This window comes from Cyprinus carpio, unplaced genomic scaffold (genome assembly GCF_018340385.1).
Source record: "Cyprinus carpio isolate SPL01 unplaced genomic scaffold, ASM1834038v1 S000006748, whole genome shotgun sequence".
NCBI classification, from domain to species: Eukaryota; Metazoa; Chordata; class Actinopteri; order Cypriniformes; family Cyprinidae; genus Cyprinus; species Cyprinus carpio.
Window position 1 is genome coordinate 122,522 of NW_024879347.1, and position 144,179 is coordinate 266,700.

Consider the following 144,179-nt stretch of genomic DNA (forward strand, 5'->3'; position numbering starts at 1 on the left):
TGGATGTGTACACTGGTTGGCCAGGGTCTGTGCATGATGCTAGGGTATTTCGGAACTGCCCATTATATGGCCATCTCCAGGATGCAATGAGAAGTGACTACCACCTGCTTGGAGACTCTGCATAACCGCTCAGCACATCTCTCATTACACCATACAGAGATAATGGGCACTTATCAAGAAGGCAAAAAAATTTTAACACACTCCACAGCTCAACCAGAGTTGTGATTGAAAGGGCATTTGGCCTTCTAAAGGGGAAATGGAGACGTCTGAAGTACTTGCCCATGGAAGACCTTGAAAAAGTACCAGTAGTTATCACAGCTGCATGTGTTCTGCACAATTTCCTCTTGAGGGAGGAAGGCCACCAAATGGAGGATTGTGAAGAGGTGGATGGAAACGATGACAATGACTGTCAAGCAGGACACCCTGAAAATACTTCAGGTCAAAGAAAAAGGGATGATATTGCTTCATTTTTGGTGGAGGGTGATTAAAGTTTCTGTTTAATGTTTTTGTGTTCCCCTAAGTTTTCAGAGGTTTTTGTTTCATAAAAGAATGGAAATAAAATATTGAATAAAAAAAAAAAAAAAAAATAAATAAATAAATAAAAAAAAAATTATTAAGGTGAGGTGATTGTTTAATGGCATGATCTACAGTATACTGAAGGAAACAAAATAGAACCTAAATATCAGCAGAATATGGCAAAAGGAGAAAACACAAGTTTCTATTTCTTCTTCAAAGCAGAAACAAATTCTTTTAAGATGTTGTTACGTTCACTTGCCACTTCCACTGCTTGCTTTTGCAGGGCCATGAGCTCTGACATCTGCCTCCTCTGCTCAGTGACATACTGCTCAAACCACTCAGGTGCTTCAGACTTGTGCTTTCTCTTTTTGCCATGTTCTGCTGATGGCTTAGGTCCTGAAGTTGATGGTCCTGAAGTTGATGGTCCTGAAGTTGATGAAGATCCTGAGTGGAAAGAAATATTAAACTTGGTGGCCTAAAAATGGCAATGATCAAGGCAGCAAACATCACTTTCCTCCAAATACATTTTGCAGTTCTACTGTAAGTTAGAATCATGTGCCAACAAAGCTACATTAAACATCCAGTTAACCCATCTTCTAATTACCCGAGTCACATAATCGACATCTGTCAAATAAAGCTGTTAGTAACACTAACAAGTTATACAGTAAAAGTAGATGACAACATTGGAGCTACTTTGTATCCAACGTGAATGCAATTGTGAGGCCATTATATGACATCACTGGGTGATTGAATTAAAACTTACAAATAAGATCCAATAATGTATACGATTTTTATAAAAGCATGAATATAACATGCACTCAACTCATCTGATGTGCTAATTCATGTTGATGAAAAAAAAAAAAAAAAAAAAAAAAAAAAAAAAAATTGACATAGAAAAGATTATCACCAGCAAAAAAAGATGACACGATCAAGACTGGTTCCACACTAGGATCATCAGCCAGGAGGTCCTCCATTGATGAGAAAAAGACCCAGCTGCTGGCACCACTCCCAGTCTTCTTCTTACTGTCCACTATTGTTTTGTATCTAATAATAGAAACCCAGAAATAGCAAATGTCTTCAAGTGGCCCTACTCCCAAAATTATGCAAATGCCAGTATCAAAACAACCTGTGTTTTAAACTGCCTGAACTTATTGTCACATGCCTCTGCTCCAAAGTCACATCCTTTTGCCAGCATTTGTGCAGCTACCTTTTTTCCACACTTCTACTTTCTTTAATACAGGAGATTGAAAGTCTTCAGCCCATTTGCTTTGTCAGAGAAATTAGAAGCAATGTTGCATTGTGCGTCCATGGCTTAGTATCTATAGCACACATTTAAATAGATAAGTCACAGAAAATATATAAACGGAAAAAAAAATTGTGCTAGGAATGAACAATGTACCTTTATGCATTAGTTGGGGGTTTTGACACTGGTACCCACTTTGGAACACAGACAGGTGATGGTCCAGCAACCGACAAATTAAGTGGTGCAGTAGTCGGAGACAAATTAAGTGGTGCAGTAGTCGGAGACAAATTAAGTGGTGCAGTAGTCGGAGACAAATTAAGTGGTGCAGGAGCCAACTTCAGTGGTGCAGGAGCCAACTTCTGTGGTGTGCAGGAGCCAACTTCTGTGGTGCAGGAGCTGGGGGCAAATGCAGTGGTGCAGCGGGAATGTGTAGGCCTAGTGGAAGTTGACTAGGTCCATTTGATGCACTAGCCTGTTCCAAAGGGATTGCTGAAACAAATGAAAGCACACATCTTACCAAATTCTGACTGAAAACACATCTATTTTATCTCCTGGTAGCTAATCAATTCTAATTTAAATTATTTTATTTCTAGTTCTTAATTTTTAAATACCTTGTATTAATTATCATTCTCATTTTTTGTAAAGCACTTCATTACCACTGTGTATGAAATTTGGTATATAAACTAAACTTGCCTTGCAATGAAGTTAAAAATATAAACAACTACATCATCATGGTGATATGCTATATTTTACTATAAAACTCTTGCGGCAAACATGTCTTCTAATGTCTTCAATTGTTGCATATACCGAGCTGCAGCGGACACATTTGTAAACTACTTTACTAGGACCCATTGTGCGAGGTGTCTCTTTAATACCGCGTGGTTTATATACATGCTGCCGCTGATTGGGCCGACATTTCTGACACACCCCACCAAACAAGAGAAAACGCATCCCAAACAAGTTGCACACCGTTGCACACCGTTTCCAGGAAACGTGTCGTTCAACCCGGAAAACGTAGCAAAACGTTGCGCACCGGTGTGAGCTTGAACGTGCCCCAGGTGAATGTGATTGGTGCAATGGAGCATGGGAAATGTTATCCAGGGTGTACTGTGTAGTGTGAGAGTCTGTGTTGTGGATGATGACCTCTGGTGGTGAATTAATGGAATTTCATTGACCAGATCATGACATAGCCATTGCGAAGTCTTGTATTGCCCCGGCTACATTTCTGAGCATTTCTTCCTGTTAGTTTGATCTCTTGAGTATGTCCCTGGACTTTTTGATATCGTTTGATTCTCTGCTGCCTGCCCTTGTGACCATACTGTTGGATTCTACTCACTATTCCCTGTCTGCCACCTGCCTCGACTATGTTACAGTGTGCTCTTCTGGATTGTCTCTATTGTTCCTGATGCCGGTGATTGATTATTGCTTGTTTGATTCTGTTATTTTTTTTATTTTTTATTATTATTATTTTTTTCAGTAAGTTCTCAAGAAATTTGATACAGACATACAATACAATAGAAACACAGCAGTAAATAAAGTATTACATGACATGAATAATGATTAATCATTATAGTAAATGATAAAAATACACAACAAATACATGTATATTCAAGTTACAAGGAGGAATTTGAGTCTTCGTAGATGTTCTAGTCGTAATACGACTTGAAAGTTGTTTCAAAATAAATTTTCATCGGTAACACTTTACAATAATGTTCATTAGTTAACATTAGTTAACTACTTTAGTTAACATGAACTAAGCATGAACAATACTTATACAGCATTTTATTAATCTTAGAGAATGTTAATTACAGCATTTACTAATGCATTATTAAAATCAAAAGCTGTGCTTGTTAACATTAGTTAATGCACTGTGAATTAACATGAACTAACAACGAACGACTATATTTCCATTAACTAACATTAACAAAGATTAATAAAATACTGTAATAAATGTATTGTTCATTGTTTGTTCATGTTAGCTAATTCATTAACTATCATTAACTAATAAAACCTTATTGTAAAGTGTTACCAGTTCATTTTGTTGTTAAATTGTAAAATGTTGGGTTTCATTTTAGAGCACTTACATTTATTCATGAGAAATATTTCAAAATATGTAAACAAAACAGAATATTTTAGTGTTTTATAGGAAAAATGCTATTTCAGTTTTTCTACTTCAAAATGTCACATTTATTTATATAATTTAAATTTAATTATATGATTGTGAAATTTACTAGAAATTTCTGAGTGAAAATTGTTTCACCAGCATTTGTTTTCAGTGTAATATAAGATTCAAAACAAAAATATGAATCTTGCCCAAGGCATTTTTTTTTTCCATAGTAAAAATTACATCTCTCTTTCTGTGTTAATTGTAGTCCAACTTAACATATCAAACATATCATATCACTTAACATATCAGCTTAGTTTTATATGTTTTAGGAACTGTTTTTTTTTTTTTTTTTTTTTTTTTATGAAAATATAAATTAAAGTATATTTCATTAGCTTTGTTATTGACACAGTGTTTATTTTTTAGGTCCAAATCAATTTTTACTGAATATTCTCAAAATGATTAATCTATCACTAGTTCTTACTGAATGTCGAATTCAAAGTCACATCAATCATAATTATGAGTCCTGAGCAATCATTGTTTGCATTATCAGTCATTTGTAAAGAGTTCAGATCCCTTTAATAATTTGTTATATGTAACTATTGTTATGTAGTGCATTAAAACAACCCTTCTGTAAATGGCACAGGAGCTGGTTAAAATCCACAACACATTTGAGTGTAAGATATTAAAAACAAGAAGCTAAAAAATACATAAATAAAATAATAATAATAATAAAATAAAATAAATCAAATAAAGGTTCATTGAAGATTATACATCAACTTTGGGGAGTAAGTTAATATATGAATGTGTATTTAGGTATAGACCTATAGCAGAACTAACTTAACTCATTTACATATTTTCCGATTCTTGTAAAACGGCCTGTTAGTGAAACCACAGTCAGAGCTGTGAGACGAGAACAGCAACCACATTGAGCATAAACCACCGGATAAAACTGACAACCAGAAACCACTGCACTGAAGAAAATAATAACATCTAAAATAACAGGTTTTATTCACGCCAAAAAATATTATTTAACATCACTGAATCCACCTAAATACATTGATTAATACCAAGAAAACATTTTTTGTGTAAATCAGGTATAGAAATTGGTAACTGAAGCATGAGCCTTGGCTGAATTTGTTTTCATATGACATTAATATTTTATAAAATAACATTACCAAATAATTTTCATATGATACTTCTTGGATTAGTGGTACCCAACATTAATTAATTATTTTAATTATTAAGACTGGTTGCATCACAGCTGCCAGGACAATCTTACTGACTGTCATGTTTTTTGTGTCTTTCTGTTATGTCTTTTTCTTTTTTAACCTTCATGTTTACTTTTATTCTAAAAATGGTCATAGAATGTTATGCCAGAATGGCTGAAGTAAAGAACATTCCGAAATCACATGTAAATAAGCTTTCATACATTTCCAGGATAGATTATTTCCAGCTATCCCCTCTCTTTTTTCCCCCTTAAAACAATGAGTTTATAAATTGAAACGAATAGTTTCTTGTTTACACCAGATTTTAATTTATTATCTTTTAAACAAATAGCACAAGACCATTTTGCCACACGTGTGCTAAAGAGTAAAGAGGCCTATGTTTGTCTACAGATTGAACAATAGCTAAATGCATGTAGCTTGGTGATCAAAACTGTGGATTTATATATTCCAGAGCAATAGCAAGAGACGCCCATCAACTTGCTTGATTCTGGTGATGGAAGTCATTCAGCACTGCACAGGACTTGCTCGAGAAGGATTAGTCATTTTGTTTTTAGTCAATTAGAAAATGTGAAACACTCACTCTTGCAGAAAACAAAATGTATTGGTTAAAATACATGTGACGTTCCGGCCATTATCCAGGCCTTCATCAGACATCAAGAACAACATTAACAAACATTAATTATACACTCAGCAAAAGGTGTGCTACTTTGCCAATTAGGGGGCTTAATTCTCTTGATCTTTCATGCTCCTGGGTTACTCATGTCTCAGGCACCATATACGAGCTCTCAAATCCACCAAACACTAACACATCTTATGGAACTATAGTGTTCACATAAATGAGTTCTTAATTCTCTTGATGTTTCACCAACAGACACACAAGATTTCACATAGACGGATAGCATAAACAACATTAAATTAATTGCAAGTGATGATATATATATATATATATATATATTATCTTTGCATGTTCTAGAATGTGAAAAACTATTTCAATCTCCTGGTATATTGACATTGAGTGCAATTTGCACATTTGTAGTTATCCGGAGGAATTACAAATAGATAGAAAACAACAGCCTCAATTAAAAACACCATCAAATTCTTTGCTTTACGAAAAGGATGTTCAAACATTTTGGAAACATTATTGGGCAATGTTCATACGTTTTAGAAAGAGGTAGTACTGGGGTAAAACGCCGCGTGAATGTATCCAGAGCATTGGCACCATGAGTCGCCATGTTTCCCAGTACAAAGACTGGTTTTGGTGCTCACTTAAGAATTAGACTTCTCTGCTAATTTTACAACAAAGTAAAACTTTAAACCAAGGGAAACATTAAAAAGGGGAACTTTTTTAAACTTTGGGCTCAAAAGACCACAAACTCATTACACTGCTCACTGAACAAACACTCACACATGTGCACGAGAGAGAAGAGCGTGGAGTGAGACAGGGCTGCTGCATAAGCCCAACAGTAGTCAATAACCGCCAGCAAACGTCATAATGTTTGATGAGTTTGACCTTTGAAATATTAATTATGTCTAGATGTGCACTTTGCCCTATTAATAATGCCCATTATGCGGAACCCCGGCGTGCGTGAAATCCATCCTTCATCCTTTGTGCTCCGCGAGGTGAAATGTGTTGTTTGTTCAGTGACCAAGTGATGAATGAGATCCCTGAAGAATGTGTTTGTAGATACACACATTCTCATATCTGGACTCATCTGCGGACGTGTCTGTGTGTGTGTGGTACGTGACCGAGGTATCAGGTTGCATTCTGTAATGCCCAGCGTGCGCTCTCTCTCTCGCTCTCTGTCTCTCACGCTCTCTCTCTCGCTCTCTGTATGGGGGCTGTGAGAAAGATATTGGCTTTAATGTCAATAATTAATCAACAATTTTAACAGATTGTGTGTGTTAAATAGCACATAATTCTGTCTTTATCTTTTCGATGCCGTCCGACCATTCTCAGTCCTTGCATGAGCTCATGGAAAGAAGTAAATGAACATGAAGCCTTTTAGTCTGCTCACAAACTTCTTCCAGTTTATTATTACATTCACACATTATATAGTTGCATTGCAAGGGGTGGTGTAGTGGTTTATCCAATAAGCATTGTACACTACACCATATAGGAATTTCTAGAAAACAAGGGGTTTCCCTCCTGCTGCCCTCTAGAGCCCGTACATCTGTATGTTATATAGAATGGAAGTATGGCCAGGAAGTTCTGGACATATTAGGCATACACTTGGCCAAGGATACTTCAACTCTGAGCAGAAGGACAGACCGAACTCAATAACCTTCGGGCCTATAGCCCCCGTCCTGGTCTGAACAACTGAACTCATGAGGAAATATGCATGTGTGTGCATACATTGAGGTATAGAAAGAGAACACAGAAGGGAGGAGGGAGCAAGACAGAAGAAAAGGAGTAAGAAGGGAGGAGGGATTCCAGAGAGGCACAAAACATCTGGCAGAGAGCATAAAATAATCTAACAGTGTGTGTCTGTGTGTGTGTGTGTGTGTGTGTGTGAGTGTTTGTATTTAATATGACTACGGTATAAAAAGAATCTCAACCTATTAATAAACTGAGAATAATTAAATAAAAATATTAACTTCACATACAAAACTAGGATGTGTTGATGAAGAATAAACAGAATAAATAATTTTAACAGATCGTGAGATCGTGTGTGTGTGTGTACACGCGTGTGTGTTTTCATTTAATATGACTACGGTATAAAAAATAATCTCAACCTATTAATAAACTGAGAATAAATCAATAAAAAATATAAATTCCCCTTACATTATTTTCGCGAAAGTCTTCCTCGTGCAGGCGTCACGATTCTTCAAATGATAGGTTTACAAAAATCTGTCATGTTTAAACTTCGTGCGTTCTCTCTCTTTCTCTCCACCTGCGTGAGAGAGAGCTCTCCCGTCATCTCGGTCCGCTGCGAGAGAGAAAGCGGATAAGCTGGCAAAAACGTTTTAAATGCACTACATCTATCTCAAAGAGCGATATTACTTTAATGTTTAAATAACCATACTCCCTTTACAGCTGTTGTCCGGCGGTTCTTGTTTATATTTTAACTAAGTTTCTTATTTTAATCATGGTATTCTTACATGATCTAGACTCTATAATAATAGATAGTTTTTCATCGTATCTAATTCCGTCTCAAACGTGGTTCAGAACGTTTTTAATTGTTTAGCTAAAATTACATCTATTTTAAATATCCATCAGCTTTTATTCTCGGAATTTGGCGTTGGGTCCGGTTATTTGACAGTGTTCGTAGCTATGGTGCAGACAATACCCTACCTATACAGTACATCTAATTTTCAGAAATGTGGTCAAGAGAACATTGTTGGAATGTTTACAGACAGGTCTCATGTGGCTATCTTCACCGCCGTAATCTTACACTCTGTTTTAAGAAGCTTGTTTAAATACCATCAAGGTAGCTTAGAGCATGTTTCGGATTTAACCGTGACGACATGGTTGTAAAACACACAGTCCTGGATATTTTCACAGACTTCAGGCTCTGTGTTGTAAACAGAATGCTATGTTTACCCATGTGGAAGTAATCACACTGAAACTTTTACAATGTTTCACACAAACCTTTTACAAATAAAAATGTTTACACACCATGTATCTCTACAAGATGACGAAAAGCAGCATGATTATTAAAAAATAAGAATAAGCACACAATGACATAAATTTTGTTTTAACAAATAAATTAAATTTTGTAGTTTTTTCAAACCCAAAACCACGATGCTCTAATGCAGGGGGTTAGAAGTAGTCAAATGAGCCTCGGATGAATGCAAGGCGCTTACAGAGACTTTTCTTTATGAATTAGACCTAGACTGAAAACAGTTGTCATAAGTTTGTTTCCAGCAAAATAACTTTTAAAAAGGCGCTACGAATGTCTGACAGAATCTTTACAACAGATTACACTTTCTTTCTCACTAAAAATGGTATGATTAACTATGATGTTTAAATGGACCATATTTATTTTCATACTATAAAGTTTTATTTTATTAAAATAAAAACAAGAGGGTCTATACAGTATTATATTACTAAGCATTGATCAAATAATTGCTAAGAAATAATCAGATAATCAATAAGTCAAAATTATCACCCCCACCTGATTTGTCTGATGGCTTGTGATGATATAAATATCTTACTGATACAGACGTGTTAAGATGTTAACTATAATATGTGTAAAGTTCAATATTACTGTTCAAATTGTTTAAAATGTAATCTTTTTTGCTTTAATGTCCACACTCAAATCCTTAGACAAATGAAAATAGAATGTATGAAATATTTTTCTCTAAGATATTTGTAATTACAGACTAAAAGCTTTAGATTTATTAAAACAATTTATACAGTTTATACAGTACATTTCTCTTGAATACATATACGGCAACCAGTGAGTACATGAAACAGTATAAATACATAAACTCATAAATTCATTGTGATTCTATCATATTAACGAATATATATAACTTAATTTATATACATATCTGACTTTCTCTTCTAAACACAACAAACTTTCTTATGACCTTTTTTTTATTATTATTTGTTGAACAACCGGTTTGTTGGGGGAAAACACATACTGTAGTGTTATGTTTCTAAGGTAGGATGTTTGTAGTTAAATCACTAATCTTTAACCTAAAACATTTTTCATTCAAACTCTCTAACGCACACACTTACACACACACAGCTTTCACAGACTCCTACAAACTGCAAACAAAACATTTTTAAGTTTGTTTTATCATTTAGCTGTAGCCTAAAACCTAAAGGAATTATTTTAACCGTTATTACAAGTATAGATACTGAAGGAGCTCATTAACCTGTTTAACTCTAAAAATGTGAATAATGTCGCTTAAGACTAGTTTGACAAATAAGGGTATGCTCATAAAACAAGCCTGGCCCCAATTTGAAGCATTCTAACAACGAGTTCAACCATTGAAGAAAATGTATTATAGCACCGCAGTAAGATATAACTCTGTATGTGTGATTAATCAACTTATTAGATGTTCAACATATAATTACAAGTCCCAGCTTACCTAGTTTACGATGAAACTAAAGAATATATGCATGAGCTGACAATCGCCTTTAGAGAAAATCAACAGCAGGACAGAGTATGAAGAGTCAATACAGAAAAGCTGAGCGGATGGGACGGAAGAAGAAACTTGAAATTTACTATAGCATCTATAAAGACAGCCTTCATGATTTCAATGTGGAACTAACCACAGCTATAGACAGAACTTATTCTCAAACCTTATAACTTACACAACACTGGCATACAAACAACAATAGCAACATTTTGGAAGAAATAGTACAGCACCTTAAATCGTCAACCTGCTATCTTGGCACACTTCTCACATCCTTTTTCAAAAGTTTAACTGTTTAGAAGCAGATGTCTTAGAAGTGGTGAATGACTCACTTCTTTCTGGGGCTTTTCCAACCCCCCTGAAACTGCAGTTGTTAAACCCCTTCTGAAAAAGAGCAATCTTGATAACACCATATTGAGCAACTATAGACCAATATCAAATCTTCCTTTTACAGACAAGACTATTAAAAAAAGCTGAACAACTACTTAAACTCAGATGGATTCCGGGACAAATTTTCAATCTGGTTTCGGACCGCGTCCCAGCACAGAGACAGCACTCATTAAGATAATAAATTATATTCACTTAAATTCTGATTCTGGCAAATTATCAGTGCTGGTACTACTAGATCGGAGTGCTGACACTGTCGATCAGAACATACTACTAGAGAGACTGGAAAACTGGGTCGGGCTTTCTGGGATGGTAATCAATTGGTTCAGGTCATACTTAGAAGGGAGAGGTTATTATGTGGGTATAGGTGAGCATAAGTCTAACTGGATGTCCATGACATGCGGAGGCCCACAAGGCTCAATTCTTGCACCGCTCTTATTTAGACTGTATATGCTCCCACTAGGTCAAATAATGAGAAAGAACCAAATTGCCTATCACAGCTTTGCAGATGTTACCCAGGTTCTGTTACGGTAGGAAATCCATTGGTTCCTCCGTGTCATGTTTTGTGTTTGTTTTTGTACTCACGTAGTCTCCATGTGCTCGTTTGGTTGATTGTTGTCACCTGTGTGTTGATTGTCTCGCTCCAGCTGATCCTCATCTCCACTCAGCTACATAAACTCACTCATCTCTCTGTCTGTTGTCAGATCCTCATTCATGTCTCAGCTTCCCAGTTGGATTACCGTCTCCCGTGTTCGTGTTCTGGATTGTGTTCGTGTTGTCGTCTTCGTGTGAGTGTTCCGGTCTGTTCCTGGTTTCATCCATCGACCGCCTTCACATTCACCACCGACTTCACCATCAGCACTTCTCACGCCACCGTAGACCTTCTCTCACCATTGCCTACATACTGGACTCTATTATCAATAAACTTCTTCTGATTGCCTGCATTTGCCTCCTCCTCTTTTTACGAGCCATCACAGTAGGATCTGACCATCATGGAAGCAGCAGGCGATCGCTCCCCATCTCATCTGGAGGAGTTTCTGCAGAGAGCCGTTGGTCGTATGGATCGCCAAGACAAGGCGATAGATGAGATGGGTCGAGCTTTCCAAGCAATGGTGACGAAGGTGTCCGAGCTCGCTCTCCAGGCTCAACAACAACCGCCACCCGCTGCGCCTCCCACGCCACCCACACCGCCGATCGTCTCCGGGGGGATTTCCCAGTCCGAACCACGCCTCCCCATCCCTGAGAAATATGCGGGTGAGCCAAAGTTTTGTCGATCATTTCTGTCTCATTGTTCTCTGTACTTCGCCCTGCAGCCCCGCATGTTTAACACCGAGGAAAAGAAGGTGGCATTCGTCTTGTCACTACTGACGGGGAGGGCTGCCCTCTGGGGGACGGCGGTGTGGGAGAACCAAGACAGCTGCTGTGCCTCGTTCCACGCCCTTTCGGAGGAGATGAGATGGGTCTTCGACCTCTCCGTCGCCGGGAGGGAGGCGGCTAGACTTCTCACGGACCTACGTCAGGAAGACAGGTCCGTATCCAACTATTCCATTGAGTTCCGCACCCTGGCGGCGGAGTGTAAGTGGAACGAAGAGGCGCAGTGGGATCACTTCCTGCATGGGGTTGGCTGACCGCATCCAACAGGAGATCCGCGCCGTCGAGCTCCCCACTTCTCTCAATGGCCTGATCGACCTCACCATCAGAGTAGACAACCGACTCGACCAAGCCGCCAGAAGGGAGGGGGAGAACAGTTCTCGCGACCAGACCGGAGGCTCAGCGTCAGCGCTCAGAGGTTGCGGTCAGCCCACCGGGAGATCTTGAACCCATGCAGGTGGGGCGAGCTCGGCTCTCCCCGGGAGGAGAGGATCAGGCGGAGATCCCTGGGACTGTGTTTATACTGCGGCAGCCAAGAACATCACATCCAGCGCTGTCCGGTAAAAGACCAAGCCCGATAGTAAGACGGAGGCTACTATCGGGTGGGATCTCTGCCAGGAAGACCTCATCTACATCGACACTCCTTCCGGTGAGTCTACGGTGGTCCACCCACGCACTCGATCATCACGCTTTGTTGGATTCTGGGGGCCGAGGGTAGTTTCATGGACTTTAAGTTTGCTACTAGACTCACCATTCCTCTCACCTCCCTCAAACACCCCATTGCACCTTTTGCACTCAACGGACACAGACTGCCAGTCATCACACAGACCACTTTACCTGTTTCTCTCATCACATCTGGCAACCATACGGAGGAGATTTCATTTTACATCACAGACTCACCTCAATCTCCCATTGTTCTCGGTCACACCTGGCTCCAGAAACACAACCCCAGGATCGATTGGCGCCTCGGATCTGTGGCTAGCTGGAGCGAGGAGTGTCATTGGTCTTGTCTTTTGTCTGCTGGTGTTAATGTTTCTGAATCTGTGGTTCAGGGGGAAGCAGTGGATTTGGTTAACGTGCCCGCGGAGTACCACGACCTGAAGGAGGTGTTCAGTAAGTCTCGTGCTGATTCTCTTCCTCCTCATCGTCCCTATGACTGTGCGATAGAGTTATTGCCAGGAACTTCTCCGCCTAAGGGCAAGTTATATTCTTTGTCTATTCCAGAGACGGCGGCCATGGAGAAATATATATCCAGTTCTCTAGCAACGGGGTTCATCCGCCCTTCTTCTTCTCCAGCGGGGGCGGGGTTCTTTTTTGTGGGAAAGAAGGACGGATCCTTGCGACCTTGCATTGACTACCGAGGGCTGAACAACATAACGGTAAAGAATACCTATCCTTTGCCGCTTTTGAGAGGTTGCAGGGAGCGTCCGTTTTCACTAAATTGGACTTACGTAATGCTTATCATTTGGTCCGCATCAGGGAGGGGGATGAGTGGAAGACTGCCTTTAACACCCCTAGAGGCCATTTTGAGTACTGCGTGATGCCTTTCGGGCTAACGAACTCGCCGGCAGTCTTCCAAGCACTCGTTAATGACGTGTTTGCGAGACATGGTTGATCTGTTCATATATGTTTACCTGGATGACATATTGATTTTTTCTTCGTCTCTCCAGGAACACGTGCAACACGTACGACGAGTGCTTCCTTCTGCGGTTGCTAGAGAATGGATTGTTTGTCAAGGCGGAGAAATGCGTTTTTCATGCACAGTCTGTTTCTTTTCTAGGACACATAATTTCGACTGAGGGTGTTCGCATGGATCCTGAGAAGGTTAAGGCTGTGGTAAATTGGCCATCCCCAGAGTCTCGCAAGGCCCTGCAGAGATTTCTGGGGTTCGCCAATTTTTACCCGGCGTTTCATTCGCAATTTCAGCCAACTAGCCGCTCCTCTGACCGCCTTGACCTCCCCTAGTTTGACGTTCAGGTGGTCAAAGCTGCTTTGTTTCAGCTCCCATTCTTGTCACCCCTGATCGCTCACGTCAATTCATAGTGGAGGTCGACGCGTCAGAGGTGGGGGTAGGAGCAGTGTTTGTCCCAACGCGCATCCCTCAGACGGAAAGGTGCATCCTTGCGCGTATTATTCTCACCGTTTATCTCCTGCAGAAGTTAATTATGACATTGGCAATCGAGAGTTGTTGGCAGTCAAACTTGCACTGGAAGAATGGCGTCACTGGCTTGAAGGGTCGGGTGTACCTTTCATTGTATGGACGGACCATAAGAATCTCGAATACATTAGAACCGCCAAAAGACTTAACTCCAGGCAGGCTCGGTGGGCATTGTTTTTTTCGGTCGTTTCGATTTTACACTTTCTTACCGGCCGGGTTCCAAAAACATCAAACCCGATGCTTTATATCCCGTCTTTTTGAGCGTTCCGATCGTACTGCTACTCCCGAGCCTATTTTACCGGGGACCATCATTATCTCCGCGCTCAGATGGGAGGTCGAATCGAAGGTGTTGACTGCCTTAGAAGGGGTAACGCCCCCGGCTCGTTGCCCACCGAACCGATTGTTTGTGCCGGAGGGGTTACGGTCAGACGTTCTCCAGTGGGGTCATTGTTCCAGTGTTGCTTGTCACCCAGGGGTTAGTAGAACTAGGTTTCTAGTCAAGCAACGATTTTGGGTGGCCTGGTATGGCTCGTGACGTCCACGACTCGACTTCGTCTTGGCTTGTTCAGTTTGCGCTATTGGTAAGACTTCCAATCGACCTCCAGATGGGTTACTCTTACCGCTGTCTGTCCCTTCGAGACCCTGGTCCCACATTTCGCTAGATTTCATTACCGCCCTCCCGCCCTCTAAGGGCAATACGGTGATTTTAACCCGTAGGGGACCGGTTCTCGAAGGCGACTCATTTTATTCCCTTGCCCAAACTTACCATCAGCCAAGGAAACAGCGGTAGCTGTCATTGACCACGTCTTCCGTATACATGGCCTTCCGACAGACGTGGTTTCTGACAGGGGTCCCCAATTTGTGTCCAAATTTTGGCGAGAATTTTGTAAATTGTTAGGAGCGACTGTTAGTCTTTCTTCCGGGTTCCATCCCCAGAGCAATGGTCAAACCGAGCGAGCCAATCAGGATGTCGAAAGGGTTTTGCGATGTTTTGGCTTCCAATAATCCTTCGTCCTGGTGTCAGCAACTCTCAATTGTGGAGTACGCACACAATTCTTTACCAGTGTCATCTACGGGCATGTCTCCATTTAAGTTTAGTTTAGGGTACCAACCACCTAATTTTGTCAGTACGGAATCCGAGGTTTCGGTCCCCTCCGCACACGCACTAGTCCAGAGGTGTCACCGCACCTGGACCAGAGCTCGCAGAGCTCTGCTCCAGGCTAGGTCGCGCACCAAGGCTAAGGCCGATCGCCACCGGTCGAAGCCTCCCCGTTACGTCGTCGGTCAATGAGTGTGGCTTTCAACCCAGAATATTCAGATGCGTTCCGTTTCGAATAAGCTTGCTCCCAAATTTATTGGCCCGTTTTCTGTTACCAAAATCATTAATCCGGGTAACAGTGCGTCTTAGCCTTCCTCCGGCGTACAGAAGGGTTCATCCCGTGTTCCATGTGTCCAAAATTAAACCGGTGATTTTTTTTCCCGTCTTTAACCCGCCTGCCCCGGTTCCCCCCCCCGCCTCGTATCGTTAATGGGGAAACCACATATTTGGTTAATCGTATTCTGGACTCTAGACGGAGGGGACGCGGATTTCAGTACTTGGTGGATTGGGAAGGTTACGGTCCGGAGGAGAGAAGGTGGGTTCCTGCTCGGGACATACTGGATCACCGCCTTATTTATGATTACAATCTACAGGTAAAGCAGGCTGGGAACGTCAGGTGACGTCCTAGGGGAGGGGGTACTGTCCCCGGTAGGAAATCCATTGGTTCCTCCGTGTCATGTTTTTGTGTTTGTGCTTTTGTACTACGTAGTCTCCATGTGCTCGTTTGGTTGATTGTTGTCACCTGTGTGTTGATTGTCTCGCTCCAGCTGATCCTCATCTCCACTCAGCTACATAAAACTCACTCATCTCTCTGTCTGTTGTCAGATCCTCATTCATGTCTCATCTTCCCAGTTGGGTTATAACCGTCTCCCGTGTTCCGTGTTCTGGTTTGTGTCGTGTTGTCGTCGTCGTGTGAGTGTTCCGGTCTGTTCCTGGTTTCATCCATCGACCGCCCTTCACATTCACCACCGACTTCACCATCAGCACTTCTCACGCCACCGGTAGACCTTCTCTCACCATTGCCTACATACTGGGACTCTATTATCAATAAACTTCTCTGATTGCCTGCATTTGCCTGCCTCCCCTCTTTACGAGCGAATCAGCACAGTTTGTGTTGCTAGCATATACATAGCATATGCCACATTGTAGAAGTGTCAATTGTGCAGACACACAGCGGCACGTACCACGAAAACAAAACTATATACCTAGACAGGTCACAATCTTATCCCAGCAGAGGGTGACAAAATGAATTTTGAAAACCGATTTAGGTTCGCTACTAAGCAGAGTTCTCATGTACCCACGGCTACCAGACGGGAGAAAGAGGAAGATCTCAGAATTCCAAGGGACTGAAGAATCATCTAAACATAAACAACGGTACAGTCAGAGCTTAACCCAACAATCTGTGTTAAGGTAAGACTGAATGGCCACATTTATCAGTCTGACTTCCCTTTCCCTGTTAGTTTGTTGAGCCATCGATTTCACACATCCAACTGCGAATACTACGGTTCTTATTACTTTTACAGCATTCATCACAGAGATTGATACACCAGCAGTATCAACAATGAACTGGAGTAAAAACGAAGCTCGTAATATAGGAGAGCTGGTTAAACAATGGCACATGGCATCGTTATTAGGCCACGATGTTAAATGGAACGCAATTTCTTTAAGCAATAAAAGTCTTTGCTGCCCTGCTTACACAGAAGCATACCGTGATTTGACGGGACAAACGTCAGTTTTACCAATCTACATACAGTACCCCAAATACTTGTACTGTTCGACACTCTGGATACCCAAAAACTCCATGCAATACTTATTTGGCTTCTCATCAATTGATTTGCCCCTCATACGATCATCAATAGTCATCTCTTTAGTTTTTCAGAACAAGTAGAAAGTTGTTTAAAAACGCATTCTGACACCAACAGTAAAACCTCAACCACAGGGACCAAGGCGTAGATCCTCCTCACAACGTCAGATAGAGCTAAGCGATTACAGAGTAGTCAGCAAATATTTAAGTATGTGTCTATTTTCAAATACTGACTCTCTAACAACGCATTAGTGTACAAAAATAAATAATACGGGCAGAGAGAACGCAACCCTTGAGGTGATACCAAGATCAGATGACACCAATATCATTTAGAAGTCTGATTCTACAGTCGTTTACTTGACTGCCTCTCTGTGTTATAGCTGACAGATATGTGATGGACCAGTTACCTTGCATGCAAAACTATTATATACCCCGCAGCCTACCAAATACTTTATATAAATTGACCAACCCCAAATTCTAGTCAATGAGTTTGTCAGATTAAAATATGTGGCTGAAATGGTAGTTTGCAAGCGGGAGAGACTTGAAGATAATGGATCGGGGAATTTAATTTTGCCCAGAGGTTTACCTATGTTTAACGCAAGAGGATTGTCGTCTTCTCGCTATAATGCTGAAAAATACTGAGAAATGTAAAGCGAGTTGCGGACAGATCAAATAGATCTAAATGGACTCTTTGGCCTAGAACTTAGAGTACTGACACAACGCAGAACATTGTGGATTTGAAGAGGGGTCTAGAGACCTCTCAGTCTTATGAGGCATCAATTTCTCTGTGTTCTGTGTTTCGTCGTTCAGTGGTGCAGTTGTGATGATGTGTAATGAATGGTAATTGCACACAGCCTTACAATAGAAAGCAATGAGTATGAAAACCAGACCAAGGAGCTCAAGCCCGTTCAAGCAACATACCAAAGGGTGTGACAGTGGGTTAACAACACCTTAGGAAAAGTAAAGTCCATTTCACGTCATAGATTGGGATATTTCATATCAGAAATTTTCCGGCTTGAGGAAAAACAGAATTTGCCAACACAGATTGTAGGGACCAGCAGAAGAGCTACTTGGTTTGAGAGGTGACTTCTCTATGAGCTGTGCTTCATACATTTGCAACGATTAGTCGACAATGGATTTGTTTTTTTTTTGTTTTTTTGCCTGTGAAATTTTGCTGTCCCAGCACCTAATAGCACATCTCCCATCAACCAGCCCAGGCATGATCTGATCGTGAGTGTGGGAATGCGGTATCCATAGAGCTGTCTTTATATAAACATGGGGGGCGTTGTTTCAGTCTACACTTTATCTTCGTGATCAGTCGTCGCTTGTGAGTACCCTTCTAGCTAACAATATGCCAGTTTTCAACATTAAGGTGATTAGGTTGGCAGGCGTTAGGTTAGTATAATCGCGTTGACATTGCTTTTTCAAGTTACTCATAGGTCAGTAGAATATGTGTTGGGGAACCATCCAATAAAAGTGTTAGCAGACATTACCACACAGTCTGGTAATACTCTAATTGACTGCTAGTTACATGGATTTGCAAGATACTTATAGGCGACAGAAATTTCTAATAAGACCATCAAATGAATCTTAGCTTAGTTTCAGTCCCCAACCCTAATTAACAATAATAGTGATGCCTGTAGCGCCATGTAATCAACAACAATAGTAACAACAAGTGCTAAAGCTGGGAATAATGAACGTGCATGTGTGAGTGTTTTAACGTTCAGCTTTCCTGCTGTTTTTATCTCGGTTTAAAGCTAGAACATAGTCACTGTGTCTCCTGACGTGTGGTGGCACTCCTGTGATGCAAGATTTTTGAATATTGTAGCGTGTTGACTCACCAGCCTGTAGACTTTTCCTCTCTCGGCTAAATGGGTCATAAATCGCGCAGGACTTGTTCCTAAGTGCCCCAGCTTTGAAACTCATTGAGACATTCATTGAAGAGCCATCAGCACAGCTCTGAATCACTGTCAATGGCATTCCATTGATATTGTAGCGTTCCTGGAGCTCAAGTTAGGTACGTCCAATGCCTCGGGTTTTATATTTCTCAAAGAAACACAGAATGTTCATTTATCTTGTTGCAGAACACTTTTATCCAAACAATAAAAAGATTATCTGCAATTTCTAGTAGACGTGATCCAAAAATAGTTTCAAGAGAGAGCTAGTGTACAGATTCAAAGATTCAATCAATCAATCAATATTTGTTTACTTTACTTATTTGGAGAGTGCATGAAAAGCACACGCGGACACCCTTCTTTCAATTTAGTTTGGAAAGGCATCGGTTCAGGGTATATATTGGATTTTACAACAGGAAAAAGAAGGCTGGTCACACTCATGAAGGCCTGCATATGAAAGCCAAAAAGCATGTGGAATAATTTCAGCTTCCCTGCTACAGACAACATCCCCCGCGCAAAGACTCCATATATTCGAAAGTAACAGGTGTCTGGTGTCGTCGCAATCTCAGGGCATAAACCTGCTGGACCATCTACATGGAGAATACTCAGACACAGCACATCGATACAGACCAAAAAGCCAAGCAAAACACAGAAGACAAGCCGATGCCCTGATGAATCGAGTGGGTAATTCACCAAAACTCAAAAATTCTGTCAGTCTTGTGCCTCTGTCATCAAAAGGAAAAAAATCTGAGAATAATTACCTTTTTGGGTTGAACTATTTTATTTAAGGAACCAACTTGTACAGTTTTAACAACACCCAATAAAATCCCCCTAGTCAACACCCTTAAAACAACACAGTGCCATGCCAGCCAGAGGTTGTGGAATCCATGGCACAAAAGAGCCCAATGACTTAGCTTGCAACTGGGGGCTGTGACTACGTAGGTTTACAAACCGTTGTACCCTGTACTGGCATCACTGGCTTTGCTGTAGAGTGAGCTGAAGCACCGCCTTCCGGCCACAAAACAGCCACCACTCGGCACCTAGCTCATGCATATGGCAAACTACCGCGGGCGTTAAACCCATAAGCGGCAAATAACCACCCCCGAACCCCCAACAAAACCCGTGGTCTATGACGCACTGATTGCTATTACAGAGTGATTTGACGTCAACTGCTCCTACCCTGCTACGTCTGACGCATACTCTTTGCAGCTTTTTTTCCAGTATATATAACTCAATTAGTGCAACAAGTAGATGAACATAGCAGGAAACAGCCTGCCCAATGCAACTGATACCAAAAACTAGCAGAGAGAGCTAAAAGCGTACATCAAGCCGTCTGGCATCACTGCCAACATATTGTCTTAGTGGCACGATGGCATACTTTTTTTTTTTTTTTCCACTGCGCCAATACAACCAGCCTTCGGCACAGCTCAGTATGGTACGGTCACAGCAGTCAGGCTCTCAGCACCGGTTTGTTCTGCGTTTCCACTTTCCCACTATTTCCACTGCAGTTTCCATCACTGCAGTTTAGAGTTCCCGCTTTACTTAGAGTGGGGCGGGATTATATCACACTATGTCGGTTCAGTTCCGCAACCGCCTCGTGACTGGGTTAAATAAACTTTGTTTTTTTTGTTATTTCCGGCTGCCTTCCATCAAGCTCTCGCTGGATCTGCTCCTCTGCTATCAATGAGAGGAACGCCTGTACTCCTCAACAGACAACAAAACTTTTGGGTTGCTAAAAAGGTGCACTCATTCAAAATACCACGCTTCGATCCTTCACATATTGTGTTGGATTTTAAATCTAGCAGTTCTGTTGTGTTTGTGTTGCAAGTTTAGTGACGCAGGTAGTGACGAGATTCTCTCTGCACGCCAGTCCGCGTATCAGCACAGCTTACATCGCCACATTTGGTAACGGCACGGTTCACTTGAACCTCAACCGAGGGGTGGTACTAAAAAAGTACCAGGTACCAGGTACTATACCCAGTGGAAACCCCCAAAAGTGAACCGCACTGCAGTACATGAAGTGCAAAGCCGCCATTATTAGTTTACAAATCATGCACTATGGTAAAGTGTTTTGAGGTTATAACCAGTGTTGAGGTAGTAATTTTTAAGGTAATGCATAACAATATTGCATTATTTCTTTTTAAAAAGGGGAACTAATTATGCTATTTTTTTTTTTTTACAGTAATCCATTATGCTACTTTTTTGCTACTTTTTACATTAAGAATTTTTGTGTTATTTAAATTGCAGTTTTGCATAATATCTCTGAAATTGATATAATTGATACTGAATCTTTAGAAAAGTGTGATGAGTAAATGTATGTTCCTTACTTAGTCTAGAACTATAGTAAATATCAGGCGTTCACACAATGCCTCTGCACCTTACTCCTGATTTCTCTCAACATGGCAACCGGAGGAGCTGCGGAGTCAACAAGCATTGAAACCCAGATATTTTCTTTCTAAATTCAAAAAGTAAATGCATTGCTTTACTAGTTACTTCTAAAAAAAAAAAAAAAAAGAATCTTATTTCCCTCAAAGATTTGTTTAAAACCAGCTGATTTATTCAGTGAATATAAATAAGTGACCACTGTCTTTATGAAAAGACAGTGGCCCTGCTTTTCTTCGCAAAAGACATGTATATTTTTTTTAAAGTCTCAGAGAAAGATGAAAAAATGGCAGACACTGTTCTGCTGAATTTTCTAGAGGGGGTACATCTGCAAAAACATACAACACGACAAAGTTGAATTCATCATAAAAAAAAACAAAACACTCCGAACAGCAGAGTATGGAAAAGATGTGGCGGCAGCAGCAAAAGGGAAATGTCCTGCTCCACGTCCCATCAAACCCAAATTTTATGAAAAAATGCAGAAAATTAAAATTCTTTATGAATGAGTTGCATTTGTAATGGCACCAAAATTTAAATTAAACTAAAGTATACTCAGAATAGTTAAAATTTAGCACAACTGAGTATATTTAACCCATATTTAGTTCAATCTGAGATGCCAATGTCAATACCATTTGTCTTTTACAGCCATCTGTGTCCTGCTGGGAGTGCAACTGATATTTGGTTCTCACATTTAAAACAGCTGGGTATGCAGACACTATCACGTATCACAACCCCTTCTAACTCTCAAGGCGCCAGATCCTGCTGTTTGTCCAAGTGTTTTGCGTGTGTGACTATACAGATGTCAAAGAGCCCTGCAGAGTCTTTTTTGTGTGTGTGGCTAAAACTGTAGCGCATTGCTTTCAATGAGAAATCTTTGGTTTCCATAAACGAATTCAAAGGCCAGCATGAAATTTCATAATTTCATGCTGGTGTCAAATGTCAATTTTTAATCATTTTTGTTGCATAATATATTATTGTTATTACTATATAGATATGTTTGAGCAATTAACCCAACCCCTGTCATTACACCTACACTATTTCTCAACAATATAAAACATTACAGGAATAAAGGATATGGACACAAATCATAAAAATAAATGCTGCATTTCAAGTCTTATGAGGCCAAACTGTAGAACTAAAAGAAAGATTTCATTTGAAATCACATCTTGCTATCTAGCAGCTGACCTTATTTCCTGACCCACATCTGTAGTTAGATAATACTAGATATGATTAGTTAATTTGTATAGTTTTAAATACTTTCAATTAAACAGTAAATCTGAGAATCAATCAGTTCAGCTTTTTTGGGATATTTTGCTTGATAAGCATGTTCTGTGCACAGCTGACCTAGGCCACCAACCAAAAATGTGCAAGAATAGCTAAATACAAGATGATTTTGTGTCAAAGTCCAATAGATCCCCACAAGCCTGCTGCAAAAGCCCAGCGTGAATATCATTCAATCTAACAGGCAGAGATCCTTAAGAGTGGATTACATATTTTTCTTTGTGCTGTAAATGTTCTTCTGTCTTACAGAAGCAATGAGCATTAAAGCATGCCAGACATTAATAAGGTTATGGGTGCATTCTGGCGTGTGCCCAGAGAGAACGCAGACCAAAACCACTGTCCCATGAAATACCTTCAGATACTCTGGTACAGGTCTTCTGTTGGTAAATTCACAGGTCTGGATGTCAGATTCAAGCTCTGTTCCAAAAACCTGACTGGCCTACAACGACAATGGCCTACATACATGGGTCTGCAGACAGTCTTATAGAGAAAAACAGGTGGCTCTGACTATTCCTGTACACAAGTGTAAATTTTGTCAGATATATATATTCAAGGACATTCCTATTGAAATGAATATATTGTAAATTAAACTCACATTTAGTCATGCTGCATATGGATTTAACTGATTATTACTCAAAATTATTTTACTTAAAATTATAATCGTGATTACTGGGAAAATTGATCAGAATAATTGCACTTTGGTGCATCATTGCACTAAAGTAAAAACACACGGCAGAAAAAAAAAGTAAATCCATTTAAAAGAAAAAGCTCTGACGGGAATCCCTGACCTCTCAAAGCTCTTACACACACCCTGGCAATAGAATCACCATGCATATAAAGCTTATGCTTGTAAATGGCACAGCTTTTTAAATATCTGAAAATACACTTAACATGTAATAGTCAAGCATTATAATATGATATTATGATAATCAAGCATTTTTAATAATCAAACTAATTAGAATTAGAACTTTGTAACCATGTTTGAATGCATATTTGTCATTTTAACTGAACTTAAAATGACTGGTGGTGGTGCAAGATATTGTTGGTCATTCAGTGTTTCTGTAAAAAAACAATAATACTGATAAGGTAATAATAATAATAATAATAATAATAATAATAATACAAATTCTACTACTAATAACAATATAAAACACACTAAGGATTAATGAGTTGCTGGGTTCATGAATATTAATCATGTTGTCAGAGTCTGCTCAAACTGATTTGCTGAAATCAAAACGGGGATGATGATGAAGCGCCGCCAGCCAATTAGATTGCTGTTTGTAAATTAGTTCCGCCCCCTGGTATATCTTATCTAGTTGTGATACTATCACACAAAGACACATGCTTTATACCACTCAATATATCATAAGATGGTTATGACAGGAACAGGAAGTAGACCAGTATAAGCAAGCAGCATGTCAAACAATCAGGGTCACTGACCAAACACTGCACTAACTGGACTGAAGAGTTGTTTTATGGACTTACCATTCCAGTATCTCAATCATTTTGGCTTATCACTTTCTTTAGATTGTATACACACCAGTGGACACTTTCACTTTACACAATATGATTCTTAAGGACTGTTTTAGGGTATGATTCAAATGGACAATCTGCATTTAACAGCTTAGTTATTCTCATTTTATTGTGTTGTTTTAAGTTCCTTGTGAACTTATTCATTCTACTTTTGTCAATTTAGCTCATCTTTTAAAACACTTATTTCACCTCACACAGTGTAATCTAACTCCATATAATATGTAACCTCTTTTGATAAGGCGAGTTTACATAGTTGTTCTTAAAAGCTAAAGAATTCCAAATTTTGACAGGAAAATACAAGAAAAAATATTTACATGTAGCGAGTCGATTCTGCTTAGTATGTAATACTCTCTCAGCTTTCTCTCTCTTTCTTTGCATGTGTGTGAAAGCCGTGCTCTCAGCAAAGAGACAGCGAGTCGTGCTCCTTCACACTAGAGTTTGAGTGCGTCAAATACAGGTACGCTGGGCATCCATTGAGATTAATTAAAATTTGCACAGATCACTTGACTGAAATTGAAAATCTGAAGCGCTCCAACACATAGTCCGGAGACCGAGTAAAGATGTAGTCGCATATGCGTCGATGTAGAGGGTTAGTAACACCAAGCATGAAAGGTGCCGGTCTGTATTTTTTCTCTCATCTTTCTCTTTTTTTTTATATATATGGAGTTATTACTACAGTACAACTAAGTCTGATCTTTTTTCATTAACCATATTGTATGTTGAAATAGTCACAGTTGGTGTATAATATGTCCAGTACTGATACTTTGGTCCAACGTTTGGATCCACATGAATCAATTAAGTAACACACCTGTAGGAAACGTCCTATAGATGTATTGCAGATGAGAAAACACTCTAAAAAATATGTCTTGCAGATGTAAATGCAGTCATCAAATAGAGCGTCTCCAAGATGTATGTGCTATAAAGGATTTCAATTCTCTCCTCCCATATCATTGCATCTGAAAAGGAAACTCTAATAAGGTCAACTACAAAAATAACTGTCTTCGTGCTTTTTTTTTTTTTCTAAATTGTCACTGTGTCTTTAGTAACCCTGACAGTAGATTTTTATCACCAAATCGAAAATAACACAGTGCTTCACTGTTTTCAGTGCAAATGCTCTGTATTTGTAGCCCAGCCCAGTTTAATGTCAGTGTGGATGCCATATACTCCTCAACAATGTCCACCTGCGTCTTCAGATGCTTATTTTCCCGAGGCCTTCTGAGATCACTTAGCTTTTGTGATGTTACAAACCCATCAAGCGCCTCCAATCTACTGTTAATACAACCTATGCTTGAGTCATCCCCACAGAAAACTAATGTAAAGCGGCTAGATTTTTGATGTCCCGATGTCAAGGACTACTTTACAAGCTCTTTAACAGTAATGTGTCCAGGGTTGCAAAATCTATTTATTTACTGTACTTGCATAGCCTAAAATAAAACACCCCTTCTTTACCTTTGGCCTTGTTGATGTGATCCCCTGTGCACACACATACATGCCATAAATCCTCAGTTAGACACGACACAACCCTCTAAAACATCCTATTACTTTTGGTAAGTGATGTTACAGTACTCTCCCATCTTTTTCACTAGAGATCTCCCACATTCCCATGACAAAGATATGGTCTATAGCTCCCTGTGCTTTGGGCATGCGTCTCCTCTCTCACTCACCACGCTGCTTAAAAATGTCCTACTCAGCTCATGTGGATTTCCAGGCTCTGGCCATGGCCTTTTCATCAGAGACTCATCAGCTGGTCCACTGCATTTAAGCTCTGTATTTTTAAGATACAGCTTATCCCTGTGATGTGCAAGTTGGATTTTCAGCATCGACCTCTCCCGGTATTCCAGTGTCGCACAAGATCCTCTATTCAATGTACTATAATGATTGGCTGAGTTGCTGATCAAAAAACATCAATCTTGTCATTATTGTTATAAACATTTTTTTTTCTTAATGTGCTGTGTTTTTTTTTTTTTTTTTTTTTTTTTTGTTTTTTGGGTGGGGGGGTTTTTTTGTGTGGAATCGTGGCTACATAATAAGTATTAAATTTCTTTCAAATGACGCCGACATCCCGCCTCTTGAATTAACTGGAAACTTAATTAAAAAATGTAAAATTACATTTAGTTAATTATTTACTTTTAAAACATTACTACAATTCTTTGTTTTGTTTTTTTTTTTCATCTTGAGTAATGGCAAAACAGGCGTTGCCTTCTCATATTGCAGATTTCAGAGACAATGAAATTGTTTGTCCTTTCTCCCTACTACAGTTCACCACTAGGAATGCATTAATTTTCTCCAAATGCATGCGCAGACGGACCCGCAGGATCATGTGCCGCTCCAGGCTATTTACGTCTCATTATGCACCAGACCACAGGCCTACAGAAACTGCCTGCGGGCTGAAACGGGGTGTGAACTTACCTACATCACTGGAGTGCTGGATTATGGCTTTGTTTCACACATTTCCGTAATGAACACAAAGTTGGTGATGTGCAAAGTGAGTTACAAGCCCCATTACGCTCATTATTGTACGGTATCCCTTCATAATGAGCTGGCTGAGCTAATTCATATGTGTTCAAGACAGTTTTTCAGAGGACAATGCCTTAAATGTCATGGTGTTGCAACCATTTCTGAAAAAGAATTGAGTTACTGAAGTAACTAATGATCGAGTAGCCGAACAACCGTTAGGTAAACAACAAAGCTATTGTTGATGCAACTTATTTAACCCTTGTATGGTGTTTGGGTCTGTGGGACCCGTTTTCACTTTTTATCAAAAGAAAATTATACTATTAATTATTTTTTCAAACTCAGGCTCATTTTCGTGAAGAACTAAATCAAAACAAAGTTCATTTGACCCGAAAAAACTGGACTCCTTCCCCCCTACATATGTGATTACAACACAGAATTTTCGGGTCCACGGGCGCGACTAGTAAAAGATTGGAATTTTAGATCATGTGGACCTTCACTCGTTCTCCATTGTCTGGGCCGGCGATTAGGATGGGTTTGGTGTGTTTTATGTGTGTGTGACCGATAGAGAGAGAGGTCCTGTAAGAGTGTGAGTGTATTGTGAGTTTTGTTTTCTGCTTCTCCATTCCCAAACAAGGTTTTAGCACTTTAATAAATTCATAAAGGTGATCTAACAAAGTATGGGCAAATTTTATAACCATATATGCTGGTTATAATTGCTTGTAATGGGATAAAGTATCATCCGATATTAACATATAATTTTTGATTTGTGTTGATTAAAAAAAAAACCAAAACTGCAGCCGACTTCTCCACCAGACCCACGAACGACTGGCTGAGTGAATAGGCGGTTAAAATTGGGATGATTGCCATTTAAGAACCATTTGAACACAGTTTAAACTATAAAGGTGATTAGGTGTGTTGTTTTTGGGTAGGAACTCTTACTAATTAGTGGTGATGTTTTGAGTGAAGCTCGTCAGCTTGTAGAAGATGTTTATTAGAAATTTTCTATAATCCATGTGAATTAGCCCTATTGTCCTATATTTCTTATCCATTATAATCCTATGGTTTTTAGTATATAAGAAGTGCCTACGTGACCAGAATGTCCAGTACCCAGATGAGAAACATCTGGGGCAGACAACAAAGGCAGCCCTCCTACAGACCAAAAGGGCCCCTTCTCTCCTGGGGACGAATTGTAGCCTAGGAAAATTATGGATATTGGAACGCCCTTATATGGTATAGAAGGAGATACTCATACAGTGCTGGGATCTTCTCGCAGAGAACATCTCGGCTCGTTCTCTCTGAAATAAAGTCTAGCTTCTGGAAACAAAACCCCACGACTGGAGTTGATCCCTCAGATCCATGCAGCAGACACGACACTACATTTGGGTGCCCGAAAGGACCTGGAAAGGAGCAGCAGAGTGGCGACCGCGATTTGAGCTGACTGATGACAACACGCACACAGGTGGCCACCATAAAATAAGGTAACAGTTTTTGCTTATATAATTAGTGTGTGGGTGGACCAGTCATTCTTGAGTTGGTAGGTCACTTAAAATCTGCTCTTTCCAAATTGAAGAATTAAATAAGTAAATGAAAATGGGGGGTTTTGTTTCCGAAGAAAATTGCATGCCATATTTACTATATGTTAGAAAGGCCTGATAGGTGACCTAAATGCAGACTAATGGTGAGCCATAAATGTTGCATGTAAGGGTCGTGTTTATGAAGACTGGTCTAAGAAGGACAGCATACACGGAACGCAATGTTAAATCGGCCGGAAAAAGTCCTTGGATACCGCTCTGTAAGGGCGTATGGAGATCAGAGGGCTGCACGGAAAGGCATAAATTCCTGCAGGGTACTGTTTTTTTTACTGTGTTGGAGGAATGCCATCATTGAAAGAGCGCGTAAAACTGACACAGGTCACATCTAGGAAGAGTGTTATGTTTGTGGTTGTGTGAACTGTGTCCCGGAACAATGTCTGTGTGAGTGATGAGAATGTTTGAACAATAATTCCTATTGATTTGGTAAACAGCTTCACCCGGTTCCTGGACCGTCACATTAGATGTGGCCGTGCAGGATTAGAATGCGACTCCCGCACTCAAGGGAATTGGAATGATGAGCCCTATTAAAGTTAAGTGCCAAATTATGAGAAAATGAGCCTATTAGGATAAGGTACAAAAGGATGAAATTGGGGGTTTCGAAGATGTGAATGTGTTTGGAAAATAGAATTCACTAAAATTTGAATCAAGATTTTTTTAGGCTTTTTTTGCATTTTGGATGTCTGTGTGAAAGAGAAGGAGAAATTTTGTGAGACCATAGCGGTATAAGTGAGAGCAGGCATTAAGTTAAAGAATTATATAAAAAATTATAAACCATAAGAAACGTAAAGATAAATAAAGAATTATCTTTAGAAATTTTAATACATACTGAGTGATAGTCACAATGGTTAATTATCAATTTTATACAAGAGTGTAAATGCATATCAGACGAATTATCACTACATACAAATAGTCCTGATAAAAACTAAGGAATTAAAGAAAAAACATGGAAAACAAACTGTTAAAAATAGATAAGTTGATAGTTAATAATATATGAGATAAATAAGGTAATTAAAAATATATATAACCGAATTAAAAGTATATTGGATTTGTATATTATAAGAAAGAATAGTGAACGACTTAGATATGGCAGAATACTATAATTAAATACCTAGTGTGTAAGGCGCAATAAATAGATCTCAAACAAATTGCAGAAGAGAACAAAATAGACAAAATGCAAAAGAAGGGACATTCCATGTATCATTGGGAGGAATGGGAACATCTGATCAAGGACAATAAAAAAATAAAAAACGATAAAGCTAAATCCTAGTAAGAAAAAGAGAAAAAAGAAGTAGAAAGGTGGAAAAAGAATAAAATAAGAATAAGCCATAGTTAAGAAGATATGAGAATGTTGAAAGTTTAAAAAGGCCAGAAAATACTAAACAGGCAGCAAAGAGACAGTGAAGAAGAGGGAAAAGTTTTTTTGAGGCCTCCCTATTTCCCAAGAGAGATTTCCCCATCCCCTCAAGGGACAGTGAAAGTAACAGAGAACTGGAGATGGAGGGGCATATAGAGATGATTGGTAGAGAAAACCACTGTGCAAACACAGAGCAAGACAGAAAGAAATAAGGCTATTTACGACTGTTACAGCTGCACGTACGCCTTTAGAAAAAGTGACAGCAACCGGAAGATAAACCCATTTTGAGGAAGGATTAGAAAAGAATAAGAGAAAGATAGAAATAGAAATAGAAGCACAAGTACAAGCAGGGAAGATAAATGGAAGAGAAAATCAAAGAATCAGAAACAATCTACAAGAGGTACATAAATATGAGAGAGGAAAAGTAAGTTGTTCTATAGTAATGAGGATATCCATAAAGCAACTGAAGTTATTTTGATAACATAAAATGGGACAGGGCAGAGAAAAAGAGACACTCAGACCACTTCTGCCACAACCCCATTTTATCAGTGGTGCAGGGACAGTAGTCCCCTGGCCTGCCATAGGACCCTTGAGGGGCTGGTCAATCGCCTCCCAGATATTCATAGGGGGATGGAAAGTGCGCAGGGTGTTTAGAAAGGAACTATGGACACACTTTTGGCTGTGAGCGACATTAAAGCTTTGCGGCTAAAATTGTAGGGCAAATGATGGACTAAATTCTTCAAACAACTACTCTTCCGAGCAGTGAACTCTACGTATATGGATGGGATTGTTTTTTGATGCATTGCTGACCCAGCAGTGTGCAGGCACGCTTCGGAGTATCGATCAACTGAATCCTAAATCAATGATAGACAAGAGCTGGGAAACACGAAATCCAACCACAGAATGTTCAGAAACGCTGAAAAGGTGGAAGCAAGAAACTTAAGGGATCCAGAAATGAGACTCTTAATGGCAACATTGTTTAGCCCACTTAACCGAAATCCTCCAAGCAACGCAACGACCCGATCCCTGTGCCCATAATTATGTTATCCTCAACAGCTAGACAATGGGAGAGTAGAACAGAACCCATACAGCGAGGCCAGATAGGAAGAGACTTATTACTGTACTCCAGTGTGTGTTTGGCAGATGGAACGCCCGGACATTAATAAAATGACCATCCCACCTATCCACCATTAAAATTACCCTCCGTGTGGAGGGAGAGAGCTGCTGGACCGCCGACCAGGGTCTAGTACAGCCCAGTAACCCTGAGGGAGTCCCACTTCCAGGTTATTGGGGTGCCCAGAGATCCTACAGGGGAGCGTACACTTTTCATTTTAATAACTAAAAGCTGAGCAAGAGCTTAGTTAGGCAAATGAAAATATCGAAGGAACACACCCCATGATTTTAAACCCAGGTGTTTTTATAAACCTTTTAGTTAAAATCTGTCTCACATCTCCTCGGGTCTGGAAAAAATTGCAAGACAATAGATTCTCCGGGAAAAAATGCAATTAATTCCAGTACCCTTCTAGTGTGTCTACAAACAAAAGTCAAAGTATAACAATGCCCATTCGGTATAAAAGCAGACTCCTATCCAATTTGTTAGGAAGAGATGCATACGCAAATTAGGACTACAAATGAGGTGTCTACAGAAGGTAATATGTTCTGCAATAGGAAAAGAAACACAAATGGAATTGGCAAGGCGAAATGCAAATGTCTAGTGATAGGACAGATCGATACGATGTGCGTCAATAAATGGGGAAAGTTTATTGAAGCACAGCTTCCTAAGCCAGCTACTAAAATCAGAAGATTTCGAATGCACAATGATAAATGATTAACAGAGAGATGAAAAATAGACCAAAATGGCAGAAAGCAACCAACTACAGCAATTGTGTCTCCAAGTACATCATACAGTAAATGGAGCGCTATAATACCAGATGGTGATTTGTTAAAATTAATAGTTTTAATAACTATGTCTGTCCGACATAGCAGAATATTGTAAAAAAACAGGGAAAAAAAAATATAGGATGAATTATGAAAAAGACTTAAAATCATAAATTGAATAATTTCGCTGAGTTCCAAACCCGCACACATCACTGATGAATGTCCCTACTGATGCCAAATATTTTACCAACTGATCTTTATTTATTGACTACAGTGTGCCTTGGCAGAAGAGAGAAGATGTTTTACATATACATGTAAACAGTGTCCATAAGGTAATTATTACACGTGGATTTTTGAAGAGAAAAAAATCTTTAGGGGTCGTACCGATATCACCCTTAACATATTGAACCTCAAACTCAATTGGAGTTTATAAATTCGAATACACACAAGCGCCCCTATAACCATAATTGTGTAACAAAGGAAGCCTAGAAAAAGACTACCAAAGATCTGCGTACACATGAAGGAATAGTGTTTCATCTACGTACGTATAATATTCGTGTTAGCAGATGCGCATGGTTTTGACCATTGCGCGAGGGGGAATTGTAAGGAAAATAAGGAAGATTAAACAAATGAAACAGAACAAGGTGATAAGAAAAAATTTAAACAGTACTTCAGGCCAAAGTAAACAAATTGGTGCAAGTACTAAATTTAATTGATCAATGCTTTATCTCTTGCTTACTAATAAGCCTATCGCATGCAAACTAACAGGAGCAGGCACTTAACACCCGCATGAAATGGTACGGGTCGACCCGCAGTGCCATAATTGCAAAAGGTCCTGCAAAAGGCCGCCTTCTAGAGCAATTATAATGAAACTTTTCGATATAATATGAGAATTAACTGTATGCATGAAAGCACTATTTACCGGAGAAAATAAGACCCGCAAGAATGTAGGCTGCCCTGTCCAGTTGTTCGTGACCAAGTATATCTTATGGTATTCCGAGAGAAGTGGAATGAGCCCCATTAGAGAGGAAACCTACAAAGTGGTGTAGATCTACTCCAACAGCAGTCCAAGTGAGTGAAGCACACCTGGTAGCATTCGAAACCACTGTACTAGAGTTCCCACGGGAAAGGCAGGAACAGAAAACGAAACCAGACCACCAGATTATGCAGGAGAAAGTAACGGGAGAGATCAAGACCATGATGGAAGTGCAACGTTGAAGCACAAAGAAAATACCACAAGGACAACTTTCATCCTGTCATACCGAACTGAGAAACAGAGAACAAATTTGACAACATGGTCTGAAGACGCATTCGTGCCACTGGCATCTATAATGCAACACCCAAACTCAACCAATGGAACGCAACCGACTTCCCTTCATTGACTTGCAACCTTTGACAAAAGGATAATGATATCCAACACACAGAAACCCAGATATCAAATCGTAGAAACACTGATTATGATGTTCAAGGGATGAAGACATTAATCCCCACCACTATTGATGCATTATGGATACACCCAAAATATGAAGTATAAATGGGCAGCCTTTACTGCTGAGAGAAACGAAAATAAATGCTTGCGGTCTCCAAATCTCCGTGAACAAAGTAACAGCCATACCAATCCATAGCTACCAAAATGTGCCAAATTTTGGGAGAAACTTTTGTCATTTTAACGATTTTACCATACGCTATGTTGTGCTGAATGTCTATGATTTTTTGGGAAATCCGAAATTAACGATTATTTTTTTAGACCACTCTGGGATCGTGGTGTCGTATTTCACGGATGTTCGCCAAAATATAAAAAATTGAAAAACGCAAAGTAAGATTCCCAATTGTATAGCATAATTATAACCAGGAATATCAGGTTCCATAACCAAATGAACACAAGATGTGGGCATGTAAAAGAAATGTGCTATTATTTTGGTAACATAGATAGAAAATTCTCAGAAGTCCGGATTCCTTCGAGAGCTCCAAACTGGTAGCACTCAGAACAACTACTAAGTAAAATAACGCCTGAAAAAAGATTGTGAAAATCAAACTAATTGCATTTACCTTCATAGAAATTGATGAAACCAATCATTAATAATAGAAATTCTTTGATCTGGGGAGTGAGATATGACTGCCTTCTTTACATAGATGGAAAGGTATATGTGTAAGAGTACATACTTCAAGCAGTTACATGCACAATGGGGAACATAAATCAAGCACAATGAAGACAACAGAATTCACAGAGGTTACGAGACATCGACCCAAATGTATAGGGTAGACTCATTGGGCAACCTAGAGAATGCCTAATGAATTCAAGGCAAAATTGAAATAAAACAAAAGGTTTGAGTCAATATTTGTTGGATCCACCAAACAAAATGCAGAGTGGTTAGATTAACTTGTAGTATAATCAACAAAGATTCATTAATTATACGATGATGCTTTAACCTTGTTAGAGACCCAAGTACATGCAACAAGTAGAATGACATGGCAAAACAGACAGGATCTTAACTGGCTTTTGGCAGACAAATGGTTTCGGAGATCATGTTTGTCTTTTATACAAAGATGCCCTGCCCTGGGGAGCTTTTAGTGAAGTTAATACTAAAATTAAAAAATTAAGAGCTGAATTTACAACAATCCGAAGACCAAAAATTTGGGATTGGTTGATTTGCAATTTGGAGGCATTGTGAGCAGGTTTGCTAAACGGGAATGTTTTTGGGAGTTGCCATTTAATTGGGATTTGTTATTGTGTGTGTATACCTATATTATAACATTAATCTTCAACGCTCGGCTTAAGCAAATGGAAGTGATTAAAAGTCCCCAAATCATCAACAATTTCCCCGAGAGGAGTCCTCACGGAATAGTATAAGGATGGCTAAACATACTGAACTTAAATGAACAAACTTTTATGATATTCAAGTGACTCTAACGAGGCCGATGAGAGGTCTAAAGATGACCATACCCTGTGTAGAGTACTACGCCTCCTCTGGCCCAGGTGTCCCCTCTCTAATAGATCTGGGCTGAAGATCATTATATAATCTTGTGACTTCATGTTTATGTTTTGTATGTATTTTTTTATGTCCTTTATACACAACTGTATAACCACAGGGCAAGTGCTGAACCAATTACACCTCACGGGCTTATAACGTTGTTTTCCCCTATTAAAAAAGTTAGGGAGCGGATCTTTCTCCCTCCTAGTAACTGTGGGAAGTAGATGTTTGGTCCTGATTGCTCCCCGAGTGAAATTACATAATCTAGTCCATGGTAATAATACAGTGTGATTTATTTAGTCACTAGTTAGTGTTAACTATAAGACTGGATTATGGAGTCGCACTCTGAATAAAAATATCAAGAGGCGACTTCTAAGTCTCAGAGGTGGAAATGTAGAAGATTTTTTAGTAATAAGATTCTTAATCAATGGAATGACCATATATGTCTATAGTTATTAATCCATTATTCCTATGGGTGTAGTATATGGAGAAAGATGCCTACGTGACCAGAGTGTCCAGACCCCAGAGGAGAAACATCTGGGGAGAACCAACACAAGGGCCTTTCTCCTTACCAAACCAAAACAATATGGGGGGGCCCCTTCTCCTGGGATCGAAATGTAAGGCCTAGGAAAAGTATGGAATAGTGGAACGCCCTGGATCTGGTAAATAGGAGATACCAACATAACTTCTGGAGATCTTCTCGCAGAGAAGCATCTCGGCTTCGTCCCCTCTGAAATCAAGTCCTATCTTCTGCAAACAAACCCCCAAGACTGCGTGTGACTCAGATTCCATGGCAGCAGACAACGACACTACAGCTGTTTTTTTCTGATTTGTGGAAATTAGTAATCCGAATATGGAAGATGTTTTGTTAAAATGTTTATGTATTATTGTGTTGCGATGTCTGCGGAAGCTCTTGTATTGTTTAAATTATTCAAAAAGTGCCCTTCATCACAAGTAAGTGCTGGACTCTTTTTTCATATCATACAAGTAAATTATATATTATATCTATCTATTCTAGATATATATTATATTATATATATATTATATATATATATATATATATATAAATAGCTTTTTACTATCGTACTTTTTATACGATTAAAACATCTAATAATACCATGTACTATTTATAAACTAAAACTTTCTAGTTTATTTGCCTTGTTTTCGAAGTCTTTGAAAATATGTTGTGAGTCAATATATGTGAAATGTGAATTAAAGGAAGATGTTGGAAAGAAAGTAGATTTGTTTTAACCAGGCTGCTACAGACCATGCAAATGGGGGACCTTATAAAACAAGTAAAGGAATCAACAAAGCTGTAACTTGATTGCATGTAATCTGGATTACGTAATCAGATTCCAAAACTCAAGTGGCTCTGTAATTAGAGTAAAGCTACTTTTAAATACTACTCGTAATCAGACTACAGTTTACGTTTTTATGGATTACATGAGTCTTTTATTTACACAATGGGAATAAGTTGTTCACATTCATTGACTTCCTAATTTCCTTTTTTTGTTTTTTTTACGTGGGTATTTTTCCTGTTAAACCTTCCACATATATACGTTCGGATCTTCGAATTTTTCCGGGCTGAGAGGTGGGGGTGTCACAATCGCGCGCAGAAGAAACTTCCGCACAAGCTATGGAATGGAGGGGAATATGCCTTTAATATGTTCTTTAATATCTTTTTTGAAATGTTGATTGTTCTGCCTTGTTACTACTTAAGCACTTCAAATTGTTGAGATGCAATATTTAACTTAATAGGGTCTTTAATATATGATATATATAGATATATATATCTATCAATATATATATATATATATATATATATATATATATATATATATATATATATGAGCATTGTTCTTTTGGTGTAGAGTTTCATGTTCTTTAAGATTCATTTTTGTAATATTGTTTGTCTTTTTCCTCATTGTAACTATGCACTTAAAATGTTTTGAGAATGGATAGAAATTTCCATTGCTTGTGTGCATTTAGTCTTTTTCAACATTTTGTTTGCAATGTACTATTTTTATGTTTTTTTTATTGATACAGTCATATACACCGTCTAGTGTTTTAATTAGATGACATATTTGCGGCTGGCAGTGATCTTGCTGTTAATTTTTATGTTTTTCATATTGGTTTTTGTAATGTAGCTGTTTCCTAAATTTACTTAATTATTAGTAAATATCCTTAAATCATTAGATGTATTTTGTTTTTATTCAGGTGTTACTATCAAACACTAGAAAGGTACATTAGTGTTAGTATTTTGTAAGTTATTAACTGTCCTACATTGCATCTTAAAAAGAAGTTATTGTGGCACTTGTTGGTGCTTAAATATATTTTGTGATATATTTTTTTCTGTTGTATATGTCAAAATATACAAGATTCTAGAACAATTCAAGATATGTAGACAAATAAGGATTAGCACAAATGTAATCTAAATGTACTCCAAACGTTAATCAGATACGTTACCAAAAATGTGTAATGCTATAAGATTTATATTACTGACTACAAATTTTTTCATGTAATCTGTCAATCAGTAACTGATTACAATTCATAATTTAATCCACCCAGCTCTGCGAGATCAAGAAATGAATTCTTGGAACACACCATGTGAAACATGAAAAAAAAAAAAACAAAAAAAGAACAAGACTTGTGAGGCATTGATTCATTCACATCACCGTGAATCATTCACCTCATTTCAATCACATTGAATCAGTCTCACACTTTTCATTAGCTAACTAACTGGAACACAGACATCCAATCATTGCACCCGTAATCTTCTCGGAGTCGCCAGAGTCCTGTCCTCCATTTTATTTAGTCTTCACAATCAAACACAGTAATAAAAACAGTTGTTGAGGGCATAATTTTTATGTTCCCTATCGTTTAACAATTAATGTCACTATTGACTACATTGCACCTTCTTCTAAGAACGCTATATAGTTGTGGCAAAATCATGTTACAGTGATTTATATGAGGTGGTAACACCAAGGTATGTATACCCATGATATTAAGTGATAATTATTTCTGGACATTTGTAAATAGTATCAGAAAAAATGTTTTTGCAGGATTGTTTTAATCAATTGCAGCTAGAAATTCACTTGATTCACAAAATTCACTGTTTTTACACTACAGGGAATGTATCAGTCTTCACACTAATAAATTGGCTATGTACAGTGGCAGCTGTAAAAATATATATTTATAGAGAGATATATACATAGATACTATTCATATATACTGGCTTCTTATTATATTTTACAATCGGATCAATAGAAATTCACACGTACCTTAAAACACAGTTTCTTCCTGCATGCATTCACAGACATGTAAATAAGATGTGGTCTTACAACAGTTTGTTTAGTTAACATCTGTCAAATACTGTCCCTCTGTTTTAGAGAGCAAATATAAACTGCGAGTAACGGCGCACTTAGTGGACAAAACTAAGAGTGTCAACCTATGTGGATATGAACAAATATCTAGGAGCAAATTACTTATGGATGGATGAGGCAAGAAAACTATCAGTAGGCAATTTCAAATTACAGTTTACACATTACTACAAAACTACTTTAATAGTTAAATGACTTAAAACTATGATTGAAGTGCTGTATGGTGTTCGGCACTGACATAGTTGCCCGAACCTTTAATTAATCACCTGTTGCTGAGTCTTTTACAGTCCTATTCAACTTTTTCTCTACTTTGTTGTGCAAAGAAATAGAATTCTGTTATTGAAGGCATGTGTCAGTACTTGCCTAAGTGTCAGGATGAACTGACGTTGATTTGGCCAAACCCCTTACCTTGGTTCTGCAGTTTTTATGGTAAGGATAACAAATGATAAAAATCTGACTTTCGTGTGAGTGCTAATGAGCATTTGTTCTGTCTCTGTCCGTTGTACTGTGCATGTGCTTTTTGTGAAGACCTGTCCATAGCTCGCCACCATAACCAGGCTTTTGCATTGCTTTTTACGCCTTTGCTTTACTTTACTTTGCTTTATTGGCCCAAATGTCAAAAAAAAATGTATAAAAAAAGCTTGGTCCCAAAGTCCGAATCCAACTATTGTCTGACCATTTTGGAAAGTAATAGCAAGTGTCCACAAGTGCAAATGGTGGAAGGCAAGTTACTTTTTTTTCCCTGAGAAAGGTCCTTAATGTTAATGCAGTGGGTAATAGTGATGCGTGCCTTGGCCTCAGTAATATATCAGCTAAAGCAAATACCATGGACTAAAGGAAAATGATTTCCCTAAACCGTTTGACTGTCAGAGCAAGAACAAGAAACTTACTTTTCTTCCGGAGAACGAGCATACACAGCTGGTGCTGGACCCCTCCGTTCTTAGTCAGCTCTTTCTTCAGGGCTTTTGGGTGATGGAAGCGTCCAGTCCGCCCTTGTCTGTCCCGGTCACCTCCACACAGTTGATGGCATTGTCAATTGTTAAAGCAAGGTTGTGCGAGGGTCCTGGAAGAAGGGACGCCCTCGCTGTGTGTGCGTCTTGCGCAGGGAATTCTGCACACAGAGTCCACCTGGGTGCTTTTTCCCGCAGGAAGTGGCCTCTGACCATGGCTCCTCCGTTTGCTGGTCCACTTTGCGTTCCAGGTAGTTCTCATCGCTGTCCTCCCTCCTCTTCACTCCTCCCATCATCTTAGATCTTCTTCATACTCTTGCATCGGTTCCGGGGGTGGAGAGGGCCATCTGACACTGAAGGGACCGATCTAATCGCAACTCAGGGATTACAAATGATGAGGAAGAGGATGAAGGTGGAGCGTTCGTTGTCCACTGCCCTGAAGCATTATCTTCATCAATAACCAGCTGTTTTTCTCTTCACTGTCTATTGCGTCGTGTTTGACGAGAGCTCCTTGCTCTTTTTTGGCTTCGGTCATGGGCTCAGTGTCCCCGTGTCCTCCCTCTTTGTCCTTTTTCTTCATCTGCCCTCCACATCACAGCTCATTCATGCTGCTCTCTGTGATTTTCTCACATCTTCCTCCCTCAGTAGAGGGTGGAAGTGTTGTGGAACAGACGGCCTGTTCTCTCTCCAGAGGGGTGCCACAGATCCCTCCGCAGGGTGAGACTCCTGGACTGAGGGAGATACTACGCAGTTGGTAGCCAATTGCATCGGACAGGTTGCCCAGAGGACACGGTCATCCTCAGAGGTCATTCCCCGAACCGGAGGTCACGTGGCTCATCCTGCTTGGGTTCGAACATCTGCCAACAGAAGAACACAGTGTTCAAAAACGTCGTGTCTTTCTAACAATATTACAATTGCTTAATTACAGTCAGTTACTGAAGAACAATTATTGTAGAATTAGTGCAGAAAATAAACAGTCATTTGCTGTAGTTAAGAAGTAAATGGAGAAGGGTATAAACTGCAGCCTGAGATCTCCAAATGGGGGCGGGAACGTCCAAAATGGGGTGGGAGCTCCCAAAATAGGGTGCGTGGCTTGCCCTCGCATTGACAGACAGGCACATGGACACGCAAGGCGCAATTTTTCCCCCCCAATCAAATACTTAAGTGCCAAACGCCGCCACATAAACTGATTTTCTAAAGATTCTTATTGGTTGTGTTAATTAAAGTGGTTGTTTCCCTACACTATGCGATATGAGAATCATTCCATAACTCCCCCAACTGGACCTCGCCGAACCATGGCACCTTTTTAGTTACACCCAGCGTCACTACCCCTTCTACCCCTGCAAATTTCAAGCCCCAGGATGCCCCCGTTGCTGAGAAAAAAAAGCGTTAGAGCTGCGCTGGGACGGCTCGCGTAGAGACCTCGTGGTGTGATTCACGTTTATATCATTAAGCCGAGGTTCAAAACTCCAGTCCGAACATCACTGGCCACAAGCTTTGGGGTTTCTCTCACAGAGAATATTTTTCATTTTATTAGCATATTTTAGTGTTTATGAAAATAAAATGAACTAGAAAACAAATGTTTAATTATACAAATTTTATTTTGAAATGTAAGTCAATAACACTTGGGCTGGAGCCAGAGCCAATGGTGACAAGTTCTTGTGTGCGGAGAGGGAGACCCCACCCCATTTTGGAGGTTCTGCCCAATTTTGGAGTTCACGCCCCTTGTTGGAGATCCTCCGGCCTGCAAGTTTAAGAGCTACTATCTACATTGGAGAAGATGCTTTCTTAGTGTAATGTGTTATCTGGCGATGTTCATGCACTTTCAAAGTGGCACTCAAAAGCAATTCATCTGTTGATTTAAACAGATGAACATGAATCTTTGCAAACATTTTATTACGCTGCTTGTTGGACACTTAAGTCGGACAGTTTAGTAATGATACAATATCTATCATCGCATTCTCATAAAAGCAAAAAAAAAAAGAAAAAAAAAAAACACCCGAAGCAATCACTGTGGCTGAGTAGCTCAAAAACAAATCTCATGATATGATTTACGATACGCTTCGCTTCAGGAGTATATCGAACATATAATCGATATTATGACATTGTGTACTTTTGTACACAAAACAGCTACATTTTTAATTAACTCACCAAATGCAACCAAAACGTATAAACATGACGATTTATATGAAATTTTATTATATGTCTTTCTTTCCTCATCCTGTACACCAATTGGGACACTCAAAAAAAAAAAAAAAGGCCTAAACCTTTTCTTTCTTTCTTTTTTTTTTTTTTTTTAATAATAATAAGAAAATACATTTGGGGGGAGGACATCCAGTCACAAATAAGATCAAGTACTCTTTCGGCATGACAACAGTCAAGAAAGTCTTTCAAGGCTTCTGTGCTAAAATGGTGCAATGTGTAAAATAGCATACACCTCAGATGTTTTAAAAATATTTTTGGGGGGCTTTTTTTTTTTTTGCTGCTACTATTACATCACAGTCTGAGGCACATGCAGGGCGCAGTGCTTAGAAATTATTTTGCTACAGATACCAAATTACAAGAAATAGTTAGAAAATCAATTACAAAGAACAAACGACAAATTAAATAACAGTGCATTTCAGAGGTTTTTAATGCACGTCTAAAATAATTTTTTTTAGGTATAGAAATTTATTATCAAAATGTAAAAAACACCGCCACAGTTTTTCAATGTATAAATCTACTATATATTAATCATTATTAAAGTTACAAAAGTTATTCAGTCAAGTCCAGTGAGATTGAGGCCTTTTATTATTACTCTGCTTTTTCAGAGGCGTAGCCATCCATTTTCAGAAGTGAGGGGACGAAAAATTTAGTATATATATATAAAGCTTTTGTAACAATAATACACTATAATATTCCACAAAGCTTAGAGGTCATAATAATTTGTATTTTTTGGAAAAAAAATTATATAAATTAATACTTTTATCTAGCAAGGATGCTTTAAATTGATCAAAAGGATGATAAAGACATATAATGTTACAAAAGATTTATATCCAGATAAATGCTGTTTCTTCTGAACTTTTATCATCAAGAGAAGAAACCTGGGAAAAAATTTCTACTCAGATGTTTTCAACATTTATCTAAATGTTTTTTGAGCCAGCAAAATACAGAACGTGGATTCAACATGATTTCTGAAGGATCCTGTGACTGGAGTAATGAATGCTAAAAGATGTAGTTTTTAAAATACACAATAACATTCATTTTAACATATATTCCAAATAAAAAACAGTTATTTAAATAGTAAAAATATTATAATTTTACTGTTTGCTGTACTTGGACACATTAATGCAGGCTATTGAACCGAAGAGACTTCTTTAACAAAACATTAACAATTTTACTGGATTAAAAAACTTTTGACTGATGTATATAGCAACTTTATTTTTTTCTTAAATCAGCTTTTCTTTGCTTGGCAAATCAGGATTACACTGCTGGCACAATAACCAATAATAATGATTGTATATTACCTTACAAACCACTTTTTTATCAAGTAATTAATAAGGCAGAATAGTTTCTATACTGTAATTAAATGCTAAGCAATAGCCACTGCTGTTCATATACTTATTTATTACCGGAGATGACTTGACAACACGAATTAAACCATTAAATGTCGCAAGTATGTTTACAGTGAGCATTGTGCCACACACATATTAGGTTCAATTATGTCATAATAAAAGAGAGTTATGTCGTTTTAACGTCATCTTTCATTATCTTATTTATTTTATATTATTTATTATTCTTATAAGCCTATTCGAAAAAGCTCTTTATTTCTTTTTTTTTTTGTTTTCGATTTGTTGTTAAATCAAAACGTAAGCTTCAAAATAAAGAATATTTAACCCAAGTTCGATTGTTCAAAAATAAATGTTTGATTGAGATAGCCTAACGAGTCAGGTCTGAGTGCGTTATTGGTTAACACTATATGTAGGACAGATGGAGATTAATTCTTATAAACATGGCCACTACAATTAAAACCATTACATTAAAATACTTTAAAACAGTGGTAAATAATTGCAGCAGCGTGCAGATCCTCGTTTATGTCAGACTGTGGTGACAGTAGCGAGGACAGTCGCTTATTGCTCACATAATATACCATATCTATAATAACGGGAAAACAAATCATTTTTATGACATAATATGTCGTTATTACGAGAAAAGATGTCATTTTAACTAGATAATTATATCATTTTTACGACATAACATCACATTATTACGAGAAAAGATGTCGTTTTAATGAGAAAGCATCGTTTTTACGAAAAAATATGTCGTTTAATGAGAAAACATCTCGTCATTACGAGAAAAGATGATGTTTTAACGAGAAAACCTCGTTATTACGAGAAAAGATGTTGTTTTAACGAGAAAACATCTCTGTTTAAAAAGCTACCAAAGAGCATCGCGAGAGTATAATTATGGACATATAACTTGAGACGTGTGGCAAAAAAAATACACTATGTGATGTGTGGCGCAGCAATGCGTTTTTGTTTAATCGGGAACGTCCTGTCAAATGTGTAATAGAAGACCGTAAACTGTTTTCCAGCAGCAGTAGCTGGATGCTTTTGTTCCATATTTGGGGTTTTCCCTGGTTCGACCTTTCTGCAACGACGGAGCGCCATCCTGGCTTCGGAGTATGAATGAAAAACATACACTGCATGAGAGTGATTAGCGCCTCGATGGTCATCTCGCTTCATTCTTTTTTTTTTTTTACCCAAAATGTTGGTTCTCAGCTTGTTGGGTCATTTTATTGGTTGATTTTGAATGATTTTTAATTTGTGTGTTGGGTAGTTTTTTCTCTAACTTTATTCATTTTACTGTCAAAGAACCCCTTACATACCTAAAGAAAATCTAAATGCTAGCAGTCTAGCCAACCGTTAAAATTGGATACATTTGTCAGCAGTCATTTTGTTTTCCATCCTGAGAGAAATTGAACTGACGGAAAGTTCCTGAATGAAATTAAGTTTCATTACATTGTTCTCCTATCAAATTATTACCGTACAAATATCAACATCTAGTCTCACATTTTTCCTTTTATTTGTTTAAATGGCCGTCCCAGCTAATGTCTGCTTGGAACGCTTAGCCTTCTACAAACGCAGTATCTATTGATCCCATTTCAGTAGTTCATGAAAGCCAAAAACAACTGAGGAAAAGAGGTTTGAAAAAATATACATCAGTAATCACAGACATTCACATTCAGATGAAATTAGATTTCTCAGAGGGGATAGCCAAAAAAAACATTAAGTATTTTAATCTGGAATTTGTACAGAGAATGCATGAGAAAAAAAAAAAAAAAAATAGAAAGAAAGAAAAATAGACTTGACTCTAATTACAATCTTGAATCGGTGAAATATGAATTTCTCTCAAAAGTGGAGCCCATCCCCATGGAGTTTTACTCTCATCTTAACCCAGTTATATAAGAGCTATATGTTATTACTTTATTTAAACATTAGATGGGCCTCCCAGTCAGCACTTTTACAATATAAAACCACTAAATTTTACCCAAATGGGGAAAAAAATCTTTTTATATCTTAACCTAAAGGCTGATATATATATATGATCAAAATATTAACTTATTTTTTTCTGTCTTTGCTTTTTAAGCTGTTAGGAAAACATATTTCACCATCTACTGTCGGAAATGTGAAATGCATCCCGTCTGAGCAGTAGAAGGGGAAAAAACATATAAATGACCAGAAGTGGGGATATCAGGGAAACTAGTTTACTACTTCAGTAACTAGTTCCTAATCTAGATCAAATAGTTAACTAGATTTTGCTTATCTCTCAAAACATCATTACATATAAGACAGACAGGTACATAGATAGATTTTATCTGATGTTAAAAACTATAGCAAATGATGGTCTACATACCAGATATGCACATTTAATACGAGCTACCTACTGAAGGCTTCGCATCATGGTGTCATTTAATGTTTCACAAAACCATTTTAATCAGCTTTCCTTCCTCAAAAAAACCAGCCCATGCTGGCTTTCTACCACTCTCACTCTTAATAGGGGTGTAAACTAAAGCTTCAAGCAGAAATAAATTCTCTGAGTGCTTTTCAGGAAGCGGCTTACTTCAACAGAAAAACAAGCTCTCAGCTGATGCAGCCAGAAGCAGAAGCCGCGAAGACGGAATTATATTACACTTGCCTTACATGATGTAATGCATATTAGCCTCTGCCATCCATAACTGGAGCTTCACTAAGAATGAGCCTTATCTCGCCTGTGGTTTTTTAGGTTGTGTGAAAGATTACTACCGAATAGAGCGACGCAGAGGAAATTAGGACACAAGAACCGAAGACAGATGATTTCCTTAAACTCTCGATTTTGCTCTGTTATCCGGACGGGATGGTTCAGTTGGTGTTGTTGAGTCCCTCATGCATCACTTTTTTTCCACACTTGCGTAATGTGGAGAAAAAAAAAAAACAAAAAAAAACTTTAAAGTGTTTGGAGAAAAAGAATAAGATAGCGACACAATGGAATTCAGACATGAAGTAAATTTCTTTCTTTGAAAGAAATGGAGAGAGTGGATTATACAAACTAAAGTATATATCAACTCTATTTTTTGTCTGTACAAAACTGCCAAGATGAAAAGGTCATTGTGAGGGTGTTGCAAAGGGTGTTAAGCTTTTCCCATTTTAGGTAGTTGTTATTTTCTGGGGTTTTTACTGACCAAATTTTAAAGTGCGGGGGAAAAGGATTCTTGCCTTTGCAAACACACAATATTTTCAATGGGGCGTTTACTTTATTATATGAGCTTGAAAAACCTTTTAGTCCCCCAAAGGAATATCTAATTTAAAATTCTTTCAAAGCCAAGCTGCCCAACATAATGACGGGAAAAAATTTTTATATTTTCATAATGAGTCTGCAGAATTTGCCAAAGTCTGGGGTTTATACCCATTTTTGCTGTGAAACTAGAACGTTTAATTAAGAGTGTGAGGCTTTGACTTTTTCTATGAGTATTGAACACAGAGGGGTGAGCTGCAAATGCAATGCAAGTTTCTGCATTGCTGTTTCGAATGTGTCAGACTGCAATTAGGTTTGCTTTTCAGACTGAAAGGGCTGTACAGCAACTTTAAACCCCCAAACCGTCTTTTTTTACAAAAAATTTTTAAAGGGTTTCAGTATGAAAAAGAAGGAGCAACAGTAAAGAATTTATTAAAAGGGGTCTTTTTTAAACGAATAATAATTTTCTTTTTATTTCACAATAAGAGACACTCTAAAATAAAAACATATACAAGTTTCGAATTTAAAAAACTAACCCCCCGGTTTTAAAAAATGTGAATGAAACCAAATTATGAAAAACCTTTAGCTGCAGTTTTTTTTGTTTTGATAATATCATTTTTCCCACACGGGTTTCCCACACATTCCCAAAAATTAAGCAAGCAAAACCCAATACATGCTGAAACAGTTTGTAGTTTTTGTGGTTGCATTGTTTCAATTTCTTTCCCTTGGCCCAAACATATACAGATATGGCTCTGTCACAGCGATAGACTGGTATAAAAAACACAAAATATGCTGTAAAAAAGGGCGGGATCGATGAAGAAGTTACCCAACCTCAGCAGTGGTTTCGAAAGAAACCCCCCTTGAAATTGACTTTTATCCAGGGGAGGTAAAAGTGGAATGAAATGGTCATTTTTACAATTTGAACTTTTTTTATTTATATTATATAAAAAAAAAAAATTGCAAATTTTAAAAAAATTTTACTTTATAAATTAACGCTTTCACCCCCCTTTAATTTAGCCACGAGGCAGTTAAGGGTACGCTCAAACTTTTAACCAAGCTTTTCTGGTTTAAAGATCTGGGGAGAAATGGGGTCGGGTGTTGACGTACCCCGTGCAAAGTCAAATACAGAAATGTGGAATAAGTGTCATGTTGGGGAAAAGTCACAGTTGCAAAAGAGTCAAAACCCTTTTTGTGAGGGGAAAGGCAACACACTGAAATCATAAATGTTTAAAACCCCCACAACCAGGACCTCATCCAATGGAGTCATCCCTTTTACAAAAATGGAGCAAGTAAAAAAAGGGAAATTTTAAAGGAAAAACGAATTGCTGCCCCAACCCAATCAGCTTTAAAATATCGGCAGGCTAATGACCTGTGGCTAAGATGAAAATGAGGGGATGATTAGTACATCCCTTTGGAAAAACGCAGCACCCTAAAAAAAAGCATTATCGTTTTATCGACTGTCTGACTGACAAAAAACAAACCCGTTCCTCGGTTTTATGGTTGAGGTTGGAATCTGTAAAGGGGAGCAGGTGCCCACCCTTGATATGTTTGAAAAGATACAAAGGGACTGATATTTTTTGCTTTTTTGTAAAGAGCTTTCTCTCAGCCAATGTATACTAAAAGGGAAATGTAGCCGTTTTGGCTTCAATGTTTTGGGAAATGCACCCTGAATGGACGCGCCTAGATTTCACAAAGGGTTTTAAGTGGGCATGCTCGACTGAAGGAAAACCACCAGCCCCCCACGTGGCAGCACGCCCAAAAGGCAGCAAAACCGCTTTGAGCGAGTACAATTTTTTCGGGGCCTTTTACAAGTGCTTTTTCAGAAACGTTCCCCCGGTTTAAAAATCATTCATAAAAGCATTCGGGACCTCTCGTTTGGCCTAACAATTTTAAGTTTCTTAAATTGTCCACCCGAAAATTAGTAAGCCAAGCTCAGATTTTATCTAAAACTCACGACTTATAAAATTCCCATCTGACAGGGGGAGATTCAAACACGCTCACTTGAGAAGGGCCCCCCTTGTTGTCAGAACCCCCCAGCAAGTTTGATTTCTCATCTTCACAATAAAATACCGGACGCGGGCAAAACCACTGTGGCAGTCATACAAGCAAACAAGGGGGGTAACCCATTTCAAGAGAAATGAGACTAATAAGGCTGAGCGGCAGTTATACGGAGACCCGTATCAGTGTCTTTTTCTGCTCCCTGCTACAGGGCCCCCCTAGGCACCCAAAGGGGAGAAGGGTTTCTTTTTAAAGAAAGCAATTGGGGGAAAATTTTTATTTTCATGCATCTAATATGCATAGCGTGAGCGCCAGGCCGGGGTGAAAAAGGAGATGTAATTAGGACGCCGAAAAAAAATTCGACAAATTGTGGTATATTTTAATCAATAAAATTTAATGAGGTCCCTTTTCGGGTTTGGCATCTTCCCAAGAAGGATGATGCTATACGGGCTTCAGCGTTTGTCCTCCTAGGTTTTTCCTATGGTGTCAATATGAAGTAAATTTGAAAGGAACATTCCCTTTAATAAATAAGTTAAAAATATGTTTATTTGGTCACTAATGTCAGCCATTTTTCATAAAAAAACCCTGCGGGAAAATTTGTTTTAAACCTTAGTTTTCACACTTGAGAATTTAGTAATCTCAACTAGAGAACTAAAGAGAAAAAACCCCAGAAAAAATAATCCCTCACAAAAAGTATTTCAAAATTACCAGATTGGATGAAGTTTTTTTTTTTTTTCATTGCAATATTTCTTAAGAACCTTGAATAAGAAACTAAATGGAGAATCCAGAACCGTATGTAGGGTTTTTCCCAAAAATCAAAGCAAGAAAAAGGAAATGAAAATTTGGAAAATTTTGCTTTTTTTTAAGGACCCTTAATTTGCGCTTTGTGTATTTTTCAGGGCTTTGAAAATCCCGAGCTCTGTGGTGACCTGAGGGAATCTCAAATTATTTTATTAAAATTTGGTTAAACAAAAAAAAAAACAAAGTTACAGAAAATGGGCAGAATATAAACCCTTTTAATACAGATTTTGTCAAGTTTACTGTATATCTAAGCAGAAAATGCCCAAGCCAAAAGAGGGTTTTTTCAAGCAGGGGTGAGTGTTGACTGCCTCATTGTGTGCTGTTCATAAATCATATTTTCAAAAGCGGTGGGTTTTACGGTTTTTTTGAAAATTAAAATTGAGTTCAGAAAGGCACCCCAAAAAAAAAAAGGGTCAATTGATGTGTAAGAATACAATTTTTGTATTTGGATATTAAATTGTTTTTGTGGTTTTAAAGGTTAAAAAAACCCCTTATTTTCCACAGCCTGTACATTTTTGTTTTCCCCTATGCCCCAAAATTTTGAAACATGTCATTTAAAGGTCATGAAAAGCGAGGTGTTTGGGGGTTGATTGGTCAGATTTTAGGCATTGTGTTTGGCGAATGCCAAGTGTTTTGACGGAAAGTTCCCCCCTTAAAAATTTGTGTGCCTTTTCCCGGTGGGCAAAAAGCATAAACATAAAACCCATTTTAATTTTGATATAAAAAGATTTTGTCGGGTCTTCTTTTTGGGAAGGCCAAACAAAGTGTTTCGCTTCTCAAGAAACACTCACCAAGGCGATTACGGTGTGGACTGAGGCCGGAGGGCCCAGAGTGAGCGGCCGATTTAGTGAGTAGAGGGGATGGCTTGAGGAGGATTTACGAAAGGGGGGTTTTTTGCTTTCGTCTACCAAATGTGACGACCCCCCGGGTGGACCCACTTGTCCATGGGAAAACCGTTTGGCAATCACAGTGCAAAATGAGTTTTTCCCCGCAACCAGCAGGTCAGCCCCCGGGATGATGAAAACAATATCATCCTTTTTGGAAAGGGCCCCCCAAAATGTTTTGTTTCACAGTGAAACCCCGGGTTATACGACCCGGGGGCGGGGGGCAAAAACAAAACTACAACGAGATAAAAGGTCGCTTTTTTCTTTTCGTGAACATCTGGCCGGCGTTTATGCAAATCTTCCCCCATACAGCATTTCCCAAAATATGCAAGAAAAATAAATAGGATTCAATACAATAAAGAGTCAATTTTTTTGTGTTGTTTTTCCATTTTTTAGAAAAATGGTTCAATCCAGACAGGTTTTTTTCAATAGTTTGCCAGGTTTCTTTGGTAAAGGAAACCCTAAAGGGTTGTTCCCATTATTTAAAAAGTACAGTTTTATGAAAAATGGTGAGGAAAGGGAAAAAACTTTGAAAATGAAAATTGAAAAAAATGCAAGTCTTTTAAAGGCATCAAAAACCAAAAATTTTTACGAAAAGCAAAAGAAATTATTTCTGTTTCAAAAGGTTGGAGGGTTAGAGCACGGAGTCTTGGTCGATAAAAATTTATTAAGGAAAAGGGGTTTTGTAAAAAAAGAAATGTATTTTAATGCCAGCTGAAAAAATCCATGTGAGCAGCAGACAGGTGTTGAAAACTTGGGTTCAAGATCCTCTCCCTGCAGACTGACATTTGTGTGTAAACGTGTTTAGTCATGAAAACCCAACCCCAAAAGAGAAACCCGCCAGTGGTGAGTGAGCCCGGCAAACTACGTAAAAAATTTCGGATTTTTAACCGTTATCTAAAAAAATGTGAAAAAAAACAAACAAAATGTCGAGGATGTCCGAAAAACTTTTGAAAGTCACTTGCATAATAATTTTGGGAAGCAGTGTAGTGAAATGAGGGTGGGGGGCGTGTTTTGAATAACGTTTTAGGGGGGTGTGGCGGTCTTAGCTTTTTAAAAAAAAAATTTTTTGGAATTTTGGACTTTGTTTTGCACTTTCAGATCTTTTATTTACCCAAAAGCTTTTAACACTCCCAAAGAGAAAGGGAAAATTTGAAAAACGCCATAGGGCCCTTTTAAAACAATTTCATCAATAAAAGACAGAATTTTTTTCGGGAAACAAAACAGTATTTGGGGGTGAGGATACTTTATTTAAGGGCCTGCCTAAATCTCCCTCATTTCAATCAAAAATGTAATTTTCTTCATTTTTTTCAACCCCTAAAAGTCTGCAAAATCAACATTCAAATTTAAAAAAAAATTTTGGAATTTTTTAATAGCCCGGATATCCATTAAAATTTTTCCCCTTCCCCTTCTCTCCCTTCTTTCTCTCTCTTATTTGTTCAAAACTCTGGAATTGATTTATAAAGTTCGGATTTAGGAAAAAACCCCTGTCAGTTTAAGTGCGGGCCCATCAAAAAGCCCCTTGGGTGATTTTTGGAATTTATGTGATGCTGAAAATTAGGGGGGGTGAATCTCAGCAGTACAATAAATAAAAATCCGATTTAAAAATTTTAACAAACTGAAAAACTAATCCAGTACAAAACCCCCAAGCTTAAAAATCAGTTTTTTTTTTTATGCTTTGGGGGATACATCACCGGAATCGACCAAAAAATAATGTGGTGAACTTAATGGGATGATGTAAATCAATGGGACAGAAGATAATTTGGTGCGTCCGGGGGTCCGCGCCCAGAATGAGGGAAAAACATGGGAGAGACATGACTTTACAGCGGCACCGTACAGCTTAGAAACAGCGATTTAAAGGCGTAATGAATGGGGGGGGGGCAAAACAAGGAGAGGGGAGTGCCTTTCAACCAAAAAAAAACCCCCCGATCACTTTCTACCCCCTAAAAAAGGGAAAAGGGAAAATAAGAGACAATGCACCATATTTTCTTTTAAACATGATAACTTTGAAACTTTTGATGTTCGGATTGGCAATGTTTTGATTTGGGCTTGGTGGAAAACCCCGCATGTTCCCTGGTGCGAAGATGGGATTATGCCAGTTCCAGCTTGTGTGAGCATGGAAGTATGCTGCACGCGCTAGCGTTTAACAGATATGACAAGGGAGTGGGGGGGGGGGAGGGGTTAGGGAACTTTCACAGTTACAACCACTTTCAAAAAGTGTCCCGGGTCGTTTCCCAAGGAAAATTAAGTAGTAAAAAACCCTGTCCCAGGTTTTCACATTTGCACCTTGTTTTTCCCCCAAATGGTAAAATTTGCCAAATAAAAGCTGCATTGGGATTTGGGGTCTGTGAAGCACACAAACTTGAGTGCAGGCCATTTTACCTTTGTTTCGGGGGTGGGAGTGGGCAGTCAAAAATATACAGCATAGGTCCCGTTGTCCCACAATTTGGCGCATAACAAGAATGATGGAGTTACAATAACACTAGGCTTGCTTAGTTCAGCTGGAAAATGTACTCTAAACTGAAAGTGTCTACTCTGCTGTACAGCTAGAGTTGCCAGGTCTGCGGGACAAAACTAGCCCTGTCAAAAAGATCCCAAAGTAGCACAATGACCACATCCCAAATTTCAAAAATTAGCCAGATTCTGTGAAAAAAAAAAAAAAATTTGATTTGACAACCCTTCATCTAACACAAGCTACAGGAGTCAGATTTTACTAAACACAGGTCGAGAGAATGGAGAGATGACTGAAAAAATCATGGTAGAGGATTTGCTGCTCAACAAATCCTGAGCTCATTGACAAATATTTTATCTTGTAAAATGTGCTTCTACCGTACACAAAGTGTGTCTGATTGTGAAATCAAAAGTGAACAGTGAGTGCTTATTCAAAAGCCATTCGGCTGTCATGAATAAAATGAAAATGAAATGAAAATTGTTTGACTGCAGCATTAAATTTAGATCTACTCGCATTGTACAGGGTTTTGTCATTCTAAACCAAATCACACATGAGTTCTTTGGTTTATGAATGCAGCAGGCACTCAGAAGCGTACGGCTGATCCTACTGAAATGAAAAATGCGACCCTTAGTGGCAAAATTCTTACATATTGTGCTTTAAAATTGTTGAGCTAGCAAGCTAATGGCTACAAATTGGCTATACAAGTAAGATAAAGGACCTATCAGCCTTAAGTAATACTGAAGAAACATTAAGTGTCTGATGCATCCCCGAGGTCATTAATAACACGGCATCCATCAAGTGATCCAGGACATGCTTGTAAGCAGTCCAAACACAATATAGGTAAATCATATTGGTTTTACTTCTAATTATGCTCCAATTGTTTTTTGCACTAAAACAACAAATCCTACAGAAAGCTTAATATTAAAAATTCTGTCATGATAATTATCACAAACATGTGTATCATTACCAATTGTCCAGCATATGTTGGATGAGAAGGTATTCCATCTGTTCCTAGAAAACATATTCCACCCATTCTCCAATATGTTACACAACCTCGGTTAGGGGAGGAATAACATGCAAATATCTGGCAATGAGGATCCCGACCCGAGCATTAAAATAAGAAAATAGGCTTGATTTTATGTTGCCTTAAGGACGCCTGATATATAATCTTTATTTCGTAATATTTATCAAAATTGAAACGTGTGAATGAAATTATCTCTATTTTTAAACATTTGGCACTAACCTATAAAAACAGCTTTATTAAAAGTGAATTCACCCTATATTTTATCAATCCTCCTTCTTTCCTTAACGATTACTATGCATTTGATATTCTGGGAGGCATTCACGGTTTGGGGACGTTCCATCAAACCCTACTAAAACAAATCATTTCAGATCCTATCAGCTTACCCTAAATGAGATGTAAATGTTCTTGTAATGTTATATTTTCAGACAACAGGAGATAACTTAACCTCTTGGAAGTTATTGTGACTTGGTATAAACAAGCATACCTATAAGCCAAGAGCTGCATTATTTTTTCTCTCTATTATTCTCTTTTTTTCTTTCTAGGACATTCCACTGTAACAGTATGAAAAAAGATATAGATATACTGGGGCATTTGTGGTCTGCCTCTCCTGATAAGGGGCCCCATCATACAACCAGCGCAAAGCAGCACAAGGTGCGGCGTAAAAGTGTTTTTGCTAGTTTCAGCCCAACGCAGTTCTCATTTCCCCGTCCTGCGCCATGCGTTGTTTTAAATAGCAAATGCATTTTGCACACCATGGAAGTGCTGGTCTAAAAAACGAGGTGTGTTCAGGCGTATTGTTGGGCACATTGATATTTTGGGAAATGAAGAATAGACTGTGCCATAGACCAACTCCCAAACCTGAGTCTAAAATCTGTGCGGCAGTATTTTCTCTTTGTTATTACAGAGTCTGTGTTTAGTATAGGTGGGTCCACAACGAGCTTTATTTAAAGACACAGGGATGCACGGCCGCACAAAAACATGTCCAAATATGAAAAAATTTAAGGATTACAAGCCAATATATTATATTGTGTAGGATACATTAAAGTATAAAATGCCTAACATGTCGAGAATTGGACTAGGTCATCGGATGTATCAGAAATAGGCTTCTGTATTTTCTCGCGCACGAGCAGCTCAGTCTCATTTGCGGGAGACGGAGTTTGTCTGTGCGCTTGCAAATTCCGCCGGGTAAATAGCAAAATCACCATGGCACGAGCGCAACTGGCTCGTAAAGGGAATGGGGAGATGACAGACTTGATTGATTTATTGCACGTTAGCCCAAAAAAAACCCATAATCATTAAGAGAAATAGGACAGCCCGTTTTAGACATGAGCCGGGCGCTGACTGGTTTTCCAATCGTTAAACTAGCAAAAGTGTTTATTCCTGCCTCGTGACCTTTAGACCATGCATTTAAATCGTTCAAATTGGGCCCATAATTTGTTGATATTTATACCAGACTAAAGCACTGGAATGCACTAAGACTCTTGGTTTTATCATAGATCTTTCATCATCGAGATTTAGAAGAATCGAGGAAGTCGTTTAAAATTTTGCAAGCAGGGAAGGATTGTGGAGGCCCCACCAAATTAGAGCCATAAAAATATTTAACAGTAAACAAACAAATGTTAAACTTTTTTTATAGCCAGCAGAGAAAAGGCTCTCTGCTACTAGGAGTTAATATATTCCTCCCACGCTCAACAGAGACGAGAGGGGTAAGGGCATGGAGGTAAAATGAAATCACCATTAACAGAAGGTCATCACAAAGTCATCGTCAGCCCAATAATAATACACCCGCTGCAGTCCCTTAACATGGCCCACTCGCAGGGAAAGCCTTGTTTTTCTTGATCCCTCATGCACCAATCTCAACAGTCCCTAACATGTTTATGCTTGCTTAAGATTCATGAAAAAAGAAAGGGAAGTGAAATGTTGCAACTCACTAGGTGGGACATGTTCATATCATGACCGAATGATAGCTTTGAATATGCTTTCAATGTGGAGCAGAATTTCCTACACAGAGCCGTTGTTCACTGAGAAGCTGCCCCCGCAAAACCACAATCATATTTTTGTGCATGTCTCTTGATGTGACCTAATTGAAATAATCTAATAACAATAAAATCTATTCTGATGTCAATAAAAGGCCTCATTTTTTTCAAATAAAATAATACATTTGCTACCATACCATTATTAACCCCCGAAAAAAATATAGAAAACACACAACACGTCCAATAAAACACATCATAGTTGAACACACTTACCCTCCACAAATGATGTTGTAAAATCCCTGTAAATATTTTAACACTCTAGGGTACTGTAATCTTACAGAACACCCCCTCTGAAGTAACAAAGTGATGAAAATAATATATAGCATCACATTTCTCTAAATTGAGTAGACCGAGCTGCAAATCCAACAATTGAGGCTTACAACAACCTTCAGTAACAGAATGACAAACTAAGAGTACAACTGTTGATGAAATTTGAGAGTACAGACTAGTAAACTGAGAGCTCAAATTACAAATTTCTGTGGCACAACATTGTTAAAATGAAGGGTAATTGTTTTACAAAATCATGATAAAACAAAAGCAACTGGCTGCAAAACTGTAGACACCAGATTATTAGAAAACGATTCTCCTAATTGTAACATGACCCTTGGGGGACTCCATACTTGCTCGATGCTGCCGGTAAATAGAAATTCTACAAATGATGTGAATATGATCGCTCTAAGTGCATGGAATTCACCTAGTTCTTATTAGCGGGGCTCATTTTAATGCAGTGTTGCACATTCCCTTACATGTACTATGGGTTTTCAAATTACGGAATTTGTTCGGATACTGATTTTTTACAGGTGTTTTTTTTTTTTTTTTTTTTTTTGTTTTTTTTTTAACCCCGTTTAATTAAATGCATTGCATTTGTGTTGTTGCTGTATGTAAACTCAAGAAATAATAAAAGAAAATAAATTCTGAACTGAAAGAAAGCCATTACTAGAAAAAACGAAAAATTACCTGCCCTTTTTTAAAATTTTTCATTTGGCATTTTATTTTTTTTCGGTTTTTTGTTCAGTTATTTATTTTTTTTCTTTCGGTGAAGATTTTAAACTTTAATCTTTTAAATGTTTTTGAATTTTGGGTGAATAGTGGACGTAAATGCCAGTTTCATCAGCATTATCTTGTGCGTAGAAATGTTCATACGCTACATAGTGTTACAGCTATTTTCTATTTTATAAGGTTGTGCCCTGTTTCTCCCAACGAAGTTTCCAGTTGATATCGGGGCATGGAAGGGCTACATCGACACAACATGGAACAAAGGCCGCTTTTTTGAGGTTTTGCTTCGAAAACAAGATATAAAAGCTGATCAAGGTCAATATAAACAGAGCAGCTTTGTTTCAACTAAAAGCAGTAGCAAATGGAGGGTTGTCCTTATTAATTTTTACTGCAGGTTCATTTTGAAAAGGAGAGCAACATGGTATAGTAGTGTTAACATCCAAAGTATCCGATCTGCAGCTTCTCAAGGATGGTCGATATCAGTTTTGATCAGAGGTCCAAACTGAGCAAAAAACATGCAATTTTGTGCAGGGTATTGAAATTTATATGGCCAAAAAGTATGACTTCCCATATCAGTCCAGTAAGTTTTCATCTTGAAATATTACAAACAAATCTAAAAGTGATTTTTGTTTACTTTATGAAAACCAGTAAAGGATTTATCTGGCAGAAAGACACAAGCCGAAGGTGGATCTTTGTACAAATATATCTGAAAGGCCTTTTAACTTGCTAAAAATTAAACTAACACCCCCTATCGGAAGCGAATTGTAGTAGATTGCGTGCAACAGGTTTATCAGCGACATTTTTGCTCATGTTTTTTTTTAATAATTTTAGTGGGCCTTAGAAATTTGCATTATCAATGTATGATATAGAAGGCTTTATGGTTTAAAGGTGTGGCTTTATTTGACTTCCTTTAGCTTTAATGAGAGCAGCGCTGAAGCTTGCATGGACTAAACAAGAGGCAAAATCTGATGATCCATATATATCCATTATTATACACATAGATATACATAGGCTTCAACAGCCACAAACAACAATTTAGCCTACTTTAATTGTATCAATGATGTTCTTAGACAGCAGTTACATTAAAAAGAGCTTTTGGCGTCTAAGATGTTTTCTCTGGTAAAAAAAATAAAAAAAAAAAAATAAAAAAAAAATGAAACTCTCTACAAGGTACCCTTGGTGTCTCTTTAAAGTTCTTCCTAATGTTTTAAAACATGTTCATGATTGAGAGAAGTCTGAGAGAAGTCAAAGATATCAATAGGAATTCAAAACATTTTTCATTCAAAACTCATTCTTTCCACACATTTAGTTTATTGCATCTATATAGGCGAAGACATTAGTTTTCAATTGTTATCTGAGACAAAGTGATCCCTTTAGAGATATGAAAGAGCAAACCTCTGAGAAGAAAAAAAAAAAGTGTTTTCCTCAAACACTTTTTAACTTCCTGTAAACTTCTACACAACAGCATACAAACACCCACACACAGTACACAAGCACATTCACAGAAAACATACTAGGTAACACACAGACAGAAGAGTGAAGTGGCACCATCAACACACACTCACCCGTCAGGATGGACATGCAGCCAAGACACAAGAATCAAAACCTGAAGAGCATCTGCATGTGTGTGTGTAAATGTGTGTGTCAGTGCATGCAGATTCCAGTTTACTCTGTGAGATTGCAAGAAGTGAAAGAGAGAAAAAAGGCTGAGAGAAACTGATGGGTCAGATGGGTGACACCCTCTTCACATAAACACATCATGAGTGGAAGGAAAGAGACAGAGAGAGGAGAGAGAGAGAATGAGTGAGTGAGTGAGTGTGTGGGTGTGTGTGTGTGTGGTGTTGTGTTGTGTGTGTGTGTGTGTGTGTGTGTGTGTGTGTGTGTGTGTGTGTGTGTGTGTGCGTGTGTGTGAGAGAGTGTCTGTCACAAACACACTATTAAGCGCTGATCACTCACCCCAGCCTCACTCAAGACATCATGCCACTTGGCTGGACTTCAATGTATGACTGAATACACAATCATTAACGTCCACTACACACACACAGAGAGAGAGAGGAGAGATGAGAGAGAGAGAGAGAGGAGAGAGAGAGAGAGAGAGTCCTATCTGCTCTGCTTGTGCTGCTCAAAATGGGCCCAAAAATCAGACACTCATGAATAGTAAACAAGCACAAACCTTATTTAAATGCTACTAAAAACTACAACTACGAAGTAAGACATATACAGTAAGTCAATTTTTTTCTCTCAAACACAAACACATTATAAACAAAAACACACACAAAAAAAAAATTCAGCGGACCTATTACCACAACTTCAAAACAAATGCATGACTGCTAGATAAAAAATGATTTATTTAGTTTAAACTTTTAAGTTGCACATTGTTTCAGTGAGTTCTGTTGACATAATATTAATCATTATATCAACTTAATATTTGTTAATATATAACTTAATATATGTAATTTAATCTGAATTTTCTGTGTTCATTTGCCATATAGTACAACAGAATGTCCACTTCAATGGTTTGAAATAATTTTATAAAAAAAACATATTTTAAAATAAAATAAAAATTATAATCTATGAATATAAAATATATTAAATTATGCATTCTGCATTAGTTCAGGCAGGCCTTGCAGTCAAGCTTCGCTATCAGCTGATTTAAAAAATAAAAAATAAATAAATAAATAAATACAAAGATTCAAACCAAGCCCATATCAGCTGATCTGATTTATTTGCACTCAGTTGACGAACAGGTGCCTTATTTAAACACCACTTCAGTCAGCCTGCTTTGCTGCTACCAGTGCATACTGCTTTACAACCCACCTCCTCCCCAGCTCCTCCTTTAACTTGTGTCTAACTTAAACAATATCATCTGTTGTCATAGTTTCATGCTCTGTTTTCGGGGGATCTATCTATCTATCTAGATTTCCTCCCTCCCCCCTCCCCCCTTTTTCTCTGTGAAACGCCTCAATGTTAAACAAGCAGCTCTTACATCTAATTTGTCATTGTGTCTCAGAGTGTCCTATTGCAACGTACACATCATGCCATATTTGACCTCACTGACATTAATTAAATGTGTCTTATCATTGACGTGAAACCTGACTTGACATGTCTTGGCACGGCATATTTGAATATGCGCAAGCAATGACGGAAGATTTTCAGGAACTTAAATATGGGTTTATTACTCACACAACAGCTACTGAATGGTTTCAAATATAGCACACTAGTCACATGGACTACTTTTATAGCCCTGTCTTTGTATGGAAAAGAGCAGTATGAACGCTAAATTTCTCCTTTTGTGTTTCACAGAATACATCAAAACAGGTTTGGATTGACACGAAAGTGCATAAATGATGACAGATTTTGTGGGTAAACGATCTGAACTATTGAATTGTAAAAAGTAATACTTCTGATATTTTAATTTCAGCTTTTTTTAAAAAAAACTTCTTAAATACTGCAACAACTATGACAGAAAGTGTTCAAAAAGTTAAGAAATCGTCTTCAGGTATGTACACATCATAAACTTCTTGAAATGATATTTCCTCTGCAGACTGACATTCATGTCTGTCTCGTACAGTTACAGTTTACCTCGCCTCTGTGAGCTCTGTGGGAAATGTCAGTCATATAAACCTCATGAAGCAATCTGTCATCATGCAAGTCACCTCTTTCTGTGTATGTTTTGCTCTATGTGAAAACGAATGCAAGAAACTTTATTTAACAATTTACCACTTGCTTATCTCAGCAAGCACCATTTATAACCAATAAAACACACACTCAAACAGACATACATTAAATATGAGCATGGTAAACATTTCATATATATATTGTTCATCACTCATCATAAAATTCATTGCTTATTTCAAAACAAAAATATTGTTTCCTAAAAAAGGAAATAAATCCAAAACAATATCCACAAAATATATGTATATTTCCATATACATGAAGTTTATTTTGAAAAGTAAACATAAAATGGAAGAAAAAAAAAAACTGTAGAGAATAAAATATAAACTTTACTGAAATCTGTTGAAATCTTTACTGAATCTGTTGTTAAATGAAACTGCAACATAAATGTAAGCCCCACATTTAATAAAATAAACCTGATAAACCAGCAAGTAAACCGTGCAGCTTTAGAAACCTCTATTCCTGGACACACACACTCACGCACACAAACTGTGTCACATCAGGTGTAAAAGCTCAGTTTTGATCCGATTAGCAGTAATGCAGGTGTACCTTGAATACAGGCATCTGGCCGCTGTGAACGTGTCTCTTTCACATGTGCTGATTCTGAATCCTGTCCAGTAGACGTCTTCTTCTGTACTTCTGCCTAGAAATGGACTGTAAGTTCCCTTTTTGCGTCTGTTTTGTTCTGTTTCAGTCTACCTGTTTCCTTCCCTCTCTCTGTGTGGATTTTTCTCACACTGTCCACGGTCTCATTGTGAGTACCACTACATTTGCTGCAGAGTCTGTGTGTGTGTGTGTGTGTGTGTGTGTGTGTGTGTATGTATGTGTGTGTGTTAGCAGCTGCTCTGAGGCGCGACTGTGCTGCTGAACAAAATGACTGGAGAGAGAGCGCGAGAGAGGGAGAAAGAAAAAGAGAGGAGCACTGCCCATGTCCTGTCTCTCTCTTTCTCTCTCTCTCCAGAGACAGGCCGCTGTCCCGCTCTGCTTGCGGTTATTTTTAGAAGCAGCCTAGACGTGAATCAAAAGCTTGCAAAAGAAACAGGCACATGTCATACTGTACGCCAGCAGATCAGGGGATCTGTATCTCACACACACAAACACAAGCAATCCCCGCTCAGACATTTGTGCCAATTTTCGTCAGCCCTGGTGCAGAGAAACTGCAAGATGCTTGATTTTTGTGAGGTCATTACTGAGGAGAGTTGTTCATTGTGTTCTCGTATTGCATTACAGAAAACTCAATATAACTGCTATTATAATTTAGTTTCAGCAATAATGGCCAAAGATAAAGCCGCCTGATACCTGATAGACCCTACACAAATACAATGAATCAAGGTCATCTGGAACCTTTAACCCTTCAGCTCTCCAACAATCAGTTAAATCAGAGATGTCACATTTATCACACACACAGAGTTAAAACCACCCTGAAATAGCATTTGCAATTCCAATGGATGATGCACAGTGTTTATTTTTAATAAGCTGAGTACATATTAATGAATTAAACTGCATTGACCTGTATGATACACACACACACACACACACACACACATATATATATATACATATATATATATATATATATATATATATATATATATATATATTTAAATGCACACTGAATATAAATCAAATCACAGTTGCACATTAAAGTCTCATAAACCCTATGCTGAAATCTATTCATCAGAAAGCAATAAATGAGATCTTTCTCAGGACCCATTTAATTACGATAAAACATATATGCCATAGAGGACTGACATAACATTAAAGTAATGAATAGTTAAAGATTGTTCTCTCTTTAAAGACAACCAAACAAGATCCATCAAAGGCTGAGTATTCCTGTTTAAAGCTTGACAAGAGAATTGATGAAGTGAAATGAAATATAATGAAAAATCTAGATTATGTGCAGTAAATGTGGCCAATTATAAAGACTGAGAGCTAATTCATATGTATAATGCAGACAACAAGACGGAATACATCTTAAAGGGATAGTTCACCCAAAAATGTAAATTCTGTCATCATTTATAAGACTTTAAAGTGGAAGTGAAGCATTCAATCAAGTTTACATGATTTAGTAAACTGATTTCTACTTTAATATATATATATATATATAGATATATATATATATATATATATATATATATATACTTTACATCTTTATTGAAGTGGAAATAGGTTTACTAAATCATGTAAACTTGACTGACTGTTTCACTTTAATTAATCCTTGAAACACATAAAATATTATAAAAGATTTTTCAAAGAAACCTGAGAGATCTGTCCATCCATTGTCAGTCCATTCCACCAAAATTCTCAAGATCTAAAAGTTTATTGTAAAAGTAATCTATATAAATCAAGCAGTTTAATCCAAGTCTTCTCTAGAGACACAATCACACAATGATAAAACACATTTCATTTAGGCTTTCATTCACATATAATATTGATTATCGCATCATCACTAACTATCGCTTTAATGGCAGAAACACAGATTGACTGCACAACCGTTTGTCTCTGTACAGCTGCTACTCAATCATTACACTCTGCTAAAGAACATAATGAGAAACAATCAGCAAAACAGTGTAAGTGTGTGTGTGTGTGTGTGTGTGTGTGTGTGTGTGTGTGTGTGTGTGTGTGTGTGTGTGGTTTATCTCAACATTTTTCAGGAATTCACACAAAGACTACCTAAACAGTGATACTGGGACTAGAGCTGTGAATCAAAATGATAATTGATTGCTCATGTTTCTATAATTAATCACACCTAACATTAAAAGTATGTGATGAGGTGAGCACCATTTAAAAAATTAAATGATAATGCCTTTTAAATTCAAATTAAATTGTGTAATCGTACTAAAATTTGTATTTTTTTCTAACAGTTTGTCAAAAAAAAAAAAAAAAAAAAAAAAAAAAATTAAAATTGTTTTTAAAGCCTTGAAGTTATTTCAAGTTCTTTGAATTGCAATTCAAAACATTCTTATTTCCTTCATTCAATTTCAACTTCTGGTGGGATGCAGCAAATTATAAAAAGATTTAATTAGAATTCCACAATTCTATAATGCAATTCATAAAACATTGTATGCCTGTGTGTATTAGGAGTGTAACGGTACATGTATCCATCCTGAACCATCATGGTACGGACGCCATTCGGTTCATGCAGTGAGACGACAAATACAGTCAGTCATAAGCAATCAATCTGAAGCAATGCAATGCTTACCGCCATGACAAGAAAGAGCAGAAGAAGAGACGATCTACACACCAACCCAAAACAAGAATGGTGAGTTCAGATGGCACACAAGAGCTTAAAGAACCACCTGCTTGTTTTAAATCAGCAGTGTGGGAAAGTTCTAGGTTGTAGAGATGCACCGGTTGACCAGCTATAAATTGGAACCGATTTTTAGTTTTATTTTGGGCAATCTCTATTCTAGAATTGCACATAAACTGCACTGCTGTCATTTTCCAAAAATTCATTTGTGTGGAATTTGTATGAAGTCTGAAAAGAGGAGGAAATACTGTACCAGACAGATCAAGCTCACTGTACATGATGCTTGAAATAAAGGAAGGACAAATACAGTATGTTGGGGTTTGTATGAATGTCTTCAGAAATGATTCAATGGCATTTTCTTTTCCTCTTAACTCCATATATTCAAAGTCCCTTTAAGGCAAGTCATTTCACTCGGTGGTCATCTTTGAAATGCCTCTTGGACATGCAAGTGCAGCTACTATCTCTCTGAATGGGGAAATGTCAAATTCACCTAAACTGTTCACCAAGCTTACGATTAAATTTCATATTTGAAATAACCAGTGAAATCTGAAATGTTGTCAAAACTAAATGTTGTTTCTTTTGCGCAAATAGCATTAAAAATATATATATTCTATGGCTAGACCAGCCTGTGCGCATGTGCAGTCCTAAGGGTGCATCTCAGAATGCTTATTGTTTCTTTAATAACCGGGACTTCTTACGGCAGCTGCAGCGATGCGAAGACATTACCAATTAGCGATTGGCTCTTTTACTCAAAAGGCAGGGATTCCTTCGATGGAGCGGCCATATTGAGCATTGCATTTTCCCTCATTCAAAACTATACAAGTGGCACATCTTGGATATTCTGTAGTCTTTGATATAATGCATATTAAAGTAGTTTATTACCACAGCTGCTATGTTTACAGTGGAAACCAAGGAAACTTTGCACTGCTGCTGTTCCATAAGCGCCACCTGCTGTCAGAGAATAAATTTGCATTTTCATTTAGTCCATCAGCTGTTTTTTTTTTTTTTTTGAGCAGGTGTTTTATGTAACATAATTTCACATATCTAAAGTCAGACCATTCAGTTTTTGCTTTAAATCTTGAAATGATGCAATCAGATTCAAATCAAATACTACTATGCTACATATATGCTGCACTACTGTCTGTTCAAAATAAATGAAAAAACAAAAGACAAAAAAAAAAAAAACCTTTCATGTTGTACCAAACTCATATCAAATCGTATCCCCAAAATGTATTATAATGTAGTTTGAATTTGTGAGCAAACATATGAAATGTGTGTGTGCTAGAACCACACTTTTTGAATGAAGACCTAGACAGCATTTTTAGAACAACCTATGTGTGTCCCTAATGCTAAACCTGGTTCATAAGATTATTTGATCATCATATATTTTTGCTCATAAGCTGGTTTTTCCCATTTTACACACACACACACTAATGATAGACAGTAGGTGTATGCGCGTGTGTGTGTGTCCATGCGCACTCAAACTAGTGTGAGGTAAAGATAGTCCCTGAGTGTCCAGGATGACGCAAGAACCTTTAAGCTGTCAGGGGTTATTTTTAGCCTCTTCCAGGAGTGTTACAGAACAACGACTGCAGAAAACATATTTCTGTAATCCCTGGACATAAAACTCCTCATGTGAAACGTGGGACATCACACATAGAAAGGACTACATCAGGCTTATGAATTACACATGAGCTCATGCTGTAAAACATTCAACAAGAGAGCTTCATTAAACACTGTAACACACACTGAACATTAATGTTGTAATGTTGAATAAAGGCAACATTATAGGAGTGGCGTCACAGGCTTGAGAGAGCCGTTCATCCCTTCCAGATTATTACAGACCACAAGAATACTGAGTATATCAAAGGAGCCAAGCAAATGAACCCCAGACAAGCTTGTTGGTCATTATTCTTCACCCGCTTTTATTTCTCTGTCAAGTACCGCCCTGGCAACAAGAATCTCAAGGTTGACGCTCTCTCCCGCAGAGATGACACTGACCAAGGTGACCAAACCAGTGTTTCCATCTTATCACCTACCGTATTCATCGCTCAGATCAGTTGGGACATTATGGAGAAAATACAATGGGCACAACAGGATGAACTAGCCCCACCAGAACGCCCACCTAACCGACAATATGTCCCTCAAGCACTCCGTAATCGGACTATCCAGTGGGTACATACTTCACTAAGTTTGGGATATCCTGGTATACATCAAACTTCTACTCCAGTACAGAATGCATTCTGGTGACCTCACATGAACAGAGACAATACTAACTTTGTCAAGTCTTGCACCATTTGCGCTCAATCCAAAACCCTTGTGAACTTCCCGCCAGTCTGCTACAACCTCTGCCAATCCCACACCATCCCTAGTCACACCTATTCATAGATTTGATCACAGACTTACCTAAGTCCAACGGTTACACAGCCATCCTAGTAACTGTTGATCAATTTTCTAAGGCTTGCAGACTGGTACCACTAAAGGGTCTACCCACTGCCATGGAAACTGCCCTTGAACTTTTTCAGCATGTATTCCAAATCTACGGAATCCCAGAGGATTCCCAGATACTGTTCTCATTACGTCAAAAAGGTTTTTTTTTTTTTTTTTGGTTGACATCATGAAGCGTATCAGTTAATATCCTGTTAATATGCTCTCAAGAAAATAATACAATAATAAAAAAAAACTTTTTAAAAAAGTTAAAATAAAAAAATATACTAAAAAAAAGTTAAATGAGGTAAACTAGAAAAAAGGAACAACTAAAATTAACAATCACAGAGTGAAAACTGCCTAAAACGAATGAGAAACACATTGAAAATAAAACTGAAATTAAAACTAAATTAAAAATACAAATATCTTCTGGAAGTTAATTGAATAGCAGCTAGTCATTTAGACTGGAAATAAGTTTTCAGCTGGTTCTTGCCAGTTCTGGTGTGTGTGTGTGTGTGTGTGTGTGTGTGTGTGTGTGTGTGTGTGTGTGTGTGTGTGTGTGTGTGTGTGTGTGTGTTTATAAGAATTACATTGTAAATTCATAATAGGATTTTTATGTGAATAAAGTCCTAACATTACATGAGCAAGATTAAAGTAGCAATATTTTGAGAAAGAAAACAACATTTCAAGAATAAAGTTATAGCATTATGAGAATATATCTAAAAAGTAACCTCAAATGGCACAGTCTTGTCAAACGCTTAACATAACAAATGCTTTACATTGCTTAATCTTCCAAAACATCAACCAAGAAGAACCAGAATTCTCTATTATTTCCCTTGGCATTTCACTATACAGTATACATTGTGAAATGTTCAATTAAAAATTAAATTACAGTAACTTAAACTGAAATTTACATTTAGGTTCTTGTCTCATGTAACCGCCCCATTGTCTTTTTCTTCCTTTTTTCCCAAATACATTTCTTATTTCATGTCTGCATGTCTGAAACAGAAACATAAATAATTAATTAATTGAGTATTAGAATGGTTACGGTTGCAAAAATGCAAAATTACTCAATTACAAAAGTATGTATACAGTGTCAGTTTAATTCAAGTTCAGAATTTCTTTCTTAATATTTTTGTCTCCAAAAAACAGGAAAATAAAGTAAATAAATCAAACAGCAACTGAGCCTTTGTTCACTGAGAGCAGACAGAACACACTGAGCTTGTAGGTTGACCACAATCAGCCGTGGCATCATTACAGAGCACAATGAAATAAAAAGTTTATGGAAGGAAATGACAGTTAGATGACATTTCCTGTGAGTCTCCACATGGCCGTTAATCTAGCTGCTCTTGTGTCTGTGTCAGAGCATGCCTGTGTGTGTCACACTGCTCTCTGTGCCTCTATGATTCATGTGAACACATCATTTCCTCTTATATCACACATATCACAGTGTCAAATGCAGACACACAGATGTATACCTGACATAATGTGATAAAAAAAAATGACTACAAATTCATTAAAGCACACACATATGAACAGGCTTCCCACACCTTTTGACTAATGAATGTTCCAGGACATTTGACAATTTTGACATACAAGACTGTACTAATTTCAGGTAATAATATGCTTTTCCTGGACCATGGGAACCCAGAATATGTTACTGTATTTTCTGTATAATTTGCACCTGACTATAAGTTGCACGGTCAAAGTCAAAACTGCATAGTTAAGAAAGAGAGAGAGAGAGAGAGAGAGAGAGAGAGAGAGAGAGAGAGAGAGAGAGATGTTGCATCGGTGTATTAGTCACATTTTAGTATTGCATTCAGAAATAATAAAAAAAAAAATTAAACATTATAAACATCAGAACAGGGATGAAAAATACAAGTATAAAAAAAACATAAATTATAGTGTCATTCATTATAAACTAAATGTATTCACATCAAGCCTAAACAAATGTATTTAAAATGAAACTGAAACAACCAAGGTGTGGTAAATGTGCTATAGATAAACTTAAGCATCCTACCTCTCTCATTCGGCAAATCCAAATGAGTGCACTTTGTGCATGTCTTGCATACTTGACATTGACTGCATTACATAAGTCACCTTGGAGTATAAAATTGCAGCATATTTCTGGTGATAATATATGGTATATATGAAAATATGGTATATCTGTCATGACTGGTCAGGAAGGAAGGTTATAAGGAAGGCAGGAAGCTGTCATATTTAGAAATCCTCATAAGCTCGATGACTGGCTTCCCGAATGACAGCATCAGTTTGTTCGCCAGTAGAAAACTAGTACAAAAGTTCATCACCAACACTGAAGCATTAACTGTCTTCACTTCACTGTTCTCGCTACACAAACGACTGTAATTCAACAAACCCCTCTGTAAAAACAAACACACACACACAAAAAAAAATCAGATTCAGAATATTTCTATTCATTCACCTACCATACACAATCATCCTTTTCAACCATCTTTATTGTACAAAGGATTTCACATTTGGTATAACAAGAGAATCCGAGGAATTAAAGATGTTTGCAAGTTTTGAACAAAATGGGAATTTTGTCAAGTTTAGGGTCAATCTGCTAAATCAGGGACGAGAGCAGTGGGAGTATATCAGATGAGAAATTAAGCACAACATTCAGAACATGTCTAGTTCTATATCTTTTCTACTTGAAACACTTTTCTAAAGCTTCGTAATCGTACACTTATTTGTGGCCGATGTAAACAGGCCCCAGCCACCATCTACTATATGTTTTGGTTCTGTGTGGAGTACCTTTAAATGTATTTATATATACATATATGTATATTAATTTATATATGAGTGTATATATGTGTTTATATATATATATATATATATATATATATATATGTGTGTGTGTGTGTGTGTGTGTGTGTGTGTGTGTGTGTGTGTGTGTGTGTGTGTGTGTGTGTGTGTGTGTGTGTGTGTGTGTGCGCGTGTGTGTGTGTGTGTGTGTGTGTTTATATTTCATTATTTACTTTTGGTCTTATTTTTTTTCCATTTTGGGAACTGCAGACACTGAAGACAGACACACTGAGACATTTAAAACTGATCAGCCACATTGCACAACTGCAGTGAGTCCTGCTTGAAAAACCTGTCTGGAACCCCGCAAACAGACAGACGGTCAGAATGATGGAACAGAGTGGTGAAGAGGGGCAGAGAAAATGATTGAAAAGCAGTGAAAGCTGGTTCAAAGGCTGATAAAAGAATCTGTGATCAACACATACCTTCTCTTTCATGTGAATGGAAAGCAGAGGAACAGATGATAGCAATGTGCAAGATCTGACTCAAAGCCTATTTGACTAATTCTGTCTTCGAATCAATGTGGAATATTTCTACTAAAAATCAGACTTCCAGCCATATATATCAGCGCTCTGTTGGCTGAAGACTCACATACAATAAATGGCATTATTAGCACATATTATCAGACTGATGTACCTTCTACAGAAGTATACCTTCTACAGAGGCATATACCTTCTACAGAGGCACCACCAAGAGCATTCTAACGAGCTGCATCACTGTGTGTGGGTATGGCACCTGCAACGCGTCCTGCCGGAAGACCCTTCAACACATAGTGAGAGCAGCTGAGAAGATCACTGGTGTCTCTCTCTCTCCTCCCTCCAGGACATTTATGAAACCCGTCTCACCCGTAAAGCCCTCTGCGTCGCAGGTGATCCCACACACCCGTCACACAGCTTCTTCAGTCTGCTGCCCCCCCCCCCTCTCTTTTTCCCCATGCACCTCTGAACTCTGAACCTCAGTCCCTACCCCCCGCCCCCAGCTCCCACTAACACACTGGGACATGCACCAGACACTTTGTACAGCATTGGTCTGCTCACTAACTCATTCAGCAGTTAACTTACCTCATCAACCACCTCTTCTGTCAGTTTACATAAAGAACTGCTCTCTGAGATTTTTGACACTTTAATCAGACTAAATAAGCTTTTTTGCACTACAATCATTATATCTGCACTGTTTACTTTACTGGTTTGCACTCTAGCTACCATGTGCCTTGTGCTGCTTTACTTATCTTTCTTTTTTACAAGACCTATTTGTATAGTTGTACTTTATATTTTATTATCTGTATTTAATGTTCTACTGTTAGTGTTATCTGTAATGAAACATAACAACTCAATTTCAATTAATCATTTTCGACTTTTAGTCTGAGTTAAATCTCTTTTTTGGTTAATTTTATCTTTGACTTGATGTATTTGTTTCATCAGAAGTGAATGTTTATCATTAGCAGGGTGCCACAGTGTTCATGTGTCATCACGCATCTCCAAAAAGAAAAAAACAGAAGTTTAATCCAAGTCTTATGAAGCAACATGATCACGTTGTGTGATGAACGAAAGAAAAGCATTTCTAGCTGATGCTTTGCAAATTGATATTGAAATGTGCCGCACCTAAAATCTACCTATGGAAAGAGAGTGGGTGATAACAAGAGACAATTGGATGAGCAACGCGATCCAGAAAGAGATTATTACCCAGTTTGTTCATGCTGTTTAGAGAGAAAATGGTGCCACAGACTGTAATGTCCATGGACTGACAGCTAATAGTACAACAGATATCAGCACTTCAGAGCAATTTCCTTGCAGTCTTCAGTATGCTTACAGTCAGCCGTGCTCATGGAGTCACGAATTGTGTGAACCTGCTGATGGAGAGACTAAAGGTCTTAAAGGATTAGTTTTTCTCACCCTCAGGCCATCCAAGACATAGATGTGTTTATTTCCCTAACTGAACAGATTTGCAGAAATTTAGCATTACTCGTGGATTTGTTTCTTACAAACACACAGCTTTCCACATCACAAGACATTAACTGATGGACTGGAGTGGAGTGGATTACTTGTGGATTATTGTGATGTTTTTATTAGCTGTTTGAACTCATTCTGACTGCACCCATTCATGCAGAGCATCCATTGGTGATGGCCTGAGTAGAAGTACATGTTCAGCAAATTTCCATTTTGGGTGAACTATTCCTTTAAGGCTTTAAGGCACTAATGTTCAACCAGATAAGAAAGTATGTTACAAAGATTGGTTTGAAAATGTATGAAGAACTATGGAGAAACTGCTTATCCCAAATAATGAGAGTTTGGAGAACTGTATCACGCACTGCATGTACATGATAACCAATGTAAGATGTGCAGAAACACTGATGGGGCAAATGGTTTAAAACTCTACCATGTCAGCTTCAGGCCCTTATTGTTAAACCCTGAATATGTCCAGAGAAAAAGCGATGCACTGTACCTGCTGAGGTGGGCAGAAAGTCCGTCTCCTGTGCAGCTGTAGCTGTTTTTTGATGTTCTCACTCAAACACTGACACACTCTTGCTTTTTGCTCCAGAGAATTTGCTTCCAGACTCAGAAGACAATCACATTTCTGCTGAGACACAGACAGAGAGAGAGACAGAGATGAATATTGTAGTATGCAAATGTTTATGGGGTTTGGTCAAGTGAAGAACAGTTGCCCTGTGGTGAGAGAAAGAGAAAAGCTCTTATGTGTGCTTGTGTGTCTCAACTGTTTTCAAGCACTGCCAGAAGTGATTAAAGATATGGGTGTGATCCATTTTGTTAATGAAAGCCATCTTAAGACCCCAACTGTGCACTTTACTTGTCACAGAAGCATGATGTCATAACGATGCTAACTGATATACCAAAAGAAAACATTGTCTACACAGACAAATGACAAATGCTAACAACACACACACATACACACACATTGGTTCTCCGATCATTGCAAGGACTTTCTACTTATCAATGATTGTTAGAATGGACTAATGATTTTATTTATTTATTTATTTATTTTTCTTCACTTTTTTTGGTCATTTTTTACATTTTCAATATTTTTTTCTTTTCTTTTTTTTAAATTATGGGGATGCTTACATTCTTACTAATGTAAACAAAGTCAGTTTTTTTTCCACATTTTAGCCATTAAATTGATCAAACTGGCAAGCTCTTTCTACATAGGGGTTTAAAGTACTTTCGCAACTGCCTGGTAAATGAACAAATAAAAATGCATTTACTTTATATTTATATATATACATATACATATACATATACACACTTTCTTTTTAAAGAAATTCAAATAAATAATGTTTTGTGGCTCTTTAATGTGTCATGACAGATCGCTATAGCTCCTCAGTTCAAGCGGCATGTGAACCGATCATCTCTTCCTCTTTACTAGTTATAGAACGAAATAAACATGAATGAACATCAGAAGCAATCTTGTTTCAACCGTGAAATGAAGTCAATACACAATTCTGAGAAAATAAATTCTGATTTCTTAAATAAAAAGTTGCAATCACTTTATTTTTTATTTTTTTATTCCGTGGTGGAAACAGAATGTAATTCTGAAGGGCTGGAAGGTGTTTAATGATGTTTAATCCTGTGCATTAAAACTGTTTAATGCACAGGGAGTTCCAATCAGTTTAATCAACATTTTATTAATGTACACACATTACTCGCACAAAGTAGTCACATACTTACTTGGAGGCAACCAATATCTATATGCAGTGACATTTACATATATCAAGCTTTTTATCTTACAAATGAGGAACATTACAAGCAATCTGTAAGAGCCAACAATGTTTGAAGAGCACAATTGCAAGTTTTAAATATAAATGAGATCAGTAAACAACAACATACGGCGTATATTTGAATCAGTGTTGCGTGTCATGTGTTATCATGATGGTGTTTAATCTGTAAAACTGTGTACCAGGTGTAAACACTGAAGTGATCATAAATTCCACCCAGATCATGTCTCACGGGTCATGGATGAAGTTTAGCATAGATGATATAGCATTTATGCCTCAATCTCAGACAGAAAAGAAACAAAGCACAGATGTTAGGGGGAAGCTGCTCTGTTATTGTGTGAAGAATGATGAAGCGTAGTGGCTTCACAGTCCAGGACCAAAATCAATACAAGTCAATTCTCCTCGATCCATCATTTCAACTTAATAAAGCGGCCTGAGACCATCAGTCCCTATAAAGCTGCATATAGCCAGAGCTGATGATGTCATTCTTGAAAGTCATTAAAGAATGTTATTGAAGGAGCAGTTTCTTAAAATGGAAATTTTGTCGTCATTTACTCAATGTTATCCCAGCCCTGTATCATTTTCCTCATTGAAATGTTAGGAAGAATGCCTCTTTTGCAAACAATGGAACTGGACAATGATGTATAGACAACAGATTTTAATTTCAGGATAATTTCTTCTTTAAATCACTGTATGTCCCTTCACATGAGAAAAAAAAACTGAGATCATAAAAGATTAGCAAATTCACACAGCGTCCACCACAAAACAGAGTAACTGGGAACATCCTATTCCAGAAATGTGTTCCTGGACAACTATCAGCCAGATCTGCAGCTCTGATATGAGCTGCATCTGGCCGCCTTGGGGACCAAGAGACTTCTGTTCCAACATTTCCCAGCTGCTGCTGGTCTCTTCATCCAGCCACAGACCAGAGCCCCTGAACCAAGATGACTGGCTGTGGCACATTAGGAAATCTGTCACAGCTCATGGGGCATTCTTGTGATGCAGTCAGAGACTAGACTGATTACACATTAAATAATATTAAACACACACATGGGAAACAGGTCTTTTTCATTCAGTGTTTTCCATTCTTACTGCGGATTAGTCTGCAGTTAGAGAGACTATTCTAAGGGCCTGTGTGCCTAACATTTTAATGAAGGGTCTGTGTGGCTAACATGTCTTTATCTTGTGATTTTGGAAGGGGACATATCTAAAAAGACTTTAGGCCTATTTTAGGGACACCATCTCTACCAACAATTTACAGATTTCATACATCACATGCAATTCCACTATGGGCCATCGAAATCGCTTTGGTTTAAGTTGGGACAACCTACCCAATCACAGTACCATAAGAAAATCAAGAGAACCTCAGACAACATTTAGCTTGTTTACAGTTTTACAATTATTTTGAATCCTAGTCTGTAGCACTGGCCACCTTATAAAAAAGACCCGCTGCGGTTCATCAACAGGATTTATTATAAAACAAATGAACTTTATTCTTTTGTGGTGGGCTATTTTATCAGAAAGCTAAGCTGTTGCAAGTACGCGAGTATATTTTAAAGTTACCCCTGCTGGAACTGAACCCATTTTAAAAAGCATTAACTTAAATTAAATTGTACAAATTAGTACAGTGATGGTATCATATGTCAAAACTATTCAATGGTATGTTGATAGATCAAATGTACAATGTTGGCCATATACTTACATATTTAGATTTCATCTAAATAGTCATTGAGCAATTTTTTTTTTTTTTATCCAAAGCAACATATAAATAAGCAATATCACAAGCAATTTTTCATTAGAGCCAACCATATTCATATTACACAATGCTAAGTTAAAAGTTTAATTTAGAAGTAGAGTGTTTCATGGGTTGGTAAAGGCAAAGAAAATATTTGAGATGAGAATCTCAATGTAACAGTCTTTTTTAAATAAAAAAATAAAAATAAAACACACACACACACACACACAGGAGCTTAGGAAACCCATACAAACAACGCAAGCCAACCTATATGATGATGGGACAGTACAACCCCTCCAGCTAGGCACCTCTTGACACTGTAAAAAAAAAAAAAAAAAAACTACACCGAAGTGATGGAGGAGGTGATGATGGCCATCAGGGGGTGGGAAGGAGGGCCAGGACCCCCGAGAGGATGAGTCCATGGAGGAACAAGCAGAGGAAGAGACCACTGTGGAGCTGGCAGAGGAAAAGACAGTAGAGGAGATGGCAGGGGAGGTCCTGATGGAACCGGTGGAGTGGGATGCCCTGACAGAGCTGGAGGGATGAAGGACCATGTTAGAGTCTTAGGTGGTGCCAGGTAGAAAAAAAGACAGGGAGGCTGGAGACCAAGTTACTGGACTGGTGGGCCAAGGCAGAGCTGAAGGAACCGAAGGGGAGCTGGGGGCTCAGAAGACCTAGGCAGACCCAGTGGGAACAAGGATGATGGTAGAGCCAGAGGGTTGGAAGAACCCATTGGGGAAGAAGGAATGAATGGCTCAGGTGCAACTGCAGGCCCAGAAGTCCACAGTAAAGCCAGAGGGATGACAGGCTACAGGGTCCATGGTGGGTCTTTTTGCTGTCTCGGGGCTGTAGCAGGTGGGAAGAGGGGTGGGGATGGACCAGGGAGGAGTTCTGGGATGGAGATCGACAACACCCAGACAATAAGAGTAGACTGGAGAAACTATGGCCGATTGGTGATGTTGTTCTCTTCAACTTCCCGCGCAGTAATGGAGGATCCATTTAGCCACAGTGCATACTGTATGTAATGATCCAGGATACAAGTGGTGTCTCCAGCTGACATCTGTACAAACAGGGTATCATCTGACCCACACCAGAAGTAGACCTTGAGAGTGCCTGATAGCTAAACTTGATGAACTCCTCCACATAATTTTCCAGTGGGCACCCATTCTCGTGGAGGCAGAGTATTTGGTCTTGCGGGTGAATGGCGGCTGCTGCTAGATCCGTTATCAGCAGTTGGTGAAGGTAAAAGAGAGATTTGAAGTGAGGATCTCAATGTAGCAGTCTTTATTAAATAAACAAAACAAAAACACTCTGGAGCACAGGAAAACCTCCGAAGCAAGGCAACCCAACTTTTACAATGCCATGAAAGAGTGAAGGTAAAATGCAGACAGAAAATAAGTTTTATTATGCTTGTAGAAAAGGTGTGCCTTCAGCTGCTTCTTTTAAATCTGTGATAACCTCAGCAGACCAGGTGGAGGGGAAAGTGACTGTGCTTATTCATGAAAAAACAATCAGGTGCCACTCATTCAGTAATCATAACTGGCGGGAAGCACACACTTGTGGGAGTGTATTGAGGTCAGTGGTGCAGTTCCAGTGAACTGAAAGGTTGGCCAAAAGAGCATTGCAGCACTTAAATTTATCAAGGAGGCTGGTATGAGACTTACTGCAACATTAAAGGATCTGCAGAGGAATTTCTGGCAAGTACTAAACACTTGCTGCATGTAACAACAATATCCTTTTTCTTTATATGTCTGAGCTATAGGGTAGGATAGCCAGACGGAAAACCATTACTTATAAAAGAAAAAAAAATGCTCGCCTAAATTTTGCCAAACCCATGTTGCAAAATTATTTATAGTTTGATGAAACTACTGTAAGTTGAAACTATAATTTTGGCCAAAACGTTTTGTGTAAAAACAAGTCGTAACTCAAACAGCACCATACCCATGATGAAGAGTGGTGGTGCAAGCATCATGTTATAGGACTGCTTCTCTTCAGCTGGGACTGGGGCAGTAGTCAAGACAAAGGGAAAATTTGATAGTAATACTGGGCAAATGTGGCACAAAAACAGCAGGCCTCCATTTCAAAGCTGAAGATGAATGTTAATTTCATCTTTCAGCTTGATCATAACCCCAAACACATTTCTAGATCAACAAAGGAATGGTTTTCAAAGAAAAAAAAACATTTTGCAAGAGCCCAGACCTAAATTCAATCGAACAACTAATGGAATGACTTGAATAGGGCTGTAGACATGAGATTTAATCGATCTGGAGCTCTTTTACAAGAAAGAGTGGGAAAAAATTGACAAATCCATCCATCCATTCTCTGAACCGCTTGTCCTCTGTAGGGTTACAGGGTGCTGGAGCCTATCTTAGCATTCTGGGTCGTAGGCAGGGAAATTGACAAATCGAGATGCACTAAGTTGAAAATGACTATCTACTGTAATAAACGCGAAGGTGCTTTAACCGTTAGTTAAGGGTGTGCACACTGTATGTTATTTTAGGTCTCTTAAAAAGCACAGATGTTTCCCTTAAAAGTTTCTACTTTTTGTTATTTAATAAATTGATTGCAATATCACATTAAAAGTGGAAACCTGGTGGTAACCTGACATGATTTATTTTGGAATAATGTTTACATCTCAGATCCCTGTGACTCTAACAGGGGTGTACTGCATCTATCCTTTATGGAGACAGCAATGCCAGAATCTCAAATTTTACCCAAACGTTTGTCTGCTGTTTTTTTTTTTTTTGTTTGTTTTTCTTTTTTTTTTTCTTATTGTAATATTGGTTTGATAGCTTGGTAACATGCTAACACAAATCTTTGTTGGAACTCTATTTCAATATAAGCTACTCCATAAAAGACAATTCTACTGGTTTTCCAAGTTAGCCACTTAAGCTGTTTAGAACTTCAGTTTAGAAGCTGACTGTGTTCATAGTAGACAACAATGTAGCTCACTAGGTTTTGGAACGTAGCTTAAGTGTGTCCAAGGCAGCATATTATGTAATGTAACTTTTAGTATTTTTGTATTTACCAAAACTACAAATTTTATAAGCCTATGGGATCAAACAGCGGCAAAACAGTTTTCAGAAAATTCCAAGCAGAGCAGAGAAGACTGCCACAGCACTACAGATGGCAACCATATAGCTGGCAAATTTGCTGACCAGGGCCACAGAATCCAATAACCACACACTTCTCTGAAAGCACAACCTGAGGAAAAATAAATAAATAAATGAGGCATCTGTAATATATCAGTGCCTTAAAGGCTGAGTGAACGGTAAAAAGATGCCCAGGAGAATAGAGCTGTTTATCGAACTATGCATGGATGTTATGTTATTCATATGCAGAATGAATAATTAATGCTGTCAAACACACAACTTACCAAGATTACATTTAACAGCCATTAACTGATGCTGCAGAGCTGTAGACTGCTGCTTTTTACCACAAAGCAATCAGGGCCTCATAATCTCCTACTTTCAGTCAAAAAGTGTTTCATGTTGAGAATGAGTGTTGAGTGCATGAATGTTGGCCAAGCTACTCAGTATTTAGATTTCTTTATTTATTTTCTGCATAATGCATAATAGACATAGACTCCATTGCAAAAAAGGCCCAGCAGAGGTTATACTTCCTTTGCCAGCTGAGGAAATTCAACCTGCCACAGGAGCTGCTGAAACAGTTCTACTCAGCCGTCATTAAGTCTGTCCTGTGTTCATCCATAACTGTCTGGTTTGGTTCAGCTACAAAATCAGACATCAAGAGACTACAACAGACAGTCAGGACTGCTGAAAGGATTATTGGTGCCCCTCTGTCCAGCCTCCAAGATCTTTGCATCTCCAGAGTCAGGAAAAGGGCTAAAAAAATAACCCTGGACCCATCACACCCAGCCCACTCTCTCTTTGAACTGCTGCCTTCTGGTCGGCGCTACAGAGCACTGACCACCAGAACAGCCAGGCACAGCAGGCTTTATTCAACCTGAACAATTAATCTTCATAATTATACATCGTCCATCACAACTAACATAGTTATCTGACATTTATATTAAACTGCACACTTTGTAAATAACATATCTGCACACTAATAACATACCTGTACATTTATCAAAACAATAAAAAAAATCCCTATACTTCTATTTCTGTATATATAGTACATTATTTAATGTTTTGTTTTTCTTTTTTTATATTAGTGTTATATTACATCCCTACTGTGTTATTCCTATGTATGTACTATAATGAATGTCTGCACTATGTTTGTACTTTCTTCTACACTGGAAGATCCTGTCGTCAAGTCAAATTCCTTGTGTGTGAAAAACATACTTGTTAATAAAGCTCTTCTGATTCTGATAATAGTTATGACATCTACCAAGAGGGTTAATTGCCAAAGCTTTCTAGAACACTCAGGATGAACCAACTAGTTAGCTAAAATAAAACAACACCTTCAGTCAGCTTATCTGTAAAGCTACATACAGTACACTGTCAAAAGTTTGGAATAATTAAGATTAATAATTAATATCACTATTATTATTATTATTATTATTATTAATAATAATAATAATAATAATACTCTTTTTTGTGGGGTTTTTGAAAAAAAAAGTCTTATGCTCACAAGTCTGGATTAATTTGATCAAAAAATATTTATTTCATGATTGTTAATAAAGGAATAATAATAAATAATAACTGCGATATTGTAATTATTATAAATACTGAATAATTATGATTATTTCTGAAGGATCATGTGACACCGAATTACATTTTTAAATATATTTTTAAAAAAGCTATTTGAAATTGTAATAATATTTGGCAATATTACTGTTTTTACTGTGTTTTTGATCAAATAATTGCAGCCTTGGTGAGCATAGGAGACTTATTTTTAAAGTAATAATAATAATAATAAAAAAAAAATCATTCCATTAAACATTAAAATATAATTTGACTAATAGTGTAAATAAAACCAGTAACAAGCATTTGGTCATGTTAGACTGTTTAAAAGTGCTGTCTGACTTAATGTCATGTAACGTAACAACGTAATTTAGTTAAACAGAGCAAAATAAGAATTTCATTTATTTAATTTTTTTTTATCTGATGCCGCTGCATTCTCACTCTTCCTGCCCTCCAATTCTGTCTTGTTGAAATCTACAGTAAGGGCTCCTAGGCCTGATGTTAAAATAATCAGACTTCTTCTTAGATGTGGGGTGCCTGGCGATTGTGACCTGAGATGAGAGAAGCCCATCAAATCCATTTATTAGACTAATGCTTCTGAACAAAGCACAGGGAACAGCAAAAGAGCACTGGAACATTTTAACCCTTAAATTGTTTTTGAAGGGACAGTGGGTGAGCACAATTTCCTTGAGAAAAAAATAAATAAATAAAACAAAAAAATAATTAAAAGAGGGTCCCTGCATGTAGTCTATACAAGTGACTTGTATAAAAAAAAAAATGTTTATCTGTAGCATGCCATGAGAAGTCTGCTAAGCTTGAGGTAAATTTCCAATTTTTCGTTGGATACAAACTGTAAAAACAAAAAGAAAAATCTTTGAAAATAACAAAAAAATTAGTTTAATGCTCTTTTGACAGTTCATTTGTCATATTTTACGTAAAAGGTTTTTGTGAGCATATAGATTACTGTGTTTTAATTTGATGCCAGCTGCATCCACTGCCAGCTGGTGCTTCCCCATCAGAGGTGGGTAGAGTACCCAAAAACTGTACTCAAGTAAAAGTAAAAGTACTTATAGAAATATTTACTGAAGTAAAAGTACTAGTCTGAATAGTTACTTGAGTAAGAGTAAAAAAGTATCAGATAAAAAAACTACTCAAGTAGTTAGTTACTAGATACTTTGGGTCATATACTGAATATCTATAGTCTATTCTTATTTGGATATATAGATAAAATGCATGTAATGTATATGTGTGTGTGTGTGTGTGTGTGTGTGTGTGTGTGTGTGTGTATATATATATATTCCCCTGTTAGGCAACACTTCGTCCAGTGTTTAGTTGGGAATTTCCAAGCCGCTGTCGCCGGCGCCTCTACACCAGATCTTGTTGCCAATCTGCCTTTTTCAAGGCTCTCTTTTGCAAACAAAAGAGGAATAACTGAAGGATAAAGTACTTAAACTGAATTCGCTAACAACGGTTTTATGCGCCATTTTAAAGATTGCAACCATGAGTGGCTAACAGCTAGCACAACAAGTTATTTGGCCATGTTTATTTTTTTTAATACGATTAAAGGGATATGGAATGACAGACGCACAGACTTTATTTACAAGTGACAGGTGAGTGCTTTATGATTTGACGAGTATTGATTCATGCACATTGTTATGGAGGTGTATGTGATGGTTGATAATGCTCTGGCGTGGTGGGTGGATGTCCAGCATTTGTACAGTTCTCCTGCAGTGGGCGCGTCGTCATTTTAAGTGATGTGATGTTCATAGTGACCCGTGTATTGGTGGATTACTTTTACTGATCCATGTAGTAGTCGTAGCCTACTTTAATGCTAAAGTACAATATTTTAATCCTACGATAAACAAGCGGCAAAAATAACTTTTGGGGGGAAAGTTTCTGTCTCATATTTAGGTCAACAATAAAAACGATTGGTATATATATATATATATATATAGCAATAAGAGCAATAAGAGGCCAGAAAAGTTAAATGTACATATAAGGTACAGCTGGAGGACCAATTTGCAACTTATTAGGTCAATTGGCAACATGATTGGGTATAAAAAGAGCCTCTCAGAGTGGCAGTGTCTCTCAGAAGTCAAGATGGGCAGAGGATCACCAATTACCCCAATGCTGCGGTGAAAAATAATGGAGCAATATCAGATAGGAGTTTCTCAGTGAAAAATTGCAAAGAGTTTGAAGTTATCATCATCATCTACAGTGCATAATATCATCCAAAGATTCAGAGAATCTGGAACAATCTCTGTGCGTACGGGTCAAGGCCGGAAAACCATACTGAATGCCCGTGAACTTCGGGCCCTTAGACGGCACTGCATCACATACAGGAATGCTACTGTAATGGAAATCACAACATGGGCTCAGGAATACTTCCAGAAAACATTGCCGGTGAACACAATCCACCGTGCCATTCGCTGTTGCCGGCTAAAACTCTAAAGGTCAAAAAAGAAGCCATATCTAAACATGATCCAGAAGCGCAGGTGTTTTCTCTGGGCCAAGGCTCATTTAAAATGGACTGTGGCAAAGTGGTAAACTGTTCTGTGGTCAGATGAACCAAAATTTGAAGTTCTTTTTGGAAAACTGGGACGCCATGTCATCCGGACTAAAGAGGACAAGGACAACCCAAGTTGTTATCAGCGCTCAGTTCAGAAGCCTGCATCTCTGATGGTATGGGGATGCATGAGTGCGTGTGGCATGGGCAGCTTACACATCTGGAAAGGCACCATCAATACTGAAAGGTATATCCAAGTTCTAGAACAACATATGCTCCCATCCAGACGTCGTCTCTTTCAGGGAAGACCTTGCATTTTCCAACATGACAATTCCAGACCACAAACTGCATCAATTACAACATCATGGCTGTGTAGAAAAAGGATCCGGGTACTGAAATGACCAGCCTGCAGTCCAGATCTTTCAAACATAGAAAACATTCGGCGCATCATAAAGAGGAAGATGCGACAAAGAAGACCTAAGACAGTTGATCAACTAGAAGCCTGTATTAGACAAGAATGGGACAACATTCCTATTCCTAAACTTGAGCATCTTGTCTCCTCAGTCCCCAGACGTTTGCAGACTGTTATAAAAAGAAGAGGGGATGCCACACAGTGGTAAACATGGCCCTTTCCCAACTTTTTTGAGATGTGTTGATGCCATGAAATTTAAAATCAACTTATTTTTCCCTTAAAATTTTCTCAGTTTAAACATTTGATATGTCATCTATGTTGTATTCTGAATAAAATATTGAAATTTGAAACTTCCACATCATTGCATTCTGTTTTTATTCACAATTTGTACAGTGTCTCAACTTTTTTGGAATCGGGTTTGTAAATATATCAGCCTTTACTCCAGTCTTCAGTGTCACATAATCCTTCAGAAATCATTCCAATATGTTGATTTACTATCAGTGATGTTCTCTTTAGCTTTCTATTCATCAAAGGGTATTTATTTCATACTCTGTGACTGCTTATTAAATGTAAAAATAATATTTTTATTTAATGTATAACCAGGGTAGTCATGCACTCATTATTTTTGAGGGGGCACGAGTGGCGGTGGTGGTGGTGGGGGGGTAGGGTGGTGGGGGTCTCGTCATGTGACACACAGCAGCCACAACAGCATATTGGCAAATTATTATTAAGCATTATTTTTATTTTTTCATTTTTATTAGAAACATTCCCAGACGCATGAACTATATCATGAAATATCTTGATTCTCACCTTCATAGATTATGTTAGATAATATGCGATGGACAAAGTAGCCTAATAATGTAATCTATTAACTATGCATAAAAACCTGTCTATATACATAAGTAACAGATATGGGATTCATGCCATAACATATTTTTATATTTCATATCTTTATATTACATGTGAATTTAACATTGAAAGTTAATGTGATATAAAAACGGCTACTAATCCTTCATTGTACAGTAAGAGAGCAAATAACATTTACATTATTAAAGAATATTTTCACTGACAGTCTAGAGTTCAATCACTCTCAAAAACTCCCATTAAAATCACTGAAACTGTTAACACTGAAATCAATATCTTATTTACAGATTCGTACACACATCTGCACTTTGTTGTTTCTGACGAGAGAATTCTCCAGAAAGAGTTATTCAGTCAGGAGCGAGTGAAGGAAGCACAGGGATTTTAGCGATGACTCATCGGAACACCTCTGATTGGTCACTGCATTCATAAGCTCAACAGAATCTTGTGTGATTGGTTATAATGCGCAGTAGCCTACTGTAAAAACACGTCTGTCTCTGCCTCAGCGCCAGCCAGCGAACGCAGATCTGAATTTAGCAGCTGATGATATGACTCCCTGAATGCGGTGTGATTGTATCAAATATAGAAAATATTAATCAGCTTTTTTTGTCTTTTGGAAGCTGCATTCAAAATCCAGTTGGCCCACAAATCTGTGGGGGCACATGCCCCCTCACTTTAAATGGGCATGACGCCTCAGTTATAAGTTACACGTACAACTAATGTCATAGTGGTATCGTGTACTGTAATCGAATGTAGCCTAAGTTATATCTGTTGAATCGTAGACAGCAGCACACGCGGTGTTCATCTAATAAAGATCTTCCTCGCAAGCAAACAATAGCCTTTGCATATTTGCTTTCAATTCAGTGCAGATCCAAAGCCGCGTCTTCAACGCTCTTAATGTTCTTAAACTTTCTGTTACAACTCAGCGCGCGCGGCAGAAAACTGAACGAATCATTCAAACTGATTCACGAACCATTTCACTGGTTAGCCAACTGGTTTGATCAAGCCTTTGAATAGAATTGACTCAAAAGAATGAATCATTCGTGAATGAGCCTCGCTCATTGCCCAGAGAAAAGTAGACGGCGCGTTTGGAATAAACCGAAGCATTTATAACTTTTTTTGCATTAAGATGAAGTAACGAGAGGAGCGTCGCCCACAGTAACGAAGTAAAATTACAGATTTTCCCCCCAAAATTTACTTAAGTAAGAATAAAAGTACCCATCTTTAAATGTACTCCAAAAGTATTAGTTACCCAAAAAAGTAAATAAAAGAAGTAAATTTAACTCGTTACTACCCACCTCTGTTCACCATGCCACGATGCAATAGTGTCACTAGGTGGTTACCATTTTGCCCACACCCATGCCTCTATGATTTTCTGGTCTCAAGACATGGCTAAAGCCCCTTTATCAATGTCGGTTTATGGGTTTGCCAAGTAAAAAGGCCAAAGAATGAGTAGAAAATCTCAACAGAAAACAGTAAACCACACAATTTGAGGTCATTTCCAGCACAAAACAAGTTCAGTTCTGAAGGTGTGTGTTTGTTCAACGTATAAGCCACCACTAACTGTCCACTGCAAAAACAAAACCACTTCTGGTTATCCAAACATTTTTTACTAAACCTTTATTAATTCAAGATTTTACAATTATTATCAGTTTTCACACAGAAATTGCTTCCCATTTCTGAACTTTAAATTCAGCTTAAGCCAAAACCTCCAGTATGTCTCCGGCCAACAGTCCACATTTTTCCAGGGAAAACACATCCTCGGCACATGAAAACCAACAGTATGCATCTTACCTCCCTTCTGCAGATCCTTCAGCAGTCAGCCTGGTGTGATGGGATCAACACAGGCACACAGCGGCTGTGTTTTACAGGCGAGTGGCCGCGTGCACACACAGCGTTCAGGACCACACAGCATCTGAGAGTCAGGGGGTGGGGAGGTGGCGCTCCCACTCGCTGCTTGCATGCACACATTTTCCAGGCCTTGAGAGGCAAATGACTAGCCCAGCTGATGTCAGCCCAGGAGTAAATGTGTTTCCATTCAAACATCCGCAGACGATGTCAGAGGAAACACATTTTGATCTGAAGATCTTTTGGATTATGTTATCTATGTTAATCCATCCCATGACAAACTGCTTTGCTATTACAGCCAGGGTTTATTTTAAGGCTGATAATGAATGATCTTTTTAAATTTACAAAACAAAGTAAATTCTTTTTTTTCTTTCTTTTTTCTTCCAAAACAGATCTGTTCAAACAATGACACACAAAAAAAAATCCTAACAAACTCTTTTACTGCCACTGATTATGTATTTGATTGACAGATGTAGTTTACAGATATGCTCCCAAAGCTTTTTCAATATAGTGATGCCATATACCGTGACAAAAGCTTAAGCAATTATCGCAACATTAAATACCATCACATGTCTAGTTCCTGTCATCAATTTGAGTAGGCCTAGCTGCAGCTGTTTACCACTATAGCTAGTTAACGACTAGAGAGAACATCAGTTTCACTGTGGTAGGCCTATTTTAAGGTGTACGCAGTAATTCTTGTCATGTTGAGCTGGCGGATATGCAATTTATATTTGCACTAAGACCGTTTTAACAAACAAAACCATAAAAGTGTTCCCTAACTACAGTCTCTGCTCAAAGAACAGGATGCAACTTTTAGATCTGGCAATATGCTGGCCAACAAGTAATGTCAGGAAGAGAGAACTGAAAAAAGTAGTCTAACTAAAATATACTATAATAATTCTAACTAAAATATACAATTTGCTAAAATATTTGTGGTTGGAGAATAAATGTGCCATACATGGAATTGTAAACCTACAAGTAAGTGCATTTCATGATAGCACTAAAAGTGACTAATGTAATTGGGTAATTAAAATAACCTACTGTCCTTTTATTTTAGCTTTCTTTTTTTTTTTAATCTGTTACAATATTAGAATGTCATTTTAACCCTATTTTGCACACGATATGTGGCATTGCGTACATAGTTACATTCACTATATTTGTTTTCATAGCCTTCAATATGAACAGTGTTTCATTGGACAACATTGGAAAGGATGTCAAATAACTTATTTTCCCATCTAAATTATTTTATTTCATCCAAATAGAACAAAAAAAGAGAGAGAGAGAGACAATATTGAGATATATACTGTATAATGCAGTTCAGCCAAAAAAAAACACAGAGATATTTTTTTTGGGCATATTGCCCAGCCCTAATAACTCCTGTAACGTGGAAGGGGATAAAAGTTGTTACTGACTATAAAAGGACTGTCCTCTACAAATTAGTATCAAGCCTTTTCCTGGCAACTCTGAATAGTTCTAGCATTTACTGGATATAACAAAGTTAATTTGGTCCGGGTGGATCTAGATCTGCTATGCACGTGTAACAAGTCCACAGAAGGCGAGCGTAGTGAGAACCCAAGTGCAGTTTAATTACAAGTGATGCAGAAATCCAAACATAATCCAAACAATGAACAAAGACTTGACTAGACTTGATAAGGCATGAACAGACTAGACTCACCGACAGCGGGTTACAACATTAATACACGACAAAAGACAATGGCAATGACATGGCTACTTATAGTCAACAATGAGGGTCACATGACATGAACAAACCAATGGGAAACAAGACACATGACTAAGACAACCAACTAGAACATGACACAATGAACAAGAGGAACCAATAGCATGAAGACAAGAGGGCAAGGGAAGCATGACACAAACATCATGAAACAAACTACAAAATAAAGACATGAAAACAAGAACATGAAACAAAACCCACATTACAGCACGCCACTGGTGCAGAGAAAGTACGGACTTACATTACCACTCCAAATAGCCACATAGACATTCTGCTGTGAGCATATAAGATGTGCTGCTGCTGCTGCATGAAAAGGGAATACATAAATCCCCCAGCAGATCTAGACAGGTGGCATAAAGCCCTGCACGGGCATCAAATCTATGCTCTAGCATGGCCCTGTGCTGAGATACTCAGGCCGTAGCCCAGCCAGAGTCTGATAGCTTATCAGGATTCTTGACCCGAGTCTGACTAGAGCCTGTTTTATTTTATTTTTTTTGTTTGTTTGTTTTTCCCCTCCCATTACACAGCCTATACTACTGTTACAGCCATTAAAATAGTTCAGTTTTGTTTTTGATGGCAAATTGGTTATATTTATTTTTGTTTCTTTAAGTTGTATTAAGTTTATTAAGAAAAATGTTTGGAACATTTTTTTTTTTTTTTTTGTTTAATTAACCCGACTCAACATCATATGGTGTCAGGTGTTGCAACAAGACACAGCCAGTGAGAATGCAAGGCATGGGTTGAGGTCAGTGGAAGAAAAACAGCAGCAGCAACATGGCTTTAAGAAAAGTTTGCACACAAGAAATTGAGCTATTTTTTTCATCGCACAAACAGCTTGCAGCACAAATTTCTTCCCGGTGTTCATTTTCAAATAAACAACTCCTGATACTTGTTGTTTCATGTCATTCCGTTCAACTTCTCGCATATGTTTTCATGACAAAACGTGGTTTGGGGACCATGTAGAGTTGCTGGGTGACAGAGTTGTTGTCAACTAGTGTAGTGTGTGACCCCCTGTTGTGGATCATTTGCATAGTGTTACATAGTGTGAACACCAAAACTTCTTCAAGACTGAACAGCACAGTGATCTGCTGATGTTTTAAGTTGTGTAGTGTGAACTAGGCTTAACAGTTGCGGTAGCATGGTCTTGTGTTGTTTACACCAACACAGCACATCTTTTCCATCTTAATTGATGAAAATATAAAATATAAAAAAGTAGAAGCCTAAAACACACCCAGTGCCCAGCCCACATGTAAACTATGATGTGTAAACTGGCCCGAAACTTGGCCCTAGGGGCATAAATAAGTCGGGCCCCGTCGGACTCGGGCTGAAATGCAGGGCCCTAAGGTGGAGCTGGGGAATGGATGGTTTTGGAGGAACTCTGACAGTGTGCTGCAGAACCAGCTTACAGCAAACCCTGAACCAGACTATTAAAATTTTGCATTACCAAGCTAATTGGCTGCAGAATCAGCAGAGGCCAATCAGCATGTGCCATGTAGTAAATGATTGCTAGCAGAATGCATGTAGTTCAAGTCAGGGTCAGCTCACTAATGCACACCAGAGAAAAAAATTCAACTGACTTCAAACAGCACACTAAAATCTATGAAAGAGAATTTTAATGGGTTAATTTGAATGCGTTAAATGTATTATTTCCTTATTATTTTTTCCAGATTCATTCAAGTTAAAATAACTAAAAATAAATGCATTTTAAAGTTTAGAATTAGACAGCCTTTGTAGAGTGTAGGCAATTGGGCTGAGCCCAGGCACTTACGCTGGTAACTCATCAGTGGACTTTCCTCATCAATATAGGCTATATAGGCTCTCTCTCTCTAAAGTCTTGCATTATGTTACTCAGGGATGAAGCCTGCCAGTATCCATCATGCATCATAACAGATGCCCGCTTCTGATCGATCTAATAGATCAGTGGTTCTCAACCTTGTTCCCGGAATTTATGATCACAGATGAGCTAATAATTACATCAATAGCAATCATGGACAATCTGTGGAATTGTAAATGTAAGTGTGTGACATAATACAAAAGGAAACATTTGCATTGCATGGATTATATGTGCAATTGTATTAAAGCTGTGATTTAGTTTATTAGATGCTGAGCTACATGATTACACAAAGTGCCCAACACACTATAAATATGAGGTAACACTTTACATTGCCAATGTGATGTCATAAGTATTTGTATTTGTGTGTACAAAAATGTAGCTCTAACACATTCTTTTTCTCTTTTTTACATTTGAACAGTGAATTTCTAATAAATTAAAAAACGAAACCAAGTGCAGTATTTATTAAACAGAAGTATTTATTAAACAGAAACAACATATGACAACAAGACACATGAACAAAGGGACCACATGGCAGAATCACATGACGGGATCAGCGAAACACATGACAATGACAAGAGAACACAAAACAAAAAAGACAAGAAACCCCAAACAAGAAACAAAACTCAAAAACCAGTGGAACATATCCCCCCAATGATGGAAACCCTGGACTGTGAAGCAGTGGGCAAAACCATGGGCTGTGGAGCAGTATATAGTATCTGTAAATAGTATCTGTGCAATCAAGTCAACGATATCGTTGGAAATTAAGTGTCCCCAACTAAGCAAGCCACAGGAAACAGCAGCAAGGAACCAAAACTCCATCGTTTACACAATGGAGAAAAAACCTTGGGAAAAACAAGGCTCAGCAGTTTAATTCCAGGCTGCAGCAAAGTCACATTGTGCAGAGGACTCAACTGGTTCCTGTGGTCTTGTCCCGGTGGCCATCCAGGAGACAAAGTCTTCACTGGGGACCTGTCTCTGGGAAGAAGACCACCACAGGTCTGGCCAGTGGCGGATCAGAGACATGGACAGACCACCTGGCCTTGACAGAACAGGCATAGTAACTTTGAACGGTCTCAGTGGCAATAACATGATAGGCTATAACTTCATGAACAGCCTCCATGGCCGTAACATGACAGGCAGATTATCCTTGAACAGTGGCCGCAGTATCACAGACACAGTTGTGATCTCACAGTTTGTGAGTGGCCTCCATGGCCATAACATGACAGACAGAGTGTTCAGGCAAGTTGTTTAGGGATGGCCTCCTTGGCCATGACAGGGCAGACTGTGAGTTCAGGGACAGTCTCTTTGGCCGTGATAGGACAGGCAGAGAGTTCAAGGATGGCCTCCTTGGCCGTGACCACTGTGGTCAAAATGGGACAGGCATAAGACAGTCAGATTCATGGATTTCTGACGTTCCAAAGGCGCCTCCTACTGACTGAATGAATGTGCATTTTCAATAATCCCGACTGCAATTTAAATCTCTATGGGCTGGTTGCCTTGACAAGGGCTCAGGAGGTGAACTAGAATAAGATCTAGCTTTTCTATAATAAATTGTCCACTGGAGGTAAGTGTAGTGAGAACTCAAGTGCAATATGTATTACAAAACCCAAAAACCAGTATGACAGATATTCACAAAATCACTTTATTTACATATTTGTATGTACAACTTTACAGAGACCAATTTTCATGAAGGTTTAACTTTTATTTGAAAAATAAAATAATAATAAATAAAAATTAATATTAACGCCAAGCAGTTTTACACAGTCAATGTAAAAAAAGGATATGAAGGGTGAACAGATAAATGTCAATATAACCACATTTTATTACCTTGGTTGTTGTACACGTTGTGGCAGTTTGTAAATGAAAGGTCTGGTCAGTGGCACTAAAAGTTTAATGCTTTATCGTGTTTGAAAATATTATAGTACCTACCCGCAACCTAACAGTGTTAACAATGTCAGATAAAAATGCATTTACTGTCAAGTCTTTTAGCTTTTTTCTCATGGCTTGTTTCACTCATACCCAAGCTCTTCACAGTGCAAGTACAATGTTGTACCAGGTGAACTACCAAACAAGTTTACATATGGTGCTGGGGAGGCTCCAGATAGTGCTTGAAAAACCCTGGTGTAAACTAGTTGTCGTAGTAGTAGTTTTTTAATAGTAGTAGCACGACTCTCATTAAAAATGTTTATCAAAAATGTTAAAAGCTTGGTCTGATAGGAAGGATAGCAGTATTGGTGATTCTGTTAAAAAATATATATAATAGGAATATAACTAAACAAAAATATTTATAATATATATATACAAAATATTACGTACACAAATTCTGTATTTTACAAAAATTAAAAAGACAACAAAAAGTTTAAACCTATTATGACATGTAACAGTTAAAAGCCTTTTAAAAAATCATACCATGGGACAGAAATCCTCATCATTCCTAAACATTAACAAAAGTGTAACTCACCTCAATTGTGTGCATCAAGTAAAATCGCAGATCTTCACTGTGATCTGAGGAAACAAACAGAAGTCATAATATTAGTCAGGCAACATGATATAATATAGGCAACATGAATTAATTTTATAACATGCTAGATTACTTAATGTGTGAAGTCATGGACACGCATCGCGGAGCTAGCACAAGATGTGTATTTGTGGTTAAAAAGCATACATTTTGAATTAAATTACCCATTAAAGTCCATTTTTTTTTAGATAAATGACCGATTGTTTCGCTAGATCAGACCTTTATTCTTCGGCTGGGATCTTGTAGAGCTTTTTGAAGCTGCAATGAACCTGCAATTTGGACTATCAGCCCGTTGGCCGCCATTAAAGTCCATTATTTGGAGAAAAATCCTGGAAAGTTTTCCTCAAAATCTTAATTTCTTTGTGACTAAAGACAGAAAGACACAGACATCTTGGATTGTTCACTGCACATATATTGTCATTTAGAGCATTTATTTGCAGAAAATGATAACTGCTCACAAAAACAAAACAGCTGCAGCTCAAATAATGCAAAGAAATCAAGTTCTTATTGTTTTAACTTATCTTATATCATAATATTAACTTACATCATAATGTTTTAACTAGGGAAGAGTTCAGAAATCAGTATTTGATGGAATAACCCTGATTTTCAGTCACAGCTTTCATGTGTCATGGCATGCTCTCCACCAGTCTTTCACATTGCTATTGGGTGACTTCTTGGCGCAAAAAAAATTGAGCAGCTCAGATTTGTTTGATGGCTTGTGACACTCCATCTTCCTTTTGAGGTTTTCAAAGGCCTTCAGGTCTGGAGATTGAGCTGACCTTGACAGGGTTTTGATCTGGTGGTTCTCCATCCACACCTTGATTGACCTGGCTGTATGGCATGGAGCATTGTTCTGCTGGAAAAACCAATCATCAGAGTTGGGGAACATTGTCAGAGCAGAAGGAAGCAAGTTTTATTCCAGGACAGCCTTATGCATGGCTTGATTCATGCACCCTTCACAAGAATCTGCCCTATTCCAGCTTTGCTGAAGCACCCCCAGATCATCACTTATCCTCCAACAAATTTCACAGTGGGTCCGAGACACTGTCGCTGGTAGGCCTCTCCAGGTCTCTGTCTAACCATTAGCTTACCAGGTGTTGGGCTAAGCTGAAAATTGGACTCAGAGAAGATGACGTTACTGAAGTCCTCTACGGTCCAATCTTTATGGTCTTTTGCAAACTTCAGCATGGATCTTCTTTGCTTCTCATTGATGAAGAGCTTTTTTTGCATAACTGCCCCTAGGAGCCTGTTTCGAACCATCCTCTTTGTGTACTTCACCCCAGCTGCCGTTTGCCATTCTTTTTGTAGGTCACTTGATGTCATCCTACAGTTGATATTGGAATGAGTTGGCGGTCATTCTGGTCAGTGGAGAGTCATTTGCCCCCTCTGCCAATCTGCAGCTTGACCTTGTTCTTATAAACTGCTGTCTTAACCTAAATTTTAAGGATGGAAGCAACCTGATGCTCACTGTATCCCTCTGTCAAGTCCCTTTTCACACTGCACGTTCGACCCGGAAAATTGCCGGAACATTGCCGGACCACCTTCTGTGTGAACGCAAACACGTCCCGGGATTGATTCCGGAATCGATCCCGGGTTGGGGACCTAGTCACATTGCCGGGTTCAGTCCCGGAACAAGCTCTGTGTGAACAAAAGCCAGAACCAATGCTGTGTCGTAGTTATCGTGCGACTCTTTTACCTGGTGTTTTGAAGGAAGATCAACGTTCGCGACAAAAAATAAGGGGCAAACTGTAATGAAGCAGAAATCAAGTAGCTCCTCACTATCAGCGCTGAAGCTGAGTTAGTTCATCAGCTTAAGGGAAAGTTAACGTGCCTAGCGTTTTCAACTCATGCATTACACGTCACATCCTGATGTCACGCATCATTACGGGACCTTTACGGGTTGTATGTGAATGCACGCACATATTCCGGGAAATCACTGGCAGTGTCAAAGGGGCAAAATCTAGCGACCCAGGAACAATTGCCGGGACACATTACCCGTGTATTTTCCGGAATCACAGTGTGAAAGGGGCTTCAGTAAAGCCAGAATTGAACCCTTCTTTTCCTCACTCAAAACTTTTCTTATCAACTCTTTTGGCATGGCCAATATTTATTATTTGTTCTACTACTACCACTGTTTTTGCCATCCACCAGGTCCTACTGCAAGAAGATAGCATTGACCACAGCAGTGGTTTTTATATTTTTTCTCGTTAAATAAGATTTGGCTTAGGTGATCAGCAGAATGAGGTGTGCCTGTGTTGGAATTCAGCAGACACTGGAATTGAATGGCTGTCATACATGTAGAAATGCTGATTTTTTTTTTTTTTAAGAGTTGTATAAATTATAACATTTAAAAAATAATAGAAAACATTACAGGCCATTTTTGCCTCAAGCCCCCATTAATTTCCCACCTTGAAGTGTACTGACTTAAGCCGAGTACTGTACCCTTCACTAGCAGTACCCATCGAAGTGAAAAGGAAAGGAATTCATTCCCAACAGTTTGAAGAGAGCAAATTATTTAAGGTTTGAGGTTCACACAATATTGTCCACCCTTACACATCATTAAAGCTGCCTTCGCACTTCCAAAGATTTGTGTCTTAATTTTCAGGTCACCATGACCAGCAGCACATCAGGTTGTCTCCCCATCCTCTCTCGGGACCTCTCTGTCACTCAATGGTGACAGATTCACGACAGCCTTCTCTGATTGGTGGCTGTTTTCTCTGTCCCTCAGACCTGAATTTTATGAACCCTATTGACCCCAGAGGTTTCTGAGAGCTCAGCATGTTCAATTGCAGAGTAAAGCTTTGATTAATGTCTTCATCACACACACCCAAGTGCTTTATTGAACCTTCACTATACCCTGAGTGAGCATAAATACAGTCAGCCTACATTGGTAACACTTTAAAATGTGGTTAAATTTATTAACATTCCTTAAAGGGTTAGTTCACCCAAAAAATGAAAAGTAGCCCATACATTACTCACCCTCAATGCATCCTAGGTGTATATGACTTTCTTCTCCAGTCGGACTTATATTAAAAATTGTCTTTGATCTTTCAAGCTGTTAAATGGCACTCAGTGGGTGTTGCAGTGCTTCTGTCCAAAAGAAGTGAAAGAAAAAGCGCCCATCCATAAGAAAAAGTGTCTCACATGGCTCCGGGGGGTGAACAAAGTCCTCCTGTTGCGAATCAATGCATTTTTGTTAGAAAAATATCCATATTCAAATGTAATAATCACTTTAATCTAGTTTGCGTTTACAGTTGTACACGGAAGCAGCTCCAGGCAGATGATGTATGATGTCGGCGCTGCGCATGTGCCAGTGAGTCTCATGAAAACCAACGTTTGTTAACAGGAGCAAAGGAAGCAAAGTTTCCTTACTTTAGCAAAGGAAAACCAGTCTCCACTTGGCTTATATCAAAATCCTCTGACATTCTTCTTTACAAATCCTCATTTTGTACTTCTAATTAGTGACCGTTTTTTATATCTCTCCCCTGCGCTTCCCCGTTCATCACTTCTGAGCGGCGCATGCGCAAAGCCGACCTCATACGTCATCCGCCTGGAACTGCTTTAGTGTACAACAGTGAGCGCAAGCTAGATTAAATTGATTATTACATTTTAAATATGGTTATTTTTCTTACAAAAACACATTGATTTGCTACAGGAGGACTTAGTTCACCCCCCGGAGCCGTGTGAGACACTTTTTATTTTGGATGGGCACTTTTTATTTCACTTCTTTTGGACTGAAGCACTGCAACAACCTCTGAGTGCCATTAAACAGCTAGAAAGATCAAAGATAATTTTTTATATAACTCCAACTGGATTCGTCTGGAAGAAGAAAGTCATATGCACCTAGGATGACTTGAGGGTGAGTAATTTATGGGCTAATTCTCATTTTTGGGTAAACTAACCCTTTAATGCATTTGATGATCTAACAAAGAACAACATTTTTGTTACAGCAATTAATTTAATGATTATTTATATAAAATATAAACCTAGTGTTGTTCATAGTTACTTCAAGTTTGTTAATAATACATGAATAATACATGTTAATGTATACAGCTTGGAATTTTAAAAATGGACTAGTAAATGTAGAAATCAAAACTTATTGTAAAGTGCTATAATTACATTTACGGGAGTTTACAAGTCTAAGCAAGAGTTTGAACATATTTACCCACAGGTGCAATCAAAATCACAATACAACCGAGTGCAATTACTAATCTACAGAAGGGTTCAATTTAATGAAATACATATACAGTCTAAATGCTTCCAATTTAAAAAGCAGTGCTTTGTTCTGTTCATAGCCTGCTAAACTCCCGCTGAGAAAAAGATGTTTTGCTTATAATTTTCTTATGCTAATATGTCCCAGAAAAATATCACAGTACACTGTATTACACAGTTAGATTTATATTTTAAGTTTTTCTTTCTAAGCGATCATATCTTCTTTTGTGCTCTGCAGTACAAAAAAAATAACAATTATTTGAGTTTGGAACAGCCATGAAGGTGAGTAAATGACAGAATTTTCATTTTGAATGAACTGTTCCTTTACTGCTCTCTTTCCCTCAAGAGTGTTCGTTTATCATCCATATTGTCGTTTTTAACTATTTCTTTCACTTAGACATCTTTCAGTATCTTTAATTCCATAAGTTTTTTAAAACTGTTTTTTTTTTTTTTTTGCATAAGTTTGTATAAATGTGACAAAAGACTCTGTGCTTCTGTCTTCCCACCAATGCACTTATTAATCATAATTTACGTTTTTCTCCAACTAACCCACTATAAATTACATTTTCACAGAAGACTGCATTTTGCAATTATTTAACATTGCCAACAATACTATATTACATTGTAACTTTTTAAAACTAATTTCAACTATACATAAATAATAATCTGTAGACCCATTTGGGTAAATATTGATTTTCAAAAAATATATTTTTCCAGTCATTTTTATATGACCAATCTAATGCCATTATTCAAACAATTATTAGAGGGACTGATCAGAGGAGACAGTTGTACGGTCCCCTGTCTGTGAGACACCTGCAGGTTCTTTCCCTAGCTGTGCTGTGACTGTCATCCTGTCACACGCTCATACACACACACTGATCTCACTAAATTAGTAAAGACATATATGCAATGGCTGTTACATGGTTGTGATGATATTTGCTACCCAACCTACACCCTATTCCAGCCAGAAAGAAAAGGGACACTTCATTGACCACAGCCTGTATTTGTACTACTTGTTTTAGGATCTCGGCATGAAGTCAACCACTTCTTATCAAACTGTTCAAAGAGGAAAATAATCTGAGCCATGATATAACCCATTAACTGTACAGCTACACTCTTGTTAAGTCACCTTAGTAAAGACAGAGTAATCTAAAAAATCATCTCAGAGATTCTGGCAGAATTAGAGTGTGAAGAGCATAGGGTACAGTATATGATAAGGTATATGCTTAAAAAGAAAGTGACATACACTGAGAATAGCTGGAATTCACTAAGATAAAACGTGTGACAACCCGCTCTTCTCTAACAGAAATTCAGAGAACTATAAAAATACAAAATGTTTTTGTGAATTAGTTAAATATTAACTTAAAATCTCAGGGGGTAGGTCAAGTTAATATTTTATGGTAAAGATTCCTGCTGACAAGAAAAAAAAAATGGAAATGCATGATGTAAAGATTTTTTTTTTTTTTAAATGCTTCATTCCAAAATAGTTTATTCCTCCATTGCATATCATTTTCAATATTTTATCTGGCAAACAAAAAGCTTTAAGAAAATGTAATGGTTGAAGTTTAAAATAAATATCTAAATTCAACAGCAAATGTCACTCTCTGCTCTCTGACAATTTCAGAGTGTGCTATGACATCAACCCATTTTAGCTTAGTTAGGAGCTTTAGTGACACACTGTTTGTTTCATTAAAACATCCTCTCCTCCACCTTCCCATCCTGAAGGAAGGAAGCAAAAGCCTCATTTTAAAACCTAAGACATAAAATAAAAAAATAAAAATTGTGGTATTAGACAAGTACAAAATATTCTGAAGAAAATGTGGAACATGCACTGGTATGTAAACAAAACACAATCATTGAACACCATCTTTTTTTTTCAGTTTTGTTTATGCTACAGAAGTTTGTTATGTTTGTATATGGATGGCATGTTAATGAATAAAAGTTGAGTCCATTTTTATTCCCTTAAGCCGAATCTGCTATCTGTACAGATATTCCATATTGCATAAGACAAAATAATACTTTTTTACACCAATCATCCTCTTGCTTCCTAATATAGTGTGTGGCCTTCTTGAGCATCAGCAATGTGTAAAAAGTGTACAAAGATCCCAGTCCCAGGAGTATTTTTGTCGCACCTCCATTAGACTCCCAGTCCCTCCCAGTCTCTGCTCACTCTCCCTTGATTTCTAACCACATATACACCTGTCAGCTATCACCCAGAAAATTTGTGGACTCCTTAAATTCCACATTGCCTAGTCTACAACCAGGACTATTAAAATAGCCTATTTTAGACTGTCTACTTTCTGCAGTGTTCTAGCTTTGTGGTCCTTCTTCAGTTTCCTGAAGACCTTCCTCTTGTTTCATATACTTTACCATTGTGTTGACACTCATCAATCTCTATTATTGTTTTTATGATAACTCCTGTCATTCATCTTTTGCCTGCCATCCACGGCTGTGTTTCTGCTGTGCATTCATCCACCACTACTCACTTGCTCTGCTGCTTTGTCTTTTCAAATAAAGATCCCAGCACTTATTTATACGCTCATTTTCTGTGTTGCTTCCTGAAAACAGACTAGACACAAACCATGAACCCGGTTGGGATATGATCTTCTGTGCACTGCCAAAAACTTTCTAGACTCTGATATAGACTTCTTCCAGCTTCACAACCCATTCTCATCAGCTTCCATACCAAATGCTGAAGAGATTAGATCTTTTTGTTATAGTGTCATTATATATGTGTGTAGTTGTCACTCACCATACTGCAGCTGCAGCTGTCTGAGGTACAGTGGGTTTTGCAGGACGTTACATTGTCCCAGTTCATCCTCTCTGGTCACCAACATCAAATCTGAGTATATAAAGATTGTTTTACCTAGAGAGGTAAGAGAGAGAGAGAGGAATTCAGCAAAAATGGATCAAATGCAGATGTTTTAAAAGAACATTTGGAGTCATATACAATACATGTGATGTGACTGCCGATGCACAAGAACCACTGCTGTAGAGTATGAGTAGAGATTAAAGGGAAAACAAGTCTCGAAAAATGGAAATAACAGTAATAATTGCTTTTTTTAAATTTAGTTCTCATATGACTGCACCCAACATATCATATATAAAAACCCATTACAGCACCTTTCTACTGAACTTAATTGTGGGATTATGTTACTTACATTAAAATTATGCTGATACACTTTTTTCCCATTTTCCCTCTCTGCTAATTCATTTATCTTGATAATTCACCTAAAGACTGTTGAAGATAATCAACTAATATTTTTTGTATAAATGTTAAGCTGTTTCTACATTTAACCTAAATAGAACTTTGTTTATTAAAAGAAAGAAAGAAAGAAAGAAAGAAAGAAAGAAACAAACAAAGAAAGAAAGAAAGAAAAAGAATGCTTTGTGAAATTGCACTGCTTTTGCAGTTAACGTATTAGATTGGCATATATAATCAAAATTTACTTGTTCATCCATCCATTTATCAGTCCTACACCAACTGAACCTGTCTGTTCGATCACAGCTGGAGTGCCCATGCTAACCACCAGAGGGAACTGCATCCCATACCTCTGTCAATCAGTCTTGGGCTTCATTTCTCATAACCCATTGCCCGGACTCATCATGCCTGATTGTTTTCACCTGTTGCTCATTACCTCTACCAATATAATCCTGGTGTTTTCAGTCAGTCTTTACGAAGTCTTGTATGTGTTACAGCTGCAGTTCTAAGCCTTTTATCCTGGTTCTCTTGTGTCCTGTTTTCCTGGTTCTTCATATTCTGCTTGTTTATCTGGATGGCTCTGTTAGCCTCAGTCCTGGGGCCTGTTCTTCATACCTTGCTTAATACATCTGAGATGATTTGAAAGATGCCCGATCTGCTAATCATAATTACTGATTTCTGGCTGATTTTGGTTCTTCAAATGAATTTTGCGGATTTTATTAAAATTTTTGGATTAAGTTGTCTAAGATTACTACACATTCTCATGTTCCCCCAACAAACACACCACGTTTGATACTGAGTCCACTTGCAAATAAAAACGATTTGTACGTTTAAAAGATTGCCACCATTCTCCACCATTTCTGTAGTAAATTTAAGCTCAAAAGGGAAATGTATATAAATAATTACAATTAATTATGATTAATTACAATTACTTATATGAGCTGCCAGTAGTAACTATAGCAGAATTAAATTGCTATCAACTAATCTGTTCGTCCAGCGAACATTTAGCATAATTTCATACAAACTCATGTTCTTCCGGTTTTGAAGAGTGATGAATTCCAAAGATGTCCTGACTCGATGGTGACTGGGAGTTTCTTCCCATTGGAAAGTGAAAAAAGAGCTAAGAGAGACATCAGCTGAGATCCTAGGACCTTTGGTAAATGTTTATGCAGTGTCATGCAGTGTGATATGTAACATTACATTGTATACTATTACAGCTGTTTGCTTTATAAATCGTTAGGCTAAATGGTGTAATAGATTATTGCAGCAATATATTATGAGATAAACTATCATAAAAATTATGATTATTTGTTCATAATTATTAAGCATGCCGCTTTTATGTCCTACATGTATTTTTGTCTTTCCTTCCTGTCTTCTTAGATCCCCTTTGTACCACTCTTGTTTTCTACTTTCCCTTGATCTTCCTTGAAACTCCTGATGCTCTGCCGTCTGTATATCATAGCAACAGCCAATGTTAGTGCTATCTGAGTCCTCTCACAGGATTCACATTAACAATATGTTTTACATGCAATAAATAAGCTGTATTTGCTGTGTCTATTGAAGACTGTGAAATTGATATGCATATTTTAAAAAGCCTGTTGCATATTTTATAGACAAAGTGAGAAAGATTTTTAGATTTGGTGATTTTCATTTTGTTGAAAGGCCCCGGTATACTTCAAAAGAAATCAAAGAACGAACTGATATGACGTCATTTCAGGCCGAACAAAATCAGGCCAAAACGAAGTTCGTTTTGAGTTCGTTTTGGCAGTTCGGAACGGCTCACCAAAGCGAACTTTCTGGGGGAGTTTGCTTTGGCTCCTAAACACTTTTGAGATTCCATTGATCTGTGAAGGTTACGCAATCGGTGGGTGTGTTCTGAAAATCCACCTTATTTGACGTAATTGTTTTTTGCTCTGTTCGTTCCTCATTCTGCGGAGGTCATTCAAGAATACACCTGAATACACTTGAGTGTCGAATAGCTGAGCTGCACAAATATATCCGCACCTGTACGATCGCTCACGGACAGACTTTAAAGATGTAGAGACAGTATTTCATTCCTATAAAGAAATTGCAACGAAGCTTGGTGTCGACGACCCGGAGTTATGCAAAAAGCAATGCAGAGAAACATCCAAGAAAAGTTTTCCAAAACCATGAAAAGAATAAAAGGAAAGAGTAAAGATATAAGGTAGCAAGTACCAAATACATGTGTTTCAAATAAATGTTACACCATACTGCTGCTGCTGCTGTTCTTTCAATAAGCGAATTTAAAGGGTATACAGTAAATGAAATGCCAAACAAATATACAATAATAAACCTTTGTTTTTATCAAATCAATTTATCCAGTTTAATAAAATAAATGAACACTAATAAAATAAAGTAACAATTTTTTTCCAATATTTTTTTTTTTTTTTTTTTTTTTTTTTTTTTTTTTTTTTTTTTTTTTGTAGGCCTAGGTTTTTTTTTTTTTTTTCATCATGCTAAAGTTTTCAGACTATGAACCATTCACACTTCTCATAAAGGACTGATTATGGTTCTTTTGTATTGCAAACATGATACTTGACTCTGAACTGCTGCTAATCATTATTCTTTTGTCTATAATATTCTGACCATTGGGGCCCGTCTCACACCTAGATTGCCTACACTTCTTCATTTCATCATTTTGTTTAGGGGATACATGCCAGCATCGTGACACATGTTTATATTAATCTACACCCCACTTCCAGCAGCGCGGGGGGGTCGGAAAGTTCGCTAACAGTATACCGTTGCTCAGCCTTTTCAAACTTATTTTTGCGAGAAACAAGAAAAATGAACTTCGTTTGAAGTATATCGGGGCCTGAAAAAGTGAGTATAAGGTTTTTTAATGAATCTTTGCAAATCGCCTTTCTCTAATAATGTGCTAATTAGGTGATTAAACAATGAATGTGGCTAAAGTAAACAGTCTCTCTAAGAGCAGCTTGGAAGAGAGGGGCGGGATCAGCAGAGCTCATTAACATTTAAAGCAAAATGCTACAAAATGGCTTGCTCTGAAAAGAGCTGTTTTTGACAGGGTAAAAAGGTGTTTTTTACACTAACATTGAGAAATTTTAACCAAACTTTGTTACAGACTTTTCATTAAGACCCTAAAGAATATCACAAAAACCCTCAAAATTCTAATCCTATGACCCCTTTAGGGAAATGACACAAGAAGATCAGGGCACTTCTGCAGCCAGATGAGCCTGTAGAGTGGAGTGTGTCCGCACACTCCATACTATGTATTTTTCTGACATCAGATATGCATCCTTTACTCTTAGATTTATCTTTGAGAATTTGATATTGTGTAGTGATTATCTCTGAATTGACTGTGTAGTTGGCGTAATACATTTAGCTGACTAATAATACATTGATTTGATATTATTCTGACTTACTCTGAAATTATTTTCTCAGGTAGATTAAGTGAAGGCGTATGTTTTCGCAAATCTGTGTCCAGGGTTAAGTACTGTACCCACTAGATCTCAGGTTAAATGGAGCATGGGGTACATCAGTTGGGATGCTAGATTTCTGGTTAACTGCTTGACTTTAGTTAAGTTGTATGCAGTTGCATGAGAGCTAGTTATAGTACTAGTCATAACCGCTGGTTTTAGTCTCAGCTTTATTTAAGTTGTATAAAAACTATCGGAGGCTAGATAAATAGTACTAACATAACCTCTGATTATAGTTTGAGCTTTATTCAAGTTGTAAATAATTATTCTTAACTATCAGGGGCTAGATAAAAAAATACTATTGAAATATTAACATATTTCATATTACTGACACAACCTCTGATTATTTTTGTCAGATTTAGTCAAGTTTTACATAGTTATATAACTATTGGGGGCTAGATAAATAGAAACCTAGCATAATCTCTGATTATTGTTGAGCATTAACTGAGTTGTACATACGTGACTGCAGGGGGCTAAACAAAACTACTATTTAAAGAATGATAAGCATGGGGCGACCTATTAAATATTATTAGTCATAACCTCTGACTAATGATTAGACTGGCGAGTTTGTGACCTTGAGGTCCACATAAAATGGCAGACGCGAGACACTCTGAGCGACAAAGATTCCTAAGGAATGAGTAAATATCAAAAAAGGGTTAACTAGAATAATCAAGTGTCAGAATAAATAATAATTAGAAAGGACCCGTCTGATTGGAAGAGTTATAGTTCAATCTCTTTAATTCCTGCAGATGTTAAAATGCTTTCTAAAATTCTGGAAAACAGGTTGGACAGGGTTTTTACTTCTTTAGTGCATGGTATCAGGTGGGTTTTATACGTGACAGAAATAGGGAAGATAACATTAGGATATTATGTGGTCAATGGCTGACACTGATGTTCCAGTGGCAGCAATCTCACTGGATGTGGAAAAAAGCTTTTGACTGTGTGGAGTGGGAGTTTTGATTTGAGACATTAAAATCTTTTGGGTTTGGAAATGTTTTCTAAAATGGATTACAATTACTGTACACGTGACCCCAAGCTGCAGTACAGATAATGGACAGATTTCTTCTTATTTTAATGCTGATGAGGGACCCGTCAAGGATCCCATTATCTCTCTTGTGGTTTTTGCTTGGCTTTAGACCCTCTGGAGTTTGCAGTCTGAAGCTCTTCATTTGACAGCTTTTGTGTCCTGTGTCATTTTTCCATCTGGCTCCCTTCCAGTGCCCCAAACAATGTATAAAGATACCTTGGGTATTTTCTTACCTCAAAAGTCTGAATGTAGAACTATTACTATAAAAAAATAAATCAAATCAAAAACAATGTAGGGAGGTGGTCATGACTTCATTTGTCTCTTTGGAGTAAGGTGAATGTTCTCAAAATGAACTGCCTTCTAAAAAGTAATTATCTACTTTAGTAAATCCCAGAAGATATTCCTTTATAATATTTTTAAACAGTTTGAAAAGTTAACCAAGTAATTTCTTTGGAATAATAAGCGCCCACGGTTGCATGCGAGTGAGTTGCAACAGCCGGTTGACAACGGAGGATTGGGCTTCCCACCCAAACTTTTGTTTTATAATTACGCCTTCATCCTGAGACATTTGGCTCATTGGTCCTCTCCCCTGAGAGGACCCCACCTTGGTTTAATGGTGGAACAAGCCATCCCACTTCCACTACAATGCTTCTCCATTAAATTACCTCAAAAAGTGCAGTCTTACCCATTAATATGGGTGATTAATATGGGGGATTAATATGGGGAGGTCATGGCCTAATGATTAAAGACTCGGACTCGTAACCCAAATGTTGTGAGTCTCGTACCAGCAGGGATTGTGGGTGGGGGAAGTGAATGTTAAAGCGCTCTCTCCACTCATCAATACCACGACTGAGGTGCCCTTGAGCAAGGCACCGAACCCCCAACTGCTCCCTGGCGCTGCAGCAAAATATGGCTGCCCACTGCTCTGGGGGTGTGTGTGCGTGTGTCTGTGTGTGCGTGCGTGCGTGCGTGCGTGCGTGCGTGCGTGCGTGCGTGCGTGCGTGCGTGCGTGTGTGCGTGTGCACTTAGGATGAGATAAATGCAGAGCTTTAACATACTTGGCCACATGTCACGTCACTTTCACTTTAACTAATATCACATCTCCAATAAATTTGGAAAAGAATAGCAAAAATATTTAAGTTTAACCCCTTCTTGAACACAGCTTCATGTTTTTGGTTGAATCCCAAATTGTGTACTAAATTCAACTTTTCTCTGGAATGGATAGATAGGTAAATAGGGAGAGAAATTATTATGAGGGGATGGCGGTTCACCATCTTTCCAAGAAAGGCTTACCGATTATTATTATTTTCATTTTAAGCTTATTTCATTTATTGATGATACACTGTTAAAAATCACTGAAAAAATGGCCAAATTTTGACAGTAACTTGCTGTTTTTCATTAAAACAGTGCATTCTGTGTAATATTCATCATTTTCTAGAAAGTAGCCTGCTGCTATATATCGTGAATTAACAGCGTTCAAAGTCGACGTTTCAAATCACACCCTACAACCTCATTCACTATTCTCTACATGAGTTTACTAATATAGTCCACCTGACAGAGACAATGAAAACTAATGAGTGAATTCAGACACTGATGAACACTTCCTGTTAACAAGCAGAATCACTGATGGAAAGAGAAACAAGACACCCACAAGAACTACATCTGACTTCAGCCACAGCCTCAGAAGAAATCAACTGAAGATTTAAACAACTCAACAAACATCACTAACATCATCACTCATTACTAACCAGACTGACTTTATTTCTGTCAGATGTCTACAGAAGATATAATTGAGAGTTACAGCGATTTAGACGATGATGTGTTTATTGTTTCATTTGTTGTTACCATTGCTGAGATCAGTGTTTGCTTTAGTTGTGCTCCTGACCCTCGACTTTTGAACATTAGCTTTTGTTTGATTGCTTTAACTGTGTCTTTAAGATGCACCTGTTATAGCAAATTTGTTTTTTGGTTGGTAAAGTGATGCTGCTTGTTTCTAATAGCCATAATCTACTAGACTGACTTAGAGTGTTGTTGGATTCATTAGGAGTGTAGTTATATGAATGTATTATATGTATTTTATTTTTCTTTGATTTACAGTATAAGATTATCAATGATGTAACAACCAGAACATAAGGATTTAAAAACAGTTTTAGGTTTAAAACATTTTGAAACTACCATGTCATTAACACTCAAAGAGAGACATCAACAGTTAACATATTAATCTCAACAATGGTGACAATCAAAAGCTTCATGATGCAATGCATGCTGGATACCAGCATAGGACAAAACTCATCCATGACTCCCAGCATGCATTGCGGCATGAATAAATTATGCCGCTGAATTGTCCACTTATTTTCTTGAATTCTTACTATGTGCATGTATTTTTACTTTTTTTTTTTTTTTTTTTTTGTCTTAGTAGCATGTTTTGTGATGTTCAGAGCTGATCTGTTTATTTTGTGGATTGTAAGCATTGTATTGATTCATACACTGAATCTTGATGTGTCTGTCTAAATTTTTTTTGTTTTTGTTTTTTTTTGTTTGTTTTTTAAATGAGTGATGTCTTTTTAACGGTCTTTCATAACTGAGGGCTCAGCAGTGCTGATCTCCATCATGGAAGCAGAAAAAAAACATCTAAATCTCTGCAACTCTCAATAAGATCTTTTGTAGACATCTGACAGAAATAAAGTCAGTCTGGTTAGTAATGTGAAGCTGTTTTAGGAGTTGTTTAATCAGATCTTGAGAGATTTCATGCCTTTTATTTCAGTTGATTTCATCTACGGCTGTGGGCTAAAGTCAGTTGTAGTTCTTGTGTTTCTCTTTCCATCATCACTAATGCTCAATCATCACTTAATTAATCACAGAATTATCTCATTAACTTCACTGATTCATTGTTACTCTAAAACTCTGTAGTGTGCACACGTTATAAGTGTTCATTTAAAACTGAGGATTTTGGTCTGGGGTTTAAAGGGTTAAAGATTTAAGATGAAGAAAAAAAAGCATGAAACATAATTTAACAGTAATAAACTGTAATTAATTTATGGCAACAATCTGTAGAAAAACAGTTATTTACTGGCAGCACAGCAATATACTGTAAAATGTTAGAGTCAGATTTACCAAATGAAAAAAAGTTAATTTGACTGAAATATTTGTGAACATCCATAGAAAAAATTTGTGTGCAAAAGTCATACATTGATAAGGAGAGTAAATACTGAACTCAACTGTATTAATGTGTTTTTGCACAAGAGAGATATGTTAGTTTAATGTAGTTTTGTGGTTCACCATTGTGCTGGAGAGTAGAGCCTGTGCTTTAGTCAATGATGAGCCACAAACACTGATGTTCTGCTGCTTTATTTGAAGACAGTAAATGTGAAATTGCTGATACAGTGATGATTTCTGTGTTAAATACTACAGCACATACATGTGTGCTATAGCTGAAAATGAACTGCAACGATTTGAGTAAAAGTTATCTTTTTAGTTACTTTCTATTACACATTAAGTGTTTGCAGTTTTATACTAAGAAATATTCCTTCTCAGTTTTGACCATTGAAGAAAATAAAGAGTATGAATCAAAAATAATAATAATAATAATTAGAAATGGACAAACAAAACAATTTGCATTTCAATCTAAATTTTAGATCATAATAAAATGGAGTCAGATTAGAATTAATTTTAAATTAAATTACTTTGCACACTGAAAGACAGAACATGCTGGAAACCTTCAGCCCCCATTGGACACCTTCATTGGGCCAATTGGATGGACCTTGCAATTTCTTTATTTATTTCCCTTGTTTTTATCTTTTTTTACCATTTTTTTCTGCATTTCTGTTTTTTATCACCTTATTCAGTTTCCATTTGATATTTTGTACTGTCATGTCCATCTTGCTACTACAAGTACTGAATATCCTTTGTTTTGAATGTTTGCAATTAATTCATGCTTTGTTCTTTCTTTTTTTTTTTTCTTTTTTTTTTTCCTCGGACTATCACATCAATACACCTTTAAAGTAAAACTGCACAAGAGAGACCCAGCAGGTCAAAAATAAAGATAGAAAGACTAAATCTCTCTTTCATGTAGGGCCAGAAGGGTGTGAATGAGTATACACTGGACATTGACCAAGAAGGGAAAAGAGGGAGAAATGTAATATCATCCATAAAGTTCATTGTATTCCAGTAAAAATCACTTGAATCCACATTTATAAAGTTATAAAATTGCACTAAATTTAGAGGGGTTCTGGATAACAATTTCAAGTCTAAAATGCCCTAAATGAACATTCACAATATGCAGAGTATCTCTTACCTTTACAGAAAAATGTTTGGTCTCATATAGAATCATTTCTTCAGAGATCATCAGTGTTCTGTTTTGGGGCTACACAGATCTACAGGCTTCAGAAGACAAAGAGACAGACTCTAAATCAGTTTTACAAGGTAAGCCACTTTTGACTTAATAACTCACATAACATTTACTGTATAATCTTACAGCCATGGTTTGAAGAAGGTTATAGAAGAACCATAATCACTACTAACATACATACAGCAAATTTGCTAAACTAGCAGTACTGCTCTTTAGAGTGTACTTAATCCACACAGTAAACATACCATCTCTTACCACATTTTTTCTGAAATAGTACACTGTAACTTGCAATTTCTGACACTGTGTTTGTATATAAGTGCTTAGACTTAATCGGACAGGTTGCGGGACACGCTTTCAATCTACAAAAACCATGGGGGAAAAATGGTACATTAAATACTTATTCACTTGCAATGAGAATAAATAAGATTAATGTTTTGGTATTGATGAATTATTGGCTGCCGAGAACAAGAAAGATTTAGAGACAGTTACTTTATGAACTATTCATATTCCTATTCATATTTCTATTCATAATTCTTCATATTGTTGGTCCTATATAGCTCATGGTAATATTAAAGAATTGTAGGTTTAGGAAGAACATTTTAAAACTTTTGCATTATAAACAAGTTTAGTACAGTTGGGGCTGCCTCTTAATGTCCAATGTAAAATCTGGGATCTCAAAAATAAGTATCTCAGAATAGATCACTACTAGACTTCAGAAGATCTTTTTATTTAATGATTGTCCTTATTTTGAAGATATGGAAGATTTACCTGCACAAAGATGGGGAAGATAAGGATTTTGGGTGTCATTTTAACGTAGGTACCATAGTGGGAATGAGGCAAGTGTGATCTCACAATGGTGCAGTTCTGGTAGTTTGCAAAGTTTGAGTTCTGTAGGTAGTTTCCGCTGTGCTGTGTTTTGGAATTACTGTTGCCAGAGTGACGCAGAAAACATGTTCTGCTTGCCAGTCCAGGGGCTGACTGGGCACTAGCAGCCGGAGGGAGAGGAACAGACACCTGAGGTGTGGGAAGCATCTGGCCACCTGGTAGAAAGTAAAGACTGTAGGTGAGGTTTTAGTCAGATAACAGAAGGATAAATAAATAGTACAGAAAAGCAAATATGACAACCCTAGACCCTGTAAACAGGTTACTTGATGTAAAATTTACCATTGCTGTCTGCTGATAAATTTCCCCCCCGCCATGGCCAATCTCACCTGAAACCAAACACTTTAAGTGTTAAATGTTTTTTAAAAGCAATATCCCAAAAACTTAAAAAACAATTCCTTCACTAGCCCAGGGGTGTCAAACTCAGTTCCTGGAGGGCCGGAGCCCTGCAGAGTTTTGTTCCAACCCCTGCTTCAAAACATATACCATGTAGCTTTCAAATAAGCCTGAAAGACTTGATTAGTTGGATCAGGTGTGTTTAATTAGGGTTGAATCTAAAATATAGCCCCTTTCACACTGAGATTCCGGATAATACACAGGTAATGTGTCCCGGCAATTGTTCCCGGATCGTTAGATTTTGGTTCCTTGACACTGCCAGTGATTTCCCGGAATCTGTGCTTGCATTCACACACAACTCGTAAAGGTCCTGTAATGACACATATGACATCAGGATGTGACATGTAATGCACAAGTCGAAAACGTTAGGCACGTTAACTTTCACTTAAGCTGACGAACAATCTCAGCTTCAGCACGTATAGTGAGGAACTGATCTCTGTTTCATTACAGTTTGCACATATTTTTTTTTTCGTTGCGAACGTTGATCTGCCTTCAAAACACCCAATAAAAGAGTCGCACACATAACGTGCGTCATCACTATGACACATCCATTACGGCATTGGTTCGGGCTTTTGTTCACACAGAGCTCATTCCGGGACTAAACCCGACAATGTTACTAGGTCCTCAACCTGGGATCGATTCCGGAATCAATCCCGGGACGTGTTTGTGTTCACACAGAAGGCAACCCGTCAATTTTTCGGGATCAACGTGCAGTGTGAAAGTGGCTCTGGCCCTCCAGGAATTGAGCTTGACACCCCTGCCCTAGCCCCTGGCCTTTTTACTTGGGCACTGTGAAATACAGCTGACCTGAGAATTGTTTTTTCCTGACAGTATTTCAGCAATAATGTCATGCGTTTTCTGACAGCTGTTTAGATTTGAATGATGCCAGGTTTGCGAATAAATTATTTTGATCTAATTATTCAAAATGGACTGAAATTGTTTGTGATTCAGTTTGATTTCATGTGGATTTCCAGTGGCTACTCATATCGGAATAGTAACATGATACTTACTTTATCAAACAGAAAACAAAGAGAGTGCTGGATGAGGTGATTATTTACCTAGTTGCATTTTAGGAAACTAAACTTGGAAATTTCTTCTGTTATTTTGTCAGTGATACAACAGATCTTTATCATGTATACGGCCCTGTGAATAGCTCTACTTAAGGTAAAGACAGTTTATATCCATATATCCATAAGAGTATAGAAAAAAGAGAGCATGAAAAGTATGGGGATGCAGCGCCGCAGCGTTGCGCATGCGGCGGTGAGTCCCATGAAAACCAACATTTGTTTACAGGATCAAAAGAAGCTAAGTTTCCTTACTTTAGCAAAGGAAACCAGTCTCCCCTTGGCTTATATCAAAATCCTCCAACATTCTTCTTTACAAATCCTCGTTTTGAACTTCTAATTAGTGACCATTATTTTTGTTTTGATCTCTCCGCTGTGTTTCCGTGTGTGTCACTTCTGAGCGGTGTATGCACAAAGCTGACCTCATACGTAATTCCCCCGGAACTGCTTTTCGTTTACAACAATTAGCGCAAGCTATATTCAAGTGATTATTACATTTTGAATATGGATATTTTTCTTACAAAAATGCATTGATTCGCTACAGGAGGCCTTGCCACGCCACTACACCCCCCCCCCCCCCCCCCCGAGCCGTGTGAGACACTTTTTTTTAATGGAAGGGCACTTTTTATTTCACGTCTTTTGGACTGAAGCAATGCAACACCCGCTGACTGCAATGATAGAGCTTGAAAGATCAAAGACAATTTTTAATATAACTCCGACTGGATTCATCTGAAAGAAGAAAGTCATACACACCTAGAATGCCTCGGAGGTGAGTAAAAGGCAGCCTAATTTTCATTTTTGGTTGAGCCAACCCTTTAATAAAGTTTTGTATGGCTTTTCAATGAATTACTAATACATGCTTGGTTACAAAAAAATAATAATAATAATAATTATTCAGTAGGTCTCATTCTGTAACCCATACAAATTTTTCTATAAAATCTGGGTTTTGAGTCACCAAAAAATTCATGCTAAAATTTATTTCAGATTTAAGATTGAATTTAGAACCTACTACTTTGTGAAAGAAAAAAAAAAATAATAATAATCCATGGTAGCAGACAGGGCATGATAAATTATACAAATAAGCATTGCATTAAACATAAAAATGTCAAAATTAAAAAAATTTGGGATGGAGCTACAAGTAATCCTAATGACTTTGGTTAGATTTTTCAGGTGTATTTGATTAGGAATGGACCTAAATTTGCCAATCCCTGCCTATGTAGACAGTAGAAAGCAAGGCAGCATACTTGGTTTTGCTTTTTTTTCTACATAGCAAAATTTACACATGGAAATACACATGGAAATCTCTTATCACATTTTGATATCATACTGAGATATAAAGCAGCCATGAGATCCCATACTGATGAACTATTCTTTGATCTACCTGACTTCCAGGGTTTATAGGTGACAGGATGATATAATTGTCCCCTTTTGATGCTTTCACACGCGTTCCTCTAAGAGTGCTAGTCTTGCCGTCTACTGCAGTCCTCCGTTCTCCCCACAGGATTCCCGCTCCACTCCTTCCACCACCCACTCCCTCTGAGCCGTTGACTACAATCCTACAGCTGGTGCAGTGGTGTGCAGGCAGAGGTGGAAGTGGTGGAGTTTTGTCCCTGCTCTTGGCTTTAGCCGGGGAAACCGGAGTGTCATTGTTAGAGGACTTGTAAGATGGATGATGGATTAACCCCTCAAAATTGGTTTTAACAGAGGGTCCTGTACGCCAAACTACCATTGTGATCTCACTAAGACTATTTCTGGAGAGAGTGAAAGATAAAAGAACAAAAGTGGAAAGAAAAGCAAACATCAAAAGGAGCTGACTCACAAGTATTGAGTTTGTTTATGTGCACTGCCTTAGCATTGAATAGTTCCACATCAAAGAAGGCAAAGTGACAGAACACACCTAGTTGTTATGTAATCGCCGCAGACTAATGGTCATTTGAAAGGTGTTTACCAACCGGAGTGAACATTTCCAGAAAGCTTGATTTGGCAAGCTCTTTCGAAGTCCCAAAAGGTCCTGATATACTTCGAGCGAAATCAGCGAACTATTGTGATGTCATTTTGAACAAAATCAGGCCAAAACGAAGTTCACTTGGACTTCTGAGTGTTTAAAACAGCTTGTCAAAATGAAAATTCCAGAAAAATTTGCTCATGCTGGTAAGCACCTTTGAACTACCATTGTTATGTGGCAATTTGGTAGTAAGTAAGTGTGACTCTGTGGCTCTGCCTTCTCTGACATGGAAATCTTCAGTCCATCAAGGTCGGATGTCAATGAATAAAAAATTAAAATAAAAAAATAAAGAAAAACACTGGAGAGCTAATTACATCCAGGTGTGTTGGAGCAGCTTTGGAAATGAAGTCTGCAGGATGGTAGCTCTCCAGGAGCAGTGTTGGAGATCCCTGCTCTATTGTTTTCCCCTAACACCACCACCACACATTCTTATCTTCCTATTGCTCTTCCACAACAAGAAACTGTGAATTTTCAGTTTAAAGGTAACATGTTTCTACAGATAAATGTCCTGTACAAATATAATGTATTTATATAGTACTGCTGTAGCTGCTACTGTTTAAGGTTCCGAAAGTTTCCAAAAATACTGTACATTTTCCAAATAATCTGGTAATTATCCGGTAATAAAAAAATTCTGGTAATATTTATTTATTTATTTGCCCCTTTGCAACCCTAATGGTAAGCCATTTGCCAACTTTGCAGACATTACAACCATTCAGATATTTATGGAATATACACGCATGTCTGACAGATTTTGATGATTAAATGGATCATCTTGCATGTGATGGCTCATGTGATGAAAGAATGTTTTGTAATTGTGAAGAGTTTGACAATTTCACTAAGAATCAACTCATCAGTTTTGATCAACAAGTCATGTGCATTTAGTTAATGTGCAAATCGTAGACAACTGTACTTACTCATTTGCACAAGTATGCCAAAACACATGCAATTTGTTTAAAAATCAAAGAAATTCAAATCTGATGTGAACAAGAAAGTAATTGTTCAGACATCTGAACTTGTTTTGAGGAAGAAAAAAAAACTTTCAATCAAGAACTGAGTCAAAGTGATAGAGAAAAACTGTAATTCACTGTACAAAAACTCAAAAATACTGGTCAGTGCTCTGAATATAAAGAGTATTACATGTACCTAATAGCATTTGCAAGATCTACACACTTCCAGTGTTTTACAGGTTGACCATTTAACTGCAACACAGTGTCCAACTGCTGAAAACCGGCCTGGTCCGCTGGACCACCTGAGAGAACACACACACAACATAATGACATAACAGTAAGTGTTAATCAGCTTTGACTCATGTGGCCTGACAGACACTTAAACACATCCATACACAATCTATGTGACTGCATCAATTACATGGGTGGCATTCTGACACTTTAAATAGTGACATAACAGTGAGTGTTTATCAGCTGCGTGTCATGTGGCCTAACACACACACACACACACACACTGACCCATATTTGACCTTAATGCTTAATGAGCCATGATCAAGAAATATCACACATGCTGAGCCTTTAGTTCCTCTGGCAAAAATGCAAACACGCGCACACACCATCACAGAGCAATTCTTGCCTGGATCGACTGCTTGTATACGAACAGGCGAGTCAGAGCAGATGGTGAACCCAAAGCCATCCTTTCCTCATAGAATGGTCACCTAAAAGACACACACAAACTCACATGCATACAACACCACTGCCACCTGCTGGAAAATATAAGACACCGCAGCTGTCCATCAGAGAAGCAACAAAAAATAAATTCCATATTCTGGTTTGTCAGTGAAGGAATTCTACAGACAAATATTTTACCATTTTTGATGAGCCAGACATTGTAGATTCTACTGAACAACTGAATGTAGTTTATTCCTTAGACAAATGTAAAAGTATAAATAAACAAAACATGAGTGCAAAACAACTTAGGATGGTATTTAATAAATGTTAAGCATGCTCTGCTTTTTGAATGGACGTTTGACTTCAGTTTCATCTCACAAACCACAAAGATCACATTGGGTAAACTAAAAGACTGGAGAGGGCAGGATCCAATGGCAGTGTTTATTAAATATAACAAAATAAAGGAAGCTGGAAAAACCAAAAAACAAACATAAGCTCAACTGATGTAAATCATCCTATGAAATGACAAACTAAACAGGAAACACAAAGGACTGCATATACTAACAGGGGTAACAGCCTAACAAGATACAGGCTGCAAACAATCAGGTGAAACAAGAGACAGGAACTTAACTGAAAAGTCCACAACACGACACAAGAACACAAAAGACGTTACATCAAGATGAACTCTCTCCTCTCTCAAAAAAAAAAAAGCTAATCAAAGCTATATACTTTTTGCACAAAAATAACATAGAACTAGAGGCTTTCTACAGATTAAAAAGATGTATTACTCTTATCGGTATGACCAAAAATGACAGAGTATTTTAAGAGCAAGTGAGTGCATCAGTCATGCTGTGAGCTCGCTACTGTTCAGCTTTCAATCTCCCACACCACACTTATAGCGCACACTTTTCTAGGTTAACATTAGATTGAGCGGCCATGTAAGATTGTTGTTACTACTTACATATTTCAGATGATAAACCATATTTGAGGTGTCAATAAATAATAGGTGACTGTTGGATGTACTGTATTACCACACAGAATCCAGCAGGTAATGATCTGTCCCACTGGACTGCGTGACCTCACCACTTACTTTGGATTTTTTTATTTCTCTGCCGACTAAGCACACTAATAAACAATTTTGGTCGACAAGCCTCTTCTCATTGACTAACGGTTAGTTGACTTATTAGGGGGCAGCCCTAGAATCCCTCATTGCCTTGTTTTTTATCCTGCTATTTGCGCATCTAAAGCTAAAGCCCTGAAAAAAAAAATGATAGGTTAAAATCTTATTGGTTAATGATCGAATAATGAGCTTCAGTTGTCGGTCAGGAAAATAAACTAAACACAAAATGTTGTCGAGTTATACTGGTGCTACATTGGGGGGGGGCTCCACGCCCATTCATTTACTATGCTGAATGCAGGTTCAGGCTAGTGTTAATTTTGTCAGGTATTTTTTATTTTAGTCCTTAGTCTTAGTCCTGTGTTTAATGTAACTTTTTAGTTTTTATCATATATGTCAACTTGTAATGTTTGCTTAGATTTAGTCAAGTTTTAAATCAATTAAATGTCCCAAGAGTTTTAGTTAGTGGAAACTCACACATTTTCATCATATTTTTGTTGGTTTATCCATGGTTAAAATGATTTAAAAAAAAAATATTTAATTACAATTATTTTATTTTTACATTTCATCAGAAGTTGCTCTTTCAACAATAAGCACAAATCAATATAATAATTGATACAGTATAATATCTAATACTCATGCATGGTTTATTTTTACCCTCATCTAGTGTACAAAATTTATAACAGTATATCAATTAGGGGCTAAATAAACACCAAAGACCTTAGATATACACTCACCCTGTCTACGTTATGAAAACTGGTGTAAAAAAAACCTACTTGCAATCCAAGGGTTGTGAGTTCGAGTCTTGGGCCGGCAGGAATTGTAGGTGGGGGAGTCAATGTACAGCACTCTTTCCACCTTCAATACCATGACTGAGGTGCCCTTGAGCAAGGCATCGAACCCCCAACTGCCTCCCCGGGGCGCCGCAGCATAAATGGCTGCCCACTGCTCCAGGTGTGTGTTCACGGTGTTTTGTTGGTCCCCTGCTGTGTGTGTGCACTTTGTATGGTTAAAAGAAGATCACGATTTCCGAGTAATGGGTAACGCATACTTGGCTGTAATGTCCAACGCTACAACTTTCAATGGGGAGTCACTTTTAGAGAGTCCTAATAGTAATTCCAGTCATTCCAAATTGGGTGGGTTGGGGGGGTTGCATTACAGTTTTTCTTTTTTCAAACAAGGCATAGGCAAAAAATGGTGCTCCAAAAGGGTGCTTATTGTGCTGTGTCATGCTAAGGTGTTGCCCTCGTGTTAAGTAATTTTTAAAATCAGCACCACACTTTTATCGCAAACAACCACAAGTCGAAATTGATCCATGACAGAACACAGACTTATTTGGTTGAATGACACTTCCATTTAAGCAGAATATCCTTAAAATGGTGATTGCTGAATTCCCAGCGAATACTTGTACAGTGCTAATATTTTTACTTGGTGTGTTTTTGTTTTTTTTTTTTTTTTTTTTTAGATCATGGTGCCTGAACAGAGAGAGTGCGTGTGAATTGTTGCCAGATTGCAAAAAGCCAGGCATTTATATATTCATTTAACAGAAAAGCTTTGGATTTCCCCCTCCCGGGGATTTGAGCTGTTGACATCTGGCAACAACAAATTTGAATGCTTACATAATAGGGTCTTGAACAGCAGTCTGAAATGTGTTGGCTCCACTTTTTTTTCAACAAAAATAAAAAAGGTTTTGGTAAAGTTTTTGTTCTTTTAACTACAATTTACTTATTATCGTCTCGTTTTAGTCAGGGGGGATAAAATTATTGACAAATATTTTTCGTCATAGATTCCGTTAACTAAATTAACACTAGTTTAGGCTAACTCAAAAACTTGCATACATGAAGCTGAGATCTAACATACGAGATTTAATCCTAGTCACGGCTCACGTCCATATTGATATATTCCAAGTTTTGTGTAGAAATGACCGTACCCCCAACTATCTGTTGTACATTCATTTCATAAATGAGGCCTAGTAAATTAAGTCTTTCCTGATCTGGCATTATGAATGGTAGAGGGCAGAAGGCTTCAAGAACAACTGGATGCATGGTCGAAAATGGAACTTTAGGAAGAATAATTAGGTGTGATGGTGCAAAATAGCTTTAACCAGTCCAGGGCAAAATTCTAAGCAGGGTGGTGAAGACTAACAGAGCCTGCAAATCCACAGTTCTCTTTAGAGAAGTAATGGCCATGAGAAAAAGCATCTTTAGATGCTTGCCAGAAGCTTGACAGGCAATGACTCTAGTGGTTCACAAGAGCTCCCAACCAGACCCTCAAGCACTACAGCTAAGTCTCACAAAGAGACTCATTCTGGTGGGCAACCTCAACTGCTTAGCTCTACGAAGGAAGCAAGTAACTAGAGGGTGTTTTCCTAAAAGAGACCACATCAATCAGAGTGTGGCAAGCTAAAATGGTGGCCACACAGACTCTGAGAGTACCAGGACATGTACCTGACGACAGTTTTTCTTGCAGGAACTTCAGCACTGAAATAACTTGGCAGTGAACTGGGTCAGCATGGTGTGTAATACACCAACTTTCAAAAAACACCATCTGAGGGCATAACTTCCTCTTGTGGAGGTAGCCCTAGCACTTAGAATAGTCTTCACTACGTCAGCTGGAATCCCAGCGTCTCTTAGTTGGTCCCCTCAGGGGCCAGACATGAAGGTTTTAAAGAAACTTAACACAAGCCCCCATCTTTTTGGGGAACTAAAAAATACCGGCTGTAATAGCCCGACTCTCTTTCTAGGAGGGAAACATGTTTTATGGTGCCTTTATCCAGCAGAGCTTGCAATTCCTTTGTCAACAGATGTGCCTGTTCCGGTATCAAAATAGTAGAGACCACACTGTTTAAATGTGGAGGACAATAAACAAACTGTACCCTGTACCCTTTTTCTACAGTCCTTATAACCCATGAAGAGATATTTGGCAGTAGCTTCCATGCTGCCAGTTTCTCTGAAAGAGGCACTAGTTTTGACACTAGTTTTTTTAGTTTTTATGTTAAGTGTTTTGGTGTCCTGAAACACAGCAGGATGCCATCTGCTCTGCCTTAGCCCTCCGGATCCTCCCCCATCGCCCTGGCTCATCAGCTCTTCGTCTCAACCTCGGGCTCCTCTGCCAACTTCTCCGCCGCAGTGGGTTGGCCCCCTGGAGTCATCAGCCCTTCTTCCTCCAAGTCCTTTCCAATATCCCCAAGCTCCCCCCTTAGTCGTCACCTCCTGGAACTCTGTCTGCCAGCCCCCTCTGTTGGGTCTACGGCACGAGAACACGCCTTCCAGGAGGGGGTGCGATATGTCAGGAGTTCGGACCTGTCTGTGTGTTTTTTTTGCTCCCCATGCTCTCTCCTTGACCCAGTTTCTCCCTCATGTGCCCTTATTTGGTCGTTCCCATTCCCGTTCTCATTGTCTTTTAATTATTCATTCTGTTCACCTGTGTTCCTCCCAATTCCCTCATTATCCTGTGCATTTAAGCCCCAGTCAGTTCAATCTGTGTTTGTGGGGTCTACCAGTTGTGTACTTGTGTCTTCCTTTCACTCCCAAGTGTGGATTCACCCTGTGTGTAGGATTTAATAAATTACATGTGGCATGCAGAGGAATTACTCAAGATCTAGTGTAATGACTACACCACCTGGGAATTCTCCACCCCAGGAAAACCAACCTAAAACAACAACCTAGGGCTGCACAGATTTATTCCCCTAATAGGACAAGAGACGTGGATGAATAAATTATTGTTTTTTTATTAAAGGACACAATTAGAATAAAGTTCAAGACAAAGACAATACAATGAAAATATTCAAAATAATACTACAGCGCTGAATAGCACACACCTCACAACATCAATACAAAAGAAATACACTTCAAAAGGGTAACACTCAAAAATGAGACAACAGGACTGAGTGTGGCCAGCAGGGGGGGACTCAATGAGCACCACAACACTCAGTAAGTAGCAGTGTTGTAGTCGAGTCACCAACTGTCGAGTCCGAGAGTCGAGTCTCGAGTCCCCAGGGTTTCGAGTCGAATTCCAAGTCCGAGTCACCAAAGAAGAGTCCGAGTCGAGTCCAAGTCGAGTCACCATTACCAGAGTTCGAGTCCGAGTCGAGTCTCGAGTCCCCAGTGTGTCGAGTCCGAGTCGAGTCCTCGAGTCCCGTATTCGAGTCTGAGTCGAGTCTCGAGCTCCCAGTGCAACATGTCTCCACTCTGGGACCTTCAAAGAACTGATAAAATGTATTGAGTTGGTAGGCATTGAAGTCCATTATATGAAGAAAACATCCTGAAATGTTTTTTAAAAAACATAATTTATTTTCCACTGAAGAGAAAAAAGCCATGGATATCCTGGATGGCATTGGGGAGGAGTAAATGATTAGGAAAATTTTCATTTTTTGTGTGAACTAATCCTTTAACACTGTATGACAGAAATACACTCAGCGAAAAAAGAAACGTGCATTTTAAAGGACACTGTATTTTAAAGATACTTAAAACGTAAAAAATCAATACGATATGCCGAGAGAGAGAGAGAAAGAGAAGAGAGAAAGAGAGTGTGTGTGTGAGAGAGAGAGAGAGAGAGCGCGTTTGTGTGTGAGTGACCGAGTCAGGCCCGGCTGCAGGATGAAATGACTGAGGGGGCATGTGAAATTGTTAAGGGGGCTTAACTTTATTACACCATCAATGATTAATACACACTGAGATCTCGCTTTGCAACGACAGATTTTTAAAATACAGCGCTCCCTAAAAACCTCCATATGCAATTGCAGGTAACCAGAGACTAGCAAATTTTAAAACAGTGTAATGATGATAGATCATGTCCTATACCTTTTTAGAAGAGCTGCAGTCTCCTTGATTTGGCACTGAATCTCCTTAGTAACCTTTCATGCCATTCCTTTCTCTTTGAAGTTTGCAGTTAGATCACGTTCAAATGCCAACCTGGATAAGTTGCGCTTTCCTCTGATGTGACATGCTCCGTCTGTGCTGAGTGAACACATTAGTGAGGGTCGAAAAAGAGTTTTCACAGGTGGCAGTAGATGCCCCAAAAGTTATTCCATGTCTGAGCGCAATGTAAAACGGTTGGCATTTCCAGCTAGAGCCCCAGAAAACGTTTGCAGTACATCCAGGGTGGTCCATTTCTCCCCTGTTAGAAAGAGCAGTTTCAGTCCGTATAAAACTGTCGAGCGACAGTGAATTCAGCATCCACAATTTCTGTTTTGGTTAGGTCCAAGAGTGGTTTAAAAACCGTTGAACTGTCCAGAAAGTCATTGCTTCCAGGGGTCGAGAGCACACAGGGCTTCAAACCAATTGGCTGTTACGCTCACTGAACCTGCTGACATTTCTCCAATTGACAGTATCCAAAGTACTGAAGAAAAGTCTTTTGCATTCTGTTTCCATCTCTGCTTCATCACTCTGTCCCACAGGAACTTTCCACTACAAACTGCTCTAGACCCTTGGTCACGTACTCTTTGCCGTTTGGAAGAATTCGCTTGTTGCTCGGTCATTGCATTGTGCCCACAATGCTTCAAACTCACTGTCACACCGGAGATTCTTAATGCATTCACACACACTATGCACAAGTTTTAGGCCAGTGTACAGATCGGTTTCTTTGGCTTGAAGTATCTTGTTTGCGGGATCTAGGAGAAGGAGGATCTTGTGTACCATCAAAGCAATGAACTTAAAATCCGCTTCAGATACCGACTTCACCAAGCCTGCAGCCTCCAGCTTTATGTCTGTGCTGTACGCTCTGTTTGCGTGTCGCAAACCTATGTCAGACAAAAAACCTTCACAATGTTGTCATAGCTTCTTACTATGACAGACGCTGGTTGCCAGGTGACCTGTCCACCTTTGATCGAGAAGTCTTTTCAACATTTCGCCATGGTATTGGGCAGCTACTGTTTTGGTTTCTTCTTCAAATTTATACAGGTTGTCAAACACACATTAAAAAAAAATGCTCCAGTGCATTCTCTACTGACATTGCGCGCGCACCACCACCAAATGTAAATGATGGTTTGAAAAACAGTGAATGTATGGCACTTCTCTGTTCAATTTATCCTGTAGAATCTTTTGCATCCCCCCCTTATTCCCCGACATCACGTTGGCCCCATCATAGCATTGACTTAGAATTTTTTTCTGTGCTCAGACCAGCATGTGTTTATCTCTGTTAAGAAAAAATTAGTTAACGACAATGCATCAAAGTTTTCAGTTGTTGCCACACACAACAGCCGCTCATGAACTCCGTTTTTTTTCGTTCAGGTAGCGAATGACGATGGAGATGTTTTCATGGCCTTTGGCATCTTGGGTCCCATCTGCCTTTAACGTGTACCATGAATTTCCTACATCTTTAACAATTTCCTCAGTTAAAAGTTCACTCATAAGTCCAATAATTTCATTTTGAATGTCATGCGATGTGTATCTGGCATTGGCAGGTATAGTGCGATACACTTCAGCAAGTTCTGTGTCTTTTCGGAGAGTATAATCCATCATGGACAAAAAAAGACCACTGCCCCCCTCTCCCATTGTGTCAAAAGCATCCAACGAACCCCTGAAAGGCAGCGCGTTTGAAACAAGAAACTCAATTATGTCAACAATTGCAGAAAAATACTTGCGATTTCTATCTAGCTGTCTTGAATTAACCAGAGGTTGACACCTCTGTTCCTGCTGTGCTGCGTGATTCCTTTTCCTTCCACAGCGCCATGCATTTTAAGTGCTCTTTTGAATGCGCATGCCTGGAAAAATCCCTTGAAGAATCCATTTGCATGTCTCCAGTTAGAGTAGCCACTTAGCGTTAAGGCCTTGTCAGCATTAGGGCCCAAAACTGAACTTTCTACATGGAAAACAAAAGGCTGAATCGGCGGAACGTGAATATTCCAGCCATTCCCTTCCTTTAAACCAACCACTGCAGAATGAACGTTTCCTGCTATTGAACATACAACCTGGGTACGACTGCAGGCAGACCTGGACTGGGCTCTCTTTTCCGAGGTCATTAGGCAGCAGCAGCGGAGGAGGTTGGGGTTGAGACGGGACTGCCGCTTGGGCCTGGCTGTCCAGGTCGACACTCGTGCTGGGTGCTGCTGGCTTTGAGTGTTGGTGCTCATCAAAAAATGCAGCTGCATTTTAATTGCTGTCATCTTCATCAGCTGTACTCTCAATCACACTTTCAGTGTCCTTTTTATGGTCTGAAATATGCTGCATATACTTTCTTATGTCCATTGTTGAATATTAATGATAATTCACATTTTAGCTGAAACTGAATTGCTGATAATAGCACACGTTGAGATATTTGCTCGACGGACACAGAATGGCGCGGGGTTGGATAAAACCACGCCCCTTGCTTTAAATTTAAACAACTGTATTTTCCATGTGACTTAATACCCACATCAGGAAATCACACAGTCGACAAAAGATAAGCCAGCATCATTTATTATGAATAATTAACCCTTTCACACTTAAGTTTAAAATATTCTAACTGACTCCCGAGAGTAAGATTTTTCAAGGCACCGCAGCCCACAATAATAACACTGTATAAACAGATGTAGGCTATCCTTCATTTCGTTTTTCCTTTTTTATTTGAAATATTCATAAACTTACTTACCATGTCATCAACTATCCTATATTCCGATTCTCAAATATGTGTAAGTGAGTGTGTTTTCGTCCTTTTAAAAATCTTTATAACAATAGAGTAAACTTTATAGTTAGCCTACTTCCACTGTGTTTATCTGATATGAAAAAAAACACACGTCGGTAAATTATATTTGAATAGATTGTTTTTGCTGCTTTCACAGACTCCAAATGTAGGCTATTGTTTTACCAGTGCTTATGTGTAGCCTATTTAAATGTATGAAATCTAAAATAAAACATTATGAGGTTGAAAAACACTGCATAGTTGTGATATGACAGCACTGAGCTCGTCCGTCTCTGGCTCAGCGCCAACCAATGCGACACTAGCACTTGCTTCCACAGACATCAGTGTGTATTTTACAAACAACAAATGTAGGCTGTTGTTTTAACAGTGCTTATGTGTATTTAAATGTCTGAAATCTAAAATAAACATTATGAGGTTGAAAACACTGCATAGTTGTGATATATGACAGCGTTGAGCTCGTCCGTATCTGGCTCAGCGCCAACCAACGCGAAAGACGTTTGAATCTGGCAGTAATGTAAGGAGTCACAACAGTGAACATTCTAAATCCCATGGGGATAAGGTTAAATTATTATTTGACTCAAAAGGTTGAACATTTTATTTTTAACCATGAATACAAAAATGAAACAGAGGGGGCACAAGTCAGATCTGAGGGGGCATTAACGCCTTTTGCCCCCTTGTGGCGCCGGGCCTGGAACGAGTGATTTAGCATGAGTGCGTTTGTGTGTTCAAGTGAATGTGTGTGTGTGTGTGTGTGACGGCACGCGACTGGTCAGAAAGCAACGTGTAACGTTAGTCTGACATGTTTCTTGTTCACGACACCACAGGATTTTAGGAGTCAAAATTGCGTAATCCATCTGACACAGTGACTATCGCAACAGGCAAAAAAAAATCATGTAATCTAATCTGACATGCACGAGCGTAAAGTGAGTGACGTCAGTGAGTGTGTTGTCAAGCAAAGAGAGCGAGCGGGTAGCAGTGTCTGTGAGGGGAAAAAAAATTAGATCCCGGCCGGTCTTGGGCACGAAACAGGTAAAGTGTAACACCTTATATAATTTTTTTATAACATATTTAGTCAAAAACAACGTGATAAATGCTCAAGTCCGATTTTATATATCCTCGAGTCCGAGTCCAAGTACGAGTCATCAATCCGCGAGTCCAAGTCGAGTCACGAGTCCAGAGAATGGAGTCTCGAGTCGGACTCGAGTCCAGAGAATAGTGACTCGAGTCGGACTCGAGGTCCGAGTCCAGGACTCGAGTCCGAGTCCAGGACTCGAGTACTCCATCACTGGTAAGTAGCACAAGAAAACCAGAACAATAACAAAATTAGTATCACCTTCACACACTGGTGCCCATACACAGCACAGAAATAATCCACAAGTCAAGCCCCGCCCCTTTACTTTTGGACACTCAACCCCTAATGAAATCAAACAGAATCACATACATAAAATTAAATACACAGTTCACGGTAAAAACGCAAGTACAAAATTAACAATAAACATTTGAAAGAAACCAATACAATTACCAACCAACACACAACACTCTCCTTGTAAACATACATGCATACACACGCAGGTGGTCTACACACACGCGCACACACGCACACACACACGCGCACCAACTGTAGAGCGGTAATATTCCTCCTGTCGACCTGCATACGTAATTAAAACACTAACAGTTTCTTGTTCGGCTGCAGCCAGAGTGGGGATGAAATTGACGCAAATCCTTTCGTTTTGTTATCTAGTTAAGACAGCAGCAAAAAAGCAGCGCTCCATGATCAACAGGCGAATGACAGGTAACCCCAGCAACGGAATCCTCCCCGCTACTCGGCAGAATATGCTGCACGTTTGGGGTGCGAGGAATCCAGTCACGGCAGTCCAAAGTGCGAAATCAATGCGCACACACTGTAAATAGAACAGAGGGCATTCTGATTTACCCACTGCCCTAAAAAGAAAGATTAAATAAACACTATAAACAACGCGTTCCTACCTGTGGAGTCTCTACACAAGAACGTCAGCCGTGGGAAAACAGCACCCGATCTCCTACATGACATGCGAGGGACCAAAGAGACAAATTTCCCGCATGCCACTCAGCATGCGGAACCGGAAAACAAGGAAGAAGCTCCGTGATGTGACTCATTACAAAGCAGGTATATATGCTCCACCTTTAGCTGTGATAGGCTCAATAATTTTACCCGAAACAACCAATAGTAGCCCCGATGCCAAACATCTATACTGTCACATTCCACCCCCTACTCTTGTATCATCGCCCCGATGATATATTCTCAAATATACTGCCTAATCCCAGGGCCTAAAAATCGCAGAGACAGAGTTAGAAACCTGGGGCATAGTCACTACTGCATTCTCCCTAAGGGATTGTGGGAGACGATAAACATTAGAATGTTGGCCAGCTGTAGCCCGCTGTGACCGCCTTAACATGCCATCCTCCACTGAAGGCGCCGCAGACACTAACTCAGGTTGCGGTTGAGCTGCTACTTCAACCACATGGGACGCATCAAAAATCCCAGGCTGCATAACCCTGGCCGATGGCCCTGGTGGACTCTGATAATCACTACTCCCCTGCCCGGAGAGACCTGGCAACGTTTCTGGTGCCAAAAGAAACAAATCACCCTCCTGTTCTTCAACCTCTAAGGGGGGGGTCTGTTCAACTGGTGAATCCCTTACAGGGACAACTAGATCAGGGTCCCGCTGGGTTCTAAGCTTTAAAAGTGACCGGTGTACCCGTCACCCCCCGTCCAGGTCCCCAACAGGTGCTATATTATACACTGATCCTCCCTTCCTAGGTGCCTGTACTACTTGGTATACTACTGGGCTCCATAAATCTTGGATCTTAGAACGACCTCTTACTCCAAACTGACGAAGATAGACCCAGCTGGCCCTCTTCCAGTGGTGCCTCACGAACGTGCAGATCATAATGGGCTTTTCGGTGATCTGTTGCAACCCGTAACCGCTCTTGAGCTCCCTCAAAGGCAACATGCAATCTGGTCTGGTGTTCCAGCACCCACTCATGCACGTTACTCGCAGCTGACTCTCGAGTCCTACCCAGCAGAAAATCAACTGGTAGACGTGGCTCCTGGCCAAACATTAAGAAGTGGGTTGATTCACCGGTGGCCTGTTGGAGTAGTTATAGTAGTGTTATAACTAAATAAGACTTGGGGGAGGCAAGACACCCAATCCCTCTTGCGGGATGGGGACAACGTGTGCAATAGATTGTGCAGTGTCCTATTAAATCTATCACACTGGCCGTTACCTGCCGGATGGTAGGGTGTTGTACGAGACTTCTGGATCTTATACAGGTCACAAGATTCAAAATTTCGGCCCTGGTCGGAGTGTATGCGATCGGGGACACCAAATTTATAAAACCATTCCGCTACCAATATTCGGGCCACCGTTTCTGCACGTGATCCCGTGTGGGAACCGCCATGGTGTACTTGGTAAAGATATCGGTCATCACCAAAACGTTCTCTATGCCTGAACTAGAGGGCTCAAGCATGGTAAAATCAATGGCCAAGATTTCATTAGGCCTGGATGCCAGCAAGTGGCCCAAAAAACTAGAAGCACCTGGCTGTACGTCCTTACCGAGCTGACACCGCTCACACTCTCAGCACCAGCAAGCCACGTCCTTCGCCATTCCTGGCCAGTAGCACCTCTGCCGTACCAATTCGGTGGTGCGCTCAACCCCTTGGTGTCCATGTTCCTGATGAAACCCTGTTAACACCTTATCTTTTAAAACAGAGTTGCAAAATCAGCTGAAGGATCTCCTCCCTCCCATCTGGGCGGAAAACACGATGATACAAATCACCTTCCTGTTCGACCAAACGCTCCCATTGACGAAGAAGAGTCACCGTGTCTTTCGATAGCAGCTGACGCTCTTGAAAACTAGGAAACACTCCAAGCCTCCAAAATGGCAGTATTTTCCCAATCACCGGATCAGCCTCTGGCAAACTCTTAATATCCGCCAATGGACAACCAGGAAGAGTGGTCACAACAGATTGAGTAGCCAGGGGTTTGGGTAGCCACTGAGGCCAACTCTGCCTCTGCTGCCTGCCTTACCGAGCCAGGAACTGAGGTAAACGGGAGTACTCCGAGCATCTCCCCACTGTTTAGTGGAGGCTGCCTGGAAAGGGCATCAGCAGCGCGATTGCTCCTCCCAGAACGATAACGCACCTCAAAGTCAAAAGCTGAAAGCTGGGACGCCCAACGCTGTTCCATCACCCCAAGCTTAGCAGAAGCCAAGTGACTGAGAGGGTTGTTGTCAGTTAAAACAGTACACTTATGCCCTAACAGGTACTCCCGAAACTTTTCTGCCATGGCCCACTTGAGCGCCAAAAACTCTAGCCTCATAGAGCTATAGGTGGAAGTATTGCACTCAGTGGGCCTAAGACAACGACTTGCATAAGCAATAGGTCTTACCTGTCCCTCCTGTTCCTGAGAGAGCACAGCTCCCAAACCCCTGTGACTCACATCCACCTCTAAAATAAACGGCAAGGAAAAGTCGGCATATGCCAAGACAGGGGCTGTAATAAGTTTACTTTTTCAGAGCGTCAAAACTTTCCTGGCACCGGGCTGTCCACGTACTTGTAAAATTCCGCTCTGCTTGTTTCTGGGGTCGGCGACCACCCATTTCGGCTACCAACCTATGCAAAGGGGGCCCGCCAACTTAGAGAATCCTTTTACAAACTGGCGGTAATAGCCTGCAATACCCAGGAAGGAATGTAACTCGGAAAGACTATTGGGGCGCTGCCACTGCGCTACCACATCAACTTTGCTGGGATCTGCAATACAATACCTCACCTGTTGTCGGAAGAAAGCACACTTACCTAAATTTGCTTTTAAACCCTCTCGTTTTAATCGACTCAAAACAACTTCCAAACGCTCCAAATGTTGGGCCACCGAGGAAGAAAACACAACTATATCATCAAGATATAAGAGCAAAGACTGCTGCTGCTGATCTCCAAACAATCTCTCCATCAGACGTTGGAATGTACTGGGAGCATTGCAAAGCCCAAAGGGCATGCGGTTCCACTCAAACCGAAAAAGGAGTGCAGAAGGCGGTCTTAGCCCTATCTGTCTCGGTGACCGGAACCTGGTTGTACCCGCTGGCCAAATCCATAGTGGAAAACCAGCGAGCTCCAGTTAACGCATCTAGGGATTCCTCAATTCAAGGCAAAGGGAACGCATCTTTTCGTGTCTTCGCATTCAGGTAGTCCACACACATGCGCAGACTATTTTCCTTCTTCTTAACAAGAACAATAGGGGAAGCGTAGGGATTGCAGCTTTCCCTTATGACCTGAGCATCGAGAAGTTGACTGATGTGGGACTTCACAACATCATATTCGGAAGGTGGTATGCGTCGATACCTCTGCCTAACCGGAGTATCTTCTAGAAGAGGAATATCATGAGAGAGTAAATTGGTACAACTCAAATCACCATCATGGGCTGAAAACACTGACTGATAATGCTGAAGCAACATCCTCACCTGAACCTGGTCACTCTGTGTCAAAACAGTTAAATCAATAGACTTGATTTGTTCAGGCACAGTGGACCCAATCTGTGATGACTGCGAGTCAACTGTTGCAGACACAGCTTTAACTTCAGTGACTCCTTGAGGTAAACTAATCACAAAAACAGCATTCAAGGGTGCCTAGGACTGCACCAGGATACAGAAGAGCATCTACGGTCCCCACATTAACCACAGGTATGTAAACAGTACCCCAAAAAACCTGTACTATGGCTGGAGACACAAGCAACCCAGCAGGAAGGCCTGGATCAACAGGCTCAAACAACACTGTTCCCTGAACAATGTTCAGAACATGTGGCCACTACTATCTGCATCATACCACCTGAAATGCGTCTTGCTTTATACCCACGTACCCTTACCTTACTCATTAAGCCAGAAGGTTGAGCCTGCAGTTGACAGTGTTGCAAGGCTTGCATTACAGGACCAGGGGCCCCTGAAACCGCAGGTAAACTACAAAGGGACAAACCATGCTGCCCAAAAAGTTCCTGGTAACAACGACTAAGAACGTTCATCCCTAGAACTCCAGGAACTTGGACACCCAAACCACCCAGGGGATCCTTAATCACTAACACTCCACATCCTAACACTACCTTCCCACACAACTCGATATCCAGCTCCAGGTAGCCAATGTAGGGGATTTCCAGCCCATTTGCAGCCCTAAGCTGCAACCACTGGCAAAACCTCAAAACACTCCTGCCCACATTGTGCAAAAATTAGCAAGAAAACAACTTTCCATTAAAGTAGAAACCATGGAGCCGGTATCAATGAGACAAGGTATCTTCACTCCTCGCATACCGACAACAAGATGTGGGCATGAAGACATTAGGTGAGAATTTGGATCAGAGCTAGACAATTCATTTGAGCCAATGATCTCCCATAACGATTTGTGGCTCTGCAATTCGGCGGGTACTAGTTTCCCAACGGCTGGCGATCTTGACGGCGCCCATCCACAGACAAAGGAGCCATTGGAGGGCCCACAATTGGTGGACGTGAAGGTACTCGTGGGCCTTCGCAATCTCGAGCAAAATGGCTGGGCTGTTGACACCGTCTGCAAATTACTGGGCCATAACGCGGGGAATGGTCACGCGAACGAAACTCTTGAAACAGAGCAAAATTGTGTGTCAGTTGATTTAACTGTTTCTGTTGGGCTTTCAACATTTCTCTCAACTCACCCATTTCAGACAGGTTGGGAGAAGCAGCTACAACAGAATGCAACTCTCCTTGAACCCCATACTGAAGGCCATAAGACAACGGAACTGATTGGCTGCGACACCTCGCACCCCCTGGCATTCCCTCTCGCTCCCATCTAATGGCTTCACGCCGTACTTCCAATAGAAAAATGGTCGGTTGACGGTGCACTAACTGTTTAAGTTCTCGCCGAAGCGCACCGTCAACTACATGTTCCACGAATTGATCACGCAATAAAACGGGTACATCTATCACAATGGCCGAATGTTGTTTAACCTTTTCCATTAGACTCATCAATGCGAGGGAAAATTTTAATAAAATCTCCAATTCTTGTTGCTTCCTAGAAAAGAAAGCCTCCTGCAAGGCCACATGGGACTCAGAGCCTCCATAAACCTCACCCAATGCGGCAAATATTTTCTCAGGGTCACTTCGCTAGCAGGATGGTAACGAATCTCTTCTTGTGCCTCCCCCTCCAATTGGTCAAATAAAAAGAAAGCCTGATCTGATATGGACAAATGACGAATTCGAATACAGGCCAGAGCCTCCTCAATCCACTCGCTAATGCCAATACCTGACCGGCCATTAAACTTAGGGCACTTCCTATCCCTTGGTACAAAGCCAAATCATTCGGACTAACCAACATTAGCACCAACGGATGTAGCGGGAAAAACATTTGCATCACCAGGTGGTCTACTTGACCCTGGTGAGGCAACAGGGGCACGTTCTTGACCTAGCATTTCATTATCAGCTCGCAACTGTGCCACCAACTCACTGAGCTCTTGGAGTTCCTCACTCATGATTATAATATGCAACTACTTACTTACCAAATAACAGAACCCCCCTCAAGGAAGGCACCAACGACAATTTGGGAGACTCAAACCAAACGGGCACTGCTGCTTTGCTGCTTTTCTAAAAAGGAGAGGGAAGACAAAATACAACCCCAAAAACAAGTCACAAAAATAACCACCCATGTCTCTGTCTCAAGTATGGGAAAAGCCCTGCCGACTACGCCAAATGTGGCATGCAGAGGAATTCAACATGTTCAACAGGTCCTGTCCCAGTTACTTAAACACAGCCTCTTCGTCAAGCTGGAAAAGAGCGAATTTCATGTGTCTTCAACCCCATTTCTTGGCTTCATCGTTTCCAACGGCAACATCCAGATGGATCCTGGCAAGGTGCGAGCAGTTCAGGAATGGCCTCAGCCTAATTCTGTGAAGCAGGTACAACGTTTTCTTGGGTTTGCAAATTTTTATAGAAGATTTATAAGAAACTTCAGCTCTGTTGCAGAACCTATCTCCGCACTCACCAAGAAGTCTGCCCGATCATTCATGTGGACTGAGAAGGCCAATCAAGCTTTTAGCAAGCTGAAAAGACTCTTTACGTCCGCCCCTATCTTAACCCTTCCAGACACAGAGTTTGCCCTTTGTGGTGGAGGTTGATGCTTCTGATGTGGGGGTAGGGGCAGTTTTGTCCCAAAGAGCCAGGGTTGACAACAGGCTTCACCCATGTGCTTATCTGTCTCGTCGACTAACTGCAGCAGAGAGGAATTATGATATTGGAAACCGAGAGCTGTTGGCAGTAAAGGTGGTATTGGAGGAGTGGAGGCATTGGTTGAAAGGGGCCAAGCATCCAGTCCTCATCAGGACAGACCACAGAAACCTAACGTACATTCGGGAGGCCAAGAGACTGAATTCCCGCCAAGCGCGCTGGGCACTGTTTTTTAATCGGTTTGACTTTGTTCTTTCTTACCGCCCAGGTTCCAAGAATTCAAAACCAGACGCACTTTTGAGGCAGCTTGACTCCCCAGAGGAGGAGGCCAGACCAGAACCCATCCTTCCCACCTCCAGAATAATCGGAGCTATCCAGTGGGGCATTGAGGCTGCCCATTAAGAAGGCCCAACGGCAGCAGTCGGATCCAGGTAATGGTCCACCAGGACGTCTTTTTGTTCCTAACCGACTACGTTCTGATGTGTTGCAGTGGGCACATGCCTCCCTCCCCTCTGGTCATCCTGGGTCCACTAGAACTTGCAAGCTCATCCAGAGGAGATTTTGGTGGTCAAAGTTGCAAAAAGACGTCTGTGATTTTGTCGCCGCTTGCACAGTGTGTGCCCAGAACAAGGGGCTCAGAACCCACCCTCAAGAACTACTGCATCCTCTACCTATCCCTAAACATCCTTGGTCACACATATCTCCTGGACTATGTCACAGGTCTGCCTGAATCCCAAGGTAATACTGTCATTCTTGTGGTGGTGGATAGATTTTCCAAAGCCTGTCACCTCCTGCCATTACCCAAACTTCCCACAGCTAGCCAGAGTGCAGAGCTCCTAATGCAGCATGTGTTCAGGATTCATGGATTCCCCCAGGATATCGTCTCCGATAGAGGTTCTCAGTTCACCTCCCGGTTCTGGAAGGCTTTTGGCCGGCTCATTGGATCTGACATCAGTCTGTCATCTGGATTTCACCCCCAGTCTAATGGGCAGACAGAGAGGGTGAATCAGAAGATAGAGAAAACGGAGATGTTTGGCTGCAGACAATCAGACCACTTGGAGCTCTCGATTAGTCTGGGCAGAGTTTGCACATAATACTCTCTACCATTCTTCCTTAGGCATGTCCCCGTTTGAGTGCCAGTATGGGTTCCCTCCCATTTTGTTCCCTGGACAGGAGCCAGAGGTATGTGTTCCTGCTGCTGCTCAACTGGTTCGCCATTGTCAACGGGCTTGGAAAGAAGGGGGGGGGGGGCGGGCAGCTTTACTGAAAGCCACTCAACAACAGTGGAGGCAGGCAAACCGGCGTCGAAGGTTGGGACCAATGCTTCGTCCGGGTCAGAGGGTGTGGGCTCTCTACCAGAGATCTGCCTCTGCGGGTGGAATCTCGCAAACTGGCTCCCAGGTTATATTGGTCCCTTTTAAGATCCTCAGGAAGATAAATCCAGTAGCTTACCGCGTACATCTGCCCAGGTCCATGAGGATTCACCCAATGTTTCATGTCTCTCGGTTAAAGCCTGTTGTTTGTTCTTCTCTTTCCCCAGCTCGCAAACCTGCCCCAGCTGCCCGTATCATCGACGGACAACCAGCTTACACTGTGCGTAGGTTGGTGGATTCTCGTCAGGTCCATGGAAAAGTACAGTATTTGGTCGACTGGGAGGGTTACGCCCCAGAGGAGCGCTCATGGGTGCCTGCTCAAGACATTCTGGACCCTACTCTCATTACGGATTTTCTCCGCATCCAAAAGACTCCACCAAAGTGAACGTCAGGAGCCGTTCTTAGAGGGGGGACTCCTGTAAGGAACCCTTAACTGGACTGCTATTTTCCTCCTGGTCGGCAGGTGGCGCCTCTCACCAGACTCCTGCTGAACACTACCACTCATTATGCCTGATGCATCACATCTGTATCTTGCCCTATTTAAGTGTGTTTGTGCCATGCCTTGTTTTTCAGTCTTGAGCCTTTGTTACCTGTTGCAAGCTAAGTCTGTTAAAGTTTAAGTTTAAGTCTTTGGACCCTTGTGTCTACTTTTCTTTGTACTGTTTCTTGGAAGCCTGGCTTCTCTTGTTTTGTTTGCACCTTTTATTAGTAAAGATTCTCTTTTGTTGAAGATCCACGACTCCTTGCTGTTGATCACCCCTGCTCTTGGATTCATTGAGTGGTGGAGTTAGCTCACTCCATTTAACTCAGTGACTTTGAAATCACAACAGACCCGGGTTCAATCCCCACCTAGAACAGCCTTGTTACCCACACACACACACACGCGGCAACCAACTGTAGAGTGGTGATAATTCCTCCTGTCGACCTGCATATACATAATTAAAACACTAACAGTTTCTTGTTCGGCCCGCAGCCAGGAGTGGGATGAAATTGACACAAATCCTTTTGTTTTGATATCTAGTTAAGACAGCAGCAAAACAGCAGCGCTCCGTGATCAACGGGCGAATGACAGGTAACCCCCAGCACGGAATCCTCCCCGCTACTCGGCAGAATACGCTGCACGTTTGGGGTGCGAGGAATCCAGTCAACGGCAGTCCAAAGTGCGAAATCAATGCGCACACTGTAAATAGAACAGAGGGCATTCTGATTACCCACTGCCCTATAAGAACGATTAAGTAATAAACGCTATAAACAACCGCGTTCCTACCTGTGGAATCTCTACACAAGAAACGGTCAGCCGTGGGAAACAGCACTCGATCTCCTACATACCATACGAGGGACCAAACAGACAAATTTCCCCCGCATGCCACTTAGCATGCGGAACCGGAAAACAAGGAGAAGCTCCGTGACGTGATTCATTACAAAGCAGGTATATATGCTCCACCTTTAGCTGTGATAGGCTCAATAATTTTACCTGAAGCAACAAATAATAAAAATTCTAAGAGGTCCAGTTATGTCACATACCGCTTTGTTTATCCACGCCTCCTTCGTTCCTTCCTGGCAGCGGAATCATGGACAACTACCATTATATAACATGGACTAAATCAAACATACTGTGGAAATTAAACAAAGAACGATCTGTGCCTGTCGCAGCAGTGCATGTGCCATCAATAAATTTTTATATACAATTAACATGATAAAACTATTCAGAAAGTTTGTCATGATTGAACTGGTGTTATGGTAGATACAGCACAGCTCCTAAAAAGCATGCTGTACATTGTACATTGGCTTTTCTACCTAACTTAACTCAGGCCATATATCTATTGCCGTCTGTCATCTCTCACCATTAAAAAAATGAATATAATTAATAAACACAGACAAAATATAAACTGTCCCTACATTATTAATGCAAAATTTATAAAGGTTTTGCAGATTTGTTGTTGACTGTGCTCACCAGCGTATATCCCAGCAGCTTTTATTCTGCTTTGGTGACCATAAGAAGGGGCTGGCTGTAGCAAATACATTGGCTTGTGGACACCAATTAAGTTTGTGTGTGTGAGGCTCGTGGTTTTCCATTGCCTATAGTTATCAGGGCCTATTCTACATGGAATGTGGACTCATCTTGTGACTTTTGATGGAGATTTATATGGTGACAGGCTGAGCTTTTCTTCATTTACATTTGTCAGAGTATGACATTAGAATATGAATAAAGGACTAATGTCTGTTTCTAAGGACTAAATAGTCATGCATCTGCATATATATAGGATAATCAGTATAGAGAATAATACAGAGCACAAGAGTGAGCATACAGGAAAATACGCTGTGATGTGAGAAATTTATAGAAAGCAGACCCACCACATCTGCAGAGGGTGTTTAAGCCTCTGTGTGTGATGGTGGATATGTGCATGAAATGAAGGGATTACTGCAGAAATCTGGATTAGACCAGAAAGACACCACAGCCGAGAGAGAAAAGGGACTGGGAAGGAAGAGGGGATAGAGGAGTGAAGAGGATATGAAGAGAATGAAAGGAGTATAGAGAATAAAATGACAGGGTATGAGAGAATAAAATAAAACTTCTTCCTTATGCTCTTCATTTACTTCTCCTTATCAGATTATGCATTTTCTCCATATAATTCTACTCAATTAACATCTAAAAAAGAAAAAAATATGATCTAATCTTTTTTTTTTTTTTTTTGTCTGCTATACACTAGAACAGAGCAGTCTGCAATATTGGACACACCCAAGATGATTCTTCTGCACAATCTGACTTTGCTGCAGCCTGGAATTGAACTGCTGGTTTCGTCTGGCCAGAGGAGAACTGGCCCCCCAACATTTCTGAGCCTGGTTTCTCCCAAGGTTTTTTTCTCCATTCTGTCCACCGATGGAGTTTTGGTTCCTTGCCGCCGCTGTCGCCTCTGACTTGCTTAGTTGGGACACTTTCATTTACATCGATTCGTTGACTTGATTGCAAATTATTGCACAGATACTATTTAACAATGAAAACTGAGCTGCATGATGACATCACTGAATTCAATGATGAACTGCCTTTAAACTGTTTCATTTTGCATTATTGACACACTGTGTTATCCTAATTAATGTTGTTCAGTTGCTTTGACGCAATCTTTTTTTGTTTAAAGCGGCTACCTCTCATAAATAAAGATGACTTGACTTGGACTTGACACCCAACTTTAGGTCTTGCAGTCCTCTACTAATGATACTGAGAAGTTGAATCGGGTGGGATTTAATGAACTCATGTGGCCAAGACTGCAAGTGTGGGGTGCCGATTTGGGACAAGCCGAGCAGTGGGTCCACAGGAACAGGGTTGAAGACATCTGATCTAAAGTTTTCTTCCATGCCTGTGGTGACATTTCTGCTAAATTTTTTATGTTGCTTCTTGCATGCTCTGTGATGAACTTCCAAAAAGTGAAATGTCCCAGTAAATTCCGATAAAACGCAGTTTAACCGTGTAGTATAGCCAAAACAGAGGAGACATGAATTCTGGCAACGTTTTATTGCCATTTGTTGTTGAATGAATTACCCTTTTTATTTTCCAAACTGTTGTGTAAGGATATTGTGGTTAACGTGTATGCACACCTATGCTAAGCCTAACCGATAGTGTTAGCAAAAGCAACCTGAAGCAACCATTCTATTTTAGTTGAGTTTTCATTGAGTCTTTGAGCTCTTTTATTTTATGTTTCACAGGACGCATACCCCAAAACGTCCCACCCTGCAAAAACTAATTTCAGGGATGTAGCTCATCCCCAACACCTGCACTAGACACTCCATTTTTGTGAAACGTGCTGTACAGTATGACAAGCTCTAAAAAACGGAAGAGGGTCACAGGAGACACATTAGAAAATGCATGTATACCTGGTGTAAATGATAAATGCATCTCAGCTAACCACTTGTAATCAGGTCACTGAAAATGCACTTTAGTACTGTATAAACAGAGCTTGTCTCTTACTTGCTCGATTCCTAAGATAATTTGTGAGCATCAAGCCACAGCTATCAATATGCCGGAGAGGAGAGATGTACTCAAGTGCAATGCTGTACCAGATAAGCTTAATGCCTTACACGAGTCACTACAGTAAGTCTTCAAAAATGGGTTTAATTTAGACCTTTAAGGTTAGACTGGGAAAATTTCAGTCATTCTTCATTCATCCTTGTTGGTCATAGGACGAGGGTCTTTCAGAGCATTGTTGATATGTATAGTTTATGTTAAAGGGATAGTTCACCCACAAAATGAAAAATAATTGCATTCATCCATTATAAAAAAGCAATCCACATGGTTCCAGTGGGTTAATAATAAATTGCCTTCTGAAGTGAAACATTAATTTGTGTAAAAAATATATCCATATTTAAATCTTTATAAAACAGTAATCTCTAGCTTCCGCTAACTGTCGTCACGCGTGTTCACGGGGGGTAGAGAGTGGCATTCAAGCGTAAGACTTAAGTCTTCTACACACTGCACGGTTTCAACATGGATCTAATAAAAACTTGGGTACGACATGCATGTAGACTGTACGATGACACCTGTTGAATGACACACCTATTGAATTTTAGCCTACGACGCATGTATCTATAGAAGAATAAAACGTCATTAACCTGTGCTAGTTGTAAACTACCAGGCAAAAGAGCATATACATAGAATCACATATTGACACTTGGTAGTTTTTTATGTGGTGGCTGGAAAAAAGTGGGATGCGGCGAAACCTTTCTTTCCGAAAGTGGAAGAAATAAGAGCTTGAGGGGTAAGCAGTTTTATGTTTTAGTGCCATGATTTCACGTTTTTTTTCATGTCACATTTTTACTGGTTGTTTATTAACGTGGGTCGTAACTGCAAACACTGTGCGATGAACATGCTGAAATGTCTGACACTTCGCCAAAAAATTATCGTAGGCTTATCTTTTGGTCCAAGACCTGTGACAACAGCCATCTTTGAACCTCTCTCACTGTATGACATAGGACCACGATTTCGCACCCATTAGGAGCCACAATCAAAGAAATCACCATTCGATTGTTTCACAATGCCAATCTTTTTGTTTGGGCACAGCCGCAAAATTGTGCAGTGTCTCTTGGGCTTAAGGCACTAAGCGTGAGCTCTGGTGAGAAGTCATGAATGTGAAAGCAAAACAAAACATTTTCCGGTCAAGAATTAGAAGTGCAAAACAAGGATTTGTAAATAAAAATTGTTTGAGGATTTTGGATATAAGAGGAGACTGGTTTTCCTCTGCTGTAAACAAAACTTGGTCGTGTCTCGTGACATGATGTTTTCTGATGGGACATGCTGCGTTATAGTGGGTGTGTTTCCCATACCTCAGCAATTTGTTGCTCTGCATTTTACCCATCTAATGCTGCCACTTTTCAACGCAGACAGTGGGAGTAGTGACACACACACACCACACACACATGACACACCCTAAACCCACCCCAAGTAGTTGGCAGTCATTTTTTGCTGCTGCTACCTTGCTCAAGGGTCTCAACTCAGTCATGGTACTGATGGGTGGAAGAGAGCACTGTACATTCATTTCCCCCCACCTACAATCCATGCCGGTACTGAGGCTCAAAACCCAAGACCTTTGGGTTACAATCAGGGACTCTCTAACCATTAGGCCACGGACTGCCACAATGCACCATTTACTTCAGAATACAGTTTGAAATATGGGAGACTAGTAGTTTTAATCATATAACATATAAGTTTGCGTACATGTATAATGTTACATTGAAAAAAGTCACACACTGAAAAAGGGATTTATTTCAACACCCTTTTCAGTTTTGTTCTTAAATTCATATATTGTTGTTGTATTAAAATCTCCTTTCAGTTTAAACCCTACTTCTAGTCATCCATGAAATTAAATGAATGGGTATCTTCTTCAACGTGGGTGATTGGTACAGAGTCTGTCTGTTAACATATACAAGGTGCATTTGTGAACCATACAGTATGGAACAAGATAATGTGGTTCATACTTTATTTTTAAAGACCAATTTTCTCACTATTAAACTAACTATTAAGTATGACTTTGTTCTCAATAAACTCCCTAATTTTGCTGCTTTTGTTAACAGTTAGTAAGGCCCTTGTATATTAAGTTAACAGGTATGGAGTAGGATTAAGGGATCTACAAATATGGTCATGCAGAATAAATCATTTCTATGTGCTTTCATAAGTGCTAATAAAAATGTCAAATGCCTTGTTTTACTAGTTAATAACAAACTAGTTAATAGTGAGAATTTCGTCCCTAAACTAAAGTGTTGCCAACTTTTTTTCTAAATACCTAGGCAAAATCAGATGTTTTCCAAGTGTTTCTCACAATGAACTTGAATATGCGAAAATACATGCACTTACTCATTAACCTCAACAACTTTTACAGGCACATCAGAGATATTGTCCAAGTTACTGGCTAAGATGGGCACACACACAAAAAAACTTCCTATTTCCTAGTTTCCTATTTTTTTTGCTGTTAACAGTCTTGCCCCCACACTTACTCTGTGTCAATCTACCAGATTTTTTTTTAAAGCCTCGATCGTAAATCACACTTCTTAAAACCAAGTGAGAGGTAGATTTATAAAAAATTAAAAAAAAAAACATAGAACGACAAAACTTTCTACAGCTCCAGGGGCACTGTTCCCTGGTGACCCTGATGCGTTCATATCCTATGTTTGAGCACAGTTCTTTTTAAAGCTGCACATTACAACACAGAGCCGAGGAGAGTGCCAGGCTATTAAAAGCACATAGAACACTGCTCTCAGAGGGGCATTAAATGACCACTTAAATCTTTTTTAGTCTTGTCACTTCAAATCCATTGCGAATTCAGAGGTATTTTTGCCTATCTCTGCCTTGTTACTCAGGGTAAGTCACAGACCAAATCATACAAGTTACCATTAGCATGTTTATTTTTTGGAAAATCCAAAACAAGACTAAGCTCTTATGTTTCCTGTTTTTCTCAATTACGTTCGATCAAAGCAGTAAAGAGGCATGTTCTGTAGAGGTTTGGAGCACCCTAAAGGGACACATGATGGTGAGAAAAATTATATTTTGATGCATTCCCCAGGAAACTTAGCATTTTTTCACAAAAGCATTGAAAATATAGATTCTGCGCTTTTTTTCATCTATTTTGGAGCGACATCCTGAACCAAGGGAGGGTCTGTGATGTAACCAAATACCAGTTGCCACTGCTTACTAATACACAGTAGAACTTTACTGTGCTTATAGGCATTGATAAAGCCTTTGAAAATTATCTATAGTTTCCATCTGCTGACTTGTGCCTATCCACAACTTTATCAATCTTTGGCCCAGTGCCTGCTACCCATAGTGATTGGTTGCTTCCAGTTGCACTACCAAGAACTGAAATGCTCCAGGAAAGTTCTTTTCATGCTAAACTAATCAAAATGACCACAGCTGATCCTGTTGAAAGTCAAATGGACTTTGTGTGCCACTGAGAAGGTGATTAGCTAGACGCCTGATTGAGTTTACAAGTCAATTTCACATTTACATTTATTCCTTTGGTAGACACTTTATCCAAAAGCGACTTATAGTTGAGAAATACAACAAGCAAATTACCATAAGATGGCATAAACATGAGAAGTTCCCCATTATACACACGTTTCAGTCATCGTTTAAAATAGTAAAACTAGGACATGACGGGATAAAGGATAATAAGAGAATAGAACATTGTGAAGGCATATAATTTTTTGTTTGTTGATTTTTGTTTTGTTTTTCGTTTTGTTGAGTTTGTCTTTTAGATGAGGAGGGCAGTTCAATGCTTCATGGAAGAGATGTATTTTCAGTTGTTTCTTGAAGATTGTCAGGGATTTGGTTGTCCGGGTTGAGTTAGGAATCATTCATTCCACCAACAGGGTGCAATGAAAGAAAATGTCCTAGATAGTGATTTTGTACCTCTCTCTGCGATGGACCACAAGCCTGTCACTCATTATCTCTAGCGCAGGCTGCTGAAGGGGATGTAGACAAGTAAGAGAGAATGGAAGTAGGGAGGATGTGGAGTCCATGGCTGTTTCTGTAGGCAAGCACCAATGACTTGAACTTGATCCAAGCCGTGACTGGAAGCCAGTTTATGTAACAAGATTTTTATTACTCAAAATATAGTTAGTCAAGTATAATCATGTGTGATAAAGCCATTTTATGGCATTAAGTTATTCTACTATTACAATTATGTAATTTTCCTGTGTGGTATGGAGGCCTGCAAGAGAATGGAATGTGCAGACATTAAAGGGGTACAGTGTATAGTGAAGCTGCATATCCTATTTGGACATTGGACAAAATATATTATGAGTGCCTCCTCGTTTCACTTAACGTAAATTGAGGCCTCCAGTTCTTTTTTAAAGCTGCACATGTTACAACACAGAGCCGAGGAGAGGCCAGGCTATTAAAAGGCACATAGACACTAAGAGTTCTCCTCCTAATAGCAGTAAAAACGTGTTTAGCTATTTACGTTTTTTTGTCCTTAAAACCTATTCACAAAGCTGCTAAGGACAAACTTTTTACTAAGGACTAGACAGAAGTCTTAAGCTAAAGTAAGGGCGGGGGTTGACCTCATTGACCTCATATGGATGATGTCAGTATACTTTACTAACTATGCACACAGTGTAATTGGCTGAGGTCCCCTGGTCTCCGCTGTCCAGAGATTTATTTCATAGTGATATGGTAGAGCGCAATAGTTATGTTGCCATCATTCATATAAGGGTTTTCAACTATGACAATGTTAATTAGCTACCGTTCAAATAGAAAGTATTTGAAATGCAGGCTAAGTGTCACTAATTAAACAGTAGGCTATCATCTTCAGCTACAATTGTCAGCCGGCCTCTTAGTTGGATCCCCTTCGATTAACATGTAGTCGACTATGCATTAAGGCTGCCTCGACTAAAGATGTTGTCCTGGTCAACTATAAGCAGTGTCGTATTCATTGTTAGCATTAGTCGAGACTGTTAGTCGCACTTTTATTAGTAAACCATATAAAATCATAATAATGATCCTTAATATTGCCTACATAGCCTACTAATAACCTCTCAAGCACCTCAAAAAGCAAGGCTTGCCACCAGCGCGACGCGGCAATATAATAATTATGATTTTGTTAGGGAAAAACAGTACGTGTACACTGCATTACACTTTTTAATTTAGTGTCATGTCGTTACTTTATTGTTACACAGTGCGATTCTGTTTTCCGTTTTTAATCAAGATGAAGTCCTGGCGAGAGTGAACGCATCTCCGCAGCATCTGTCTGCATCTTTCATATGGATTAACATATTCGTGACGAAATATTTTGTTTTCTGTTTGAATTGGTTAAGTTAAAAGTTGCACGCGTCGCTATACGAGGATATGTTTTTTCATTTGTCTATAATAAGGCACATCATACACAATAGTTTTCACATGCACTTGCACTCAAGTTTCACAGAGTCTGAGATGGCAGAAAGCGCATTCATGTTGCTTGACCTACTGTGTTTTATTTTACAAAAGAAAGCTGCCACATTATCGTTGCTATTTCTGCGTGCACACCAATACCCGAGCAGTCTTTTAAGATACATGTAAAAAAAAAAGAAAATGCTTAACTCTTGTCTCAAGTATTTTTAGAGAGAAAATGATCGTAGTGTTCTAACTTTTTTCTAGGCATATCTCTTAGATTGAGTCTGCCATGGTAAAGTGGCTACTACACCACATATCTCAGATAATAGTCCATATTTCGACCAGTCCATTAATGTTGGTTGCGCATAATGGATGGCCTCGATCCCAATGTACATATTACCATAGAGACTAGCTCTGTTTTATTGGTCCCGTCCACAAGACCTGCGTGATTTCGCACAACACCTTCATGTGAATTTCTTTCTTTTTTTTTTTTCGAACTAAGTGACTAATAAAATTTAGGTAATATAATCACTAACCTGTCTTTTATTTAGCAGAATAATCAGGGCTTAGATGTAAGACACTTCAAACATAAAAAAAAAAAAAAAAGAAAAAAACCCAAAATCTGGATGCGAGACAACAGCTATATATTAAGGATATAATCAAACCACTCTTTTGCATATTCTTAATAAACTACTCTTATAGCAATAAATTTTAGGATGCCTAACTTTCGGAACGGGACACACGCCTCACTATTTTAAGCATTTTTTTTCCTAAATCGTCCAAGTTAGGGGCTCCTTTTAGCCTTAAGATGTTCTGGTTGAATACGGGCCCGATCCTTACGGAACCATCCCAGTTAACCAGTTCTTATGTATTTTTGTGATAGCCTCTCCGTCCCCCAGACCCTTCCCCTGCAACGGCCCAACACTCTGTGGGATAAGAATCAAACAAGTGGATTGGCTGTTCTGTGTGATGCCTAGCAATGAGAGGGTGTACAGAAGAATTTTGATGATTAGACAGGTGTCGAATGCAGCAGCTAGATCTAGCAGACTGATCACGTAAGATTTAGACTCAGGCTCTTGCACTTTTGTAATGCGTGAGTGCGTGGGGGTTATCCTTTTTCCAACTCAGTGATCTTCTGGGTTTTGTGTGTTTTTTTTCTGACCATGTTTGTTGTTATATCCTTCCAGCTTGGAATTAAAATACTGCTTGATAAAACAAAAACTTTGGCCAGCTTTCATTTGCAGGCTGCAAAAGCACCAAAATGTGAGTAGTGTATACCACACTGTTTTTTTTTTTTTTTTTTTCATACAACCGCCGTTTCTTTGCATTTGCACTTGCTTGGAAGCAACAAAAAAGTTTAAGGTAGATATACCTCCTCGTAATATCTAGTCCACACACACGTTCCACGCTGCTCTCTATTTTAAGTCTTGTGCGATCTAACTTATTGTGAGTGCCTAAGCGGAAAATTATTATTTTGTTTTTGCTCGTGGTTGTACGCTTGTTCTGTGTTAAAATTAAAACATTAATAAAGTCCCCCGTCGTTTGAAATAAAGTTTAATTATCCATGTGGTTTTTTAAAAAATTAAGGCCTAACTGCAGGGTGGTCCTCGTCACTCCTGATTTCTCAGGAAAATTTCGTCAAACAGTCTTGCATGCATGACCCGGCTTCACCCATCATTCTTCAAGGCTTTAAGTCAGAGACACTCGTCCACCTGTGGAGAGCCCAAAGCTGTCAGGTCCTTATTACCTTATCCTCTTTGTTGAGTCAGAGTGAGTCCATGTCCAAGTCAGAGACCAGGGGCTAATTGAGATAAGCCCTCAATGACCTTTTCAGAGAAGAAAGGAAGATGTTAGAAAATAAGACACCGTGCAGCAGACACGACTGCAGAGGCCATGGCCAAAATACTCCCTCAACTCACTCTAGAGATTTTTTTTTTCACGACAGCAACAACAACAACCACCAATTAATAATAAGAATAATAATAATAATAATAATTGAATAAGTAATATACCATAGCCCATTTCAAATTTAAGCACGGGTTTTGCAAGGTTGTAAAAGAAAGAAGGGTTGAAGGTTTTGGATTCTAATGGCCTCCTATCCTCTAGTGTGCCGGGCTTTCAGCAGTCTTATTATCGTTCATCAAACAATGTTTCAATGTTTTCAAATACCATTAAATTGTATTTGTGCATAGAACTAAAATCAAAATGCCGCATAATAGTGAAGCACACCCCATATCTTTTTGCATGCACGACTAATGCAACGATAACCTAGCATAACAAGGTTCTGCAGCTGCCAGATGGGCATACTATCCAGTGAAGTAAACAATTGCCTGATAGGGCGTCAAGACCCCAAAAACAGGCCGGCGAACCTTGCCTAAGCTGTCTCTTGGATGCAACGCCACTGACTATTGCCTTTGAGGTTAGCGAGGTCTTTGATCTTTTGCTTGCCCTCGGAAAGAGTAGTGGCGCCAACAAACCCTCTGCGGCACATAACAAAGTCCCTCTACATCCATTATTGGTCCCAAAGATGAAATTAAGATGTGATAAATTTTCATACATTAAACATGCCAAATGCCAACCATAACACAATTTACTCTAAGTTCCTATGCATACACAAGTACATGTCCACTAGTACGGCTTGCTTGGTCATCCAAAGTCTAACCTAGAGAGCACACCTCTGATATGCAGAAGCTTTCCCCCAGCTTTCCCCCCCCCTCCCCTTTCTTTTTTCAGTTCTTTCTCCATGCCATCTGACTTTTGCAGTTTGGTAATTTTCAAAAAATTAATTCATATGCTGCACCTTTGGAGCCGATGAGTTTTGCGCCTCAGTCCGGGCTTACCCCCCTCCGTAATGTTTCTTCTAAATGATTTCTAAACAGTGATTTATGCTTGATTGCATACATTACCTTAATTGTCTTTGGTGTATTCAGTTGCCCGATCCTGCCTTGCCTTTCTTTTCTGTGTGGGGCCCTAACTCAAAACCTGTGTGTGGCAGGGGGTTGGGGGGTGGTCTCAGACTAACGTTCATGAAAAGCGCTTGAGAAAATATTGTCTCTTCTAGAGCGTGAATACAATTTTTTTCCAACAAAATCCAAGAAATTGGTTGGCCCGTGACACAGCTCACTCCTACTTTGGATCCAACATCTCATCATGAGAATTCAATCTGGAAAGAAACCTTTAATAATTCTCAATACACTTTGGGGCAAATAGTTTCAGTTACAGTGGGAGCATAAATCCCCTACTGACATTGTCTGTTAAGCATAATTGTCTTTATTGGCAATAATTTTTTTCAAAAAGTCTGAGTACTGGGAGTAAACGCGACATTGGCTTGCTGTAAATATTGTATTTAACTTTTGTGCCAGAGAATCACAAATCAGGAAACTGAAGCAAAAATACACTTTTCTTCTGTGTAACCAAATTAAAAGAAGTAAGTTGCTCTTAACCTGCAAGGCAGCCTGCCCAGATAACAAACAGAACAGGACCACAACAAAAACTATCTTAGAGTTTTTTGGAAAATATTGTGGAAGCTTGGCAGAATGATCGAATATTATAAGTGTATTATATCTAAAGTCCAATGCCAGACAGTATTTGTTGTCTCATGTGCACGTCTGTAAAAATAAAATTTACATGGCAGCTCAGTAATAAACTCAAAGATTTATTCAGATTTATCGTTCTGTGATCCTGTGTGACCCTGGGAATGCACTGCTCATGTGGTCAGTCGGCAAATAACAATAAATTTCATATTTCATTTTAATAATAGGAAAATTATATAGTATTTATTATTTGATTATTTAAATATCCATATCCTGTTTCTTAAAACTGGTGAAAAATGAGACATGCTACACTACTTAGTTGATGAAATAGCGTTTTTGTATCTTATATTTTATGTCATTTAAATGTGGAAAATTTAGCAGAAAATATAAGACAGACACAACCTCTTACTGTTCCAGATAAAAAGTAGAGCTGGTTCTTTACATATTTTCTACATATTTATATTTAGCTTATGTAATTGTACATAATATTTTTGAAATTTTATTGCATACCTCTTCTTGTTGCCATAATTGCGGGCCCGTTTCAAAATGTTTGTGCTATTTCTTTTCTTTCTTTTGTTCCTTAACACTCCCACTCGCTGTACTTTTTACGAGGCAGGAGCGGAAACCCTGAGGGTACTGAAATTTTTTTCCTTGTAAATTCTTTCCAGCATTTCAGTAATAAGTGTACATCTAAAATCCCTGCAAATTATAGAGAAGAAGCTCAACTCAGTTGACCATACGTGTGCTCGACAATGGTCAAAAGATTTTGTAATGTTCAGAAACGCGACATGGCTTGACCTCGTGGAGCCATCTGCAGGCTTTTATTAAAGAGTGGTCAAAAACAGGCATGGGTCAAAACATGTGCAAATAGGTTCAATCCATGGACAAAAAAAAAAGAGTAATCCGATAAACTGTCCATTAGGTCAAAAACAAGAAGGTCAAGGAACACGTAGATTAGGAACATGGTACAGGCTAAAAACAATAATCAGCAATGTGTGTGAGAATGAGTTGCACACTTTTATAGTGTCACTGGATAGGAAACATGTTTGTGGTGCAATAATGAGTTCCGCAGGCAGGGGTTTTTTATGGGGAATGGAGTCCAGAGATAACAAAGACAAAACCCCTTATTCGTGACAG

At 38.8% G+C, this 144,179-nt stretch overlaps 1 protein-coding gene across 3 annotated transcripts; it reads right to left on the reverse strand.

Moving 5' to 3' along the window:
• Positions 1-39,462: 39,462 nt before the first annotated feature.
• LOC109089622 (regulator of G-protein signaling 3-like) lies at positions 39,463-96,691 on the reverse strand. Of its 3 annotated transcripts, XM_042755786.1 has the most exons (4): positions 96,582-96,685; positions 89,561-89,604; positions 70,235-70,366; positions 39,466-39,530 (listed from the first exon to the last, which is right to left on the reverse strand). In XM_042755786.1, the coding sequence occupies exons 1-4, from the start codon at positions 96,664-96,666 to the stop codon at positions 39,480-39,482; spliced, it is 312 nt and encodes a 103-aa protein (XP_042611720.1). In that variant the 5' UTR covers positions 96,667-96,685; the 3' UTR covers positions 39,466-39,479. The 3 variants fall into 3 exon arrangements, 1 of the variants encoding a protein (XP_042611720.1); XR_006159808.1 differs by lacking the exons at positions 39,466-39,530; positions 70,235-70,366 and adding an exon at positions 88,777-89,339 and having other exon boundaries at positions 96,582-96,691; XR_006159809.1 differs by lacking the exons at positions 70,235-70,366; positions 89,561-89,604; positions 96,582-96,685 and adding an exon at positions 59,842-60,802 and having other exon boundaries at positions 39,463-39,530.
• Positions 96,692-144,179: the final 47,488 nt, after the last annotated feature.

What these genes read in the sequence shown, in the direction of transcription:
- LOC109089622 (XM_042755786.1), bottom strand. Translation starts at nt 96,666, where the DNA reads ATGTTGGTGACCAGAGAGGATGAACTGGGACAATGTAACGTCCTGCAA. An exon ending in ACAGCTGCAGCTGCAGTATG is followed by an intron (nt 89,605 to 96,581) that starts GTGAGTGACAAC and finishes TTGTTTCCTCAG; the next exon opens with ATCACAGTGAAGATCTGCGA. An exon ending in ACTTGATGCACACAATTGAG is followed by an intron (nt 70,367 to 89,560) that starts GTGAGTTACACT and finishes GTGTCTCAGCAG; the next exon opens with AAATGTGATTGTCTTCTGAG.